Source organism: Chanodichthys erythropterus, chromosome 14 (assembly GCF_024489055.1).
Source record: "Chanodichthys erythropterus isolate Z2021 chromosome 14, ASM2448905v1, whole genome shotgun sequence".
Classification (NCBI taxonomy): domain Eukaryota; kingdom Metazoa; phylum Chordata; class Actinopteri; order Cypriniformes; family Xenocyprididae; genus Chanodichthys; species Chanodichthys erythropterus.
The window spans coordinates 32,596,276-32,721,195 of record NC_090234.1 but is presented as its reverse complement, the minus strand read 5'-3'; the positions used below and the strand labels follow the sequence as shown (position 1 = coordinate 32,721,195).

Below are 124,920 nucleotides of genomic sequence, written 5' to 3'. Positions count from 1 at the left end.
AGTTGTAAACAGGACAGCGTTCTTCTTCCACAAGGGGGTTTGGCATCATGGTATTTGTATCCAGGCGGACCGGTAAAAAAAAAAGACGCACACGTCACCCGGACATCCTGTAGAATTCAACCAACCAGATGAAGACTTTGAAAATCCTGAAGTGTTTCCAGTTAACTGTGCCATATGCATCAGGCGTTCAGCCCACGGTCCGTGGGCGTGACATCTGAGGTTGAGACTATGGCCAACACACACACACACACACACACACACCGTACTGTAGTTGATTTTAATGTGGTGTAATACCCAGATAACCAGCAAAGGTCATAAAGCGACATTAATCTCAGTCAGTCCTGACCTTTTCACACCTCACACAAGAGTAGATCTATTCAAATGCATTATAGATATTCACTCTACCTCCCACAGTCCTTGTATTGCATTATAATATTTGACTGTAATGCAATACAATATGAGACGCTACATATAAAACACAAGGCAAAGCAGGGGATCCTAAGCATGCACTTGAAATGTCGTTTATATGGGGCTATTAGTTTGAGCGCTTGGATGTGTCTTTGCACAAGGCATTAAAAGGCACTGTGGAAATTTTCTTTGGCGCACAAATGCATTTGATAATAAAATCCAACATTAAAAGAGTGCTCGCAGGAGCATTGTATTTTTTCCTTAATACCTGAGTGACTCTTAGAGAATCTCTTAATATCAGCGCAGCTTATGTGGACCTCAGTGCCAAGGGCAGATTAGAAACTGACGAAAGTTTCTGCATTTCACTTAGCTGCATAGACTCCATTCCATCTGCTCGCTCGGGTGCCATGGAGACGAGGCCTTGTCTCGACTGTGAATATTTCTGGACGGAGAGCGCTTGGTGCGAAAACTGCCTCTCTCCAAATGCTCTGGAAGATGAGCCAATAATTATATAGGCAAATAAATCCTTTTTATTAAAAAGTGTGTTAATACTCCCAAAGGTTGTTGTTCAAAAGCAAACAATTTCCCTTAAGACACCACTTAGTTTTGATATTGCATAATAAACATTGCATGAATTTAATCAGTAATACTTTATAATAAGGTTCAATTTATTAACAATAGGTAAAACATTACGGCCTGGTTTCACAGACAGGGCTTAGATTAAGCCAGGATTAGGTCTTAGTTCAATTAGGACATTCAAGTAGCTTTTATAAACATGCCTTAGAAGAAAACATTACTGGTGTGCATCTTGAGACAAAACATTGTCACTGGCATAATTGAAAATTGAAGCACTTTAATTAAACATGACTAATAAACACACGACTGCCTTATTCTGTGTAAACAGCCACATCATCTCACAGAAGGATGCTCAACTGTCATTATAAAGTGAGTTTGGAGTAAAAACGTTGTCTTTTGTTGGACAAGATGTTAATAGAAATATGTTTGATGTGTGTTGCTTTTTCAAATGTACAAACATGCAGTGCTTTCTGGTGGATTTACATTTGGAGCCATACACCATACTGCGCATTAAAAAAAAAAAAAAAAAAAAATCACAGCTTTTGCAATTTCATAGTCGCACTAAGAATCATTAGTTAACTACATTAACATGAACTGAGAATAATTCTACAGCATTTATTAATCTCAACATTTACATTTTTTAAATCAAAAGTCATCTGTTAACATTAGTTAATTCACTGTGAACTAACCCGAACATGAACATTTTTATTAACTAACATTGTTAATGTTAGTTAAAGGAGACCTATTAATGCCCCTTTTTAAGAGATGTAAAATAAGCCTCTAATGTCCCCAGAGTGTGTATGTGAAGTTTTAGCTCAAAATATCTCACAGACAATTTTTTGCAAGATGTTGAAATTGCCACTTTTTGGGGTTGAGGAAAAACGTGCTGTTTTGTGTCCCTTTAAAGGTGCCCTAGAATTAAATATTGAATTTACCTTGGCATAGTTAAATAACAAGAGTTCAGTACATGGAAATGACATACAGTGAGTCTCAAACATTGTTTCCTCCTTCTTATATAAATCTCATTTGTTTAAAAGACCTCCGAAGAACAGGCGAATCTCAACATAACATCGACTGTTACGTAACCCAGTATTTGCATATGCCAGCCCATGATCGAGGCATTAGACAAGGGCAGGACGTCTGGATGTGCACAGCTGAATCATCAGACTAGGTAAGAAAGCAAGGACAATAGCGAAAAATGGCAGATGGAGCAATAATAACTGACATGATCATTGATATCATGATATTTTTAGTGATATTTGTAAATTGTCTTTCTAAATGTTACGTTAGCATGTTGCTAATGTACTGTTAAATGTGGTTAAAGTCACCATCATTTCTTACTGTATTCACGGAGACAAGAGCAGTCGCTACTTTCATTATTAAACACTTGCAGTCTGTATAATGCATAAACACAACTTCATTCTTTATAAATCTCTCCAACAGTGTGTAATGTTAGCTTTAGCCACGGAGCACCATCAAACTCATTCAGAATCAAATGTAAACATCCAAATAAATACCATACTTACGAGATTAGACAAGCTGCATGACGAACACTTGTAAAGATCCATTTTGAGGGTTATATTAGCTGTGTGAACTTTGTTTATGCTGTTAAAGGCAAGCGTGAGCTCCGTGGGCGGAGAGTGTGAACATTTAAAGGGGCCGCACCCTAAATCGGCTAATATTTAATGATGCTCCAAAATAGGCAGTTAAAAAAATTAATAGAAAAAAAACTATGGGGTATTTTGAGCTGAAACTTCACAGACACATTCAGGGGACACCTTAGACTTATATTACATTTTTTTTTAAAAAATGTTCTATGGCACCTTTAAATGCAAATGAGCTGCTGCTCCGGAGGAGCTTCAAGAGCAGATACGAGCTCCAGTAACAGAACAATCTCACGGACTAATAATGTCAGAAACTCTCCGTAGAACTGGAGCCTGAAAATGATGCCTATGAGCCAGAGAATATATGCTGCATGGAGACAGAACAGGTATAGTTCAGTTTTTTATTGGTTATTATAACTCATGTTGTCATCTTGCTTTTATCCACTATTAGTATAACTTACAAGCCTGTTGTAGCGGACCCCTGGCCACATCTTTACTGACTTTTATGAAGTTTATTGTACATCACACAAAACATGAAGCGTACGTTTTCAGTCTAGAAAATCACCATAAGAGCTTAATAAAACACAGTACACGAAGTGTGCATTAAAGTCATTTATCTATAAACTCTCTCTCCATTGTATTATTAGCAACATACACAGCGAATTACACAAAAACACTCGTTACAACTAACAGTAAACAAATATATACAGACCTTATGCCTTTTGGGCTTGACAAAAAGTGCTTAATAAACTGGTAAACTTTATATGTAATAAAGTGTGTGCTCTCCCTTTTTGCCATGACCAGTGTCACTCCGGAGAGGATCACGAACAGTTTGTACTGATCCATCCTTCAACCACGGTGTCCTCAGTGACTCAGATGGCGGTCTATGGAGCCTTGTATGTTCGTTGGTACATCCAACAGCAGAACATTTGTAATTTTTTTTTTGGCACAGATATTGTATATCTCTAGAAGAGTAAACAGAAATGCCGGACTCTGTTTCTCACTCAGGGCGGTGTCTAATGATAGCAAATCGTCACCAGTCATGGGCAGGGTTTCCCTACTCTTACGTAGGAGTAGCAATAGGGGGAAATATGAAACAATGCGTTGATTGATAATGATTTATGGGGATTATAAAAAATTATTGGGTGGATATTTACCATTATAGGCTGGTTGTTTACACACACACTGTGGACCATAGACTGCTGTGGACACACATCTGTGTTCAAACACCTTATAAAAGTGATTTTTTTATATATTATATTCAACCCTTTTTGTGTAGGCCTAGTATAATAAAATTATTATGGATTAAGTATTTAAAATGAAAAAGCTCATTAAACTTTTTTGTATTAATCGAACAACAAGGGAATGGATCATTTCATTTATGTGGTTGGTATTTATAAATTTAAACATTTTAATTATTTTCAAATTTGCATAAACTGAATTTCCGTTCCCTTGTTCCACTAAGATTCATTCAAAATGTTTTATTAAGCTGTACTTTTGTATTTTTTACTCATTTTAAATTCTTAATATGACTAATATGTAAGGATTATTTTACTATACAATTGAAATTCGTAAATCTTAAAAAAAAGGCTTAATTTTTTTTGTGTGTAATTTATAAAACATTAACCTAGATTGATAAATGCTGTCAAAGTATTGTTTATTGTTAGTTCATGATGCCTAATGCATTAAAGGGAAAGGATATTTGAATTTTGTGTTCATACAGTGAAAGTCATTTTAATTGTATGAACAAAAAAAAAGTTTTTTAAAAGCATCTTTTGTTGTTCCACAGAAGAAGAAAAAGTCATACAGGTTTGAAACTACAAAAGGGTGAGTAAATATATGAATTTTGTGATGCAGATCATTTGCTGTGAATGATAACAGAATCTTGTGAGAGCCGAAGAGTTGCCTATCCAGTACCAAGTCTCTATACTGCTGTCTTCCAAACCCTGATATGACTCATACCTGCACCTAACGGCTGTGCTACGGGTTTGGTGTGACCGTTTAGCATCTCTGGCGGCCCCCTGTGTGGGTGGGAACGCATTCTGTCTGCATTACTCAGTACTAAGTACCTGTGAAACTTTAACAACATGATACACTCCATCAACACGCTGCAAGTCTTGTCCTGCTGAAGGGGTTTATACATTTATCCTGTAGTAGGCAACGCTGGCTATCACGCAGAGTGTACAATACACACATGGGCTAGTCTCATGACCACGGCAGACTGGGTGGGAAGAAGGTGGAGGGTGGGAATGTGTTAAGAGTATACATGAGACCACACCGAGAGCAAGACACGTATGAAGGAGCCCAGGGTCGAAACGGTGTCTGACTGTGGCTCCAGTGCTGACATGACATGGACCAGTCACCATCAGATTAAAAATACACACATTTTGTTTGTTGCTTCCAAGGTTATTATTGACAAAATTGAAGAAAAATGTACGACTGCAGCTGTGTTAAAATGAATTTGATGTGTAAAACTTTGGTAACACTTTAAGGTTCATTAATTAACATTGGTTAACATGAACTAATAATGAACTGCACTTCTACAGCATTTGTTAATCTTTGTTAATGTTAATTTCAACATTTACTAATACATTATTCAAATCTTGTTAACATTAGTTAATGCACTGTGAACATGAACAAACAATGAACAACTGTATTTTCATTAACTAACATTAACAAAGATTAACAAATACAGGAACAGCTCATGGTTAGTCCATGTTAGTTAATACAATAACTAATGTTTAACTAATGAACCTTATTGTAAAATGTTACCAAAACTTGTAACTTTAACATATTTTAAGTATGACCATTTACTGTTTCATCATGGGCAGATGGAATCATTTGCACAACTATACGCAACAAGGAATAAATCTGATAATTAAAAAAAAATGTACGACACTAACTAAAACTTCAAGAACCAAATAAAACTAGTCATGATTTTTGATGTTTTTTGTTTATTTGATTGTGTTGGATATTAGTTAATGCATTAGATTATGAGCGAAGAATGAACAATTTTTACAGCATTTATTCATTTAGGTTAATGTGAATATATACACTACAGTTCAAAGGATTGAGGTCAGTACTGACCAAAACTACAGTGTGATTTGTCAACGAGCATCCTGGTCCTTTCCACATGTAGACCAGCAGCCAAGGAAGAAGATCCCCTAAGCCCAAATGTGTGCGGCGGATGTGCTTCACTTCCTCTTTCCCTCCTTTCCTTCCTTCCCTCTCTCTCTCTTTCTGTCATGATCCAAGGTGTGCACATTCCACATTGCATCCTGCCGCTGGAATGAAGGGGAGGTTAAACAGACAAACACGAATCACAAGATAGAAGATCACTGCATGCATTAAATATTTGGACTGCAGACAGTTGTGGGCATCCTTATCCTCTTAGTTGGCATAGTTGACTCCAATATGTTCATACATTCATTCTACATCCCAAAGTGCAAGAAAAGCTCATACATGATGATGACTGCAAACATCTTTCCAATGAACATTTTCGAAATAGTTTACTAAAAATACAACGTGACCCTGCAGGTTAGGGCTGATGGAAGTGAATATGTGTACACACAGGAGCTGCTATACATCTGAGAAGAGGTCAACAGTCAAGGGTTAACTGTCTTTTAATATAGCAGCATGTCCTCGTGTCTCTTTCCACTGACATCACTGCCTTGCTATGCTGAGGCTCAACATGGTGTATCAATTGATTATCCATTTAATTTAATAAAAAGCCTACAGTTTGAGTGTTGACATCCTTCTGTATTTGAGATTTTTTTATGCTTACAAAAAAACATTTTAAAAAGATGAGTATATTTAGAACTTGCATGAATGCTACTAGTTTATATATGAATTAGCAGTGCCTGCATTTCATAGCCATTTAAACATCCAAGATTCAAATTTTGCAAATAAAATAAAAAAGTAAATTCTCTAAAAGGAAACAATGCAGAATGATGTACCTTGTGCTTTCTGATTTATTTTATTTGTGCAAAAATTGGTGTTCACAAACTTTATATACAGTTGCATAAAAAAAAGGTAAGGGAAGCCCTTTGCAGAATCTGTGAAAATGTAAATAATTTTAACAAATAAGGGAGATCATACAAAAAGTGCCAATAGCCTAGTGGTTAGCACAACGACATATGGCGCAAATGCGAGTTTGATTCCTGTCTCATGGTCTTTTGCCGATCCTACCCCCCTCTCTCTGCCCAATGCTTTCCTGTCTGCTCTCTACTGTCCTCTCCAAATAAAGGCACAAAAAGCCTATAAATATATATATATATATATATTTTTTAAATGCATGTTATTTTTTATTTAGTACTGTCCCGAGTAAGATATTTTACATAAAAGATGTTAACTTATAGTCCACAAGACAAAAAAAATAGCTGTTCAAAAGTTTGGTAAAAACCAAAAAGGAGTTGTGGGTAATGAGAGTGGAAGAGAGCACAGTTCTTTCACTCCCCCCACCTACATTTCCCGCCGGTACTAAGACTCAAATCCACAACCTTCGGGTTACAATTCCTACTCTCTAACCATTAGGCCACAACTGCCCCTTTCCTTTCCATTTAGGTACTAATGCACTCTTTAGGTATAAAGGTGTACCTTTTGAAAGGGTACCACCCTAGTGTACCTTTTATTCTGTGAGTGGGAACACAAAAAGAACATTTTTAAGAATGTACATAGAGTAACATCACTTTGTCTTAGAGTAGACAATGTGAGTGTGAGTATATGACAGAAAGTCCCACAGTAGCAGACACTGCGAAAGGTAACGTCTGGCTGTCAACTGTGCAGTGCTCTTGCTCATTGCTGGAGCTGAGTCTGACCACATGACCCTGGTGCGGTCCCTGATGCCCTGTAGTGCAGGACAGTAGTCTAGCTGTCCACAATAAGATCTGGCAAGGCAGCACAACTCAGCAGTCAGGGAGCATCTGACCCCAGCCAGTGGCATGTGACACGGGTTAGGTTTTCATTCATACCCTGAGCCCTGTAGAAAGGAAACTGTTGTGCAATATGAGGAGGAGGGGAGAGAAGCCATCATTGATAGATGAAAAAGAGGAAGAAGGCATGACAGAAATGAACACCACATGACAGGAGGCCACCATACAGGGATTACAAGTTTCTCTCTCTCTCTCTTTTACCATCTATAGGCTTGCTGTCTATCTCCCTTTTGGTGCACTCGTTTATCTAATTATGCTAAAAAGCACCTGATGTTTAAATTAACTAAGGTAGTTCACAAAAACCAAATTCTGTCATAATTAACTCAACCTTGTGTCATTCCAAACCTTTTCCATACAGTCATTTGTTTGGAAAACGGCAGTATGAATGTTGTAATTAATATCTTGTTTTGTGTTTGAAAGGAAGTCATACAGGTTTTTGAACGACATAAATGATGACAGAATTTGAATTTTTGGGATGAACTACCCCTTTAATGGCTGCTCCACTGAAAGCTCGACTGAAGCTGAATCTGTGATTTAGAGCTTCTCACTCTCCTTTATTTGAAGATCCTCTACAACTCGGCACACAGCAAGATTTTGAGTGTGTCCTTTTGTTTCGAGTAGCTTAAGAGTAAGACTGTTGCCTAGCGACTACCCTGCATTACAGCATTACAACACATACTTCTGGATAAGTGTGTGCGTGTTTTTGTGTGCGAATCAGCTGAGAGCCTGTTTTCCAGTGCAGGGGATATCCTAAGGGTTAATCTCTTGGGAAAACATCTCCCCCTTCCACACATTTATGGATGCCAGGCTTTGAGACAGTAAAACACTTCACAAAAGGAAATATCGTTCCATTGCTAAAATGATCTGTTGAAGGTTTATGCCATGTGAGATGAAACACATCTGTAGCAGGTGCCGTCAGGATCAAGTATTGGCAGTAACATTCCTTTTTTATATGTATTGTACTTGTACTGAATGCAAAATAACCTTTCTTCATAGACAAACCGTTGTATTTATTATTTATATATACTATCTATCTTATATATACATACACAATAACGTTCAAAAGTTTGGGGTCGGTAATATTTTTTTCTTATTGATTTTTAAAGTCTCTTATGCTCACAAAGGCTGCATTTAATTGATCAAATCAGTAAAACTGTGAAATAGTATTACAATTTAGAATAACTCTTTTATATTTTAAAATGCAGTTTATTATTGTAATGACACAGCTGAATTTTCCAGTCTTCAGTGTCACACGATTCTTCTATCATTCTATGCTGATTTTGTACTCAAGAAATATTTCTTATTACAATCAATTGTTAAAACAGTTTGGGCTCTAAAGAGTTAAATGCAATGCTAAAGCATTGAAACACGAGAGCTGATGAGGAAGAGGAAAGCGAGAGAGGGCATGGGGGGAATTTCAGGGAACCAGGGTGAATAGTCTCTGTCTTTCTCCGTTTATCTCTTCTCAACACAGGCTTTCAGATGCTCAACTCCACAAAAGTGACAGCTCTGTTCCTCAGCAGCCATTAACAGCTTCGCTGGACTGACCCTGCGACGACTGCTATACGCCACCCGGCACAATTTGACCACAAAAATGGATCGGTGTCACTTTCTTGGCGCTCAAACTACTTTGAAGACCCCATTTCCTTGGCAAAGCTGAATCAGCCCTGAAAAATGCAACACGGGCTGAGTCATACTTCCTCCTGGATATGACAGTGCTTCCTCCACAAACTGATCTGTCCTCCCTCCCCTCCCCACATTTAAAATGTTAAAGGGACAGAACATGGAAGAAGTGAGCAGGCAATGAGTCCACTCCGGTCTCAAGCGTAGAGATGAATAAACCTACATGGAAATAAAACACAGGCATGCTCAAAATAAATGACTCAGAATGCACGTGATATATGGTCTTGAATTAAATCTGCTTATATAAACATATATATATATATATATATATATATATATATATATATATATATATATATATATATATATATATATATATATATATATATATAAATCAAGACTATATATCGTATGTATTATATATAATATAATAACACACAATAATAAGGTTTTATTAGTTAACATTAGTTAAGTACTCTAGTTAACATGAACTAAGAATGAACAATACTTTTACAGCATTTATTAATACATTATGGAAATCAAACGTTGTATTTGTTAACATTAGTTATTGCACTGTGAACTAACATAAACAAACAATGAACAACTGGATTTTTATTAACTAATGTTAACAAAGATTAATAAATTCTGTAACAAAAGTATTGCTCATCATGTTATTTAATGCATTAACTAATGTTAATAAATGATCCCTTATTGTAAAGTGTTACCCTTTATTTTAATAAAACAAAGCCGGAAAAAATTGTATCACAGAATCCACAAAGATATTAACCATCACTGTTTTCAGCATGGATAATAAGAAGAAAAGTTTCTTACTGTTTTTACTGTATTTTTATCAAATATATGCTGCCTTGGTGAGCATAAGAGACTTTTTTCAAAAACTTAATTATCACATTTATATTAGAATTGGACCCTAAAAGTTAGCAAAAATCTTAGTCACCCAAAACGTTTGAACACCAGCATAGAAAATATTCATCAGATATTAGTTTTTTATTAAGAATTTAATAGCTTGTATTTTATTGTTTTTTTTTATTATTATTATTATTTCTACAATTACATTTACTATTTCTTTTTGCAATTTTATAGTAAAATATGTTGTAAATGTATATATATATATATATATATATATATATATATATATATATATATATATAGATATAGATATATATATGTGTATATATATGTAAACATACAACAATAGATAACACATCCATCTCTGTGCGATAGACAGTGCAAGGGGAATTCCATAGACTGATGGAAAACCTGTTGCACTTCTGCAAATACAGCATCAAGCATGGCTGCCGAACAACGAATAATCATGTAAGTCATTTGAGTAATTGCTTAACTGTAATATAAAGCAAGGAAGGGAAAGTTTTGCTAACAAAACTCGTGTCACACGAGTAAACAAACAGTCCCTTTACGCCTGACAAACACACACACCCTGGTCAAATGGTACGTCATTTCTGCAGGTGTCTCTTGTTAGAAGCAGGATCTTTCCTCTCTGCTTTGTTGACACATAACAGCACAGCCATAAAAGACAACGGTAATCATCAGACGAGTGACGCCGACATAGGGGATCAGCCACAGCCGGATTGTCCCAATGATGTCATTACCAGCCTCAAACCCAAAGCGATTACTTAATAAATGATGTAGAGAAAACATTTAGTTTTCCACTGACACAAGAACACAGAGTCACAAGTACCTGGAGCATCATGAACTCCACTCACTAAAGCTTAAAAGTCATAAAGGAATTCTGCTCTAATTCATTTCTCTCTGTGTAAAACTTGAAGCTTTCGTTTTCCTCGAACTCTACTCAGGGGGTATTCTAGAACGAGTGAAAAAGAAATGACTCATACAGGGAGCCAAGTGTTGTAGGAAGAGAGCGGACAAATATGGGCTCTCTCGCTCTACCTCACTGAAGACAGATCCGTCAGGGCTGGTCGAGAGCGTGTGGACCGAATCAGGAGCGGTTTTGTGACCACACTGGAGCCCACAGGGACCCTGAAGGTGTTCTGTCTGCATGCCAACATTGCCATGCTGATTCATTCACCATGTACCGCAACCCAAACCCTCCTACAAACCCCAGCATTTAACTCGTGGCTGCAACCGTCACCCTATACAGACCTGATTCCTCGTAGCTGACGCATCAATCCAGACAGACATAACAGTTTTTATATGTGTTCCTAAACATACTTATATTTACACTAGGAATTTGAGTTGAACTTGCTTCAGACTGGGACAGTGTCAATGCAGTTTTTGTGCATAGCAGCTACTGCAAAACTAATTCATTTTGTCCTGCAGTCTTAGTTTATGGGTTTAGTTTTTAACAAGGATGTTGTCTCAAGGGTTATATCATCATGTTTGTCTCTAGTGGTTTTGTATCAACTAAAAAGTTCAAATCCCCATTAAATTACAATATTTTTGTCCTTTAAACTAAAATTACAATGTTATCCAATTTTACCGTTGAGTAAACAAATGAATATTTTAACAAGAGACTGAACTGTGTTCTCAGGACTGAGTGAGTTTTTCTAAATGTCAGGCCAGGGAAAGTTCTCTTAAATGTTATACTTTTATTTATCAATTACATGAATACAGTATTTGTCATATAATAAGGGTTTCATATTTTTGTGTGTTATATTTCTGTTTCATTTTTGCTTTACTGTTCAGATTTCTTTAAAATTTTCATTTAAAGGCAACTTTAATGTGCACACACTGCACACTACTGGGGCACGTTGTCACAAAAGGTGTGTGTTTAATGAAATGAACTGTATCTTTTGTTTCCTGCACCATAACAGTGGAAACTTTCAACAGTACGTGCACACAATAATTGACTTTCATAAACGAATTTACAGTGAGGCGTTTTCAGTGCATATTGAGGCGATTAACCCTTATTATCTTCTGAATACGAGTGCTAGAAAAGCATATAGCTATCGAAGTTACCAGAGAGTCAATGTATTTTAAAAAATGTAAGATGTAAGAGCATGTCAAAACAAATCTACATATTTTAGGTTACAACGTTTTGAGCTGCTAGAATTTTTTCCCTCCGGTTAAAATTGACATTTCATCCACCAAAACTTCCTGCCGGTTTACTCCTGAATGAGGAATCACACGTTGAAGCGAAGTGGAATTAAATAAATAAGGGTTATAGGCTATATTTTACATTTTTAGAATGAATTTTAATGTAAAACATAGCTAGGCTATTATAATGTAGCCTAATGTAGCTGCTTCATTCTAATATTGCTCCAAACAATTAAATTGCAATATCATTGTGATGAATAATTTCCAAAGTTCTCAAAGAAAATTCGCATGTTGCTCCGTGTTTGTACAGCTGTCTGAATTGTCTAAATTCAGTTGGAGTTGTAAACACCGCCATCGCGTGGTTTTGATGTCGACAAACCACAATGTTCTTTTTACAGTGTCTCAGAGTGGAATAGCCTGGATTGAAATACCTTTTACTTCTCCACAGGATTCTGCCTTTAATCCAGTCCGAACCACTTAATGACATCCATTCAAACTTTGTTTTTTTACTTCAAATACGGAAGCCGCGTTGTGTTGATTGTCTCGAGCAGCCCAAAGAAAAGAATGCTTGTGATTGCCATAAGCGACTATATGATTCGGTATTTTACACTAAAATCAAAGCCTACAAAATCTGGCAAGCATTGGTATTTACTTCACGGTATTAAAATATAGCTAGTATTAATTATTTTGCATTTAAATTAGGCTATATTGATCTTAAACTCCAATCTCAAATCCTCATCATCACACTGTTTTTCTATGCTATTTCATAATCCGTATGCTATCCCTAGCAGCAAAGATTTACAGAACAATCCGTTTTGGTTTATGATAACATGTGCACTTTGACATAATAGCATAAATATAATCTGTGCCACACATGAGTAAGATCATCAGCATGAACACTAACGCAGCTGGTATTTGGGGGAATTTTGTGCTCAGGGCCATAATAACGGACAAGTCCATTCCCGAAGTTACGGATGTAGGCTAGGTCATTCTTTTAAAGGGGATTATTGTGCTAAAAAACGTGAAATTTACAATAGTACCACATATTCATCAACCATACCATTGATAGATGCTATATTAATTATAACTATGTTTACAGTGGGCTTGTGCCCTATAACATTACAATAGGCTATAGGCTAGTCTGTGTAATTATCAAGAATTGATCGATGATGCGAGCTTAATTTTCTACAATAAAATCGGCTCTTTTTACTTATGCAATCATGAGGTTTTTATTTGTAATAGGAAAGCTTGCAAGTGCAACTCTTTTAGTAAGATTGGGTTTAGTCACTTAGTCAATAAACTCCGTTTCCGCTCGTCCCGGGACTCGACTGAAACACTGATGATTAATACACGGTGAGTCAAATAGAGGGGACTAGGCTATTTGTGTCCCCTATATATAGAGTCGCGAGCCGTTCACTTTCAGTGCAGCGCAGGTCACTGCCTTACTTCACTTCTAGGTTAAGTAAAGTAAAAAATATTGGTTTATTCATTCATTTTTTCATTTTATATATGCCTTACAATAACGCAGTCTAACCAACGCAGGGTCGAAGTAGGCTATGATAGGGGAATGGGTGCTATAGGTAGCCTATTATAATTGAACTGCAAATCACTGGAGCGTCAGTTAAATGACTGTAATGAATAGCATAATTCAATACGCACAATTAGAAACAAATCCCGAAAATGGAAAAGCAAAAAACTAAAGGTAGCCCAGGTCAATAGCTAAATTATTTTAAAACGTAGCCTATTGTCTAATGCATTATTTATTTTGATAGGGCAATAAACAATATCACCGCCATTCATAAAAAAAGTATATATAGGCCTATATATATATATATATATATATATTTTTTTTTTTTTTCAGAAAATGATTCATCGTTGACACACAGACTTGAATAAGAGACTGTTAAATGTACTCCGCTTCCTACAATAATTTAACCATGTTTTCCTGTGGTCGGATGAGTAGACCAAAGAAAACTTCCAGAATTTACTCCCACATATTGATATTTTCCTTTTATCTTAAATAATCTCTCGTGTTCTCCAGCTGTGAATCAGCGCAATTAAAGACACAAGCAGTTTTAACATGCACTATGAATCACGCGCGTGACTAACGCGACAGGAATAAACTTTAATTCTTTCACTTTCAAATGCTGTCTTTTAAGTCTCACGACTGACATCTATTGCCCGCTTTGTGTCACAGTTTCTCCGATGAAAAGGTGCAATGGGCTATACTGGGCTTTTTTTTATATAGACCATATGTAGTAAGTCTATTATGCGACGATAAACCTTTGCTCTGGTCACTCTGCATATGTTATCCCACTCATATGTAGTTGGATTGTTTAGGAGAAGTAAATTAATTCACCTGTCAAAGGAATTCATGTGAATTAATGTGTCATTTTTTTGTTTCAAATTATGATTCCTTTTCTACTGAGAAAAAAAGCACTGTAGACATTAAATATTTGCTTCTCCTGAATTTGTTCTAGATCACGTGATGTTATGGTTCCCTGGAAGCCTGTCTGAAAACTTTTCTTAGGAGTAGGCTACCTTACAAAAACACCGTCTGTCATACTGCAGAAAAGCTTAAGTATAGTCCAACCACACTCAGTTAAGCTTCAGTATTTAAATATTATTAATAAATATTATAAATTATTAATTATTTTTAAAGTTTTCACATCAATTTCTGTGAACTTTAAAATGTAATCTGTAAAATGTAATATTGGATTAATCAAGTTGTGCTGGTACAATCAATAATATACACAAAATGGATAAAAATAACCATTTCAGAAGAACTCAATGAGTGTGACAGGGTTAGTATGTACAGCTTTGAAATTAGGCTGTATGCAGGAGGAAGTATCACCATGACGACAAGGGTTATCTTTGTCCTCCATGTGCTTCCTGTCTAAGTGGAGAGTTTGGTGGGGATATAACAGATACGGTTAACACTGAAGAGGTGCCAGTTGATTGTTTAATGTGCTGGTGTGCTCATATTAAGGCTGCAGGGGTTTTAACCATACTGGGCTGCCACTATGGTGCTGTGTTTCTGGGGTTTATGATATAGTGATGGCAGGGATATGGTCAGAGGTCTGGACGTTGTACCTCATACTGGCTCTTGGTACTCCAGACCCCTCACCAGCACCCCAAGAGAAATCCCGTGACTTCAGAAGGATCCTCCTAGGTTTGGATAAATGCAATGCCTGCATTGGAACATCCATTTGCAAGAAGTTTTTCAAGGATGAAATAAGGTAAACTTGGATATTTCCAATTTATGCAGAGAATAAATTTCTGTCAAGTTAAAAAAAATGTTTGAGATATTCATACTAGAGTATTACAGGATCCTTGGAACAAAGTATCCAAATGTCCAAGAGTGTAGCCATCATTTCAGAAGTGACAGGGACAGAAATGTCAAGTGTAATACCATTTTTTTCTGACTTTTGTCTAATAGACAGGTTTTATTTTTTCTTATATCTTGCTTTTAATTGGTCAAGAAATCAAATACACTGTTAAATAATAATGATTAATTTGTATAATATTTCCTATATTTTCCTTATGACAATTTAATGATTGTATTTTGTACTGCAAACACGTTTGCATTAAGTCATCATGGAATTTATACAATGAAAAAAAAAAACATCACGGAATTTTATAGTTTCTAAACTGTAATAAAGGCTATGTAAAACAGCACTGCATTATTTATTTACTTTATTGTTATGAAAATACCCCAAGGTGGCTTGACAAACTCATACAAACCATATATTTTCACAATCATGTGTTTTTTGTCTTCACGTTTCATCAGGTAAAACATTTCTGCTTTTGTATACAGCAATAGCTGGATGCCTTTGACCATATAAGGGATTTCCTGGAATGTCATAAGTTTAATGACTTCTATGAGTCTCACTTGTGGACTTTCTGCGCTAGGGCGCCCTCTGCCTTCCAGTATGAATAAAGCAAACGTTACATGAGAGTGTTTAGCACTCCATAATATTCACATCCCCTTGTTTTGGATATAATAAAAAAATAAAACGGTCAGGTATAGCCTAGACTATCTTGTCTCTTTGAATTTAAATCTAGATTTATTCACATTGGCCCAAAACCTCTATGTGAACACAAAAAAAATATACGTCTATGTCCAAATACAAACATTTTCATTGAAGCAAAGATGTTCTGTTATGTAGCTCATTTGATTTTAAAAAGTAAAATCAGTTGCATGTCCTCACTGATCTAATATAGGCCTAATATACTGTATTAAGGTACAAAACTCAATTTGCAAGAGAAAACATGCTTCATCAAATTTCACTATTTCTGCTTGTATAAGAGTATATAAAAGTACTGAGGCACAAAAAAAGCACTATTGGAAAATAAAACAGCACTAGAAGGGTACCTTTTTCTACAACAAAATTGTCTGCAAAATGTGCAGTTTGCAGGATCTAATCATTGATCTAAATGAGCATGAGCAGAAAAACCAAAAACAGGAAGCTAACATGGACACTGATTATTTCTCTGCAGGTTTGAAAGATTGCTGACGGCTCAGTCTAATCTCTCCTCAGCAGATGTGCGCTCATATGAGGGAAACTATACAGACAGCACAGCGGGCTGGAGACCTGTGGTGCTGTCCCAATTGATGTCTCCTCACCTGCATGAGATATCAGACAATAGCATTTGCACCTCAGCAGGCAAAGGGAAATCCTGCAGCATTGAAGCCGTCCTCAGGGCCACTTCACGCTTCCAAAGTTGGGTTCGCTCCAACATACTGCTTCCCAGCATGGTGAAGGTCTGCATTTGGTCTCTGTATTCTGATGTCTATTTGAGGTCAGCAGTGGCTCAGAATTTAAGGTCTAAACAATTAAATTTCAAAGCGTTATTAATTTGAAAACTAGGAGGTGCCAATTTAGCACTTATAAGGTGTTTTTTTTTTTTCCATTGTCAATGTTTATTAAAGAAAAGCTTTGGTGAGGATGAAGGTAACAAGTGTACTTTTTTCCTTTGTATATAAACTTTAAACAGACAGACAGACAGACAGACAGACAGACAGACTATGTTTTAGAGGTGTTTCTCCAACTTTTGGCACTTTTATGTTCCAGATTTCAGATTTCAACTATTCTTTTTAATAAATGAAGATCATTAAAACTGTCTTGGAAACTTTTTTAATTGGCCCTTTATGTATAGATTTTATGGTTGTACCCTTGTCACAGACTCTAGTCTAAACCAAAAATATAGCATGGCGTTTTATGGTGTAATATGGTGTTTTAAAATTAGGAGGCAAAGTCCTAAAATGTATATATATATATATATATATATATATATATATATATATATATATATATATATATATATATATATATATATATATATATATATATATATATATATATATATATATACAGTACAATCCAAAAGTTTGGAACCACTAGGATTTTTAATGTTTTTAAAAGAAGTTTCGTCTGCTCACCAAGGCTACATTTATTAAATTAAAAATACAGTAAAAACAGTAATATTGTGAAATATTATTACAATTTAAAATAACTGTTTTCTATTTGAATATATTTGACAAAGTAATTTATTCCTGTGATGCAAAGCTGAATTTTCAGCATCATTACTCCAGTCTTCAGTGTCACATGATCCTTCAGAAATCATTCTAATATGCTGATCTGCTGCTCAAGAAACATTTAATGTGTACAATCGTACAAAATATTTGTGTACAATATTTTTTTTCAGGATTATTTGATGAATAGAAAGTTCAAAAGAACAGTGTTTATCTGAAATCTAATCTTTTGTAACATTATAAATGTCTTTACTGCCATGATTTAATGCATCCTTGCTGAATAAAAGTATTCATTTCTTTAATTTCTTTTCAAAAAAATAAAAATTCTTACTGACCCCAAACTTTTGAACGGTAGTGTATAATGCTACAGAAGCTTTGTATTTCAGATAAATGCTGTTCTTTTGAACTTTCATCAAGGAATCCTGGCAAAAAAAGTACACAACTGTTTTCAACATTGAAAATAATCATAAATGTTTACTGAGCAGCAAATCAGCATATTAGAATGATTTCTGAAGGATCATGTGACACTGAAGACTGGAGTAACGATGCTGAAAATTCAGCTTTGCATCACAGGAATTACTTTGTCAAATATATTTAAATAGTACACAGTTATTTTAAATTGTAATAATATTTCACAATATTACTATTTTTTACTGTATTTTTAATTAAATAAATGTAGCCTTGGTGAGCAGACGAAACTTCTTTTAAAAACATTACAAATCTTTTGGACTGTATATATATATATATACCTGTTACACTTAATTGTTTTGCATTTTTACACTATGTAATGATCTATTTATTAAAACCAATTATAAATTTCATCAAGTTAATGTTTTCAAGCATTTTGAGATTCATTCCAAAATAATAACTAAAGGCAGTAACAATTTTACTAATGTTCAGCTTTTCATTTTAATAGTCACCTTATTTTCAGCAGTTATCAAGCTTGTACAAACTGTCAGACAAAGCTGTAGGCCAGCCTTTCATTTCACCAAGCTGATTGCTCACTAAAACCCCCACAGTCATCATGTTTTCAGGCCACTTCAAGTTTGATTTTGACAACATAAAGCAGTGATATCTGTGGCTGAGTTGTTTACTAACTTTTTAATTAGTCTTCCATTAACGGCATCATCTCGCCTTTGATTCAGGCCGATTCGAGAACACGCACGGAAACAAGAGGCGGGGTTTATCGCACAAATCAATCATATCCAATAATAACCAATCATAACCAATCATAACATGATGGGGGCATTGCCTCCTCTCACATGACTTTCCCTCATTTATTTTAAATTTCCCCACTAAACCCACTTATGACCACTGACAGGTGAAGTAAATAACACTGATTATCTCTTCATCATGGCATCTGGGATATATTAGGCAGCAAGTGAACATTTTGTCCTGAAAGTTGATGTGTTAGAAGCAGGAAAAATGGGCAAGCGTAAGGATTTGAGCGAGCTTGACGAGGGCCAAATTGTGATGGCTAGACAACTGGGTCAGAGCATCTCCAAAACTGCAGCTCTTGTGGAGTGTTCCCGGTCTGCAGTGGTCAGTATCTATCAAAAGTGGTCCAAGGAAGGAACAGTGGGGGACTGGCAACCCCCCAAGCCTCATTGATGCACGAGGGGAGTGAAGGCTGGCCCGTGTGGTCCGATCCAACAGATTAGCTACTGTAGCTCAAATTGCTCAAGAAGTTGATGCTGGTTCTGATAGAAAAGTGTCAGAATACACAGTGCATCGCAGTTTGTTGTGTATGGGGCTGCATATCCGCAGACCAGTCAGGGTGCCCATGCTGACCCCTGTCCACCGCCGAAAGCGGCAACAGTGGGCACGTGAGCATCAGAACTGGACCATGGAGCAATGGAAGAAGGTGAATCATGTTTTCTTTTATATCACGTAGATGGCCAGGTGCGTGTGCGTTGCTTACCTGGGAAACACATGGCACCAAGATGCACTATGGGAAGAAGGCAAGCCGGCGGAGGCAGTGTGATGCTTTGGGCAATGTTCTGCTGGGAAACCTTGGGTCCTGCCATCCATGTGGATGTTTGTTTGACACGTACCACCTACCTAAGCATTGTTGCAGACCATGTATACCCTTTCATGTAAGCAGTTTTCCTTGGTGGCTGTGGCCTCTTTCAGCAGGATAATGCACTCTGCTCCTCAAACCATTCCTGAACCAGTTTGAGGTGCCTCCCAATTCCGTGGAGGCTCCACCTCGCAACTTACAGGACTTAAAGGATCTGCTGCTAACATCTTGGTGCAGATACCACAGCACAACCTCAGGGGTCTAGTGGAGTTCATGCCTTGACGGGTTAGGGATGTTTTGGCAGCAAAAGGGGGACCAACACAATATTAGGAAGGTGGTCATAATGTTATGCCTGATATATATATATATATATACACATACATACAGTTGTGCTCAAAATTATTCATACCCTTGGTAAATATGATCAAAGAAGGCTGTGCATCATTAATCTTTTTGATCTTTTATTTTAAAAGATTTATTTTTTATTTATTGATGGAAAAATCTCATTATGAAATCAATTATTTTCTCTAATACACATTACTCACAATTAATCATACTCTTTTATTCAATAGCCTACTTTTTGCAGCCTCCCTTTGCCAAGATAACAGCTCTGAGTCTTCACCTATAATGCCTGATGAGTTTGGAAAACACCTGACAAGTTCACCGTTAACTGGTGAACTTGTCAGGTGTTTTGTCAGCCTTCCACTCATTTTCTTTAGTGTTCAGGTCAGGGGACTGGGATGGCCATGGCAGAAGCTTGGTTTTGTGCTCAATGATCCATTTTTGTTTTGGTTTTGATGTTTGTTTTGGATCATTGTCCTGTTGGAAGATCCAACATTGGCCCATTATATGATGTCTACCAGGGACCATCAGGTTTTGATTTTTTTTATCTGTTGGCAATTGTTAGAATCCATGATGCCATGTGAACAAGATGTCCAGGATATCCAGCCGAAAATTAGGCCCATAACAATAAAGATACAGCTGTTTATTTAATTGTACACTGTGGGGTACTTTTTTACCCCTGTGTGCACCACACCCATCTTGAGTGTTTGCTGACAAAAAGCTCTTTTTTTTTGTTTCATCCTGTTTGAAGTTCCAGTAGTGTCAGATACTTTTCAAATGTTCTATGGTCAGATTAAACCTTTCAGTTATGCTGCCATTTTGCCTATTCAAAAATTGTTAAAATGTTCTTCACCACAGAAATGATAGATAGATAGATAGATAGATAGATAGATAGATAGATAGATAGATAGATAGATAGATAGATAGATAGATAGATAGATAGATAGATAGATAGATAGATAGATAGATAGATAGATAGATAGATAGATAGATAGATAGATAGATAGATGAAATGTAAAAAGTGTTTCCGCTCACAAAGTCTACAGTGTCAAACAAGCCCACTCTTATATGTCACATTTGACTGCTTATAATGAGTATAATTTATCAGAACTCTTTCTCTATAGGGTCTGGTCACCCCGATGCTGCGCTGCCCATCTCAGAGGTTGCTGGACCGCATTGTGCGACGCTACTTCGAAGTGACTGATGTGGGCAGCATGCAGATGAAGCACTTCAGTGAAAAGGACAAACTCAGACTTCTTTACACTCTGGCTGTTAATCAACAACCCCTTATACTGCAGGTATAATGATAAGTGGGTCAACATGATTAGCATGGCTCATGATTTTGAGCATGGTGCTAGCAACATCATGGGTTCGATTCCCAGGGAATGCTTGATCTGATCAAAATACATACTTTAAAAATGCAATGCAAATCGATTTGGATAAAAGCAGAAATCTGAATGTAAACATTAATATTTCATAGAATTTAGTGAGCACAGCCTTTCAAGGGAAAGGAGAGCAGCATCTGAGACCTTTCAATAACATTGTTTCCAAACACAGGAAGAGGGGCTGTCTACCTCTATATATATAAAGAAAATGAGAAATAACACACATTGGCATTGCGTGCTCAAGATCCCTCGCTTCCTGTTTTGAGCCCTACTTTTTACTTTTCTGCCTACAGATGTTTCCAGGCACTGAGGGCTGGCCCTTCCTCCGCTACCACGGCTCCTGTGGAAGGATGATGGTGTGTGCAGGGAGCAGACCCCTCAGGAGCCTGTTTTCCTCTCCATTAGAGCGCCGCGCAGACATCGCCTACCAGCTCCTTCACATCACCCAGAGCCTGAGCTCCAACAGCCTCCAGTTCAGCCTCTTCTACACCCGTGTCTCAGAGGACATGTTTGGCACCTTGGATGATAGCAGGCTCTTCATTGTGGATGCCAGTACCATAGGGATCATTGACTTGCAGGAAGGTCAGTTTTCACAACAGGTTACCTGTAAATAGCTTTCTGCGGTAAAATATTCCTTTTACCATGTACACAGACAAACCTAATGAAAAAGAGAGCTGTCTGCCACTTGGAATAAGCTTTCCACCAATAAGGCAAACAAAAAGTACATATTCCTTCAAACAGTTTTGTAAATATGTGCATATGAATAGGTTTATTTTATTCTTATTAGCTCTTTATATTTATATATGAATGCTTTTTTTATTTGCTGGGTTTCACTATATACACAAACATTCAAAAGTTTGGGGTCAGTAAGATTTTTCTTTTTTTTAAACAAATTAATACTTTTATTCAGACACACTGAATTGATCAAAAATAACAGTAAATAAATGTATACTGGTACAAAGCATTCACAAAAATGTGTCAGTTTTCACAAAAATACTGTTTTCAACATTGATTGATTATAAGAAATGTTTCTTGAGCACGAGACAAATCAGTAAGATTTCAGTACAATAAACATTCAGATTTTAGTTTTTCTTAGAAAATGTTTGTTTGGTTATTTATCCATGTCTTTTTAGATAACTGGTATCAATCTCAGACAAAATAATTTGCCAGATCTATGGAAACCCTACTTAGAGGTTTTTCCACATTATTAAGCAAGTCACAGTTCTCATGCAATATGGAGAGGAAGAAAGATCTTTCTGAAGATGAAAAGCATGAAATGGTGCAATGTTGTGCAAAAGGCATGAAAACAACAAATATTGTGTGAAAACTGAATCAAATTATCATAAGATTATCAAATTATCATGAGATTTGTGAGTGATTTAGAGCACAGCAGAACTCGGTCAGGTAAAGGCTCATTAATGAAAGTTCCTGTCAAAAAAAATTAATTGTACTAAAGGGCAGCTATAAAAAAACAAATGTTGAGCAGCAAACAGGTATATGAAGCTGCTGGTGTCTCTGGAGTCTTGAGAAGCTCTCCATGCAGGCTGTCAGTTGTGTGTAAAGATGCATTTTAGACACCACTAAATAAACCTCACAAAGAGAAACATTTACAGTGGGTGTAGAAATACATTTTCAAACAGTTTTATTGCTGTGTTTTTTTGCAGCATGGGATAGTGCATAGTGCATTGCATTTCAGAAGGCACTTCCCAGTATTCCAGCACAAATCATCACCCGCCAGCTCCTTGCTGACATCGCAGTCTTGTAGGAACATGGTGGCCATTCACCAACCACCCAGAAATCCATCCATTTAAACCATCTATTGTAGTACGGCATTAGTCAGTAAATAAAACTATTTAAAAATGAGTCTTCATGTATTTCTAAACCCACTGTAAATGTTTCTCTTTGTGAGGTTTGGTTTGTGGTGTCTAAAATGCATCTTTAGGCACAACTGATAGCCTGCATGGAGAGCTTCTTGAGACTCCAGAGATAACAGAAACTTCAAAGATCAGTTTTCTGCTCAACGCTGGCTTTTTTTATAGCTGCCCTTTTAATATAATTCAAATTTTTTTGATAGGAACTTTCATTAATAAGCCTTTATCTGACAGAGTTCTGCTGTGCTCTAAATCACTCACAAATCTTATGATAATTCGATAATCTCCATTCAGTTTCACACAATATTAGTTGTTTTCATGCCTTTTGCACAACATTGCACCATTTCATGCTTTTCATCTTCAGAAAGATCTTTCTTTTTCCCCATATTGCATGAGAACTGTGACTTACTTAATAATCCAAGTAGGGTTTCCATAGACCTGGCAAATTATTTAGTCTGAGATTGATATCAGTTATCTAAAAAGACATGGATAAACATTTTCTTAAAAAATTTGAAAACTAAAATCTGAATGTTTATTCTACTGAAATGTTACTGATATGTCACATGCATAATAATTTGGAACGCGGCGTATATACACAGAATGACTTAATGAGAAGGATCATGTGACACTGAAGACTGGAGTAATGACTGCTGAAAATTCAGCTTTGCAATCAGCAATAAATTACATTTAAAATGTATCATAAAAAAGTTATTTTAAATGAATATTTCTTGTATTTTTGATCAAATAAATTCAGCCTTGATGAGCATAAGAGACTTTTCTTTTAAATTATGTAATTTTAAGTGGACCCCAGGATGATTAGCAACCATTTTTGAAAGTTCATGGAGAATTAAAATAAATACATAAACAGGTGTTTTTTAATCATTCATGATGCAGCATTCTTTACTGGACAGTGATCATTCTTGATTAACCAAATCCGTTGCTGTTCTATACCTCTAATCAAATAATCCTTCCGGCAGGACATCCTCCTGATGAAGACTTGCTACCAGAACACCTTGATGTCTTCTCCTGTCTGAGCGGATCTTGTACGAGAACTCCCCCATGTGAGACTGTCCGAGCCACACAGAGTTTTATCTTACTATGCAAACATGTCCTTAACAAACTGCTCATCCCTAATGATGTGCAGTCAGGCCAGCTTCCCAGAGCAGCAGTCGATGAGCTCGCCATCTGCGCAGACCAATCTCAGTCTGATCAAAGAATAATCACTGCCATTCAAAGCTTAAAAAACATTTTACAGACACTAAGGGCATGCAGCGCTCTCTATGGGTACAGGTATCCTGAATGCCTCTATAGTGACAAGTTCTAGATCACAACTATTGACTTGAAGGGTTTAAAATTCTGTCATTAATTACTCAACCTCATGTCATTCCAAACCTGTAAGACTTTTGTTCATCTTTGGAATGCAAATGAAGATCTTTTTGATGAAATATGAGAGCTTTCTGTCCCTCCATAGACAGCTACGCAACTACCACTTTGACGCTTCAAAAGTTCATGAAGAGATTGTAAAAACTAATCCAATCAAACATGCTGTAACACACGAGAATGAACCTCACTGGTTCTCACACGTCAAGCAAACAGAAGTTTACCACAACTGATGTGTGAGTTGATGAATGTCTTTATGTGAATAAAACACTAAATTAAATCTGTTCATCATATAAATCGATCATGTCTCTTCAAAAAATTTGGACTAAACCACTCAATTCATATGGATTAGTTTTAGTTTGTGTTCCGAAGATGAACTAAAGTCTTACAGGTTTGGAACAACACGAGTAACTAACCATTTAACGGATAATTCACCCCAAAATTAAGATTCTGTCATTTACCCATCCTCGTGTTTACAAATCTGCATGACATTCTTTTCTTCTATGTAACAGAAATATATATATATATATATATATATATATATATATATATATATTTTTTTTTTTTTTTTTTGCCCACACAATGGAAGTCATTGGGCTCCCATTTTGTTTGGTTCTCAAAGTTCTTCAAAGCAACTTTGGTGTTTCACAGAAGAAAGTCATGCAGGTTTTGAATGACATTAGGGTGAATAAATGAAAGCAGAATTTTCATTATTGGGTGGAGTATCTCTTTAAGGCCCATAGCTGACTGTGTAAAGTTCACAGATACAACCCAAACCTGTTAGTATCTTCTAGGCACTACAAAATAAAGCACTTAAAGTTCACAAGTACAAAATGGATTGTGTAACTTCATCAGTATATATCTAATAAATAATGTTTATCTTATTCAATCATAGCCAGCAAACAATATTATGCAAAAAAAAAAAAAAAAAAAAAATTCAAATATTATAATTCACACCTGAGACAAGGAATTTCATCACAAAAGGAGAATATTTTAATTACAAAGACAACTCTGATTAGTAACCCATAAACCATATCAATCTTCATGTCTCTGTACAATGCTTGCTAAGCAGTTTTATTCATGTATAGAAAATGTAAAAAGAGAAATGTTCAAAATGACATTACTCCATAAAATTTAATGGCAGGAACTCTGGAAAAAAATAACAGCATTCCATCAACAAATATTTTCAAGCAATAAATATTTATAAATAGTGTAAATTTACAAGATTAGAAATATAACACAAAAAAACAAAAACAAATTAAAGTTTATTCCTTAGTCTATGTGCAACCCATTTTTCTTTGTGACTTGGCTATCCCCCCTCCCCCCAACTTAACTTTTTTCTTAAGAAAAAGAGGCAAAACTCATTTAAAATTAAAAAAAAAAAAAAAAATTCACATTACAAATTTCTCTTTTTTGTTACCGCCAGAAAATGTTGAACAAAAAAGCCCAGCTACGGTAGTATTTAAGAGGAAATAAGATTCAAAGAAAATCATGTATCAGCCCGTACATGAAGTACAGAAGAACACAAAAGGAAGGAAAAAAACAACAACAAAAAAAAATTAAAGCAACAGTAAAAAGGAAGAGTCAGTAGTTTTGAGTGATTTTGACATTTGTGGTATATACACAAAACCTTTTTTTTCCTCAGCAATTAGTCTATTTGTAGTTTGTGTTTCAAAGAAAAGTGGTGCTGAACAAGCTGAAACAGTCCTGAAGATGGAGACGATCCCACTTCACTCCAGTGGGCCGAAACTCCATACTTGGCAAGGTTGCATAGACAAACAGCTTAGAACCAGCAGCCTTGTGGGGTTTGCTACAGAAACCAGTGGTGTGGAACTGGGTCAGGTCTCCTGAATATCAGAAAGGGATGCGTTGCGTTCCAGGGTGTTATCCGAAGAACCGTTAATGTTAACGTCAAGATGAGGATGAGGAGGGCAGGGGTGGGGCCTGTGGAGAGAGCGAGAGGACATTACCATGCTCAGTGCTTGCTACCTGGGACCATTAATCATAGAAATATTAGTTGATATAAGGTTCATGCAGAGATTCATCTAGATGAGGTCAACATAAAGGCTTTGAGACTTACTAATGTGAAGTGGTCATACACTTGCATGAGGTCCTCTATTTTGTACTGCTCTAAAACCACAAAGTTCTCAAGGTTAGGGCTGCATCTCCGAGCGCAGCCCTGGCAGTGCACCACATACGTCTTCCGTGAGTTGCTCTCACTGGTGACAAACAGCAGATCAAAGACCTCAACCTGGGAAAGCAATGGAACAGATCAATGAAATTAACTAAAATTTGTAACTGTTTAACTGTTTAAGTATCAAGATTAAGTTTGATCGACATGAAATGTAATGTTCACCTATAGAAATTTAGATTCAGTTTACATTAGGGCTGGGCAATGACTCATTTCACAATTTGATTAGATTGATTAACAAGCTTCCGATCCGATTTCAATTTGATTAATTTTTCAATTACATAATTATAAACGTTTGCCAAAACATCTGAGTTTCTTTAGAAGTAAAACAGTTTTACTTAGTCTACCTTTACATATTATTCAAAACATATAAACATTTCAAATCTAGAAATCATTAATAAATAATACACACCTCACAGATGCTACAGTAGTGTGCAGGTTCGTCCTTGGTCCTTCCATGCCAAACTAGCTCTTTGCCAGCAGCTATAAGAGCCTCCCTCAGCATCTGACACTGCTTTAGTGTCCTCAACAAACAGTACCTGAGGAGGAGGAACAAACTACAGTTAACATGACCATTAAACTGCTTGAGATTTCAGTCACAATAAACTGCATCATCGGGACCACTCAAAGAACCACAAATGTAAATGTGGTGAAGTAGGCTCACTTGATCATCTCAAAAAGCTTGTGGTCTGACACTTTGATGTTCCTGGCCATGTTCCAAGAGAGGTGAATCATGGGAACGATGGATTTGACACACTGGAGTTTGTTCCACTCGTAGCGTTCCACAGCTAATTTATACTGATGCACTGCAGAAAGATGGAAAACAATTAAGATAATTTGTTAAGTTAACAAATAGAACACTTTCTTCAAAAAGTATATGCATATCTGTTCTAAAACCAAGCGAGCTGCCTACCAAGACAGCATTTATTTTTTCATGGTCTTTTTAATTAAATAGAAAATGTACAGAATTTAAGGCATCATAGGCACACTCCAGACTTGAAAGCTAAAATGCAGGCAGCAAAAATATTCTGCTTCATAAGATACCTAATTTCATCCAAATTTTAAGGCAGCACTGCATGTATCCTTCATTGATAAGCTGATCCCAAAATGCAAAATGTCAAGAAAAAAAGCATCCAAGATGGCAGACAAAATCCCAGAGAAATGTTGACTATATATATATATATATATATATATATATATATATATATATATATATATATATATATATATATATATATATATATATATATATATATATATATATATATATATATATATATATTTCATTAAACACTTAAACGCATGAAAAACTATTTCATCCAATATTCATGTGTTCTTGTTTAAAATAGAGTACTGCACCAAGATAAACTTTGTGTTTTACCACCATCTAAGACAAAAATCTGATAAAATACACATAAAAAAAAAAAAAAAAAAAATTATATATATATATATATAAGAAAATATTTATGTGGTATGGCTTTTATACAGCTAAAACTTTGTAAAAAAAATTTAAATAAGATGTTTAACACAACTTGCTTCCAGTGTAGTGTTCCAAATAAGACAATGAATGATGCTTATGTATGCAGTAGGTCTAAGGCAGCTCATTCGGTTTGAAAACAGATCTGGTGGTCCAACAGCAGTGATAAGCAACTTGACAAATTTACCAGTGAGTGGTCCTACATTCCAAGCAATGTTGTTGCACCAGCCAATAGCCTGAACCCAATGCACAGTGCCTGTATTGAGCCAGACCAGATCACCTGGTCGCTGGATAAAGCGATACACTGGAACATTGGCCTCATACAAGTCCTCTAGATTTGGCCACCATGAGCCCATTAGGTAATTAATATTATTCCTGCATAAAGAACATGTCGATCAGTGAATGTGCAAGATAGGTCTAATATATAGAGACATACTCGTTTTAGCATAACGATTCCAAAAATTCATGCATTTGTGTCTCCGCTCACCTTTCACAGAAATCATTCATGACACCCCAGTACGGCTCAGGAACGGCAAACCATTCACAATCTCCAGGGCCAATGTTAATGTTGACAGAGCAGAAGTTGTTATTTTCTTGATGACCTAAATGGGCAAAGAAACATTTAACATTTTCACTTAATCACTTTCAATGTCTGTATTTGAGAGTCCTGCCTCAGTAAAAGCACAGCGAGATGTTTATGCGCTCGTGTGCCAATAAACTGACCTGGTGTCCTGCTGCCTGGGACCTTCATATAGAGCTGGACTGTGTTCATGCCGAGAATGGTATGGCCCACATGACTGAGCAGATTCCCTGCAGACACCACCCGTGCGAAGGCAGGCAGCTTACTCAACTCAGCCAGCTGCAGCTTCCACCTGCAAATCCACAGGGCGGAGAGGTCAGATGCAATGACCTAATATGTCTTCCTGTTCCATCACAACTCTATGAGTCTGTCTGAACGCTGCAAGAGGTCTATAAAGATCCATTTAATTCTCACACAATCCTCCTTCAGACTACAACGAAACTCTCAAGAGTTTCTTGATGAAGCACTAAACCACACGAGGCATGCATTAAAGTGATTTTATTACCGTTAAAGAGTGTTAAGCACAACATGAAGCAGAGTGCCTAAGACTTCTTCTCATCATGGTAAAAATCACTGCAATTCATGAACTTAAGTGGCCTAAGGATGTTTGACCATTAGAGAATCAAAAGTGTTTAAGATTTAAGTTATTGCCAGATTATAGTTATAGTTATTTCAGATGACTTATCCTAGAATGCATTAAACTTGTCAAGAATTACTGTAAGGATATTTATAATGTTACAAATTGTAATTATTTCTATTACAAATAAATGGTAAGTGCAATGTACAAGAAATGCAAGTGTACTCAACACGCCATGAACAGAAAAAGACTGCTGTTTCCACACTTTATGAAGCAGCACAATCATTTTCTACCAATAAGAAAAGTTTTTCATATTTAAAAACAAAAGTAATAAGAAGAAACATTTCTCAAGTACCAAATTAGCATATTAGGATTTTTATGGATTATATCACATTTACATTTAAATCTGATATTTTACAACCAAATGTTTCTCCAAATACATTTTATTCAACAAGTTGTGACTTTACAATGAGTTTGGGACTTTTGATGCATACAAGCAGGTCTCCAACTTTTGTATTTCATGTTAGGTGGTTGGGGCTTGAATAAAGAATTGGTCAGGACGAGGAACAAAACCAGTAACCACTTACTTTTTCTCATCTGACAAGTCAATGTTCGTCCCAAATTTGATGTGCTTAAAGGGACCTCTCCTTCTCCGTAACACACTGAAACACAAATGCAGGATCCAGTCAAAGACTATGGTTCTGTCAAAAGTGCTTAAAACATTTAGTCTTTAATGGAACAAGGAATACTTTTCTGACGGAGCAGATTCTGTGTCTGAGTGGTCTTTCTGCCCTTTCTTTTCATTTTCCTCCTGTTGGATTAAAAAAAAAAAAAAAAAAAAAACAATGTGAAAAGGAACCATTAGAAATCAAAGCACCAATCATGAACTGTATCTCAGTATCAATAGAGTTCACAGTCTTTTGTGATCATATAACACAGATGACTGAGACCAAACACTTTTTGAGTTTTTGGCCTGCCTCAGAAGCTGTTAATGCACCTCTGTCAACAATCTCAGTGAAATTAAACTGCCAAATGGCATGATAGTGACAGAAAAACACACACACACCTCAAACCTTTAGCATTAGGAGGAAACGTTGATTGTTGACATACTGGCTCCTGTTCAGAGCGAATGCACAATCAAGAGTGCAAGATTCTGGGCATTATTTTCAAGTAGAATGATGACTAAATGATTATGACGACCAGGGTATCTGAAAGGATTAGTTCACTTTCAAATGAAAATTACCCCAAGCTTTACTCATCCTCAAGCCATTCTAGGTGTATATGACCACCTTCTGTATTCTCCTTACGAATTAAGTGTAAAACTCTCGCAGTTCAAAAAGCTTACGCTACGTCCTACACCTTCCCTATTCAACTTACTGAAAAAGCATAGCTTCAGAAGGCCTTTATTAACTGTTTATGATGGATGGATCTGGATGGAGGCACTTTCTTCAGCTCATACTCATTGATCCCGCTCACTACCGTTATAAAGCTCATGTGTCAGGATATGTATTAATATTTCTCCGATTGTGTTCATCAGAAAGAAGAAAGTCACATACACCTAGCTTGGGGTAATTTTCATTTGAAAGTGAATTAATCCTTGAAGGCAAGTCAAAATGATGACACTAATGAAATATTTATCTAATCTACATGTTTATCTAAGACTACACATTTTTTTGGAATGATGACGACTCACCCGCAACGATTCCTGGAAAGACGAGGCCTGGTACTGAGCATATCTGGCAATGGTGGTGTGAGACCGGCTGCTCTCACAACGCCACATCTTTCTGCTGCCCGTCACATCCCAATTCTCATCAGTGGGCTGAGATAACTGAGTCCTCACCTCCACCAGGTGCTCTGGGTTGGCCTCCACCAGAGTCTTGGTGGAGAACAATCCTAGGTCTGACATAAAGAAGTGGAGAGAAACCTATATATTATTTTCAGGAACATCAAAGTGTCAGATCACAAGCTCTTTGAAATTATCAAGAGAGTATACTGCAGTCTTTGAGAGGTCATAATGAAGAAGTTTAGATACGAAATTTAGTATTAATAATAATAATAATAATAATGTACATTTCAATTACCAAAAGGGAATTCCATTTTTAATTTATGTAAAGCCATGGTTTTGGAGAGAAAAGCCACTTTTCCACCATTGGGCCAAACCATTCTTGTTGCTTAACCGTTCCATTCTGTGCCGATCCAGCCCAAATTCATTTTCCACTGTGGGGCTGATAACGGCGCTCTTTGGAATGGAATACAAATGTGTCAGTTGTTTTCTTAGTAACCCAAGAGTTTACAGATGTATGGATTTAAATGCGATATGGAGGATAAGATATTTATTTTAATTTGATACAAATAGCGATCTTGGCCAGCCACAGAGAGACCGGGCAACAGATAAGTAACCAATCCTGAGTGTCTACATCACTACACATATTCTACCAGCTTGGTTCAGCACGGTTAGACAACCATGCTGAGAATTGTAATCGTGCCTTGCTGAACCAAACTTAAGTGGAAATATAACTAACTGTTCCCTGCATTCCTTTCTTAGAACAATTCGGCCCAACGGTGAAAAATCAGCTAATTTGCCATTGTATCCATCTAATTTAAAAATGCTGCAAAAAACATAGCAATAACAAGAAAAATTGTGGGGAAAGGGGCCAGACCTTTTTTTTTTTTAAACAACTCAAACATGAAACATGTTTAGGTTTCAAACCCTTACACACAGATTGGGCCGTATGCGAGGAAAAAAAAAAAAAGAAAAGAAAAAAGAGAGGAAAAACTACTTTTTTGCTATACAATAAAAATGCCATTTAGCATGAATGTTAAATTAGAGTACCATTTTTGTCCAAATGGCCCAAATTTTCCAAACAGCCAAATGATGAGATATACATAATAGGTCTAACATGCACACAATGTCGTCAGAATAAAATTTTTCCCTAACGTACTTCTACTTTCTGCAGAAAGTTGACCATTAGACTCTCTCAAAGGAAAATTATATATTCCCATTATGTCATTTAAGAGGTTTGCAGAGCAGGTACATAAAAAGTCCATTTAAGAAGAATCCTGCAACTGCTGTTTTTTTTTCCTGTGGTGGGGATGCCTTCATGTAATGACACTTACAGCATGCAGATGGTGCTGTTGTCATTTGCAGCCAAGTCAAATGTGTGCCAAAACTCGCTGTCTGTAGCAGTGCTAGTTAAATGTCTCCCGACTGTTGTAGTTTTGCAAATGACTGAGCACTCAATTTAAACAAAGGTGCTAATACACAACAAAATTCCCCCCCCCCCCCCCCCCCCCCCCAAAAAAAAAAAAAAAAAAAAAAAAAAAAAAAACAGCTCAATGCTCACACATGTACGCAGTGCTTTGGCAAGCACTCAAATGTGCACAAGCGCTCAGAAAGACACTCACCTAGCTTGAGCGCTCCAGCCAGGCCACGGATCACTGTAACGGGGTTGGCTGCGTTTGTGCAGAACTGGTGTAGTGGTGGAAAGAAAGCGTCCCTCTTGTTCTCCAACTGTCAAGGTTTAAAAAATAGGTTTAGGTGACTAGAAAATAACGGCGTGGAATTAAAAAAAAAAAGGGATAAAGCAAGCATAAATTAAGGTTAAATAAGGTTTACTTAATTTATTTCCCATGGCAACAAAGTGCTTTCAATCAGTGCAACTGGAATTTTCTTGCCAAATACTTTGCCTTGTAAATAGCATGCCGGCAGCAATACTAGAAAGAGTTGATGAGGAGCATCCAGGCTGCACAGTGTCAGACGTCGATGATGTTTACTTACATAAATACTAGGGGTGGGAGGATTGAGCTTGTCCTTTGGCAGAGGAGGGAAGGGTGGTGGTGGTAACCGTGGAGGGGGACACTTGTCCAGTAAGATGCTGTTATTGGACACACCATTTTTCCCCAGGTTTCTGCAAAATAATTTTCATGAAATATTTATTAGCACATTTTCAGATGGCCATAATATAATATAATTAATATAATATAATATAATATAATATAATATAATATAATATAATATAATATAATATATTATATGTAACACTTTACAATAAAGGTTTCATTAGTTAACTACATTAGTTAACAAACTAATATTTAACTGTACCTACAGCATTTATTAATCGTTGTTAAAGTTATTTCAACATTTACTAATACATTAAAAACAAAAAATCTAACATGAATGAACAGCTGTATTTTTATTAACGTTAAAGATGAATAAATACTGTAACATGTATTGCTCATATTTAGACATATTTATTCCTCGTCTGGTATCATTTAAAGCCCTTTGAAGCTGCACTGAAACTGTAATTTTGACCTTGAACCGTTTGGGCTTCATTGAAGTCCACTATAAGGAGAATAATCCTGGAATGTTTTCATCAAAAACCTTCATTTCTTTTCAACTGAAGAAAGAAGGACATGGACATCTTGGATGACATGGGGGTGAGTAAATTATCAGGAAATTTTAATTTGAAAGTGGACTAATCTTTTAATACATTAACTAATGTTAACAAATGAAACCTTATTGTAAAACGTTACCAATAATTTTATATAATTTTAATAGAATTAAAAAACCTCATTTGATATACTGCATGTTGAAGTGGAGACAGTAATTTCTGATGTATTCCTGTCAACATGACAGGGACAAAGGGTCAGCACATGTGCTGCTACTTTCTAGACACAGATGGAGCCACAAACCAGATCACTAGAGATGGAGGCCATCAACAGCCATTCCACTCAAAAGCAGTGTAGGAAATGTCCCACTTTATACAACATGGCAGAGGGTTAAAAATTCAGTAACTACAATTTCTCTAAATACTTACAGCTGTGAGGTTGGAGCATAGTTACACTGGTTTTTGTTTGGAAGAGGAACCTTGGTGCTTGTGAAAAGTTCGACACAATCCTGACATTTTTTTCTGCTTAGTCTCAGCGTTATTGGGATTGCAGCACTTTTAATGTAATTTTTAATGATAGAATAGCTAATTTTGACATGCTGAGGCATTACACTAAAAATATAATTTGCAAGCAGGAATTTATCGGTTTTGCTTATTACTAGGCTCTAGATGACTTAAATATATATTAAATGGACAGCAAAAACACTGGGCATTCAGGGGGTAAATGAAAAAAGTTATTTATTGCTATGATGGCAAAGCCAAATTTTCTGAAGCCATTACTCCAGTCTTCAGTGTCCCATAAAATCAATATAATATGCGGATTTGGTTCTCAAGAAACATTTATTATCAATATTAAAAATAGTTACATGCATAATATTTCTGCGGAAATTGTGATACATTATTTTCCAATAAAAGAACAGCATTCATTATAAATTTTGTAACAATTTTTTTTTTATTTTGTAAGATTGCCTTTACACTTTTGATCAATTTAATGCATCCTTGCCAAATAAAAGTATTAATTTTAATTATTAAAAAAAAAAAAAAAACTGAACTGTAATGTATATAACTACTCTATTGGCCGTGTATTGAAAGCAATCACACCATCCTGAAGTCAAAAACACAACTGTACATTTAACAGACATCCCCAACATCTAGTTGAGCAGATATCTTCTGGGTCAGACACTTCTTATTTCCACTTCCATCAAAGCTTATACAATGACAAAATATTGTAGTTTTCTACTCAAAAAAGCAATATTTCCACTACCATCAAAATAATAAACAGCTAAACACCATGGCAATTCTATTTAATGCAGAATTCACAACAATACATCAAGTCAACCAAAACAATCATTGCACAGCAGGTTTAAACTAAATCGACTAGGATGGATTTGTATTAGACCAGGAGTGTCCAAAGTCAAAGACAGTGGGTTAAACGGACAAATTCACACAAGAATTATGCCAACATGCCCATCTTAGAGAGTATCCTAACAAACATGGTAGGTAATGTCTTAACAGAAAAACGAGACAGACAAAGCATGTGTATCAGTGTACTGGATCTTTGAATTATATCTTAAAAGGGACAGCAGTCTAATATTATTCAAGCGACAAAAGAAAGAAATCACTCTTGACAGAATAGCTTTTGTAACAATGTTTCATCTTTATTTAATATTATTCAAAGAAGTTTATATGCAGTTTTTATTTTAAATTTGATTACTTTATTCAGTTTATGTACCTGAAGGCTACTGTTAGATTGCTGAAAAACTTGTAAAGTAGGGCTGGACGATTATGACCTAAAATCTGACCTTTGTTTCTAGTTTTTTTTTGTTTTGTTATGTTTTTTGCTCTCATAGTTCACTTACAAGGTTTGTACTGTAATTTTAACTATTAAAGGTGCCCTAGAATTGAAAATTGAATTTATCTCAGCATAGTAAAATAGAGTTCTGTACATGGAAATGACATACAGTGAGTCTCAAACACCATTGTTTCCTCCTTTTTATGTAAATCTAGTTTGTTTAGAAGACCTTCGGAAAACAGGCGAATTTCAACATAACACCGACAGTCGGGATCATTAATATGTACGCCCCCAATATTTGCATATTGGGGGCTCATGTTCAAGGCATTACACAAGCCAGTATTAATGTCTGGAGCTGCACCGCTGAATCAACAGACTTTATGCAAGCAAGCAAGGACAATAGCGAAAAATGGCAGATGGAGCAATAATAACGACATGATCCATGATATCATGATATTGTTAGTGATGTTTTGTTAGCATGTTGCTAATGTACGGTTAAATGTGGTTAAAGTTACCATCGTTTCTTACTGTATTCACGGAGACAAGAGCCGTGGTAATTTTTATTTTTAAATGTGCAGTCTGTATAATGCATAAACAACTTCATTCTTTATAAATCTCTCCAACAGTGTAGCATTAGCCCGTTAGCCACGGAGCACCATCAAACTCATTCAGAATCAAATGTAAACATCCAAATAAATACTACACTTACAAGATCTGATAGGCTGCATGACGAACACTTTGAGGTTTATATTAGCTGTGTGAACTTTGTTTATGCAATGTATTATAGAGTTGCGAGCTTGGGGGCGCGGAGCGCAAGCATTTAAAGGGGACGCACACTGAATCGGCGCATATTTAATTATGCCCCAAAATAGGCAGTTAAAAAATTTAATAATAAAAAAAATCTATGGGGTACTTTGAGCTGAAACTTCACAGACGCATTCAGGGGACACCTTAGACTTGTATTGCATCTTGTGAAAAAGTAGACAAATACATGCTATAACAACTTTTGAGTTTCTAATCTACTTTAGTGATAAATTTCTGGACAGCGCTAGTTTCTGCTCCTCTCAGTGCGCGTGATCTTCACGTTTTGTGCAGCTACTGTTTGTATGAGTGTTCGTGCCACAATGCAACTGCGCGAGTACTGTAGCTCGATATAATACACATCTGATCGTCTAAATTGCTTGAATGTCCAAAATGGCAGACCTTAAAACACATGCAACTGACAAAGTTTAGTGAAGACCGAGGCTCAACGCTTACGCGTTCTCTGTGTGTTGACTCGCCGTTCACCTGCGTGTGTACTGGATGGGGTAGAGTCACGTGGCTACACATGCAGTAGTATGTTTTTAAGGGGGAAATATTAACAGGATTAAAAAACAGAAATAATCGACATGGGAAAATTACATTGGTTAGAGATTATGAATTTCGGTTTCAATTAATTTTTGATGAATCGCCCAGCCCTACTGTAAAGCATTGTTTATTTTATTTCATCTTAGCGCTCATGTATTTATTTATGTCAACTCTTGTAGTTAGATTATTTATTTTTCTTTTCTTTATCTTTTACTGAAACCGTACCGAAACCGTGACCCTAAAACCGTGATAAAAACCGAACCGTGAGTACTCTGAACTGTTCCACCCCTAATGATTAGTATTAAAGGTGCAATAGGTGATTCTCTACAGGATCATTTTTCGTTATACTGATGCAAGTCTCCCGGTTCATATGGTATACCGGTTTCAATTTTGAGACCGATATGTATTTTTCAAAAACCGCCATACCAGTGTGTAGCTGAAACAGCTGCTGTATCTATTCAATGGCCATGAAGCACTATGTAGAGTTCAGACTTTTATTAACTGCATACCCTTCTTACAATAATGGAAACAACTTTATAATACAACAATAAATACCTCACAAAACTCCCTTAATACTGCAAATACCACGTAGAGCCATATGATTTCCGTGATGCAGAAAACATGGATGAAATCATGGAATCCAGTCACAAGAACTTACTGTATAAAGTGGAATGTCACAGAATTTGACAATTTTTGGATGAATAAATCAAAAGTAGGGCTGCACAATTAATCAGACATCGATACGGACTACTGTCTGTGAACATTAATGCTAAAAATGACTGCTATTGAAATCTGAAGCCTTTATAAATGAGTCTGCTGTCTCACTCACTGTACATGAACTTCTTCTGCAGAGCTGCTCTTAGAGTCACTTTATGAACATTACACCGTTTGAGAAAGCTATCGACATTTGTCGTATCATATACCCAGGAAGTCAAAGGTCTTCACGACCTGTCAAAATAAAAGTTCAGTATAACTTGAAATAACAGAAACATAGCCTACTATTGTCCAATCAAGTGTACTTCGATTAATAGAGAATAATCATAATAATAATAACACTGTTTATTAAAACAAACTCAAAAGTTCTTCGTTGAAATTACAGAAATTGCACAGTAAAAATATAGCCTACTTATATATGAAACCGCCAGAAAAACAGACACAGATTTTGGGTCAAACCGCCCAGCACTAGCTACAAGCTCTCCAAGTTGTTTACATTCATTATTATTGTAAAGTGACATGCTTTGAGACAAGACGTAGTTTAACGCAGTCTTGTGACATGTTGCAGAGAGCAGTTGTGTGTGTGTGTGTGTTCATGTGTTTTGGAAGGTGATTTGAAGGGGGGTGGGACATATGCTTTTCAATGCTAGCAGGCTAACGTTAGCATTTCCCAGATCAATTGAATTCAGTTCTCTTTCATGGTTTATTGTGCTTTTAATAACTCATCATCAAGCACACCAGTTCTTCTTCTCATTCAATGTTTCTTTGCAGCTCTATCGTGTTCAGTTCTGCGCTGCACAAATATATTTCCATACAGATAATCTTTATAGATTTGTCTGCCATATCACCCTGCAAAACTCTGCGCCTCCCCTGACATGCTCGTCACACACTTTGAAAACCTCTGTATTAGATCATAGAGAGTGAGGATGTCGTCTGGGTGTGTCATTTGCATGCAAGCAAGAAAAAAAAAGGTAATCCTGCACTCAGGTGGCTGAAGACATCAATAATAAAAAACAAATAAAAAATAAAAGAGCGGCAGTGAAAAAGAAAATATCTACCTAGAATTCTAACAACTAGCTGCATACAGGAAGAAGTCACTTACCTGCATGCTTTGAGCACATCACTGGAGCTGGGGTAGATGGAAACAGAGGACCACGGGGCGAACGAGGGAGGCGACGGTTTCCGACAAACCAGCGGAGATGCCACCTTCAGGGGGCTCTGAGAGTCCTCCAGACCTTTGCCATTGAGTGTGGGGCTGTTAAGGCTGTTAACACTGTTCTGAGTGCTGTGATGGTCTGCAGATTTGGGTGATGGTGTGGCCGTGGACATGGCAGAACACGGAGAGGAGGCCACTGAGTTTTCCTGCGCCTTAAGCCCTGGGTGCAGACTCGGGTGAACGTTGTTAACCTTTGTGCCGGCAGCCGCCAACCCACCGCCATTACTATTATTACTATCATTGGCTTTTCCAATCAACAAGGCAGAGAGCTGAGGATTGTCTGAACTAAGTACACCTGGTGAGCAGGGTTTCGCCCCAGCAGCGTCTGCCTGGCCCTGATGGACATGATTAGGCAGTCCTTCTGCAGTGGCAGTGCTGTTAGGCGTCCCTGCGGAATGCCCGTTTCCTGAAGGCTTGCTCTCTTTGGTGTGCACCATGCCTTGCTGTCCACCTGAGGTAGCAGAGTGAGGGGAGCTAGGGGAGGGGAGGTGATTGTGACTGGCCTCCTGCGCTAACGTGTCGCTGGCTGTGGCCGAACGTCCGACCTGATTTGGAACGCCAGTGCCGGCTGCCGGGGTAGGCTGGGAAGTTCCAGCGGAAGAGAAAGGCTGCTCACTGTTAGGACCTGCGGAATACGAACCTGGACTTTTCTGAAGCCCCTGCAAAAAGAATAAGGAAATGCTAGATTAAGGAGTGCATGTTATTCAACTTTTCATACTGTACTGTTTGGGGTCAGTAAGATTAATACTTCTATTAAGCAAGGATGCATTAAACTGATTAAAAGTGAAAGTAAAAACTTTTACATTACTGCACAAAAATTCTATTTCAATTTTTAAAAATTCTATTTTTTCAATCTATTTAAAGAATCCTGAAAAAGTATCACTGTTTCCATAAAAATATTTTTATTTTATTATATCGGCTAGGATATTTAATCTTACCTGAGTGGAGTTGATGTGTTGGCTTTTCCACGGTTCACCATCCATGCTGCTGCTGGTGGGGGTTGTGCAGTTCTGAGGTAGTGCGTTTTGCCGCAAGTAAGGCACGTTTCCGTTGCTCCTCAATCCTGGGAGGTGATTATTGCCCACAGAGACGGCATCTGTGTTACCCAGGTTTCCAGCTGTGCTGCATGGGGTGGGGCTTGCAGGGACAGGTCCGTTGGCTATTGGCTGAGCAGCGCATCGTGAGTGGCCAGAAGGTGTGCGAGAAAGAGCGATGTGTGGATGGTGAGGGGACGATGTGGAATTAGATTTCATAGGCAGTGAGGAGTCGGCTACAGGACCGTTGGACACATTGGGTCGTATCTGACCCATAGAATTCAGCCTCATCTGTTGGGGAGAGCAAGAGTGTTAGGCAAGGCACCTTCATCAATAATAAAATCTCAGTAAAATAAAGAGATGAAGGCTAGAGAGGGGACAATCATGATTTCACTTTTACAAATGCTACCTCTAGCCTTTCTCAAAGTTTGCATTCTGCTTTGTGCCACTATAAATGATCCATACCTGCTGATTCTGTTGCATTTGACTGAGCTGCTTTTCCAACTGTTCCAGCATCTGCAACTGCATTGGCTTTAGATTGGCCCTGTTGGTCCGTAACTGTTCTAGAAGCTGTGGAAACCAACCACACAATAAATAGTTTAGCACCAGTTCTAAAAAATACATAAAATCACATAAAAAAAAAAAAAAAAAAAACAGATATAAAATTTGAATCTGCCGACCTGAAGTTTCTGTGGGGTTAAACTCCAGTTGGGAACTTGATGATGACCTGGATCATTTGCCCAGGAATCAGGTGAACTCTGATGGCGAGACGAAAAAAATCATAAAATCAAAAATGTCCTGTCAGTTGTAATAGATTAAACAAACTAAAATGCTGTCCCTCAGTACCCTGGCTGGACTAGCGATCCTCTTTCTTTTGGCTGGGCTGGACTGGTCATCTGTCTGGTCAGAGAGCATATGAGGAGGAAGAGACTGGCCTGGGATTTGGGACTGGGCTTCATTGCTCTGATGAGCTTTGCAGGTGGTCTGCTATAGGCAACAGATAAAGAATTGCAGCTAGGACAACTGCACAAACATTTCACTAAAGTAACCCAAATGTTTTTTTTTTTTTTTGTTCTGCACCACTGTTTGAAACTTTGGTATTGATTATTGTCAGTGTCAAACCACTCCCTAAGACAATAAGCAAAAAGGCAGACAAGAAAGTTTATGCCACCTTTCTCACTCTCAATTATATCAGTTAAATATATGACATTTTTGAAGATTTAAATGGCTTTCCAAAATTAGTGACAAATACGTTGAAACAAAGGATGATGTGTGCTGATGAGTGCTATGATCTAATGAACTAGAGGAAATAACTTTAAACCTTAGCAGTTTAAGATTATTCTCCAGAATCAATGTTAACAACATTGTTCTGCATGACTGGAAATTAAGGACCTTTTAGTGGTACTTAATCATGAAGTCAGGCCTTACCACACATTTTGATGTTTCATTAAAGGAATGTTATAGGTTCAATACAAGCTAAGCTCAATGACTGCATTTGTTACGTGACAGATCTGTGGAGATTGCTATTATTTATTTATACATCTCATTGAGTATTATAAACATTATTATGTGCCTCTATTGATTCAACGGTCTCAAATGTACAGTCATACACTACCGTTCAAAAGTTTGTGGTCAGTAAGATTTTTTTTAAGGTTTTAAAAGAAGTCTCTTTATTGTAAAAACAGTAATATTGCCAAATATTGTTATAATTTTAAAGAATTTATATTATATTACTATATATATATATAATATTTCAGCACCCATTACTCCAGTCTTCAGTGTCACAAGCTCCTTAAATGTTCAGAATCATTCTAATACGATCAAAAAACACTGATTATAAATGTTGAAAATGGTTGTGCTGCTTAATATTTTTGTTGAAACAGATACATTTTTTCCATGATTTTTGATGAATAGAAAGCTTAAAACAACAGATTTTATCTGAAACATAAAACTTTTGTAACACTATAAATGTCTTTACTGTCTCTTTTGATAAAGTCAATGCATCCTTGGTGAATAAAAATAAAAATAATTTTTACTAATACCAAACTTTTGAACTATTTTAACAGCAACATTTACTTTTTAAAAATGATAAAATAAGTTTAAATTGTTTCTGTGGTAAATGACATCAAGCTCAACCTGTACTGAACCCCAAAAATTCCTTTAAAACGCTACAATATCCAAGCTACCACTAACAACATTTTTATAAGTCTAAACCATTAGATGGTGTAATAGTTTCTACTGGCTTGTCTAGCTGATCTGTTCTCACCTGTTGTGTTGTGTTGAGCGCTCCCTGTCTGGAGGTGAGCTCTGCTGGGATTGGTAGGCTCCACGCCTCCTCAATACTAGGGAGCATTTTACTTTTACTTGGTAAACTACCTTGCTGAAGATTACACAACTGAGCCTAGAAAAAGATTGCGCAGAAAACATGTTCAATGTCGGATTCGGCTAAGCTTGAGTCAATGCAATGGTGGTAATGCATCAAATCACAGATGAAAATGACTCATTTCATTCTCGGTGTATAGTATGTCAGACACAGGGACGTGACTCAACTCAAAACAAGAAGTAACTCAAAAAACAAACAATGTACACAATTTGTTTTCAAAAAAAAAAAAAAGAAAAAAAAGTAACAAAATGACAGGTATGTTAAAATGAAACGTGTACATTTCCTCTCCTGATAATGTCACGTGCAAGCACTCTCTCTACCTGGAGGCATTTAATGCGAGCGGTTAAAGCTGGGATGTTACTGCAGGACTTGCTGCATGTGGCATTGATGTAGCACTTGATGGCATCCTGCGGCTGGTTGCAGGACTCGTACAGCGTGCCCAGGTCCATCCAGGCAGCCGCATGGCTGTGGTCCAGCTGCACTGCACAGATATATGCCTGCAGTGCATCCATCGGCTGGTTCTGCTGCTGGTACAACACACTGCAGCACAGCAGAGAAGAGGGGTCAAAAAAGCAAAGCAGAACAAACAGCCGGTTACTAACTAGCTGCCACATGATAATGTAAAGACCCCGATATACTCATGGTGAAGTTCTTTTTTGTTCTTTTCTTAGGGGTAAAACGAAGTTCGAAATACATAACCAGCGGTATACTGTTAGCTAACATCCGATGCTGCCCCGTTTAGATGAATATGTAAATATGTGCTGCGTGCTTTCCTTTTGATAACAAAATAAACAACAAAATTGAGAAAACAGCAAGCATTTTTTAAATTAAGCACAATAAAAGCATCATATTAACATGGATGTGTTTGCACGAGCTATGCAATTCGGCACTCTAGTAAAGTCGGTACTGAAATTTTAAAAATGTGACACTTTGAGCACTGTTGAGAAGATTAGACTTTCTCGTCTGTTGAGTTCACATGCTCATCCGATAGGTCTGTGATTGGCTACAATGATCAAAGCATGGGAGTGTTTGAATTTGAACACGTTTTGAAAGCGGGAGAGGGGGCTTTTGAAAGCAGGTGTCTATCAGCGGTCCACTGATAGACGCTTGCGTTCAAACGCTCCTGTGTGTATCTGTGTAAGCACTCAGGGAGGAGCGTCATTGATGTCTATTTACAACATTTTTTTGAAGCGTTGACCATTGTAGCCAATCACAGACATATATGATGAGCACGTGAACACAATGTCCAATCAGAGGCGTTTACGAATCTGCTCAGCATGTTTTTAAAATGTTGGTACTTTTGACAACACTAGTCATGTCACGTCATGTCATATATACAGTACAAAAGGTGTTTACCAGCCGTAACAAACTTTACTGGAAACGTCGCTTTGGCAAGCTGTTTCAAACTCCCAAAATGAACTCTAAACGAACTTCGCTCTGGCCTGATTTTGTTCGAAATGAGCCCACATCAGTGCGTTCTTCGGCCTTAACAGTATGAAACAACAGTTCATATCTTTCACATGAACTTTGGCAGCGTTAACCTAATAAACAATGATCATTAAGAGCTTACCCAATTGAGCACCATGTGTCTGCACTGGCCTCAGACTTATCAATAGACTGTCGGTAAGATATGAACGCATCTTGGACCTTCCCAATACTTGAGTAGCACCTGCATTACAAGCATAGACAAATCAAATCCAGACACTTTAAAGCACATGAGGTGTAGACTTTACATTTGATATAATTACTTAAATTACTAATTATATGTTTATTCATTTGACACACTTATATCCAAAGCAAATTATACTGGTTTTAATAATTACATTTAATCGCGTTGCTCTACAGTTTGAGCATCAGTAACTAAAAAGGAACTTGTTTTATTAAATACTTATTGAATTATTATTCAAATTATTGTACATTAAATTTGGCTGAGAAATTATTTCCCAAAAGATAATTTGTAAGTCATTATTTTGTAAAGCATCAAATAGACATTACAAAAATGAATGAATAAGAAAGAAAGAAAAAAATATTTAATTTGATTCACCATAGAATTTTAGGCTACACAAACTTTTGGACAATGAGGTTAAGTAAATTTAAATTTTAGCGTGACCTATATTTTTTTTTTTATCAATATGAAAATATTCAATTGAAAGTAAACATATGGTCAATCGATGTTTTATTAATAATTTTCTTAGAGAAGTTAATTTACTGAAGGTTAACAATAAAGCTAGGTTACTAAGTTTATTAAATTAATTCACAAATGACATGTAACGCTGGCAAAATTGTGCTGTTTGACAGATGCATCACTTATTTCATTTTTATATTTTTATTCAAAATATTCACAAACTTGTTAACTATAGCCTATCATGACCTACAGGCTATATAGGTGCTGAACACCCATGGAAAAACATGAGATATTCTCCATTTATTTTAACCAATAATAAAAAATAAAAACTGCAGCATTCAGATGTGACATTCTTTTCATTTTGATAGTTTACTTGAGGCAGTTACTTTGGATTTTTTTTATGACGCATGTCGAGAGCGCATCAATGTAACTTGCAGCACGAATCTCTCCACAAAACTCATGCGTGAATCTCATGTGAATGTTCTGATCTTACTGGTGTTGTTGTACGTTTCAAAGAGTTCAAATCCATCACCTTGCGCCTTTCATATCTTCAATTTTATGGACATTCTAACTGTATTCTATAGGCTTTATTATGCAGTAAGCTGTTGCCCTGCATCATATTCATCATTAGTCAACTGTATGTAATGTCAGATGACCTATGTAGGTCTGGGGGCGGGGCAAGTGCGTTAAATGTGTTAAATTTTAACGCATTGTTTTTTCCATAATTAATTAATCTAACTAACATGTTAAATTCACAGCCCTAATAATTAGCCATGATTACTTCAGGACACAAGCAAAAAAGTTTGGTCAAATATCAGACAACAAAAAACTAATATTCTGATTAATGCCACACACACACACACACACACACACACACACACACACACACACACACACACACACACACACACACACACACACACACACACACACACACACACACACACACACACACACACACACACACACACACACACACACACAAAAAAACACTAATCTGTGGAAGAGGAATTTAATTTTAAATCAGACATGACATACAAGACGTAAATTTCTTTGCTTACCTGCCCAGGAAGTACCAAGACTGTCCCGAATTGGGGTCTGCTTCTAGGGACTTCTGCAGACACTGAATAGCATAGCTGTTCTTGTTGGCTTTATCTCCCAACTGTTCGACTGTGTGATGCATCCAGCCTGAGGGAACGATGGGAAACATGAGGATTAAATCAAAAACTGCATTCTCAACAAAACAACTGGAACACCATCAATAACTGAACACTCTCTCCCCCAACACTAAGCCACAGTGTGTGCTGTGGAGGCTGTTACACTGGCGCTTAATAAAGGAGCAAATGGTTTGTGCTTGTTGTCTTCAGGGTAGGGTGGGGAGATAAGGTTGAGTTGGTAGGATCGGGGGGTGGTTTCTTCTACCACCAGCAGCTTCAAAAGGTCCCAGAAGATATGGCTCTGTCCAAACAGCCCCTCTCCTCTCAATTCCCACCCAGCCAGAGGTTGTTAAGAAGAACGAGACAGTGTGCAGACAAAGAACTTCCCCCATGTGGCCTGGCTTCTCCTAGGCACTGATCCCAGCCGAGCTCTTAACACCTGTGGCAAGCGCCTGCACCCGGGACCCGTTACTACAGCAACCAGACCATTGCCGACAATTGCAGGGGCAACGTGGCAATGGTTTTATGGCAGCTGTTTTTTTTGCTTTCTTTTTGGACTTGTAAAAAAAAAAAAAAAGAAGCTTGACGAGGAGCTGGTGTTTGAGGATTCACAACTTACCACTGCACCAATTATTTAAATTAATTTTCTATTACTTATTGATGCTTTCTACCCAAAGTACCTTACAGACAGTCCCATCCTGGAGTGCTTTGCTCATTGGTGCCAGTTTACAGTATGGCCTTAGCTCAGATTTCTAACCACACAACAGCATCCCAAAAGCAATTTGCACATTTAACATTAGCACTTGCATCTGGCAAATTTGCACACCCCGGAGAACTGGGACACATTTGAGAAAACCTGGACAGTACATTTGGGGATGGTGTTATTGAGAACACCACTAACATCTTTTGGGGAGACAGCATGATGCAATACCTTAGTGTAGATTGTCTGAATGTATTATGATGAACTATTATCTAAACCAAAAGGTTATTCAAAACCCTGCCATATTCTTACTTTAAAGGTTTTACAGATATTTTAAAATAAGCCTCATTACACAAAATCAAAATCGAGGTTGCTGAATTTCAAAGACAGCTGTACAGAATACCAAAAATTTAAATACCAGTCATTTACATACTTTTTTTTTTTAAACAGTTGTTTAACGTTACTAACAAGACGGTCTTGCTTTTACCACATTCAAACCCATATTTTGTATAAAATCTGTGCAGAATAACTGCAGATTTCATTCTTTGACTAGCTCAAAATCACAGCAAACAACAAATATACATAAGAAACATACTATTGAAAATAAAGCCCTAGTTCCCTTACATATTGACCAATGAATTATCGTAACTTTCCCAGCAGTTTGTAATTACTGAATATGGATTTTTAAAATCATGTAATGAACACTGCACTCACTTAAGAGTAATTTCCAGTTGATGAAATATTTAATAGGAGAGCATAACTAGAAAAATATCTGATGACAGAAATCATGGCTTTTCCATGACTTTAATACATTATCTTACATATTATCCAGGCATGCAAATCTCAAATTCCCTGATATTCCCAGGTAGTCCATTACTGTGACAACCCTGTGAAGCAGGAAGCAAGTAAAACACACTCACCTAATTGTTGGAGCGTAGTTGCCTTCACCTGTGCAGGGAGATTCTCTGTTTGTAACAGACTCTCGTAAGCTTCCTTTGCGATGCGGTATTTCTTCTGCAGACAGAGAGAGGAGAGATGTTTTAACAGACAAAAGGGTCTGCGCTTTTATGGCCCCTCTGGTTTAACACAAAGGGCCTCGTCAGACTGACCACAATGTACGGTCTCAGGAAGAGAGGAAATACACTGGACACTGACCAGGCCAGACACAGGGACGCAGGAGGAGACAGACAAACACACAGACAGACGCGGGGGGAGGGTCACTCCAGGCCAGACGAGACTTAACAAGTCAGACAAACACAGACATGCTCTGTATCAGTGTAACTTGAGAATCCCTCTCAGAATAAGTGTTTGTTTTTTCTTAGCGACCTTGACACAGATCTTTGTTGGAGCTGATGGTTGACCACCATAGCTGACCAACCGGAGCAACAAGACTCCAAACACACCTGGGTCTAACAACATGAAAGCAATCTCCTCTGTGTGTGGTGGACAATAAAATTAACCCATTGTAAAACATGGGTGTTGGTTGGCTGGTTAATGCAGCAGTCATTGCTCATAGCAAAGTTTAAAAATCTGTATGATTTAATACAATTGTATTAAAATTGAATTCAATATAAGACCAGGTGGATAAGAACTATCAGAGCTGAATAGAGAGGACTGACTGTGTGACAAGAGTCTGTCAGTCATAACAGAGATAACTAAAAGGTAATTTGAAGCAAAAATGGGAGGGCAATGTGGTGACTGGTCGGCTGTACACACAACCGGTCAAGGTTGCATCCTAGAAGCAAATCCATCAATGAGTTTTTCAGGAGAAAACCCCAGGACCAACAACACTGCACTGTCAGCTCTAGGGTCTGCTTCCTTTACAATCAGTCATTTACAATGCCTTTAGACCACAACAGCAGGGTGCTGGGAGTTTTTAAAATCATATTTAAATTGCCAAAATCCAAGTGAAGTAGAAGTCGCACGATTTACTAATCAGAGAAGCCGATTTTAGCATAAAAACTGTGATAACGGCAAGTAGGACTTGTAGGATTTGGTTACATTTGCAATGCTTTATGGTAGAGTTGGCGTAAGTCGGTCCTGGAGAGCCACATTCCTGCAGAGTTTTGCTTCAGCCCTAATCAAACACACTTGACCAAGCTAATCAAGGTCAGGCAGGTGAGTTTTTAATCAGTGTTGGGAGCTGAACTTTGCAGGACAGTGGCTTTTCAGGACCGGAGATCACCACCCTTGCTTTATGGCATGTGTTTTCAATTTTGATAAAGAAAAAAATAAAATAAAAAACCCAGAACAAAACAATAGAAAATTGAAAGTGAAAAGTGAAATTGACATGTCAAGGCCAAGTATAGTAATCCATACACAAAATTTGTACTCTGCATTTTACCCATGCAGTGCACACACATTAGGAGTAGTGAGTAGTGAACACACACACTGCAAACCGTGGACACACCCGGAGCAGTGTGGGCAGCATCGTTTCCTGCCAGTATTGAGAATCGAACCCGTAACTTTTGGGTTACCAGCCTAAGATTATAATAACTACATTACTACATTAAAATGTTATTTAAAAAAAAAAAAATCAAGACGTAACTGAAACCTTATTTCCTTTTTTCTCTCTCTTCAATAGTGTTTGTATTAAAGAACATACAATTCTTCTAACATCTGGTTTAATGAAATGAATCATGGTCAATTTAATACAATACACCATTTTTGAGTGTAATTGTAATGATTTTTCTTCAAAATTTTTTCCATCCTAATATTTGTTGCCACAGATTTAACACTCTGTATATCCCTCATAGCCTTGTCTTCATTTTCTTCAAACTAAATATGGCATCAACTCTGATTAAAGGTCTATAGATGGGAAATGACTCCAGGAATCAAGGTCTCTCAGAGCAAACAGTCACTGTTGTAGTCTTTTAACATACAGGACAGATAGAAAATTATATCCCAAAACATGAGTGTCAGTGAAACTGCACCTTTTAATAAAACGTTACAAAAAGGGGAACACTCACCTGAATTTCATATACATGAGCGATGTGGAACTGAACTGTGGAGGCAAAAAGAGGAACTCATCAATACTGGAAATCCTTTTCTGACAGAATCAGTGCATCCAAATCTGATATCAGGTAAAAAAAATAAAAAATAAAACCAGCGTTCTTTGTCTTCACTGTTTCAGCTTGAGCATTAATAAGCTTATGGGAGTACAGACACCGGGAAGGAAGAATATTAGCTTGCCCTTTGTGCACTTCAAGCATGTCATTACTGCCCGTATGCAAGGCAACACACGGCTGAATTTAGTCATGCTGTTTCCCTGGCAACTGGAGTCTCAGGGAGGATGGAGACGGTGAGAGGAAAAATCTAATTGAGGAAAGACTCCGCAAAGACGTGCTGACCTTTTTCCTTTGAAATCCTCAATCAAGGAGACAACACTTTGTCTTCAATGCTAAAAAAGCCCTCATGCATAATGTGACTGAATGCAAGTGGCAAATAAAAGGATATTTAATAAAAATGAACATAGCTCAGAAGGGTACTTACTTTCAGCTTTGGACAAAGTGCAGGGTGTGGAGTCAATCAATGCCAGTTGAAAATGCTGCAAGACAAGGTGAAGTTTGATTAGACTGGATATACTTAGTAACACTCACAGAAATTGGGTATTTTTATTGTCCAAACTGTCATTCTGAAGTCTTACTGTTGGATATGCCCAAATAATATTTACATCCAAAAACAATACCAACATCATAATCCATCCCATAAAGAATACAATGAAATTGGCTACAATTAAAGTGCGGTTTCTTTTCCAACCAATGCAGTTGCATGTCCAAAAATAAATCTGCTGCATCTAACAGTATGGAACGAGTCATATGGGAATAATAACACAAACGACCATTGTTATAATGCCATAAAAAAAAAAAAAAGATTCGACTGAATACAGCTACATCATTATAAAATGTAATTATGAAATAGAGACAGAAAGTCAGGACATGCATCGATCACTGTTTTCCCAAAACAACCTCAATCCCAATTCCATCCATCAAACTATCCCATGACTCCACATCTAGTGAGACAATGATCATTGGACATTTGGACACTGGCCATAGACTTATGAACCCCAGCTGTGTTTAATAACTGCAGTTTTTTTTGCAATGGTTCTCTTCATTTTTATGGATGACTCTTACAAAACCGGTCAAGATAACCAGCCTTTCTTCAGTACCGGTAGTACCAAGTACCGGGTCAATATGGTACGCTGTAATAGGTGACAGAGCGCTCTGTGAAGTGCATGAAAGTTTTTAGCAGCATTGAGCATTGTAGCCAATCACAAACTTGTTTGAGAATGTGAATGCAATGGCCAATCAGAGGCGTTTAAGTTAGCGAGAATATACTCAAAAGTTTGTGCGAGTGCGAGTTCTGCATGCTCACAAATTATTTCATCATAACCAAAGTATAAACAAGACATAAGAGATTCATTGTACAGTACAGACAGATTTTTTTGATTATAAAAAGAGTCTATGAGAGCACATGAGAGCGGTTTCTGTGCAGAACGCCGCAATGAATTTAACAACGCTCGCAACGCAGATCAAAGATCATTTACGGACTGGAGTAAGCGCGTTTCAAGTTATGGACATATTTTACATACTCCAGTGCTCTAAACATGAACCAGTACCGTGTATGCGCTTATATTTAATCAAGTCTTCTTCAAATGAAATATGTTTGCAAATAGGGACACTAATCCAGCCGTACGTCTGACCGTGATGACATGAGGAAGTATTCTTTTACACAGAAGACGGTGACGTAGACCGAAAATTCAAAGAACAGTGGATAAAAAAGTAACTATGCTTTTATTCTTTCTGTGCTAAACTGACGTGTCTCTCAAGTTTACATTCACTTAAGACATAACCAACTGTGTTTACGATGACACTCGAGCAGACAAAACTTATTACATAGTGCGCAAATACCAAACTGACAGACACGGGTACTTTTGCATCTTTGTGCACTTGAATATTTAATTTGGCAAGGCTTAAATGATCAACTTCTGTGAAGATGCAGCACTGGCCCGATCGAGTCTTTCACGCTAGCCCCAGGCCATTGGGCAGTCCTTATTGTCGAGCCCTGACTACATTAGTTAACATGAACTAAAAACGAACAATACTTGTACAGCATTTAATGATTTTAGTTAATGCTACTTTCAACATTTACTAATACATTTAAGATATATATATATATATATATATATATATATATATATATATAGTTACAAGATAAGATATAAAATATATCTATTAACATATATATAACATAATATATCATATTAACCTTAGTTAGTGCACCGTGAACTAACAAACAATTTTTTGAACTAACATTAACAAAAGTTAATAAATGCTGTAAAAATATATTGCCCACTGTTAATTCATGTTAGTTAATGCATTAACTAATGTTAACAAATGAAACCTTGCTGTAAAGTGTTACCATAATTTTATATATACAATTATAATATGATTGTACAGTTTCTCATTTATGCTTATTTGAATTTAAAATATTACAATATTTTCCTTGTACGACAGCAAAGAATTAAAAAAAAAAAAATGCATGATGCATTACGGTAATGTGAAAGTGGGAAAAATGGTAGCCATTATTATACTGCCATTATTTTATATGGTTTACACATATATAGCTACCAAATTAGAGAGGAAACATGGCAAGGTCAAGAGGATGTAATCTTGCAGTCATCGTTCAGCTACTGTTGTATATTAAGATGAGCGCAGGGCATAGAAACGCCCTCTGTGAGCAGCATGATCACAACACTAATCACAAACCCTTGGACATGAATAACTACCAGCTGTTCAGGTCACCAAGAAACCAGCCCAAAAGCAAAGCCTCTGGTCCTTATTAAATAAAGCACTGAAACCTGTCCTAACACAGAGGTACCTAGAGGAAACACATCCACCTGCATAGCAACAACTGAGGAACGTGGCCATGCATTACAATGTCATGAATCTGATGTCCAGCATACAGACCTCAGAGACAGATTACAAAAGGACTTAAGACTTCCAACAATCCACATTTACAGCCTGCCTGTCCAGTATAATACAAATCACTGAAGTCAAATTAACAGGAAATAACCAACAGAGACAACAAATTCATATTTTACAATAATGGAATGATAAAATGGTGTATCTAATAGAAAATTTTGCTATGAATCACCATTCAAAGTAAAACATTTAACAATCTCAGCACTTACATGCCAACGAATCATCACCGCGGTCAGTCGAAACAAGGAAAACATACAAACACACACCTATCTGCTTCATACAGACATCCTCCAGCAAACAAAAACACGGATTACTGACCATAGCAAGCCCTTTGTGCTGAGCTGGTCTCCATTGACCAACTGCTTCCTACACGTTTGCGCCCTCTCTCTCTATGGCTCTCGACTGGCAAGTAGATAATGCAGAAGGATTACCAGTGTGTCTCTCTCTCTAATACTGATTACTATTCAAGAGAGCAGCGGCAGCAGCTGAGAGATGACACGCTGCTCTCTCCTGCCGTACGACTGCCGTAAGCTTTCGCACTCTCGCTCTCTGCAGGAAATCGGGACAGAGGGACAGGAGTAAATAGAGAAATAACAAGATGAAAAAAACAGAAGAGGCAGACCATTCAGTGCATCACATCAGCGGGCATTACAACAGTTCTATGAAACCAACATGCTTTCAGGACGACTTATTGAAAAACAACAACAACAACAACAACAACAACAAAAATACAAGGTTTATGTCGAGAAACGGTGAAATAACAGCAACCCATATGTTGTTACAAAAGACTTCAATTTCAAATATATGCCGTTCTTTTGAACTTCATAGTAATAATAATAATAATTTTAAAAAAAGTATCACAGTTAGGGTTGGCCCGATAGACGATGCCATTGCCGATGGCTGACAGACATCACGATGTTGAGTCGGGCATCGTGATCCCACGCAGCGCATCAAAACATCGGTGCACATCACACCACAAGCACTGAGGAATGTTTGTGGTAATGATATTACAGCCTCTAGTAGTTTTATCTAATGCCAAACGCGCTTCATTCAAGCCCTTTCAGCTCTGTGCACGTTCTCCCTTTCTCCAGACGTGCACCACATTAACGGTGCGAGTCCACTGCGAACTTAAAGTGCATATTGCAGGTTTAACATTTTTTTCGAGATGAATATATAACCTTGTACAAAAATACCATATAAAAAGATACTGCAGGGTTTAAAAATGTTTTGCAGGACATAAGGGCATTAATTTAGTAGATAAAGTTACGGTCTCTGTAAAAAACGCTTTTTTTTCAGCGTCACGTCATTTTACGTCACTACAGGGAGATGTTCGCAGAGCTCAGTGTTGATTCAGTGCAGAATATATTGGTATTTAGCAACAGCGGCCGTGAATCAGTGTGTTTTCGGTAGTTTTTGTATTCTATTTATCATCGTAATGGTAAATTATTGTGTTTGTGGAGGTTGCACAAACTTCAGCCTGTCAGGACATCGAGTCCAGAGGTTTAATAACAAGAAAAAGGACGCTGCTATCTTCTGTGCCAGGGTTTGTTTTGTGCAGGTGAAGAGACGGGACTTCACTTCTGCATCTGCGTCGAAAAACGCGTTCATTTTAGACTGGAGGATTATTGGATTAATGAATAAAGGATTCATTTTAGACTGGAGGATTCATTTTAGACTGGAGGATTAACACAGAATTAATGAATAAAGGATCACATGAAACACATACAGTATGGCCGCCGGCGGGAGACGTGATCATGGATCCGTCAGAGATGCAGCTCGATGAAGAATTACGGTGCACATTTTAAGTTTTGTGTTTGATTATTACATTTGCTAACTACCAAATCAGTCGTGATGAGAAACGGCTATATCACGTAACGTAAGTGTGGACGGATATTAACGCGTGTGACATACGCCTGATCAAAGTTTATTCGTTTCTGTTATTAGTAATCAGTTACTCCTAGATGACCAATAGCTTTGCTATTGCCTGATTCATGATAATAATCTGTACAATATTGAGATCTGAGCACATGTCGTTAAAGTTATATCTATAAGCTAAACACCGGTCTCTGTCCTGTTCTCCACTGCTTCTCCTCACACAACAGCTCAATTTGTCTCTTTTGACCGTTATTCTGTCTAATTCTGGCCTGTCCCTGCTCTCTTGACCACATAGCAGGCTAATTGTATGGCTGTGATTAGTTATACAAGTATAAATAAGCATTTACAATTTCCTCAGCATCCGAACTGTCACTGCGATCCATTGTTTTTCTATAGTTTATATTGATCGCGTTCCCTTCAGTGACGTCACGTCCGATTAGGCATTTTTCAGATGCGGAAGTAAAATTCTCTCTCAAAAAACGATTCCAGAAGCCTATGTAGCGTTTTTATGCGTGTTTTTTCAAGAAAATCTATTTCATACATTATTTTTCTACACATTGAATCACTAAAGCTCTAACCTGCAATATGCCCTTTAAGCGTAACGCTCAAATGCGAACGTGAAGCTCTGGTGTAATAAAGCTGAAAATTCAGCTTTGCCATAACATAAATAAATTACATTTTAAAATATATTAAAATAGAAAACAGTTATCTTAAGTTATTATATTTCATAATATTTACACTGTATTTTTGATCAGATAAATGCAGCATTGGTAAGCATATGGGACTTCTTTAAAAAAAAAAAAAAATAATCTTATGGACACCAAACTTTTTTCCCCAAATCCCTTACAAGCATACAAGTAAAACTGACTTTTTTTTAGGCTGGTCTAGTCAGTGTACATACTTGATCTACTTGAATGAATTACCAGATCCTCTCTCCATTATGAAGAACCTGCAGTAACCCAGTTTTAGCCATGAGGATTGAATAAGTTCAGTACGCAATATAACTAGGGATATTCAAATATAGAAATTTGGACTGATGATAATTATGCAATAGACGATAAACAATTTTAGTTATGGCCAATATAAAGGTTAAACTTTGTAACAATAATAAGCCTATTATGATTTGCTTCTAATATTAGATATTGAAACAAGAAACAGAAACAGGTATACTGCACATCTCTACATGCAACTAAGAAGCAAAAAATAAAAATCCCACAAATAACTATGCATAAATATAAATTAACTACTCATTGACTACTATCCTGAACAGTGATCAAACTTTTAAATGCTGATAGCGGAGTATCAAGTCCATCTCTGTCAAATGTGATGTCAAAAGGGATGACGCTGCAAGAAACAAAGCATGGTGGTTTTATAACAGAATTACTATGCATAATGCTACAGATATAACATTTTAAAATGCAGCCATAATCCTACGGTAGACACTTACCAGAGTGTTACGCTCGAGAAGTACAGGGCCGCACCGGAGAGAGTGCACAGAGTGCAGGGAGCGCAAAGGGAGCACTACTGCCTGCCCTCAGAGCTGCTGCTTTGTTCCCCATAAGTGGGACACACAGGGAGCCGGAGAGCATTCAGCTGGCTGGCAAGCAGCCCCTGCCACCCCTTCCCAAGAGCAGAGGGAGGACGTGCTGCACATGCAGTTCTTGCGACTTATTAGCACTCACTCGCTTGCTTGCTCTGGCTCATAATACCCTGAAGAGTAAGAGATGGTTGAGGATGTCTAATCCATTGCATCCCACACCTTCAAACTCTGACAGACTAAGAACCTCCTACTTGAACAGGAAGAGACTGACTGACAAGTAAAACAACCAAACAGTCAAATTTGTGCAACGTTTACAGTTATGTCCGATAGAAGACTAGATGTCATAAAACTCATGAGATTGAAAAAACAGCCAGCACACAATAATATCAAAAATCACCACAGATATCCACTTGAAGCGATGGTTAACAGGTTTCGCAAAGCCGACAGCTGCATTCTATGTTTTTAATAGCACTGAAGGCTCAGAGGTTTAGCTGGTGCCCTTAAGACCATGAAGTGGGATCAAGAAGAGAGGTTGGGAACAAGGGAAACATTTTCAAAAAGAGGAGGAAGTCAATAAGCTCAAAAATCAAATCCTCTGCACAGAGGTTGTCTTCCCTTTAGCCCAGATGGTTACTCAGCATGCATACATTCACACTAGAAGAACATGCAGAGATATAAAAATCACTCTTTTCCCTGCCCTTGGTGGTGTCAAAACAGATTCATAAAAGGACAGTAAAATTCAAAAGATTCATAAAAGGAAAATAAAATTGTTCAAGAACAAAACAAAAAAGCAATAACACACAAATAAGTAAAAAGACTATGCCAGTGTATTTACAGTTAAGACCGTGAACAAAGCTGAACAAAATCACATAACATAGGTCAAGACTCACTGGTGACTCAAGTGACCTACAAAACAGTTACAATCTGCCAAAAACACCCTGCAGCACTGTAAACCCTGACCAGAGTAGAAGCCAAGAGACTGGCAGAGCTAATTATAAGCCTGCTAATCAACCTAGTACAAACAAACAACCAATAAATAAACATTTCTACAGGTTCAACAACAAGTTAAACATTAATAGCATTTCTGGCATTTTAAACTTTTTCCTTTAAAAAAAAAAAAAAAAAAAAATCATTTAATTTCTTTTATAATTAAGTTTAAAGTAATACACTTACAATTTCTATATTTGCCATTAAAATTAATAATCAATAAATTATTTCACTGCAATAAAACCCATGTGGAAGACTCCTAATACCACATGCACATAGCTTATTTGCTACAATATAAAGTCCCCCTGTGGTGAAAATCAAGTTATTAATCTTGTTCATATATCGATCTGGTGTTTTAAACATGAATTTGCACGTTTTGTCCTAAAGCATAAGTCAACAGCACTGCTGAGTATTTTATTTAGCTCGAAATAGTATACATCCAGTCATCTAAAATCGCTTGAATGTCCAAACTGGCAAACTTTAAAACAAATACAACTGACAAAGTTTAGTGAAGACGCAAGGCTCACCGCTCGCACGCCATCACTATGTGTTAAACCAGCGTTCACCTCCGTGTTGCTTTTATGACACTGACTGAATGGCTACACATGCGGTAGTATGTTTTTAAGGGGAAAGTCTTAACAGGATTTAAAAAACGAAATAACCGACATGGGAAAATTACGTCGGTTAGAGGTTCTGAATTTCGGTTTCGATTACTTTTCAATTAATCGTCCAGCCCTAATAAGGCAGCTGTCTGACTCGTAAATGTGAACATGGTTTGTGTAACATTAGCTGTTTGATAACATAGTCAAACAAAACACTAATCATATTAATTACCGTTATGTGTCCGACACAATACCATTGTACAGCGTTTACCTCAGTAAGTTGACCGAGTGGATCTTGTCTGAGCTTGTGCGAGTGAGTGGAGGCGGGGCTAAACTATCATATTCATAGATCCGTGTATATATTAAATGAGGCAAGGGTGTAGAGTTACATTCAAGCTATTTTAAGGGATTAAGATTTTTTTCTCACCGGAAAAAATTTTAAATGTGTAATTTTGGTGATCAAAGATGTTTTAAGGGATACAATTATTGACTACAGGGGGACTTTAAATATATAAATTAATACATTTATTTAATATAAATATATAATAACTTAAATACAAATAAGCAGCTTCAGTGCAAAGTTATATTTAATTTTTCAACACCCTTCACAAACATGTAAAGCAGATGAACTCTATATTTGCATTATAAGCATCCTTTGCATAACAGGAAAAAAAAAATCTACCCACAGAAATGACAACAGCAACGTATATCCAAGTTCATGGTACGGTCCATCCGTTTACAACAGCTGTCATACTGCTACAAGGTAAACTGTAAAAGGTGTGCTTCAAAAATGTTGCATAATGAGGCCTGCTGTCTCAAAGTGAAAACATTTGCAATACTACCCCTGACCAATAAGCTGCCGACAATGCTAACAGTCTGAACTAAACTACCAACATTGCAATATTTAAAAGCTCATTCAGAAGGCCAGTGTCTTGTATTAAGCCTGTTAATAAAATACAGTTCTTAGAGCCCCTTAAAAATCAATGACTTGCACTGTAAATAAAGTTATATTATTAAAAACAGAAGTAAAAATGACAATATACAGCCTGAAATGTACATGGATGGAATTGATTAAACATTTGTGTCCGAAAATCCAGAAAAGGTATGCGATAAGCTTTTTATAAAAAAAAAATAAAAAAAAAAAAAGGGAAAGAAAACCCGACTACTAGGGCTGTACGATTAATCGTAATTGATTTTTCGATTTCGATTTTGGCTTCCAATGATTATGAAAATAAGACAATCGGCATAAAACTTTTATTGTGCCGCTGCGGCATTCCGTCCAGCGTGTCATCCTTTCCTTCACAGCGTTGAGTTTTTGTTTTTCCCTAAGCCAAACTTGACATCCAAATCACCCCAATAAGTGAGTGTGGCAAAATGCAGTCTACTGTTGCTAAACTGTGGGATGTGCTTGATATTAAACAGTGTTACTAAAAGTGCACTAAGCCATGATGGAACGCACATAAGCAAAGAATACTGTGGGATTTGGATACACACCTAAAGGGTCAAATAGCCTACACACAAAAATGCTATTTTGGTGAGTATCCTTGTAAACCCAGTTGGTTATGTCTTAAGTGAATATAAACAGTTGAGAAAGAAAATGCAAGTGTAATAGTATACTGGATCCGTGCAGCTCTTAAAGTGACAGCAGCCTTATGAACCTGCTGCAGTCTGTCATTAATTTTAATCATACAACAAAAAAACAAAAATTAAAAATCACTCAATGCCCTTGAATGAATAACTTTTGTAGATATAATAAGGATTATATCTAATAATCAGTAAACCAGCTTTAGTGACGAAATGCGCGTGACAATCGCATGCGATATATCGCCCAGCCCTAGGATTAGTCAATATTTAAATGTATAAGGTAGTACTATTTTACATTTGATTACTTTATTAAATTTCTGTTGTAGGCTATTACTTATCTGAATACCACTGTTCTTCAATGCTATTGAAGTTGGAAACGTGTACCAATATCGTATGTAACTTTAGAGACTGTCTCTAAATTTGCAAATATTGAACGTCCAACATCAAGCCAACTTTATGCCAGTATTTCACTGGGAAACGCTTAGCCTTTGCATGTTATTTTGATATTCCGAGTCCATCTGCTTGCCTGTAGCCTATTTAGTATGGCGTACATGCACAATAAGGTGCAAGTTTTTTATATAGTCTTTTATATCACTGTATTAGACCATTTAGCACTTTAAGCGTTTTAAATGTCCCGGCGGCAGGGGAATTCTGGAGTATGACGTACTGAGGGAACCCCCAGTACTGCAGCACAGTGCCACGATATAAAGTTAAGGAAAATAAATATATATATATATATCTACCTCAGATATAATGTTTGATCTGTTCATTTGAATAGGGAAATAATGTTATCTCATTCATGGTAGAGAAAGCTGCTTACATGTAGGCTACACAGGGAAAGTAACCATGAAGACACTGAATTAAATATAAATGCAGCTTTAGTGTCTTTATCACCTTAATCTGTTTTTGTGAATGAAATGAATGACTTCCTTAAACTGCTGCTCTGGTCTTCGTCAGAGCAGCTTAATCGGTCTTCGGCTGACTAACAGCAGATGGAGATTATGAATCGGTACTCTACTGGTATTCCTGCAGTTCCCGGATGTGAAATGTTGAATTTTGTGTCGAATTTGAAGCACTTGATTTGTGAAAGTGAATTTGTAAAGCAAAAATAAAATGGACCGAAAATGTCATTTGTATTTTTAAACTGAATTAATATTTTGGAAGTAAAATCTGAAAGGCGAATATGGATTATTGAATTTTTAATAATGAAAATGTGTGTGAAATGTTTAGGGCTGAACCCAATTATTTGAATATTCATTCAGTGGGTTGGCATTCGATTTTCAATTTTGGGATTCAAATCTTTTCACACACCCAGTATCCCCCTTTGAGAAACGATTCTCATTCGCACTTGAATATATTTACATTATAAAATATGGCGAAATATAACACTTTTTTTTTTTTAACAATTATCTTATATAGCCTAGCCATTTTTAATTGGATGGACAGTTGAAGGAACCCAATTGTTACTTAATAAATATGTTTGCAGCTTCTTAGCCTACTAAAGTGTTCCCTGCAACTGGAGTATTCTCTGTCCAGAGCACACAACTGCATGAGCTTGTATGGACAGAAACACAAGCCTGAGCTTGTATTTTGGGTTAAGCTGTATTGCTTTGACATTGTGGAAAATAGAATAATAGAAAAAAAATGTATTAGCCTTTTTACCCGTTATTTTCCATCTAAATGAATCTACTGCAAAATATAGGAGCTCTTTATTTATTACAGTTCATTCATTTATTTTTCATTCTTCTTTTATTTAAAGGTGCCATTGAACTTTTTTTTTTACAAGATGTAATACAAGTCTAAGGTGTCCCCTGAATGTGTGAGAAGTTTCAGCTCAAAAAACACCCATAGATTTTTTTTTTTTTTAAATTTTTAACTGCCTATTTTGAGGCATAATTAGAAATGCGCCGATTCAGGCTGCGGCCCCTTTAAATTGCGCGCTCTCCGCCCCCTCCCGAGCTCTCGACTCTCGATCACTGCATAAACAAAGTTCACACAGCTAATATAACCCTCAAAATGTTCGTCATGCAGCATGTCTAATCGCACAAGTATAGTATTTATTTGGATGTTTACATTTGATTCTGAATGAGTTTGATGGTGCTCCGTGGCTAAAGTTAACATTACACACTGTTGGAGAGATTTATAAAGAATGAAGTTGCGTTTATGAATTATACAGACTGCAAGTGTTTAATAATGAAAGTAGCGGCGGCTCTTGTCTCCGTGAATATAGTAAGAAACGATGGTAACTTTAACCACATTTAACAGTACATTAGCAACATGCTACCGATACATTTAGAAAGACAATTTACAAATATCACTAAAAATATCATGATATCATGGATCATGTCAGTTATTAATCGCTCCATCTGCCATTTTTCGCTGTTGTCCTTGCTTGCTTACCTAGTCTAATGATTCAGCTGTACACAGATCCAGATGTTAATACTGGCTGCCCTTGTCTAATGCCTTTCATAATGTTGGGAACATGGGCTGGATTATGGAAATATTGGGGGCGTACACCCCAACTGTTACATAACAGTTGGTGTTATGTTGAGATTCGCCTGTTCTTCAGAGGTCTTTTAAACAAATGAGATTTATATAAGGAGGAGGAAACAATGGAGTTTGAGACTCACTGTATGTCATTTCCATGTACTGAACTCTTGTTATTCAACTATGCCAATGTAAATTCAATTTTCAATTCGATGGCACCTTTAAATAGCCTACCCTTTACTGTGTCAGTAATTACTGTGCTGATAAATTCTGATTTGTGATTTGTCAGAAAAATGTTAGGCTACCTTATTAAAAGTATTGCTCTTAACAGATCTGTGTTTTGTATCACTAGTAGGGCTGAACGATATTCTGTTTTAACATCGACATTGCGATGTGACTATCGCTCACGCGCACATCGCCGGAACATGCGATGTGAAGGGTAGTAGCCCATGGTGTATTAAGAGAACGGTAGCACCAGGGTAGCACACAATAAACACGAGTTTGTTGTATGACTTGTTGCTGGGGTGACATGCACGTTCCGCATGCCTGCACAGTGATTGGTTCGCTGTTCCACTGCTCATCGCTCACAGCCAACATTTACTGCTAAAAAATGCACGACGAAGAGGATCCGCCGCCAAAAAAAAAAAAAAAAAAATTTTACCAAAAAGAAAGTCGAAATCATCTATTTGGGACTATTTCGGCTACAAAAAGGAGGATGTTCACCAAAAAGAGGTACTTTATATGGAGTGTCATAAAGTTGTGGCCACAAAACAAGGAGACACCACCAATTTGTCTGATCACTTAAAACGGCACCACAAAGCTCTTTACGACGAATACAAAGTCAAATCTGGATGTCAACCAAAACAAACATATTTGTGATGCCTTTGCCAGTGATACCTTACCAGAAAGGCTCTCAACGACAGAAAGAAATATCAAACGCAATAACGTTTCATATCGCTTAAGATATGTTGCCATAGTAGTGGCAACATCGTCACTTGCCAACGAACCTGTCTCAAGCCTGCAAAGGTTGATAGACTTGTGTTCTTAGCTAAAAACCTTGAGTAAGCAAAGCATACAGCATACATGATCATGATAATGCTAAAGAATACTCAGTTTAGAAGTTTTATTTCATTTTGTTTAGCCATGATTATGATAATGACCAACACTGTTTTTCTTTGGCACTTTGGCTAAGAAAAGTTGACTTAAAATAAATATATTTTTTATAAAACAACTTGTAAGCATTTTGGTTCACAATCTTTTAAGTTATATTGTTGTAAACCAATCGGGGGGGTTGGTGTAAAGCTGCCGTTTTATTTAAAAATATGTTCTGCTTTTGTGTTTACAGAAATTTTCTAATTTTGGAATAAAACATTAAGTGACCTTTTTGTCACTTGTAATGAAGCTTGCTTAGTGAAATTATTAATATCATGGAATGGTAATTATTGACTTTAGCCTGGATTGATGGCTCTCAATATCGCAATATATATCGTTAGGAAAAAAAATATCGCAATGTAATTTTTTTCCAATATCGTGCAGCCCTAATCACTAGTGCAGTGTCCGTTCTCGGTTGGATGAACGGTTCTTGACAATCAAATGCAAACAGGTACCAGTACTCATGTAACTGTCCGTCGCAAATGTTATGCCCTCCACAGTGTTACTTAAAGAAAACAACTTTAAATGAGCAACAGAAATATGAAACATACATGTGGTGCTCGAGTCACACATACAATGCAGACAGTTCAACCAGGAGCGTGCAGCTCTTAAAAGGGGCCACACCATATTTCTACTAGTTACACTGCCTTTATTAGAAAGAAGAATATGCTAAAACCCCTTCGAATATTCAGTGTGGATTACTACCAAAGATTCGAAGAAAAAAAAAAAAAAAAAAGGTATTTGGACCAGCCCTAGAAATGTTTGGAATTCAAATATTCACAGCTTAAATATACAACCATGTTGAATTTCAGCCCATAAAAATGCAAGCCATTAAAACAAAGAAGTGCAATTCAACAAGCTTTCTTGATTTAAAAACATTTGGTGTTATTTCCATATGATTCTTGTAATGAATGTTGGGTTCCCAAATGCAATTAAAAGCTACTCAAACACATAGCACTTGCAAAGTAGCATTTACTGTGAATCGAAACTGAAAAAAACAGTGCTGTTACAGTACTCTGAAATATGCAGCACATCAGACTATAAATTTATATAATTACATCACAATTACATCACATATAACCATTTTTTCTCGGATATACGCAACTGACGTGGGTCATTTTTTTTTTTCAGGGTGGAAAATACTGAAATTGGTATAAATATGAAAAAAATAAATAAATCACATCCCTGCCAGAATTATAAAATACATATTTAGAGACTGTAGCTTCAGCTCCAACAGTAGAGCATTGGGCTAGAAATGCCAAGGTCATGGGTTCGATTCCCAGGGAATGCAAGTCGCTTTGGATAAATGCGTCTGCAAAATGCATAAATGTAATACAGAGAGGGACGGCAGAGCTGTTAACAGACATACCTTGAGGCTTGACTCATATTCTGTGTTGACTTTAAACATCAGGCCGAGTCGTAAATGGATCTCCTTGGCTCTTGAGAAGCTGGGGTCAATGTAAAGCACCTCCTGAAATGCCTTTATCGCCCTGCAGAAGACAAAAACAACAAAAGAATCTAAGGAGGAACATCCTAAATTAATTGTATACAATGTGATTAATGATTAATTAATGATTAAATTAGAATTCAAAAAAAAAAAAAAAAAAAAAAAAAAAATTAAGAATTAAAATGTGAAATGAATGATTTGCATAAAAAGCAGCAAAAAGCAAAATTGCATGGTCCATGTGCTTTAAAAGGAAAAGCTAGCAGCAAAAGCATCACTGAAAGATTAGTGAAACACTTGTGCTGCATGGTTGACCCTGTTGTAACCCGTCTCTATATATGCGTGTATGACATTCAAATTTGCAATAGAGTACCACACACACACACACACACACACACACACACACACACACACACACACACACACACACACACACACACACACACACACACACACACACACACACACACACACACACACACACACACACACACACACACACACACACACACACACACACACACACACACACACACACACACACACACACGTGGTCGGCTCACAGCAGTTGGCTTTGCTTGCTTATACAGTGTCTGCTCAGGCAAACAGAGGGTGTTTTTACTGAGCCACGGCCCAATAAACTCAATGGCCCCAATCCCCCCCCCCTCCTTTCCCCTCCAAACAGTCTTTTCTGCTCTCTGCAGAGCACTGCAGTGTGTGAGAGCTCTGCTGCATGACAGAACGAAAGCTTCATAATTTCTTTATTCCCTGTGAATTGCATTACTCTCACATGAGCTGCAACTATATGACTTTATGGCAGGCAATTAAAAAGATCAATAAATATGCAATACAAGTGCCCATTAGATCAATTAGTATGACTGGCTTCATTAAAAAAAAAAAAAAAAAAAAAAAAAAAAACCATGCCAATCTGAGCCCATTGTTTAATCGAAACTGACAGGTTTGTGATTTCAAACTGTAAAAAAGCTTTTTCAGCTCAGTGGCAAGAACCCACAGAGGTTTGCCTTTTCAAATGTTTCCATTTTTGCATATGGGCAATTCGTTTTGGACAATTTGTACAGAAACAATTCACACAGAGACAATTCATATCAACTGTAAATGTCATGTGATTAATCAAAAACGACATCATGACCATGCTGATTGAGCGGCGACATGAAAGGCAGTCCATTTTAATGCCCATTTTATGCATTTAAGTGGCCTTTAAAAAGGTCAGGCACTGATAATTTATCTAATATTAGTACAACAAAATATTAGCAATAAATTGCTTGAAAAACATTTAACATTGTTTTTTAGAGCACCCAGCTATTTGTGACTGGCCATCAATAAAGGAAAATAGTAGGGGCTAACAAGGGCTTTACAGCAATATCTTGACTCCTTGTTCAATACATATCTGATTATTTAAGCATTTGTACTGAAATGGTTTAAAAGCAGCATTGCAGGTATTGCTGACAAATTCGAATTTGTTTGATAGAACTAAAAGCTAAATTCTAGTTAAAATAAATCAAAATCTATTTCCATTGTTTTACATAGTGATGCACTCATATGAAAATTCTGAGCCAAAACCAAAAATTCAGGACGCCCTTGGCCAAAAACGAAAACAGATTTTTTTCTCACATTACTGCATTTTCTTCATAATTGCATTAATATCAGTCTTTAATTCATTTCATGAATTTTATATAAACACCAAAATTAAAATTTTTAGAAAACAAAAATTTAATTTAATAGCCTAATCAATTAGTGAAATCAAATGTAATAATCAACACTCAAAACTGAGTTTAACAAAAAAATTAAATTGCACATAAAGCAGTTTTTCTATCAACTTTTTAATAGAATTTTGTTTCTAATAGGGGTGCAACGGATTGCAATTCATTTGTGATTTGGCATGCATGTGATTTGTGGATTAATTGCTTGCTAAGTTTAACCATTTGCACATGTTCTGTCTTGCCAATTTACATATTCAAGTAATTTTATACCATTCAAGCACAAGATAAGGCAAAAGAGAACTTGATTCAGTACCTGTGCACCGTTATCTGTGCACACAGCTGCACACAGAGAGAGGCACGCACACACAGAGAGGTGCATTTCAGAATTGTGAACACCGAACTGATTACTCTTTCACATCTCCTTGCGCTTGAATGGATACATTTGTTATGTCTTAAATGAATGCAAACAAGAAAGAAATTGAATGTTTATCATTAAACAACAATTAAACAACAAAACATCTTTAAGAAAGATTCATTTATATTTAATTTATACACTATAGCATTATTTTAGATTTATGGTTACATTTCTGTACCTGAATACTACTGTCAGACCTTGCTTTATTTGTAACTTTTTTTTATCGTGCATTTATCTACGTTTGAAATTAGTGTATTTGTTAATTTATTACTGACTGTTCACTTGTCTTTAATCATTTTTTCACTTTATTGTGGGCTAAAGAAATAAATGAAAAGCAAAGTATATTTAGCAAAATGCTCATTTCTAGAGTTATTTGGCCAACTAATGGGATATGGACATTAAATGGCTTTCCAGAGGTAAATGTAACGTTATGGGACATTGTTTTACAAGCTGTTTCACTGACATTTTTCTGCGATTGAAACACTGTTTGAGAAATTACATAAGACAGTATACAATTCAATAAGTCATTCTTTATGTTTCAACATACCTTCAGATGTTCATTCATGTTTATTTAGTGCTATAACTAATAGTAAATAAAGAGGAAGAGTTCATGCATGCTTGATTTGTGCTTCTGCTTGAACTGATGTGGCTACAGCGAGTGATCGGTCACACCATATTAAAGAGTGCCAAAACAATATTTATTCTTTGAATTTCATGATTAAAAAAAAAAAAAAAAAAAAAAAAAACCCACAGAATTTGAAAATTGAAACAGTTTCATATTTAAAGCGCAACGCTTATTGCAGATACTGGATGGCATGCACCCTACAAATGTTTAGTGAAGTTTTGTTTATGCATCAACAGAAAACAGCATAGACTAGAAGACTGATCTTGAGATTTAAGAATCCATATCAGTACAGGGCTCCAGACTAACATTTGAGAGCAGTGGCACTGGTGCCATTAAGTTCTGCAGATGGTGGCACCAGCACCTGATTTGGTGGCGCTATTTTTATTTTTAAATAATAAAAGGTAATTTAATCATATTACTATTGTTTTGCATTAATAAGTGCAGTTACTAATAATATTACATGTTTATTTATTGGAAATTTCACAGTAAAGCAAAGAGCTTGAATTGAGATGAAGATAAACTTATTAACAGCAACATGCAAAAAAAAAAAAAAAAAAAAAATGTATAGGGAAAAATTTAAATATTTTACTCTTATAATCACTGAAGCTGTTGGTCAGTTCAGTATGTTACATTAAAAGGAGTTCTGAGCTTGCGCTGTATATTATTTCTGTGCGTTAATAAAGGAAGTGCGCTGCACAGCTCAAACGAGTACCGCTGTTTCATTTCATTTGCTGTTTCTCATATGACACAAATGTCAACTCTTATCAATTGTGCAATGTGGTGGTCGCACCAGTGAAATACGATCATTTGGTCGCAGTCTGGAGCCCTGCAGTATTAAATTAATCTTTATTAAATTAAAGATTAAAATCGTGAGATTGATATCAATTCAGCCCTGGAGTCTGCAAAATGGAAAAGCTAAATGTCACTGTTTCTGGTAATTTCATTCATACATAACCATTTCAGCCCCGAAACCGAAAAAATGCTGTTTCGGCTGCCGAAATTTCAGTGCATTCCTAGTTTCACGGGTATAATTTTTATTTTTTTATTTATTTTTATTTGCATTTGTATGCAGGATAACAGATTTGCTGAAAGGAATGTAGGCAAAATCTAGTAAACAAAACAATAAGTCATAAGTTCTAGCAGTGTAAAACTCATGCCACAACCAACCCAGCATATAACCAACTAGCTAATCAAATTACAGTTATCTCCATTTCAAGACCAAAATAGAAAATTGAAAGGCAAACAAGAATTCTTTAACAAACAAAATTCAGAGAACAGATTTGTAAACTTTTGGATAATACTCAAACCAGATCATCTTATTATAGCATGGACATATATGCCGGACTACTAGGGCTGTGCGATATGGACAAAATAATCATATTATTATATATTATTAAATGAATACTGTAATTGCGATTTTGGCAATCGTTTTTGCTTTTTTAAACATGCTACATTCTAAATGAATTCAGTGCACAAGAAGTGCATAAAACATTTCACAATGAAATAACTTAGTAATAACAGCTTGATAAAACTATAATAAACTGTCTTTAAAACAGACAACATAAAATAAATAAAAAGTTTAACTTTCATAATGAAATAAAATACTGTACAGTAGAATTAACTGCTTGATAAACAAAACTGTAAAAACAAAATAAATTAAAAGATCAACTAACCTAAACTCTAGTTTTACTAGTAATTCATATTTTCTCTAGTGTGATCTTCTGGAAAGTACGCGTCGGTAATTTTATTGTGCCGTTTTTATCCTTTTTCATAAGGTGTGACGCTTCCAAATGCTTGAACGATGGATACTTGTTCGGTCGGTTCAGTCTGGCTTTGAGGTGTGATTTTGTGTCGATGGACTTTGTCGACATGCATTGATCAGTTTTTTATGCCGCCGTTTTAAGTGTTGGAACAGGTTTGTTGTATTGCCCCGTTTCTTGCAATAATCATTTCACAGGTCTTTGCAAATTACCTTGCTCTCTCACACATCCTCTCTTGAATCCAAAATACTCCAAATGACTGATGTTAAATTTCTGTTTGGCACCAAATAATTGTATTCTGACCTGCATCCATATTTTATGTTCTTTCCTCCCATACGCCTATTCTGTTCTCCCGCTCAGCTTTGTCGTAATTTCTGAGTGAGCTCTGATTGGCATCTAACATCTTAAACGTGCACAAGAACGTTGCAGTATTCCAAATTAAAATATAAATAAATTCATAAATAAAATTGCAGCCTTATGCGGTTTAGAAATCGCATGTGTTCAAATCGCGACTGTTTTGTGATTGCGATCAATTGCACAGCCCTACTGACTACACAATCTCCTTGTCTCTCAACCTCTCTGACCTTGAATACTCCTGAATAACTTCAATCAAGTTTATTCACCGAGCCTGTCTCAGAAAGGAAATTCCCCAACACTGAGTGAGTGGGCAAGAATGAGAGAGAAAATGGGAAGCAGGTCATCTAAGTTTCCTGCTCTGGAATCGAAAGGCTGGGGAAGATTACCTCATCAGCTACTAGCGTGCAAGAAGTGGTGACTGGGTCATGTGCTCTACAGTCACTGCACACTGAAATTAATGATTTAAGTAACAGACAATATGACCTACAGGACAAAAACGTGACAAAGCTGTTCAGACTTTCAATGAGTAATTGATTCAGGGACCTGAAATCTACATGCAGTCATGAAGACAACTAAAAGGAATATTAACATGACACTCACCAACATTAGCCTTGCCTGTGCAAAGCTATAGTCAGCATATATAAATCACTTTTTACATAAATCTGACCTACAGAAATTACATCGGTAAAGAATAACCATGAGGTTCACCCACCCTTAAAGTAATCCTAAACTAATTAAAAATGACTATGTAGACAGCATTAAAGATCATTTCACTTACAGAATAATTAATGTAAAACCTTTAACAATATTCAAACTTGACATTACTTCTTTTAAATCCCGCTTAACCCTCTGGAGTCTGAGGCTGATTTGGGGCTGACATTTGTGCTTTTTTCAGTTGTTCATAAACATATTAATGACAAAAGTGTCATTACACTGTATTCAGCACAAACTAGGCTACAATAATATGTGAGGAACATGTTCCTTCAAAAACACAAACATGTACATACAACATTTATGCGTGGTTATTGAAAAAACAAAAAACTTAAAAAGGAACACTCCACTTTTTTTGAAAATAGGCTAATTTTCCAACTCCCCTAGAGTTAAACAGTTGAGTTTTACCGTTTTCGAATCCATTCAGCCGATCTCCGTTCTGGCGGTACCACTTTTAGCATAGCTTAGCATACTTCATTGAATCATTCCGCTCATAGTTCATTGAGCGGAAAATGAAAAGTTGTGATTTTCTAGGCTGATATGGCTAGGAACTATACTCTCATTCAGGCGTAATAATCAAGGAACTTTGCTGCCGTATCATGGCTGCAGCAGTGCAATGATATTACGCAGCGCCTGTGAGCCCCTGCTTGCACAGGGAATGTGCCTTGCAACCATGGAGATGTTTGTGAGAGACGCTGCGTAATATCATTGCACTGCTGCAGCCATGGTACGGCAGCAAAGTTCCTTGATTATTACGCCGGAATGAGAGTATAGTTCCTAGCCATATCAGCCTAGAAAATCACAACTTTTAATTTTCCGCCGGTCTTAGTACACGATTTAACTACAGAAGAGTCAAGTTTTAAATAAGACAAATATCAAAACTCTTAGGTCATTTTTAAGCGCAATGCTAACAGTCTAATCAGATTCAATGAACTATGCTAAGCTATTCTAAAAGTGGTACCGCCAGAACCGGAGATCGGCTGAATGGATTCGAAAACGGTAAAACTCAACTGTTTAACTCTAGGGGAGTTGGAAAATTAGCCTATTTTCAAAAAAAGTGGAGTGTTCCTTTAAGTCACTGAAATAAGGCCAAAAAAGTATAGTAAATCTGTTTACACAATACTTTAGGGTATTGGAGGTTTAAACTAGAGTTTTTGCTTCAAAATTATGTAAAAATTATGCTGCCTATTCCTTCATATAAAACAATATATTGATTTAGTTTTTGTAAGACACTTTTTGCCAAGAAACGCAGTATGCGAGGAGGTGTGAATCACCACTGAAAATGGGCCATTCTCACCTGAGAAGACAAAAGAATTGGATAGTAATGAGCTGAAATGACTTGCATATTAATGAGGCATTTCAGTCAGGTAGGCTGTGAAAAAAACCTTCTGTGATGTCTCAAGCTCATCATGATATATGAAACATACAGAAAAATATTATTACAATATAAAGCAATGGTTTTATATTATACTTTAAAATATAATGTATTTCTGTGATGCAAAGAGTCTGAATATAGGCTTTTAGTTTAAAAGCATGCACATTTGGAGAAATATTGGATTCTCATATGTTTGTGAGTTATTTTTATTTAATATTCACTGTCATTACTATGAGCGCTGGTGTTTTCAATTCATCCTTGAAGTCGGAGGGCGCTCTGTGCATTTTTAGTCCACAAATTCATCTAAAAGAAGAAGAGGCTATTCCATGAATGGAGTTTCCAATACATACTGCAGCCGGAGGGCGCTAAAGAAACAAAAACTCATCTAAACTTCATCTATAGAAGAAAAGAAAACAGGAACTAACTGCATGTCTTCTAGAGCTCGCTAACCATGACTTTTACATCCAGATAAACACTTTTCAAGACAATAAATACACGATTGAGATGATGAATGCATGTATTGCCTCTGAATTTGCGTCTGAATAGCGCTGGCTCCGTGGGTGTGGCCGCATTAGCGGATAATGAGCTGAATCACTGACTTCTGACATGGCTCTCTTTTCATACAGATTACATAAACACAGAAGGTTTGTTTTCGATGTGACTTACATGATTTAAAACCTGACATCTTAAAGTTTTTTAGACATAAGTGTAATTTTTCTGTGATTAGTATTCACTAAGTTACAGTTAATTTTCTGAGAACTATCAGATTGGACTTCGTTCAGAGGGAGAGGAGAAATTACGCATCATGTTAGTTTTCTTTATTTTACAAAAAGCACAACATTTTGTTTTTACTTAGTGTATACAAATAAAAGAAGATATTCTATAGTTTCAATTGATATATTACTTATGTCTCTATGACAAAAAAATGAGTATTTTAAGTCTGTTTTGCTGCAATGTGAAAAAAAAAAACCTGCAAAACGCGCCGGCGCGTTTTCAGACCTCAGAGTGTTAAACCCATCTAACATATCTGCACTGGGCACATTTTACACTGGACACAAAGTAAACACTATATACTGGTACATTTGTCTTTCTGAACAGGTGCATGATGATGCTGTATGATACTGAAGTGTACACTGTAGCATGTTTCATCTCAATGCCCCATTCGCTTTGATGTGTTCATGACCTGTTTAATCTTTGAAGGTTTAAATGGAATGAATTTTGGCATGCACGTCTTTAAACGAAGCTGAATGCCTTTTCCCATGTAACCCGTCAGCCCTGGTTCTACAGCAGCTCAACTCCCTCTGGCTCCACCTGCTACAGTAGCCATGCCCCAAACCCTCACTATAGTTTGAGCTGGAAAGAGATTGACAGATCTGAGCAGAGCGCTCTCAATGTTTTGAATGATCCTGGGGGCTCAATGTTTACACTTATGGAGATAAACCCATGAATGGCATACTAATAGTAGTCAATGAACAATAAACTGGGTTAAGAGAATTATTTTAACTAGGTATGTTAACAGATTATAATTTTTGTACAGTGTAACAGCAAAGAGCTTGGGTAACACTTTATAATAACTGCACACTATGAAGCATTAGTTAAGCATTAGTTAATAGTTATTTCATCACTTATAAAGCATTAATAGACATTAGTAAGTAGTTTATAAATACAGCTATAATTGCTTTATTCTTGATTTATAAGCATATATATAATGTGTTTAATAATTGTATTTTCATACTTTATTAATAATCAATTTATCATTTCTAAATTAAGTATTACATTATTTACAAACCAGTTATTTAGGAGGTGTCAGTAGTTCATTTAGGAAGTGTAAGTAAATGATTAATAAACTATCTAAACATTCATTTATACATATTATTTAGACACATAGTAATAGTTACTTAGTGTGCTAATAAATGTTTTATTAACACATATTCCTACTGCAATTCATGATTAATTCAGGTAATTATAAAACATTTAGAAGTGGTCAGTTAACTATTTTTGTGAGCTCATCTAAAGTGAGGACTATTTATGCTTTGTAAAGCTTTTATAAATGAGATTTAAAGGTTCAGTGATCTTCTGCACTGCTGTTCTCTAATGTTTTAAAGTTAGTATTGAGGTAGTTTTGACACTAGGAATATGTTAATAAAGCATTTATTAACACACTGAGTAACTAATACTATATGTCTAAATAATAAGATGCATAAATGTACATTTAAATATTTTATTAATCATTTACTTACACTTCCTAAATGATCTTATGAACCACTGACAACTCCTAAATTACTGCTTTGTGAATAATGTAATACATAATTTAGAAATGATAAATTGATCATTAATAAAGTATGAAAATACAATTATTAAACTCATTATAGATATGCTTATAAATCAAGAACAAAGCATTTATAGCTGTATTTATAAATGGCTTACTAATGTCTATTAATGTTTTATAAATGATAAATTAACTATTTACTAATGCTTAACTAATGCTTCATAGCGTGAGTTATTCTAAAGTGTTACCAGAGCGTGTCTACATTTTAGACAAGCCAAGTTGTGATACCGAATAGGTCCACACTGTCATGCCCAAAAAAACAAAAAACAAAACAAAAACAGCTAAACCAACCACCTTCACCTGACTGCATATACCTACTACAGTACAAGGATCCATTCAGAAATATTAAATGCAACAACATAACACATGACAAATCAAAACATTATCCTGAATGTGTGTGGAAACATGAATGTACTGAAATGTGTCTGTTAGGGTTGGGCGATGTCCCCTAAATTGGCAGTTGATGTTTACAGTAAAACATCGTGATGGACGATGATATCGTCGGGGGTGGGGGGGTGTATTTTAACTTTTCGTTATTAATTATTATTTATTTTACTTTATTACTTTATTTATCCCTTTGACACGTACAATCACACCGGTGTGATTAGAACGTTCAGTGCAGTGCATCACATGATCAATTGCCAAATTCAAATGTGCGCGTCCATCTCTAATGGACGCACGCAGCACTTTTCATATATCACAAATATGCAGTGTTTTCAACCACATAATGTTTATTTTAGGTTTCGGATGTTTAAATACATATAAGATGTTGTGAATCCAACAGAACCTGCGGCACGAACTAACATGGCGACGCCCATAACATGTATAGCTCAACTAACGCAATCATTATAAAGTTGTTTAAACAGCGAAAACTGAAATAAAAGCAGATCATCAGTCATACAGCGCTGCGGTGTGTGACATGACAAGCAATGACGCGTCACCATGGAAACAATAAAGTGATACGTTCTAAAAATATGGTCGCCTTGAAAAACTCACGCTGGCGGGTCAGCCAGAACATTTTAAACTTACGTGCGAAAGGGTTATTTTATTTCCCAACTAATGACTCATCCGGGCTTTCCAATAGGTTGCACGTGAGGGGAATAAAAGGGGCGGAGTGGGGCGGGGGCGTGGTATCACGATGGTGTCTCCACTGTGCATAAAAACATTGTGCGTTCAGTTCATCAAGAGTGCACATACACAGTTTACACATCAATTTAACAGATTTATGCGTGCTTACTGTATGAGACCGCAATAGTCTTCTTTACCTTGATGGCAAACCTCATCCATCAAAACTTCACTAGCACAACACTGGTTTGCTTTATTCAGCAGAGAAAAATTGTTTGCGTATCATCTGGCCATACAGCGGTGGGATGTTTTGACATTCCATTCAGTCTGTATTTCACACAGCGTGATGCACAAGGTCTCAAAATTGGGTTAAAAGGTTCAAATAGAAATTTCCGCCTACCAGGGTTACAGGTTTTGCATCATTGTAGATGCTTAGTGTGATAAACTCCCGACTTCTAAGATCATGTAACTGCATGACGTAAATTACATTAATGACGCAATTTCATGTGCTTCAGTAATTTATTTGCATTAAATTATTTATATTTATTTATTTTGAACGTATCCCATACATTAGTGTTAACATTGACACCCCTAATGTTAACATAAAAAAACCTCACATACTTCACCTTTAAAGATGCAGATTTCCATCAGCTTTCAACATTCCTTTTATCATCCAATACACACATCAATGTACTACCACATATGCGAAGTTAACGCAATTCCTGCTGCTAGAGCAAGCTGAACAAATCTACAGAGCATGTCTGAGGCATACCCTTACAAAACCAACATGGTATGCCTACCTTCTCTGTCCAGAATGGGCATCTGAGGGGGTGCGCTGCACTGCCCTAAGACAAGAAAAGAGGGGACCTCCAGTAGTAAATATTACAACATACCATCTGTACATACATTTGCCAAATCAATACTAATATCCTATATAATTTCATAGACGGTACAATAATATAAAATTGACCTTAAAAAGCTATTGGAGGAAAAAAAAAAAAAAAAAAAAAAAAAAACTTGACTGATTCATGAATGAGGGAATGTGATGCTTTTCCCATTATCTTTCAAGACCCAGACCTCCATCCAGTGATGGTACAAGATCACCAGCTGGCTGAACACAATAATGATCTTTGGCAGATCTCAAATCTAAAATTCACCTGACTAGAGACAGTATAATCATTTACTTATAAATCCTCAATATTTGAGGATTTATACAAAAAACCCTGCATAAACTAACAAAGTATAGACAACTGCACAGAAAAAAAACATGAGGCATTAATCTCATTCAAGAAAATCGCCACTGGAAAAAAACAACAACAACCTATATATACAATGTTATAATGACGCGACAGATATTGTCCATGTGTAATACATACTGCATGCTTTAAAAATAATCCTGACCCCGTTTTATGATTATTGGTCAGAATTGAATGTTGCACATAAAATAATGTCTATCCACTGCAGTTTTTCAGCACCTTGTGCCATGAGTGTTGCAATTTTAAGCTTCAAATGAAATAAACGAAGACAGAGGTGGTCATAATCCATAAATAAATCAAGAGATCAAAACGTCCATAATACCTTTGTTAATACATATACAATGTCTAACAATAACAGATTTAAAAGAGAATTACACTAAATGTTTATTAACTACAGTTAAAACAAAATTAGCTGTCTATTTGACAACATTGTTGCCACTTATCTAGCAACGTATACACAGAAGTAAACAAAGGTTGTCTTCTGCTTGCACTATGCTGCTGTAACCCACACTGCCAACTACAGTTTTGGCTGTGTACTTGCAGAACACAGACACACCAACGCAAAGCAATGAATGCAAACAATTGTCGTATGCTTAACTTATAACCATAACTAGCTCTTTAAAGTGAACCAAACTTAGATCACCGCCTGAGAGAGTCTGTGCTGTGGATCATGTCCATATTGGAAGCCACTCTAAAAACACTGCAAAACAGCCCCCGCATACACACTAGGGCTGCACGATTAATCGCATGCTATTCTCATGCGCATTTCGTCAGTAAAGCCGGTTCCCTGATTACCGCTAAATCGCCATCACCTGCTTTCAAATGAAGCGGCATTTAATAGACAGAGCCGTAGATCACTGAAAAGCCACGCAATATCGCGTTCATATCGCAGATGAATCGCCTGCGATAATGAACGCGATATTGCGTGGCTTGTCTGTGAACTACGGCTCTGTCTATTAAAAGGCGCTCCGTTTAAAAGCAGGTGATGGCGATTTAGCGGTAATCAGGGAACCGGCTTTACTGACGAAATGCGCGTGAGAATAGCATGCGATTAATCGTGCAGCCCTAATACACACACACACACACACACACACACAAACTTGTATTTGTAGTAGACTACAAACAAACGGAAAGCCCCTTTAATCTGGACCACAAAAAAGTGCATAAAGACCATGTATTTAATCAGCAACATTCTGTGGTTTAATCACACATTGCAAATATGATTTTAAATCAATTTATTTGCATAGCACTACTTTACAAAACCCAAGAAGAGATAATGTCTCAAAAACAAAAATTCTGTTAGTCAATGACAGAAAAACAATACATATACATTCTACAGTCTATAACAACACAAAAAGATAAAAGGCTCAATGTACTTAAAAAAAAACAAAAACAAAACAGGACAAGTAAGGGGAGGATAAAATACAGAATTTAAAAACAGTATGTATGCGGAGAAAGCATCATGCTTCAGGTCATGAAAAATGCTATTAGGGATGATATTTTAACTATGTAACAGATGAAAAATGATGGAATGCATGAGAAAACAAATGCATCACAGAACACACTGAAATTGTGTACTTACCACTGAAAAGCATTGTAATGGAAGTAAACCAAACCAAGGCCATATAAAAAGGCAGCATTCTGAAAAAAAAAAGAAAAAAAAAAAAAAAAGAGCCGAGTTAGAAACTTGAGAAAAACTAATCATCAATTCATCATAGTTGAATTAATCTGCAAAATTACTCTGATAAAGGATGGCACCTTAAGCACTGAGTAAAGATGGTTTACCCTCACAGCAGTCTGACACATCTGCGCTCAGTGGGGGATAGTAACGGCTGCTGCTAATGAGCATGTGTTAAACTAAATAAGTGACAAAGTCTTCATCTCCCGCAACCACAAAAGGTCATATTTACATAATGGAATGTGAAAGACAATATGGATCAATGAAACATTATTTGTGTCTTAACCTCTTATCTGCGCTTAGAGGCAAAGTGTGAGTCAAACAGAAAGTCACTGTGGCTTATCTTCCCCACAAATGAACTTTCGCTAGATGATGAAACTAGATGGCAAGTTGTCGAAGAGAAATTTAACAAGTAAAATAGAACTGGGCTGTATGAACACATAAAAAAGGGTGACTGGGTTTTTTATTTGTAAGGACGAGGTGAGTTTCATGCTGCCTGTATATGCAGCACAAACCACAATACCGGTGTGACTAATTCGAAAAGCAGCCTTTCTTGTGAATTTTCTACTTTTAAAGCACTGAAAGAAGAGACATTTCTGAAGTGGATAGACATCCACAACTACATTAAACACTTAAAAAAAAAATTCAATTACCATGACCGCAATTTTTAAAAAAAATGAAAACCCTGACATCTTGCCCTTATCTGATTGCAGTGGATGACAATGTAAAAAGAAAAAAAAAAAACGGCTAAATATAGCAAAGACAAAACCTTACATTTACGTATACGACAAACGCTTTTATAGAAAGCGACTTTGCATTCAAGGTAAACATTTTTAATCAGTTTGTGCATCCTCTCAGAGTCAAACTCATGACCTTGGCGTTGCTCACACCATGCTCTACTGTTTAAGCTAGAGGAAATTTTACAAAAAGACAAAATGCATAATGTGAAATGCATGTAAGGACGAGCGGGAGCTTTACAAGAAAAGTAAAGTGCATTTAATTTATTCTTTATTATTATTTTGTTTACTTGTAATTCATCATTGTATGTTCACTTACAAGTTGTGTAAACAAACTCTGACTCATTTCTAAGTGTGGTCAGAGCCATTTCTATGAGGTGAAGCAAATCGAGTAAGTGAGACTGAAACTGATCCCCCAGAAACACTCTCTCATGCATTTGGTGCAGCTTCAATTGTGATCACTGATTTTAGTCATTATTCATTTTTCCGATGCAAAATTGATGGAGCTCAACTTCAAATGACAAGACTGTCTTGAAAGTGCAAGCCAGGTTTTGCATTTTAACTGAATGCAAAACTAGCTAAAGTCCTGCTCTGTTCAAATCCAATCAGGAAGGCAACAATGACCTGGGGTTTCAACAACCGGTATGACAGCACACACTAATTCACATTCTAAAAAGACAGCAGTGTGAAGTTAGGACATGCAAGGAAAAAGAGTGCCAGAGAAGAACTGACTGCAAAGCGCATGGTGTATCACTCTGACAGGCTGACAGTACTGCACACGGCCGCTCCTCACACCTGCACAAATCATACACAGCTGTCTGACTGCTGAGACAGCGCCCTTAACCCCTTCAGCGCAGGTACAAATTTAGAACCGGCCCTGACTCTAAAAGCTAAAAATTATTCTGACTCCTAAACAGAAGGAGAAGGAAAGGAAAAACTTCAACTTCCACAGCTGCGTTCTGCAATGTTTCCATTGGCAAATTTTCCATTCAGCCATCCAAGCTAAATAGTGCCAATGCAAAAATGCAATTTATAGTAAAAACAGTAAGAAACTCACAAAAGAACGTTCAGTCCATCTGTGCTGGAAATCAGCATCTATTAGCCATATGCTGAGGCTTAACGCCTGATATGTGAGAGATGACACTTCTACGGTCGACAGCCGTATCTGAAGTCAAAAGCACTCCATCAATGGTGAAAGTTTGCCCTGCCTTAGAAATTTCACAGCCAAGAACGTCACTCTTGCTCAAGGAGAAAACAGTGTTCGAAACCCAGAACTGTCAGAGGGCATTACTGACACTCCCCCAGGATCTAATTCCACATTCAAAAACCTTCTTACAGACAGCTACACCTAGCCAGACACATCAAACTGAATTGCTTTCACTAATAACAGACACCTGGAATTAACATCTATTACAGCAACCCAAACGCAAATGGCCCTACTAAAAATGGTCCCAGTCTTGTGCATGTACTTGTTTTCAATTTTTATTATATCATTGTTATTACTTAGCTTACTTCAAGTTTAAATCACTTGTTTGACACGTTTACGCTCTATACAAGCACCCGGCATTCAATATTATCAGTGATGCATTAGACAAATGCAATGTTGCCAAATGCACCCATGACCACATGTCTGTGATCGGATCAAAATGAATTTCCAAAACACACTACACCCTGTTAACACCCGTATTTAGCACTGTCTATTTGTTGGATGGATTTAACAGAAAATGTAAACTGTGCCAGTGTGCAATCAATGAGAATCAAGCATCGCTCACCTTCCAGTAGTCTGACTGTAAACTGTAGTATCTCTGGTATGCAGATAATGCTGAAGAGAAAACAAAAGAGATTAAGAGTGATTATCATGTTTTTTAATGTATAAAATAAATATTCCTCAAGTCTGAACTCACCTTTAGAATAATCTTCCAGTAAAAGGTTGAAGTGCCCTAACTGGCAAAACACCTCTGGCTCCACTTTCCCTTCAGCTTTTAAGATGTAGATGTCATAGCAGCGAACAGCCTGTGAAGTGAACATGTATGTAACCATCATGTAAAACAGGTAGTTGCATTTAAACAGTCTAATACTCAATCCAACCATACATCTCAGCACACATTATGAAATATTCTGTAGCCTAAGGTCTGTATTATTTAACATGATTTCTAATTTAACAGCAGCCATACACTACAGTTTAAAAGTTTAGGCTTTTAGTTTATGTGCAAAATAAACAGTAATTTATATCCTAAGTGAATGTAAACAGTTCGAATGAGTGTCAGATTCATGACAGATCCGTCACAATGTTCTCATATTGGTTTTACTATTTTGCAAGTGACTGGGCAGTACAGCCAAACTAATTTCCCAATGTAGTCTTATAAGGTAACAAAATATAAAAGAAAAAAGAATGACAGACCATTTAGGCCAAAGTAGGTGTGGGCGAAGATGAAAATCTCCATTTCATTATTTTATGTTTGTTATTAAAAAAAAATACAAATAAAGATGCACTTTACAAATACAATAATATACAAATAAAATAAACTTTGCTTTATTATTTCACAATCTGTGTATTAAATAGTAGTATTCAAGTAAGAAATTGAATAAACTTGTAAAAAAAAAAAAAAAAAAAGAAAAAGTAAAAAGAAAACAATTACATAGACCAGTGGTTCCCATTTTGCACATTTTGTATGTCTTCTGCATAGATCACACCCGATTCAACTCATGTGCTCATCAGTAGAGACAGCAAGGACAGGTTTGGGAACCACTGACCTAGACAACACTGTATAAATTATGTATTCACTGATTCTTATTAAAGCTACTGAAGTTATTCAGTGAACAGCAGTAAGTGATTTTCTCTTTGCCTTTTGTTGTTTGAGTGAAATTAATGACAAGCGCCAACGGGTTTATTAGGCTGCTGTCACTTTAAGACCTCATGCACAGGTCTGGATTTCCTGATAACGTTGTCTCTTAGCAAGCTACGAAGACTCTAAAGGTAGACCTTAACTGAAGATATACCATTTCTAGGCGTGTTCCCTGGACTATCCCTTAGGAGGTTGCTTAAAGGGTTAGTTCACCCAAAAATGGGTCAGTGGGTTAGTTAGAATTTGTTGAAGCATCGAAAATACATTTTGGTCTAAAAATAACAAAAACTATGACTTTATTCAACATTGTCTTCTCTTCCGGAATCCTTTCCATTGAAACGATTCCATTGAACGGATTCCATTGAATCCTTTCATATGTCGTGTTGGTAATGCACTTTTACATCGCTGTGGTTATTTTTGGCGATTAGGACATCCGCGACATTTTTTTTTAAGCATCAAAAATAAATTCTGGTCCAAAAATAAAAACTATTGCTGCGTGAAAATTCGCCTAACAAGCTTTGGGACATACCATCACGTCATACAATTGCGTCTTTGCTCTTTGTCGGATCCTGTCACCGTAAACTGGCCTGTAAATCATCTTACATCCTCCACATTTCATTTAGTTAATTTCCTACCGTATCGAAGAGAAATGCAGCACGTTGATATGCAGTGCGGGTCTTTCATGTGGAGAACTCTCGTCATATCAATGCATAATGATGCATTTAAAAGTTAATGGCCAATCGGATTCTTATAAAAGTCCACATTGGTATTTGCAGATGAAAAATAACACGTATAACATTGAAATAAATATTTTCTATCAGTTTGAACTGATTATTAGTCACTCAAACAACCTCTCAGCGTCGATCGTGCATATTCACCATGTTTTGTAGTTAACACTTTTTACTCGTGTTTTTTAGTTCTGAACTGAATCCTCATACAACGCACAATGGGTTGTGGGCAATATTAGCCTCTATAGTGTGCACGGATCCACACTTTGAAAATCTACCGGAAATAGTAGACCATCCAGGGACTTTTGGCATACTGTTTTCAACATACTATGCTTTGGGACACACTTATTTTAATCTCACATACTATTTAGGATGGATAGTATGGACATTGGGATGCAGGGTATGACTTTATTCAGCATTGTATTCTCTTCCGGGTCTGTTGTCAATTTGCGTTCTCGACTCCGCTTCTTATTCTTCTTCTTTCCTGTTTTACGGCGGTTGGTATCCAGCTTATTGGTGCATTAACGCCCCCTTCGGCTCCAGAGTGTGGTTCACGACTCCGCAGTACAGTGCTGACGTGTTATCTGGTGCACCTGAGCTTCGTTTACAGTCTGAGGGAGACACAGACTGTATTCAAGCTACATTGTTTGTATTTTGGTATTGCTATATTTTTTCAAGTTCTGCGTAAGCGTGCATGTCGTGGATGTCCTAATCGCCCAAAACAACCATGGCGACGTAAAAGTGCATTACCAACGCCAACAGATTTAAGAATTCAATAGAATCAGTTCAATGGAATCAATTCAATGGAAAGGATTCCGGAAGAGAATACAATGCTGAATAAAGTCGTAGTTTGTTATTTTTGGACCAAAATGTATTTTTGATGCTTCAACAAATGCTAACTAACCCACTGATGTCACATGGACTACTTTGATAATGTTTTTATTACCTTTCTGGACATGGACAGTCTACCGTACAAACATTTTCAATGGCGGGACAGAAAGCTCTCGGAATAAATCTAAAATATCTTAAACTGGGTTCCAAAGATGAACAAAGGTCTTATGGGTTTGGAACGACATGAGGGCGAGTCATTAATGACATTTTTCATTTTTGGGTGAACTAACCCTTTAAGGTATATCTTCTTAAAGGTGCTCTAAGCAATCCTGGGTGGAGAAACTTCCTGTTGACGTTTGAAGTGTTGTCAAACAAAACGTGGGCTAGCTAGACCCTCCCTCCTCCCCCCATTTTATCCTTTGCCACAATCCTAAACGAACACTGGGCGTATTACAGCTTCAGAATTATATTCGTATTGATTGTCAACAGGGATAAGGTATAGCTAAGAGTGGTCCAGACCAACCTTACGAAAGCATGACTTACAGAAGGTATACTTAACTAAGAACATTTCGGGAAACACGTATTAACATTAAGCTACAGCTTAAGGTATAATTTAAGAACAACGTAGAGTTAAGAAGGTTTTGGGAAATCCAGCCCAGATCTAATATACACGACTGTGCTTATGTAAACCTTGTGTGTATTTGACAATTTAAGCGAAATATGACGTGAAAGATAACTTTAGTTTAGTACTCGCTGTTTAGCATGTGCTGTTTGACAGGCTTTTAGTACGTGCGCTTCAGGTGTGCACGCTCAGAAAAGCTTGTCAGAATAGCCTGCGGCTAAAAATGTTTAACCGGCAAGGCTTTTGAAGGCATGCAAATAATAAACTTTTGTGATTGTGAGTAACTGCAATGTCATGTGAGCGTAAAACAATCTCTCAGTCTTTATAAAAAATAAATAAATAAAAAAATCCCAACCCCTTACAAAGTTCAACTTTAAAATTTACTAACATGTTATATAAGGTATAACATTTACTTCATAACGTCAAGCTTAACTACAAATTAAATGTGGCAAATGAATGACTAATAACAGCTAAAGACTTGTTATGCTTTGGTAGAATGCTGGAAAGACAAAGCAACAGTACAGAAGGAGCCACTATTGTAAATATACTAATGCAGCACACAATATTCAACTAGTGGTCTTGTTTGCTTGTTCCCCATCATTACACTTTAAAGCTCCGATACACCTAAAACATCACCTGAGCTGAACAGAACTGAAGTTTACAGAGAAGGTTAAATACACTGGTTATTTTCTATGACACAAGCAGTTCAGAACACTGAGGTTTTAGTTTGTAAACAGGTGTGTTACTTGGTGTTAAATTGCTAAAACTTGCATTAAGCTGGAGATTATGAAATTGCCACACACACACACACATATACACACGCTAAATACACAGACTAACACATGTTTTATGTCATAGCAAATGATCGTTTAAAGATAAGTCAATGAGAAAATTCTGTTGTTCATTTAAATAATAAACATTTTCTACCAGAAAATATATTGTGCAAACATTTTCTTTTTAGACAGGCAATATCGGGGAACCAAAATAACTTATGATAGTGCTAATGTTAAACATATTAATACATGTTTTGGTGAAACTAAAAGGAAGCATTCATTTAACCGCTGCACTCTGGTTTTTGAAGAGACCTATATCTGGGACACCACAGTTTGACAGACATGGGAAGAGTTGCAAAGATGAAGACAGACAGCAAACAGCGCTCACCAACAGCACATCAGCGCTGAGCTGTGTGACGGGGATGTGCACGTCTATTTCTAAATGAATCGTCTCATTCTTTTCAGAGCAACCATAAACTCAAAATATCTGGCCCATTGCAAAGATAGTAATTAAGCATTCCACCTGTCCATCTCCTGGGAAAAATCCAGATGATTTACAAAGGAAAATGTCAAAAACAAAACAGTCTACATGGAACTGTAGAAATGGGTCTGCTGCAAAAGATTTCATGTGAAACATCACAGATGACCATTGTTAAGGCCTGTTCACACCAAGAACAATAATTACAACAATAACTATAAAGCATCCACACCGATGCACAACCATATTCTGTTTTGAACATCATTGGTTCTCGAACATCAACCAAGCATGCTTGAGCTTCTGTTTACCATCTGATGTATGCATTGATGAATGTGTATATGTCAATAAAAGCCTAAATTAAATCTGTTCATCATATAAAGTGATCGTGCCTCTTGAGAAAATGGACTTAACTGCTCAATTTATATGGATTAGTTTCACTTCTAGTTTCACAATCTTTTTATGAACTTTTTGAAGCATCAAAGTTGTAGTTGTGTGGACTGTCAATGGAGGGACAGAAATCTCTCAGAATTCTTTAAAGGTGCCCTAGAATTAAAAATTGAATTTATCTTAGCATAGTTAAATAACAAGAGTTCAGTACATGGAAATGACATACAGTGAGTCTCAAACTCCATTGTTTCCTCCTTCTTATATAAATCTCATTTGTTTAAAAGACCTCTAAAAAACAGGCGAATCTCAACATAACACCAACTGTTACATAACAGTCGGGATTATTAATATGTATGCCCCCAATATTTGCATATGCCAGCCCATGATCGAGGCATTACACAAGGGCAGCCAGTATTAACGTCTGGATGTGCACAGCTGAATCATCAGACTAGGTAAGCAAGCAAGAGCAATAGCGAAAAAATGGCAGATGGAGCAATAATAACTGACATGATCCATGATTACAAGATATTTTTAGTGATATTTGTAAATTGTCTTTCTAAATGTTTTGTTAGCATGTTGCTAATGTACCGTTAAATGTGGTTAAAGTTACCATCGTTTCTTACTGTATTCACGGAGACAAGAGCCGCCGCTACTTTCATTATTAAACGCTTGCAGTCTGTATAATGCATAAACACAACTTCATTCTTTAGAAATCTCTCCAACAGTGTGTAATGTTAACTTTAGCCACGGAGCACCATCAAACTCATTCAGAATCAAATGTAAACATCCAAATAAATGCCATACTTCTGCGATTAGACAAGCTGCATGACGAACACTTTTTAAAGAACAATTTTGAGGGTTATATTAGCTGTGTGAACTTTGTTTATGCTGTTTAAGGAGAGCGCAAGCTCCGTGGGCAGGGAGCGTGAGCATTTAAAGGGGCCGCAGCCTAAATCGGCTCATATTTAATGATGCCCCAAAATAGGCAGTTAAAAAAATTCATAAAAAAAAATCTATGGTGTATTTTGAGCTGAAATTTCACAGACACATTCAGGGGACACCTTAGACTTATATTACATCTTTTAAAAACACGTTCTACGGCACCTTTAAAATGTCTTCACTTGTTTGGAAAGTCTTACGGGTTTGGAGCGACATTAGGGTGAGTAAATGACAGAATTAAAATTTTTGGGTGAACTAACCCTTTAAGATGTTCTATCATCAGCAACAATTATTTATGGCATTTCTTAAAGGTGCTACAGAGGATCTTTTCGTCGACTGAGAAACCAAAGACCGTTACTGAGTTTTTGAAATGAGAGCATGCGTAAGAACAACCCCCCCCTTCACAGCTCATTTTGAGGGAACGCCTCCCAAAACTCGTGCACGAGTATCGGAACACGAGTGTTTACCACCGGCATTCGCTGTGTCGTGTTAGTGGATTCATTATGTCGGACTCACCGCAGGTACCTCATAATCTGCAGTTGTTACTCCTGTCTCCTGACAAAAACATTGCATGCAGCGCCTGTGGAGTGTGGAAAGTTACTGGAGCGCGCAGCCGCGCACGTCACTCACAAGGAATGTCATGGAAGTGATTGACAAGTCAGAGGGCCAATACGGGCACGTCTCTCACAAGGAACGTAATGGCAGTGATTGACAAGCCAGAGGGCCGATCATCGCGTAAACTATTGGCTGATGTTTTTAAGGCCCTACCTCATGCACAGATGATGTATATATTAATATTATTCCTTTCAGTGCACCTAATAAATAGTTTTTTATCAGTCAGTAAAGACAGTTTCAAGTAATATTGCAAAAATGTATAAAACAAAACATCCTCTGTAGCACCTTTAAGGCCGGTAAATATCAATATCTATGAATAATAAATGCATCTTATTAATCTCATTATCTTACAGCGCAGTTTTGTTTACAAGCTTACATCCATACTTGGGATAAAAATAAAAATTGAGTGCACAGTCTTTTTTCTCTCTCTCTTTTTTTTCATTATTATCACTTAAATCTTACACTTCATTGCAATTCATGTTTACTTTAAATTTTATTGTCATTTTGCAGGACTCTTAAAGTTTAAAAATACAAATATGTTGTCCATATGCAACAGCCACATATGTAAATAAAACATCATTCATTAAAGTGACAAATTATCCAGCACTGACGCACTATCTGCAACAAATGCTACTTGCAAATATGCTGGCAAAGACATGCAACCTAGCAAAGACACCTAAGTTAACTGGTCAAATTAAAAACTCCATTATCTGCAAAATGCATTGTTAAACCACATACAAGTGCTCGTAAGCAACTTGCTAACTTTACTGAAAGACTGACTGCTGAGATAAGACTGATAAGAGCCAAGTAGCTTTCACCTCACCTCATGCAGTTACAGTTGGTTAGCATCATGCTAACCAGCTAACATGTAGTCACTGCCGGGTGAAACACTGGTGGTTTTAGAGCTTAGCCATCCCAGTTATCTCGAAACACTACAATAGCCAACAGACTGGGCTAAGATCTGCAAATAAGTTCAATAATTCACAACTCTGGCCTAACCGAGTATGAACAGCTCGGCTAGCTAAACTTACAGAGAGGGTTTAACGACAGATGCACCTTCTGGCTCAATATAAAGCTATTATAAGACACAATACTCTATGATTAAGACAATCAATTTATTCAAAAACAAAAAACTTCGACAGTTTAACTGATATTCAAATGGATGCAAATAATTGCCCTCAACTCTTCATTACCACATTTCAGAGCAACAGTGACAATGGGGGAACAGGCGAGAAAAGCTTTAAATAAAACAGTGAAATCATTTCATGCAATAATAAGGACTAACAAAAATAAATCTAATCAACAGTCTATTCCTCGGATGGTGAGATCAAAAAGCACAAAATAAAGAAAGTCTGACTGCAGTTTAAGTGCGCAAGAACTCGACAAAGTCAGCACCCAAACTAATGTAGTTTAATAACTCTATGATTACTTTTAAGGCAGATTAATATTTAAAATATTAACCGAAGGGCTCAACTACAGATCCGTATCGCTGACCTGCACAGAGCAGCCCATCAAGTCAATTTTAATTGTAGTGTTTTAATACGAGCAGATTTACAAGTCATGATGGTAATGATTGTAATATGTAGTCGCATTTAGCAGATTATAGCTAAGCAATAATGTAATTTTGCAACGACATTAACAATCACGCAGCTTTAATATTATGGTATATTGCTTTACGTGAGTATTACTGCGGGTGGAGTCAAATGCATTATATCCAACTTTATAGCGCTGGTCGATATTACAGTTTATATTTATTTATCTCTGTATATTGTAACTGTAGTACAACGTGTATATATCTTCTCTGTCTTGTTACATTATAGATATCAGTTTACAGCATCATAGAAGTGTCACGTACACTGCATCTTTCTGTACAATTCAATGTTTGTCTCTGCACATATTCTGACTGTATATGGCTGCTGATTAATAAAGTATATATTTATGTCTATATTAGACCCCCTTAAGTGTCACTGCATAGTGTACTATATCAATATAATGCATTTCTTTCTGTGCAATATGATTTTATTGTGCAGACTTACATTTCCCTTATATGTTAAGAAGAGTTATGTGCCTAATCTGTCTATAGATCCCCATCAGTGTCATACACTCATACCTTTAACAGCAAGGCCTTCGTTCTGGCGCCATCTTCATGAAGCCTCTGAAATCCAAATAGTGTACTGCAAATAGAGGACAACACAGGCGGTTCCGTGTTACTTTACCTGCACCGCATTCATTTGCACCGCTTCAACATGCGGGGCAGGCTCATAAAAATGCACGGAGGGTCATCGGTGCAGGTAAAGGGATTTTAACTGACCTGTCTATGCTGGCTAAGCGCTCCCGTTCTTGCGGCGTAAGCTTCGGAAAGTCCTCCTCGGTTTCACTCGCTTTTCCCGCCGCCATTTTCTTTTCCTCATCACCACCAGCAGCAGCAGCAGCAGCAGCGCGAGCTACAGCGGCCACCGACACTCCGCACGATTTCATAGACAAAAAACTCCAGCGAAAATATTTACGCACCGCAAGCCAAGCACCTTTTTGCGTAGATAGAAACGCAAAAATGAATAGACGGAAAATAATTTCCTCTGAACACCCCCTTTTTCACATTGTCCTCGACATAAATGAGTCGCAGGTAGCAGGTACACCAAAATGCATGCAGAATGAGCAATGCAAGGTTTAACGGTAAATTGTTATTTAGTAATGTCTCAAACTTCCCCCTAGTCGCCAGCTCAAACTTGTTATAATTGTGTCACTCAAGCGAACCCACGCCGCCGCCGTCGGAACGCCTTCTCTGTGGTTTTGGCCAATCACTGCTTTCCATCAGGACCACGTGATCGGCCTTGTCTTGGGATCCTTTTTTTCACATAAACTTTCAAGGGGGAGGGTAAATAACAAACCCCTCAACTTTACGCCGTATCTTTGCCTGCTGCGATTGGCTCATCTGGATTTATTATGATTACGTAACACCATTTTAAAACGCATTATTGGTTCAAGCATCTGTCTGTTTGAAAACTCTGGGTTTTGAGGATGTAACGAGAACGTTGCTACTACGATTTTATGTATATATACGCTGTACAGTATTGTATTGCATTTTAAGGATATTTGCAATTCTGTGATTTATTTCTAATGCTATAATGCCTCATTTTCATATAATAAATACCATCATATTATATCCCATAAATTATCATCATGTCCTGTTCTTTCTTTCTTTCTTAAAAATCCCAGAATAGGCGCACATTATATATATATATATATATATATATATATATATATATATATATATATATATATATATATATATATATATATATATATAATAACATTATATACAAATTGTGGAATTTATTAAGATTATTATTTGTTACAGTGTTTCTTATCATATAAAATAAAGCCTTTTTTTAAGGCAATATGGAAAGACCTCTTAGTTAAACAATATCTTATATTCTAAAATTACACTTTAAACAGTTTGCAAAGTATTTTGAGATTAACACATACAAGCAGTATGGGTCACGTAAATTACGCAGGATTTTGCGTAGAGCTGCAGCGGTTGCGAACAGTGAACGCAGCCTCATAAAATGGCGGATCGCGGTGAAGGTAAATAAATCGGCCAACCAAACATTTGAATGAATAGTCTTGATTGACAATGTGTTTATTTAACCACATGGGTCATATGCAACGAGACTGCAAGTGTTTTCAATGAAGTAGCGTTATGTTCGCTTATTATGTCAGCAGTACGGATCATGTAACTAAATCGTGGAAGATTCAACCTGACTGTTTTGATTTCATTCGTGTCTTTGTAATTGCACTTCGGTGAATGCTTTTAAAATATCCTCTAACGTGCCTTTACTCTCAGGTTATGCATCTCAATATAATACGGTGAAGTTGGAGCTATTATCAGTGATAAAATACTTAAAGAATGGTTCGTGCTCATTTTTCGAGAACATAAGAGGGTTAATCTAAATTAATAAAGGAGGTAAAACAGGTTATGGGACTACAATTGCTTCTTTGATGGAAATACATGAGTAATCTATATACCTATTGTTTTCCAATGGAAAACATCCTATTTAATTATATGAAGGTGCATTTCACTTGCATTTATGTTTTGTGATTTTGAACTCTGTGAATGTACAATTACTGTATTCATGTTTAATGACAGTTTCTGTTGCTTTCAGATGTAGATGCAGAGAGTGAAGATGAATTGTATGAGGTGGTTAACATCACAGATTATGCCAGGAGGCATCAATGGTGGAGTCGTGTTTTTGGGAACAGTACAGGACCCATTGCAGAAAAGTATTCTGTGGCTTCACAGATCATGATGGGTGGAGTGACAGGATGGTTAGTATTAATATAGATTACCAATATTTTGTGTTGTTCTACATGTATGAAATAACTGAATAAATGCATAAATTAGTATGTCCACTCAAAGATATTTGTCCTCTAGGTGTGCTGGATATCTCTTTCAGAGAGTTGGAAAAATTATGGCTACTGCTGTTGGAGGGGGATTTCTTTTGTTACAAGTATGGGTTTAAGTATTAAAATGCATGCATCATATAGCCAAGCCATTTTAAAGATTAGGCTTTAATGTCATCTTACCTATGGGGGAAAATGTCTTTTCTTATTTCAGATTGCCAACCACAGTGGCTATGTGCAGGTTGACTGGAGGAAAGTGGAAAAGGATGTTAATAAGGCTAAAAAGCATTTGAAGAAAAATGCAAACAAAGCAGCCCCTGAGCTCAATTCATTTATAGAAGAGGTAGGTATTTTGTCATATTTCCGTCATACAATCCACTTTGTATTATCATTTAGTGCATGCACAGAATGCTTCAGCAACTTCTTACTATATAACATAACTTGCATTCTGTAAATGGTGTTTTTGTCCTACACAGTCTACAGAATTTGTGAAGAGGAATATTGTTATCTCAGGTGGATTTGTTGGAGGATTTCTGCTGGGTCTGGCATCTTAAATGAAACCTGGATCTACTGTATTGCCACTGATATAAGTAGTTTGCACAGTAATATTCTCCCTTATTTCAGTATCACAGCGATACAACTCTGGAACATGATGTATTGTCAGAAGCAGTCAGTGCAATGGACATTTGCTGAACTATTGTTCTGAACATATTTCTCTTAACTGTATATAGCTTAAACAACCAGAAGGAAAGAGAGATGTATTTTGTGCCAATAACTTTATAGAAAATTAGTGGTGTGGTTTTTATTATGTTGTTTTTAATTTTATTTTGCTTATTGTTAATCAGTAAGATCTCAACATGAAGTTTGTTACATATACAACTACTAAAGTGTTTCTTACTGTATTTTGTTTTTGACAGTACATTATTTGAGTTGTATAATTTCCTTAATATCTACTTGTGAAGAAGCATGCATTGTTTTGTTTTTTTAAAGTTTTACTTTTGTGATGTATTTTATTAATATATATAGTCTAATCCACCAATAACATGTTTGTGGAAATAATAAAACTAATGTCTATCTGGTTATTTACTGTCTATTCACACTTACTGTTTTGTTTTCTAGTTTTAAGAGCACCTGTCCTGTTGCTTTTAATTTAATCTGGTTGTTCTCCAGTGGAGCAAGGAAAAAATCTAAACTTGAGTTTTAAAAACAATTTGATGTATCTTTATAGTTGGTATATATTTATAGAAGACAAAAGCATGAAATTCTTTTATCCAACAGACTTTTTTCCAGGGTAAGTAAATTTATGAGAAATTAGCCACACAGACAATAAACAGATCATGTCAACACAAAAACTTGGCTGAAGAGAGTGAGAAGTAGTACTTTACTGTATGTCAAATAAATGTATTAATAATTTCTGACTTCCTTAATTATTTGATAATTTGTTAATGGATGTTTAGCGTTATAAATGGAGACTGTGATATTCAAAATTGCCCTTTGTTGCTGAGATACCGGAAACATGATTAATGTATTTTTAAACGGAAAACATGATAGATTAACAGAAGATAAATGTCAGATGGAACCTTATAATTACAAGGTGAAGAGAAAAAATAATGTATGTATTATCACGTGATCTGTGTTCGTTGCCTAGCAATGATATTTGCAAACAAGTTATTACCTTGGCAACCACTTGCATTGCACTGCACTGAGGAAATACTACATTATCGCTTGCTTGTAATAATGGCGTTACCGATGCTGCCTGGAAATTCAGTCAACAGAAATGTGAGTGTCTATTCAAATGGTTTGTCTGTGTTGAGGAAAAGTATATTGTTAATAAAAGTTGTCTGTGTTGTTAGCTATGTTAGCGACTACAGCGGTTTACTTTTGAAAACGTGTGTATGTATATGTAACTTATGTGTAAGCTCTCTCTCTCTCTCTCTCTCTCTCTCTATATATATATATCAACCATTAATTGCTGATGAAGAAAATTGAAACCTCATACAATAGAGTAAAAACGACAGAACAAGTGGCAGGTTAAATTGATGGAAACAGATGCTGAAGTGTGGAAGTGCAGGATTTTCAAGAAATGATTGTACATTTTATTTTCTATTAACCATTTTCCAGCTTGGAAGAGACAAATTTCACAAATCCCAGCATTTTGATTATTCAAATGGAGTAGCCATGATGGTTGGGGCAGAGAAGCCAGGCATTGGAGGAGAACTGCTTCTGGGGCAGAGCACAAGACCCAAATATTCACTTTTTCCAAAGAGAGAAGGCAGTGATGCTCCGGCATGGGTTGCCTTTAACAAACAGGTTTGTCATCATTATGAGGGACTATAATATACCTTTTTACTCAATCCTGTGCTAAGTATATTAATTTCCCCCCACTATTTTCTTACCTGAAGGTCCTTTGTTTTGATGCTTATTTCCAAGAAACTGTACCTCAGAGGAGGGAAGAAAAATATAGAGTTAGAAAGTGCAAGATTTACTTCTACCTGGAGGATGACACTATACAAGTAGTGGAGCCAGAACTCAAAAACAGCGGGATCCCACAGGGTAAACTATCAAAATCAAACATATAGCATTCTGATTAATGAGAAACCAGTAAAAACATCCTGTTTAAATCCAGCTGTTCTCCTTCCATTGTAGGAACCCTAATTCGGCGCCACCGTATTCCTCTCCCAGCTCCTAACGATGATCGCTTCTACAATGTGCAACATTTTAATATCAATCAGGAAATAGTGCTCTATTCCAGGACCTTTATGATTACGGACTGTGACCCCTTCACACACAACTTCTTGATAAAAATGGGGGTGCGCATAAATCCTCCTGCTTCCGCACCAGCAGATCCCTATACCTCCCTTCGACAAGAGGTAAGCACCACATGTCTAAACACCCATATAAATACTTCAATATTATAATGTTTCTTTCCCCCCACACAGATGGAGGAGAACATGAAGCCACTGCGGCCGTATGAAAGATTGGATACCCTAAAGCAGTTTTTGGAACATGACCGCAAAGTCCTGCGCTTCTACTGCTGCTGGGATGATACTGAGAGCATGTTTGGAGACCCCAGAGAGCTGATCTTGCATTACTTCCTGGCAGATGACACCATGGAAATTTACGAAGTTGTTCCTCCAAACTCCGGTCGAGATGCTATCCCAAAATTTCTGCACAGGGGCGAGCTTCCCAAGGTTAGTAAAAAAACAGCACAGCAAAAAAATATTTTCTTAACATATCCTTAGTATATTAAAGTAACCATGAATCAAAATGGACAAATCTTGTTTGTTTTCAATGAAATATTGTAGTATTTATCCTTGCACATTATTATTTTAAAAATTCATGTGCCTGTGTAATCTTTAATATCCTTAACTTACCCTCCCTGTTGCAACATCTTCTCTTCTCTGATGAAGTGTTTTTTGGAATAAGGGCGGGGCAACCTGTCACTCACATGAGATCACTGCAATAGAAAAACACAATGATCTGATTAAATCCAAATGGACAAAATCAAGTCATGTCCTAAATTTTTTCGTTCGATGAAGTCTTTATACTCGAATATACATTACAATAGGGAAGAAAAGATCACAACATCCATTTCATGCTGACTTAAACACATCCTGAAAAAAGTTTCCACAAAAATATAACCAAATCAGCATATTAGAATGATTCCTGAAGGATCATGTGACACTGAAGGCTGGTATAATGGCCACTGAAAATTCCCATCTTTGCCATCACAGGAATAAATTACAATTACACATTTAGAAAATTATATATTTAAAATATATTAAAACAGTTATTTTAAATAGCAATATTTCACAATATCTTACTGTATTTTGATCAATTATTAGTGAGTATAAGAGACTTCTTTCAAAAACATTAAAAAATTTTTATAGAGCCCAAGCATATGAACGGTATTGTAAGAATAAGGTTTAAACTTATTATTTACTTGTTTAAACAAGAAATCAATTTGTATGTAATACAAATGATAAAAATACTAAAGCTACAGAGGTGATGATTTCAATGGCTGTGTTTGAAAAAACGTGAAATGAAATGAAAATGAGTCTTTACTGTTTGTTCGACCTTTAGACGAGACTAAGTGGTTATCAGTTCCTCTCTCCTCTTTTGCTTGGACAAATTTCTCCATCTTCCATGCCAAGCTTTTATCCAGACTGACAGGGCTGAAAGAACATCCAACTTCCCTAAAGCACTTTTCAGTTTCCTCGCTGCTTTTGTTTTTCAGTCTAAATTCATTATAAAGGAAGGATTTGTTCAGGGCTTTTTTTTCTTTCTGTTGTCATGTTGTTTTGTCAAACATTCTGTTGCCTTTCACTAAATGTCATCTGAAAAGGTTTGCAGGAATCCCCCAGTGAGAAAATAATAATGAACCCATTTGCAAATTTCACTTGTCCTTCAAGTTATGAAATCTGCAATTATTTTCTCTTAATTCTGCCAAACAGAATGCTCCTATTCCCAAACGTCAGCCTGGAGAAATAACAGACCGTACAGTCCTCAATGTATTTGGACCAGTTGGACAAGGAGGACGCTACATTTTAGATAGCCTCAAAGTAAGTACTGATTAAAAAATAGTCCACTTTGTGAACACCCCTGGAAATTCATATTATCAGTTTTTTTGTAAATACCATTTTTAATTAGTTTAGTAGCCAACTGTTTCAGTTTTAAGGGAATAGTATGTCAATGTCTCCTTGACATTTTACAGACTGGAGCAGTAGATGAAGAATTCTATAAAGACTGTGACCTGACCATCGGAGGCGTCATTAACGTGTGGGGTCGTAGGGTCATATTATGTGACTGTGACAACTTCACTAAAGAGTATTATCGCTCCAAATATGGTGTTGGTGAGTTACATCATGACTCAAGGGGATGAAGTAGTATTTATGCTTTTATATATGTTGAGATACTGGCCTGACGTTTATATTGATTAATCTATCATATTTGCAATAGTTTTATGTCAACGAAAATAATCCAAGTCCTTACAGTCAAAGGAGTATATAGATAGCCATTTTTCATTTTATTATTTACTATATTATTTTTAGTGTAAAAATATAAATATTTAATAATAATAATAATAACAATATCTAACAATAATTATTATTAGTTTGTCATATGTAGGGCCACAGGAATAATTATTATTATTAGCATTCCCACGACCCTACATGGGACAAATGGTTTGGAGAATGGATGGATTGTTGTTAATATTATTATCATTATTAGTTTTGGAGATTTTCAAAGGGAGGTCTATTTTCAGGATGCTATCAATGACCACATGATGTCAGTATTGAGTTTCATCTGTTACTCTGAAGCTACAACGAACTAACATTTATTGTGTTTGCTACAAACAAACTCTCTACAAAGTGCATCTTGTGCTCTATTGCTTTTTGCAGTGAAGTAAAAAGCAAATTTACATACCTCAACCCCTCATTCTCAGCACGTGTGGTCTGACAAGCTGTTCGTTATTTTCAAAGTCTTCCTGTCGTAAATCCCATGTCTCTATGAAAGACTAATGCTCCCCGGTGTGCTTTCATCCCTGTGAATAACTGTCGGAATAACACTCATTGAACAGCAGAAGACTAAAGAAGCAGAACTGATTGACACCTCAAGGTGACTCAGTTTTTGGACAGAGGATATGAGCAATGGCCAGCCTGGCCTCTTTATCTTCAAAAGCCGGGACATGAGAAGCGCACGAGCTCTGTGCCAACAGTAACACAATACGGGTGCGCGTGCATCTGTCTGCCGTGGCGTTATGCCGACTGAAGAGATCATAGCATTAGTTACACATGAGCCTAATGGAGCCGGGTTGACACAGGCTCTGATGAAGCACTTGTTCGTTTTAAGAGGTTAAGAGGTTACAGATTGAATTCATATGGCTAAACGCAACTCTGTATGGCCTCACTTCCGGCGTTTCATGCTTATGTCTGCTAAAGTGTGTGTGTGTGTGGGAGATGTTTTTGATGTTTTCTCTGTGTGGCTTCATAGAGGACTTCACACCTGTCTCATACAAGGCCCCGTCCCCTCCTAAACCAGCCAAACAGGTGCCACCCTACACTGGATTTGGATCTGAGGAAGATTCGCTCTGCTCCTGTCAGGGTTTGCTGCCTAAACCTCCACAGAAAGATTTCAGGAAGCTTATGGAGAAAGACAGGTAACCAGCAGTGATATTCTCCCTTAGGACTTGCAGAGTATATGCTTGCCTTCCATTTAAAACCATTAATATTATATCAAAACAACATGTCAGACCCTAACTGCTTTCTGATCATTTTGACAGAAGAGTTTAGACCCTTGTCTGTCCTACTAAAGTCATCCTTCATCAGTTAAGTGCAGCTCTTTGCAGTTCAGCACTAGGAAGTGGATGAACATATGCCTTTATAAATAATCAGAGGCTCAAACACAATCTCATGATACTTCCGTTGTAAAACTCGCTTTTGCAAGTCAGTTTATTATTGTACATTGTATTCACAGTGCTTCACTTCCAAATATAATCCCAGAACCAGTATAATGCTGCGAATTATTCTCTTGCTCAATTTGCTTTGGACAATACATTGTCATACATTGGCAGGCATTGAGTTTGAAGAGAAAAACAAAGCTCTTCTAAATAAAGGATTCTTTTATAGATAGTAATAACCTCAAAGCTAAAGGACTAAACCCACAGTGAATAAGCAAGGAAACATCTTGAATGTAAGTAAGAAACCAAGACCCATCTTGATCTTGTCGGCTGGTGAATAAATATTTAAAGAATAGTCATTACAAGTTGGAAAGAGGACAGATCTTCAGACTTTCTAGTAAAGTTAGAGAGTCCATTAGTATAATGAGCATATAAAAATGCTTGGCACAAGTATGTCAGATGCGATTTGGGCTGTTTAGTCTATAAGGCTGTCAAGATGGAGATGGTGAGCAAACAGGCCACCAATGAGCTCATCCGTGCAGGCTGCGGCTGATGCCCACATTAGCTGTTTGTACTTAGGATGCACATAGATTTGGGAATAGAAAAAGTTAAAAGACTAGTGAATAGCAATCAGTTTTTAACTGATCACAGTTCAGACGTTTGGGGCTTTTTTTCTCAACTTTAGGCAAGGTCTGGTGAGCAATGTGTTGAGATTTGTGGGGAAAATGTTGACTGACAGTCCTGTCGACAAGGAGCGTGTTTTTATCATATGCGTCTACCTCAGTGATGACACCATAGCAGTCTTTGAACCTCCTCAGAGAAACTCAGGTACTGCCGTCCTGTTTAAATTCATATCTGAAAAAAACGTAATGAAGATTCTGCCTAATGTTATTCCGTTGTTCTTGTGTTTAAGGTGTGATTGGGGGTAAGTTCTTAGAGAGAGGTCGAGTGAAGAAGCCAGGACAGGAGCTGTTTAAGAGTGAGATGTCTGAGTATTTCACAGCTCAGGATTTGTATGTGGGAGCTCGACTGGATCTTAACAGTCAGCCATTCCAGCTGCTGGATGCTGATGAATTTACATTTAACTATATGGAGCAGCATGCTGATGAGGTAACACACAAAACAAAACTTTTCCACAACATATTTTCATTAACTTAAATTAGTATTTAATGTACAAATCATCCAACTTTTTTGCTAAGCTGTGCCAAGATATATGTTTCTACATAGAAACTTCATTGAAAGCCCTTATGTTTCTCAATTACTCAGTTCCCCAAGGCCAATATTGGCACCATTATCAGCAAGGTAAAATCCATCAGTGAGGAACAGCAGAAGAAAGTAAAACAGTACTTCATGATGAGTGACCCAAGCAGCACTGGCTTCATTCCATATGAGTCATTCAGGTAAGGAGCCGGCCAAAAAAATCACAAATAAAAGGTACATAACACCCTTTTCTAGCCTGCTATATAATATACAGTTATACTGAGTGAGATTTCGGACCAATATCACTGTTTTTGTGTTTTGTGGGTGGGATTACCTGCTTAAATAGAACTGACTGGCAAAATGTCCTGTCGCAGTCATGGCTGATTGGGGAAAAACTTTTTTGGGGGGAAAACAAAGAGACGTTGTCCCTGCAAGACTATAAGAAGCACTGACTTTTGTCATAGAAATATTGTCGAATATAAGCAGTAAAGGCTAATTCACACTCCACTGACAACTGACAGACATCAACCAATGCAGACAGTCACCAGATTACAGTAGGTCTACATCACTTCTCAGACATTTTAAGACCCAACAAACAAAGATGCAACATGTTCAATCGCCAAAAACAAGTGCCGAACATGCCAACAGATGCTGACAACAGTAAGGACTGCTAGACTCAAGGAATGTGCCGTTGGTTGGCGTCTGTCGGTGCAGTGTGAATTGGCCTTAAAGGGTTAGTTCAACCAAAAATGAAAATTCTGTCATTTATTACTTACCATACACCTGTAAGACCTTCGTTAATCTTCGGAACACAAATTATAGATATTTTTGTTGAAATCCGATGGCTCCATGAGGCCTGCATAGGGAGCAATGACATTTCCTCTCTCAAGATCCATAAAGGTACTAAAAACATATTTAAATCGGTTCATGTGAGTACAGTGGTTCAATATTAATATTATAAAGTGACGAGAATATTTTTGGTGCGCCAAAAAAAAAACACTACATCTGGAAGCTTCGGAGCACAATGAATCAGTGTATTGAATCAGCTGTTCGGAGCGCCAAAGTCACGTGATTTCAGCTGTTTGGTGGTTTGACATGTGATCCGAATCATGATTTGATACACTGATTCATTTGTGCTAAATCTTATCACTAAATAAGTCGTTATTTTGTTTTTTTGGTGCACCAAAAATATTCTTGTTGCTTTGTAATATTAATATTGAACCACTGTACTCACATGAACTGATTTAAATATGTTTTTAGTACATTAATGGATCTTGAGAGAGGAAATGTTATTGCTGGCTATGGAGGCCTCACTGAGTCATCGGATTTCAACAAAAATATCTTAATTTGTGTTCCGAAGATTAACAAAGGTCTTATGGGTGTGGAACATCATGAGGGTGATTAATAAATGACAGAATTTTCATTTTTGGCTGAACTAACCCTTTAAAAGTAATGAGTAAAATATTCAGACTGACATTGCACACAAACTTAAATTCATGATTGAGTTCTTTACAGGACTCTGTTGGCAGATATGGACATTCAGTTGTCTGAACACGAGATCATGACGCTGGGTCGCAATTATTCAGTGCAGGAACAGCCAGAGGTGGATGTGGGCCTCATGCTTGCTGTGGCTCAGGATCAGCTAAAGAAGAAAAACTTTGAGAACTTCTCAGATATGATCCGTGCTTTCACACATGAGGACCGGGACAGGTAGAGCTTTATCAGGGTTTATTTCTTGGAATAATCTCTCAATTTCAGTCTCAAATCTTACCTTTTTAAAATAAATATTTCTTGTATTTTATAGTATAATTTATATAGTTTATTTATAGTGTAATTTTGATTTTTTTTTTTATGAATTTCATGAAATTCTGCAAATAGGGTTGTTAGAGACAATATTTATTCTCATGGTTTATTAGTGGGATAGCGTGATGAATTTTAAATTTAGATTTTTCTGCATATGTGTTTAGTTTCAAAATGGGAAGCATTTTTTGTGCATTCAGTTCTTCTTTTAAGGAAAGGAAACAAAGTAATACATCAAATATGTCAATTCTTTGGCTTTCTTCCCATGCCATTGATAACACATTAAAACAAATTATTTTTCTAAAAGTCTGAGACCACCACTTCTTTGTTTTGTTTTTTTTTTCATTTTAAAATAAAAAATATATTTTACCTGCATAACAATTTGAATCAAATTTTACTAATGACCTCAAAATAGTCTATCCTAATTATTTACAATGCATTTTACTTCATAATGTTTTTTGTTTTACATGTTTCCAGATTTAAATACTATATTTCAAAAATATACACACCGCTGTGTTTAAACAATCTCATAAATTAGCATGTTGACTTTGTCCTAGTATACTGTATATTTCCTTGTGCATATACACTCTGTAGCACTATATGCATATGATCAAATGTTTATAATATGAAATTAACATTGACATAAACATGCATTCATACAGAACCACAAAACCATTCCCCACTTTTCCTTAAGGACACACACTCTCATGCAGGCACTGATGTGGACCTCTAACAATCACAGTGAGGTAGAATAACCATCAATCTGCCTTAGATTGAGGGGGTGCGATTAGTTCCAGCGGTTCAAGTGAAGCATTGGAAACAGATGAAGACCTGTGGCATGTTGCAGGCAGAGGAAATAGATGAGGAAGAATGCCGACAGGTCAACGTGCTTGTCCTGTTTATGTCACCCTGTGGAAAGTTTAGTTATTTTAAGATGTTCAAAATGTTCTGAAAATAATGAACCTAGAACGTCTGCAGCTGTCTATCATGAATTCCATAAGACTGTATTATAATTTTCTAATCGATTATATACTCTTATATTTTATAATATGTACCATATTTATTATTTTTAAAAAAATAATAATAATACTTTTATTCAGCAAGGAAGCATTAAACTGATCAAAAGAGACAGTAAAGACATTTATAATGTTAGAAAATTATTAATATTTCAAATTAATGCTGTTCTTTTAAATCTATTCATCACATTTATCAACATTACTGTTTTTACTTTATTTTTGATCAAATAAATGCAACTTTGGTAAACGTAGTGAAATGGTAGTGTGTGCATCTGCATCTATATTAAATTATATGTTTATTAAAGAATTTTCTGACACAAGTCGCTCATTTATCTTTTTTTCTCATTTCTGTCCACACAAATTGTGCTGTAGATCTGGACACCTCTCTTATAAAGAGGCACGGATCATCTGTAAAGCCTTCCGACTGCCCCTTTCTGATGACCTACTACGAGCCCTTCTCGAGAAGTAGGGTCAACAGAGCAAAACTCCCATTTATTATCCATGAAACATTTCAACACAACGCATCCATATTTCCTGCATCTCTCATGTTCACATCCAGGTTTCAAGACGAGTCTGAGAAGATTGACTATCACGCCTTCCTATCAGGTATCAACTGGAGAGAAAACCCCGCCCCTGCTGTGCTTCCAGATGTCACCGTGAAGGTGAGTTTGAACGTGGTCTGAATGCAATGATTACTATCAAGAAAAATAGCCCATTTGTTCTGTCACCAAACACATACTTTGAGACGTCATTCTCTGTCGTTTGCTAAAACCGCCACATGCACATGAGAGTGTTTGTGTCAGGGTCCAGGCCGTGGGCCCCACAAGCTTTGAGCACCTCCAAGCCTCATCTCAAGTAAATCAGCCTTGGGAAAAACCCACTCAACAACTACTCTGAAGTGGAGCTTTTATTACAGCACAGTAATTTAGCATGCCTGCTTGGAGCCTAAGCAGAACCATCTGCTCACTGACTCACAACGACAAGACTTGCAGTTCTACAGGGTCTTCTCTGACCAGCAGGGGGAGTTAGCAGTTGATTCGTCTCTGTAGTTTCTTTCTGCTGTCTTTTCTATTTTATCAGGGCTTGCAGAAGCATACATAGCGATACGATGAGAAGCAAGCATTCTGTTTTTGTTTTGTTTGTTTTTTTTGCTTTGTTCGTTCATTTCTCATAGCTCATTTCATGTTGTTTATTGACTGTTAAATTTGCCAGTTTCCAGCCATTTCCTGTGGCCCTCGTTGAACTAGCAGCCATCACAATGGTAAATTACCCTGCATATATCAAACACTTCTTAGTATGAAAGAAAGAAGAATATGCGCCTTCAGTGCCACACTGAAAATGTAAGGATCGATTGATCAGTCTAATCGGTCTCGTCTAGTGAACAGAGCCATGTTTTCATGTTTAGTACTTAAATTAATTTTATTTCAGTTAGTTGCCAAGGCAACATTTATAATTCTTGTTTATGTTTTCATCTTTTATTTATATTTTATTTTAGCTCAATTTCAATAGTTTTAGGTTTAGATGACAATAAAAACATTGCTGGTATCATTTCACTGACAAGCATTAGTTTGAGGAGAACGCGGATGCTGCGAGTTACTCTAAACCATTATTACAGTTCATACGTGTGTGTTGATGACTACACTAATTTATGATAGTATGTCAGAGTATGATATACCATATTTTATCGCAGTACTACATTTACCATGGACAAAACACACAAAACTGTCCCCCTTTTTGAATTCATTGATAATTACATTGGATATTTCAATGATATATAGACTGCTGAACTAGAAATGTCCCTGGTTTTCATTTCAAAAATCTGGTCACCTTAACATATTGAGCAATAAAATCTTATCTGCTGCAATTCTTTTTAAAAGATGATTACGGGTCTGATTTACTGAAGCACGCAAAGTCGTTAAACATTTGTCATACATTTTTAAATAGCAAGTACAAGACATTTACCATGTGCAAAAGTCAATCCAGCCTGATAAATCGATCTCTCAGTGCGCCTTAATTTGGAGAGACATGAAATGAGAGTGCCAGCTAAACACATGTGCTCCAGGAAACTCTGCAAACTGTTTCTCAAACCCTGCCTTGCTGTTGTTTTTAGCTTGACGCAGACTGGAGGGGAGAAGCTGCAGACCCTGCAGTTAAAACCATCAACTACTCACTCTTGCTGGAGGATGTCTTTGGCAGCGCCACAAACATTAATGACAGCTGAGAACGGCCTGATGGGATCCTCAATAACATGAGAAAAGTCAAGAAATCTGCTCAAGTTTGTGTATTGCACTGATTAAATTCACATTGTTGCACGTTGTTGTTTCTGCTTTGCTGCATGAATGTCATAATACCATTTATGTGTATTTTTATTTGACTTAAAATCAAAAACATGCTGGAATGAGAGAGCTGTTTGGAAGTGCCGAATGTGCCTTGGGACCAAGCGCGGAGCAGTTAAAAATATGAGCTGCTAAATCAAACCATATTTCATATACAGGCAAACAGACATGCACATTTGCCGTGATTGTGTGGATAAAGCCGTCAATATAATATGACAACATGCCACGCCTCTACGAGGGAAAATAACTTCCCACTATACAGCACCCATATTCATATTTCCCAAAAGCCTTTTCATGATTTAGTTAAAGGAAAGCGATTAATGGTAAAAATGACATTTTTACCATTAATCGCTTTCCTTTCCACTGACTGTTCACACTTTGATTTGGCACATTATGCAATTGATAAATGCTGATGCTGTATATAAAAAGACAGGTTGAGCATGTCTGTAATCAGAGCTTTTGCGTTCAAGGCCTCAGTTCCTGGCCAAGACAGAAGAAGTGCATTACATCACACCGGTATTATCAAGTCTTCATTCCTATCTTTCACACTTACTAAAATATTAGCCTCATGAGTTAGCAGGCTTCTGTCTGAAACACAAAGGCTGACGCATCTAGGACATATTTAGCCTGGCTCCAGTGAATGGGGAATGAGGCCACACTTTGACATCCTAGAATGCAACAATGACCCCGCTTACATCTGGTATTAACATCCATTTCTGTGGTCAGCATTAAATACAGGTATAAAATTGGGTCCAAATTGTTTTGGGATCTGATCACTCAAACCACATTATGAAGTAGTCAAAAATCATGTGACCACATTGTATTTTTAGTGTAAATGTTAATTTGTGTCAGGCAACTACAAGGAATTGCCAGATAATGTGTGTAAAACAAAGTCTGGTAAATGAATAAATGTAGATCATGTTTAAGCATATACGTTTATTTAATACAGGTGCTCAACTAAAATAACTATAAGCATGAAAACCAAGCAGCTTTGTGTTGGTCAGCGCGGCGAACCAACTTGAACACGAGTGAAATCCGCATGTGGAACTTTTTCACCCTCACGCCAAACTTCAGAGCTCCTGGATTCTTTTTGAAATTACTGAATTTCATCCGCAACCAAGGGTAAATGTGACCGCACTTTAAGTCATTTTTGTGGCATAGTAAGTCTACGGAGCCCCTAGACTACAAATTATTGAGATGTACAATGTTAGTAGAAATTATTAATAAACTTACAGTGCAACATTTAGAGGGACAATTCACCCAAAGCAAACTAAGGTAAGTGTAGTAAGAACCTATGGATCACCCGCTACAGGCTTTACACAGCCTTTCAGAGCCGTTCACCGTTTTAATGTTTCCTGGCTCTTGTTTAACTGATGTTTATTCAGTCTCTGGTCGAGTCTCCCTAAGTTTCTGTACAGGAAAATGTAATAAAAGTCTCTGGTGCAAAAGATCTCCAATGAACTTTTTAAAGGTCTATTGGTGGTTGCTAAACATTCTAATTATTGTGTTGTAGTCAAAGCCAGTCATATTGCTTTAGTTATTAATTCGTTAGCAAATACTTTCTTGTCCAAAATGACTTACTATTGAAGACACAGATCTGAACCAACAGATTTAGAGGGTTTGTTCAACCAAAAATGAAAATAATGTAATTTATTACTCACCCTCATGCTTTGACCTTTGTTAATCTTCAAAACACACGATATTTTTGTATATATCTGATGGCTCAGTGTGGCCTGCATTGCCAGCAATGACATTTCCTCTCTCAAGATCCATTAAACATATTTAAATCAGTTCATGTGAGTACAGTGGTTCAATATTAATATTATAAGGCGACGAGAATATTTTTGGTGCCCAAAAAACAAAATAATGACTATTATAGTGATGGCCGATTTCAAAACACTGAAGCTTAGGAGCGTTAGGAATATTTTGTGTCGAGGGTGAGTAATAAATGAAAGAATTTTCATTTTTTGGGTGAACTAACCCTTTAACCACTAAACTGCCACTAAACCATGGTAGATATTGTAGAACATTACAGTGTTTATGTATTTTGTTAAAATACATATATCTGAAATTAATATAAAGAGACGACAATAAGTATGCCATTTGTAGGTTAGTTTCTCTAAAAATTGTCTAAAAACATTCTTGTTTGTTTGGGCACTGAGCAGCCAGATGCAGCAACAGCCCCTCAACCAATGGCATACATTTGGGGTGGGGCTACTTGTTTAACTGACCAATGGCAGACGGGGAGTGTTTAGACAAACCTGCCTGAAATCAGTCGTTTTGCATTTGGAAACAGTAGTGATCCACAAATTACACACTTTAAGATGATAAAATTTCACTGGCTTCCAACAAAAAAGAAATTCTGCCAGTTTTTGTTGCAGTCTTACATTACCAGTCTTACTATTTCATATTAAAATCCTTTTAACATTACTAATAAAAAAAATGTACGCACAATATCAGCTTTAATACATGACTCCTTTGGGTTCACAGTGAACAAGAGAACCTCATAAAATTTTAATTATCTCCTCATAAAAACTACACCCATGTGACCCATCTCATTACTTAGTCTGAAACGGCAGTGGACAAAATGACTTTTTTTAATAGCATCGGATCTGTGAGGAGCAGTGACTTCTTTAACTGGGTATGTTGAGTGCTAATCTTTCGCTTCAAAAATGTAGTTTCATCTAAGAGAACATATAACTTACAGCAGCTGCCTACAAAAGACAACACAGTTAAATGAGATTGTCCTTATTTTTCAGATGGGTTTACATTTAATAGAAAAAGTATACTGTATATTTCATTTAATAGCTGCAGAAACTCAGTGGACGGTCATTTTGCCTTGTCCTTTCCCCAGCTACAGAGACTTGACAATGCTCACAGGAATTTGCACAGGGATAGTAAACAGCCAGAATTAAGTCTTTTTTAGGAGGCCAGTTGCTGCCTCAGATACACATAGGGAAACAGTTAAATTCTCCTGTGTTTTGCCTTTAGATGCTCTTCTTTTTTTTTACTGCACTGAAATAATGGACTTCACTCTCTTGACTAATTCATACAGAAATCTTAATCACGCTTGAATTCTATATCTGTATTTTCCTGTTATTTCCTTGCAAAGTACTTACTTTAGTACTAGGTATGCATTTTTCCCTGCCAAACCTGGTACAGTGATCATTGCAAGGTTGTCTTTGGCAAGTATTGGTTTAAATAGCTAGAGGAAGGACAAGTTTTTCTACACTGGCTGTAAATTAGGACTATGGACTATTTTCATCCAGGTCAGCAATCCCGACGGAGCTCATTTCTGGAAGAAAGTGCGACAGCATGCATTGTTTCAGTATAAATCACCCAAAATTACGAGACTTTTTTGTCATGTAGCTTGAAATGAGACTTCATGATCAGATCCTGAGCTTGAACACTTTGGCTCACTTTGTGTTCCTCACTTGACAAGCTGCTTTATAACTATCTGGTGGGTAAAAATAAAAGCCAATTTCAGCTGAAAGGGAGACAGATATGAATCTGTGGATGAAATCCATGGATAAATACTGTCATGTAAGAAGACATCAAGGCAGGCAAACACAATGTCTTTTGAAAAACTCACCCCCTTTTGTCCTTCTAGAAAATTTCAGTTCATCAGTAAAAAGGTTTGAATACAATAATAGCGTATTAGACAAATAAATCACTTGATTTGATACTTGTGCCACATCAAACTGCAAAACGGAAGTTGAAAGAATAGTTGAGTGTTGAAAGACTACAGATGCTCCTGGATACAATAAAAATATGATGGACATGAGAAGGGCTCATTTCCAGGATGGGAAGCTTTTGGAGGAAATCTCTGCTAAGGCTATTTTGCTCTCGCTGACAGATCAGGTCAACGGCAGTCTTCATTTGTCTCGCAGTCATAGAAACGATTCAGAGAAATGATTTATTTTTACTCTATGCATGTGTATATGTGCGCCTCACTAAAATACCCAGCTAGTACCATGTAACTCAACCCTGTTGTCATGATCAGCCCACTTTGGATTAGCATTGCGCTAATCTACTTCAATTCAGATTTGCAGTGTGTGAACAGGAGTTGCTGGTTGTTAATGATGGTGCTGTCAAGGGGTCGACAGATAGAAGGTGAGAACATTTGTGAGGTCACACCAAGTCTTGCAGGTAATTTATGTTGAGTCAACTTTTGACCTCCTGAGTTTTTAGCACAGCCTTTATTTCTCAAGAGGATTCCAACTTTGCATGATGATCACTTTTTTTGCTGCATTTCTTTTGTAAAATTGTATATTAGTCATTTGCTGTTTTTCTTTATTTGCAAAGTTCATTTCTAGGTGTATGTGAGAAGCTTCAAACTGAGTTGTTTTTAAATAGTTTTTTTCCCTCCCAAACTTCACATCATGGAAACCGCTGGATAAAATTGGTAAGATCTGACAATCAGATATTGTCAAGCCACAAACCCTAAGTTCCCTTTCGGATGAAGTCCATATCTCAATTTTTTCTCCCTCTAGTGCCAATATTTGCAGTAATTTAATTTCAACTGCCTCCTTCACCATGATCTTTAAGGGACATTTTTGGCCACAGGAAGACAAAACTTTGAGGAAAACAGAAATGTTTGCTGGATTCTCTCCATGTAGGAGATGTGAAATAGCAATTATGCGTTCATTGGGAACTCATAATTGCACATCTGTTTTTTATTTTATATTCCAAGAATACAGTTATGTGCTTTGCATTTGAATGCTATTTCTTCGCATTTTGTAAGAATTTCAAGACTCACGCTAGTGTATAAAGACGTGAATTTAATACAGCAATTGTCGTTACCCCTTTGTAACTGTTCTCGATGTAGAGAAAATAGTTTTTTTTTTTTTTAATTTTCCATTTTCCTGCAACATATAACTACATACATACTTCAAAATAGCTTCCAGCTGAATTGAGTTACACCTCCCAAGTCTCATGGAAGACAGCAAGAAACCCAACAGACCAATTGTTTTTAAGTAAACTAACTCCACTAACAGTTTTATAACCTGGACCTCATAAAAGAGGGCCAGACTTTTGGTCAAGTCCTCTGATTTCGCTGGAATTCCCATTTGCTTGTCGTTGTGGCATCTGGGGGCGAGTATGTGTGTGTCCCTAAGGTGATATACGACTGCTTTGTCACGTTCCACATCTGACAACCATCCCAAGATGTACATCATCCATCCTTTTCCCTTTTCCATGTGATTCCTCAATAAAAGAGGGGGTGTGAATGTCGAAGCGGAGAGGAGGGGAGCTGAGAGGGAGGGGAAGGAATCAGAGCTCACACACAATCGGCATGCGTGAGAGAGAGTAAAAGAGAAACAGAGAGAGGGGAGAGAGCAAGTGGATGAGGGAGAGGGAGAGATCTAAAGGCAATTGTTGCTTAAGAAATTTCATTTCTGTCCTAGAGGAGCCAGCTGGGATTGGATATTGCAGGTTAAACAGCACCAGGCAGAAGGTAAGACCACCAGCGTTGTAAAGGTGACCAGGTCATCGGAGTTACTTTTTACTGCTTGCAATGTTATCACTGTACATTAGTGTTGTACTGTTTGTCGTTTTAGCAGCGCATACATTACTAAGTCTACTATTTATATCTATTACATTAATTTTATATATATTTATATATATATGTGTGTGATTTCTTAGCCAGAATTGACAAGCAAACTAAAGAAAATCGACCTCACAAATGCAAGAGTCCAGTTTTTACCTGATGTTTCAGAGTGACGGTGCATATTAATTAGATTAGATCAAATACGTAGTGATTTTTCTCAGAGTGACTCATAGCCGAAATAAGGCGGCTATGTTATATATGATGAGGCTCACCTAATGTGTGCTGAGGGAGATCGGTTGCTAAGGTACTTCATCAGCATTATATTGAGAATTTGGTCAGTGTCTGTGCAAGACAAGCAGCTAAGCCAGAGAAATCTTAGATATTCTGAGGATTGTGCTCAAGGAAGAGGTGAGCTAGAAAACACTTCCCCCGAGATGTTAAATGTAAAAGCTGGCAATGTCAACCAGTGTTATGTGTGCAACTCATTCATAATCAAATACTATGCAATAGTCATTTGACGACTTAAGTATTAAAGGCACAATATGTAAGATTGAAAACCACTCAAGCAGTGTTATATATTTTGTTGACTTGTGTACTTACATTATCTTAGATGTTTCCAAGAATGTTTAAATCCAGAGAAATAAGCAATTTTAACCAGGACAAGGACCGTGTCAGCGCGTCGCCTATCAATGACATCATACCCGTGTTACCCCCGGTTTTATTTTATAGAAACCATGGAAACACAAAAGATGCTTTTATATATATTATGCGTTTTATTAGACAGGTGAGCAACTGTTTGGATACAGTGGGTACGGAAAGTATTCAGACCCCCTTAAATTTTTCACTCTTTGTTATATTGCAGCCATTTGCTAAAATCATTTAAGTTAATTTTTTTCCTCATTAATGTACACACAGCACCCCATATTGACAGAAAAACGCAGAATTGTTGACATTTTTGCAGATTTATTAAAAAAGAAAAGCTGAAATATCACATGGTCCTAAGTATTCAGACCCTTTGCTGTGACACTCATATATTTAACTCAGGTGCTGTCCATTTCTTCTGATCATCCTTGAGATGGTTCTACACCTTCATTTGAGTCCAGCTGTGTTTGATTATACTGATTGGACTTGATTTGGAAAGCCACACACCTGTCTATATAAGGCCTTACAGCTCTTGTCACAATTCTGTCTCTGAGCTCTTCAGGCAGTTCCTTTGACCTCATGATTCTCATTTGCTCTGACATGCACTGTGAGCTGTAAGGTCTTATATAGACAGGTGTGTGGCTTTCCTAATCAAGCTGCGTTATCCCACATACACATGACCGGAAGTAGCAGAAGCGCTCGTCTGCGGCATAATAAAAGTTCCGCTGCTCTTGAGCCGTGTGTCGCGCTTGTCTCTCATTAGCAATCGCTCCAGCAGCCTCGTTCCACTCCAACGTCTTTTAGCCACACACTGCTTCATACTACAGTAATGCTAATAAATCTTTAATACATTAGCTCATAAAAAATATGATTTCTGCCCGAGTCTCATTGGATTCTTTTCCACCGGCTGCAGACATGAAAACAACTCCCATAATTCCGCAAAATCAAGGCGTCATCAAGCTACGCCTTTGTTTTGAATGAGCGATCTCTAGTGGCAAAAAATGACATATTGTGCCTTTTAAAGCCTGAGGTATTTTCAGAAGATGACGACAGCCATCAATTTGCACATCACATTAAAGCAGGAAGGTTAACAGGACAACATATCAGGGTCTCTAATTAATTTAGCTGGAAACCCCACCACAGCTTTGCTATGCGCAGACCCTTTCATCCTTTAGCATTCCAATCAGACCGGCGCTTTTCTGAGAAGCTAAATGTAAAGCTAACATTAGTTTAGCAATGGCTCACATGGTGCCCTGGCTATTGGCAACAAGCTACGTTCAAATCCGTTGTGTTTGTCTTATCTTTATCACAGGGGATATATTTAGTGTGGGGTTTAGCTCTGGAGACGCGGGTTACTGGCGTCTGCGTGTGGTGGCAGTGCCCCTGGCATGCTGCTTGGGTTGCAGATGGGCATGGGAGGAGGGCTGCGGGGTGATCCCTGCAGGAATCTGCCCTTTGGTTTATTAAAAGCCGGTCAAACAATAGGGTGCTAAACAAGCAGAAAACAGTGACGTAACCTCTTCGCTGGAGGAGGGGGTTTGGGCATGTCAATGTGACTGAGGAGACAATTCTGCTTATTGGCAAATACTAGGCGACCACACGCCTCACTCAACAACTGTGGACTCAGCTGCTGTCAGACCCTTCTGAAGTTGATATTTGATATCCTTTTTTTTATTTTAAACAATCCAACGGAATTAAATCTGATTGATTCACAGAGAACATGAACCTTTTTTTTGTATAACCAACAAATATACTTTATTATAATATATTAATTATATTATATATTATAATTATACAACAGTTAAGTGGTGGGGATTTTTCAGTGACTCTTTCTACACGTTACATGGTTATGCCAGTAAGTAATGCTTGACTGAGTCATTTATTGTACCAATTCGTTCAAAATGCTGATTCATTCAGGAACGAATATAGTACTTCCCTACTAGTTGGCAAAAATACATAAATAAATAAATAAACATATGTGAAAAGAGTAGTCCAATTCACAGTATTCATAAAACAGTAGGTTGAAAGTACCCGGATGACCTACTACTTCTGGCGATATTTTGAAGTTTGCATCTCTGATGGACACTTTACTAATTGTGAATGGCAGTGAAGCCATGCAACTGACAGTGAAAGTCACATGAAAAAGACAACATGGCGTATGTAGTACATTCGGATTTCATTCATACTATATATGCTACATAATAGAATGTCATTTTTTAACAGTCACGAAGTAAGTACATACTTTGACAGTTTGAGTACCCAGCATATATCAGACCCAGCTAGTGGCTTTATAAATGAGTCATTGAATCACTTACTCAATCGATTCGTTCAAAAAAACTGAATAATTCAGGAATGTGACTACTGTGTGTTGCTCTGAGACGCACAATTCTGCATTGATTTCTTTTGGAAGTATTTTCTAATATCCAATATTGTGTCTAAAATAAGATACTCACTATTACCATTTTGTTCATTGAACAGCAATATTATTATTGCTTTTATACAACATTATTGCTTAATCAATACAATTATTTTCACAGCATAGTTTGGTTTGAAGGCATTAGACAACTTTGACATGGATTACTTTAAAAATTGAGCTCTAACTTCAAATAAGCCTATTTCTACACAACAATGTTGGGGAAGCTAGAACTAATAATGTGGATTCAATTGTCTCAATCCACATAATCCAAGCCCTTAAAATGACAGTCTGTGCTTTATCTTCAGCAGAAACAGCAGCAAGGGTTAGAACAGGAGACAGAGACTGAGATATCAAGAGCCTACCCATGATCCCCCGAGTTCTTTCAGAGTCTGCAAAGAACAACCACCATGTGAAGATGCCCTGACATGAAAAGCTCATGGTTTTCCAATGGCATTTTATAATCTCTAAATTAAATAGACACTTTGATAAGGTGAGAAGCAACACTGAATAGTGTGCAACGACTCCTGCCATACGGCCCCTAACCTGTGGCTGCTTTTGAATGTCAGGAATTTCACAGTCCTAGTGGTGCAGACGGCGAGGCCCCTCTCCAGCCTTGCTATGGCCTGAGAGGATCAGCCACGATCAAATAATCTATACTCTATTTCCACAACCACCAGTGCTGTGCCTAGGGACAGTTCATTCCAGGGGTCTGCTCCCTAAGTGGCGTCATAGCCACTGACGGGACTCCCGGTTAGGACACAGTCCCTAGGCGAGCAGTCTGGGTCTGAGAGTCTAGTGCAACGGGATTCTGGCATGTCTCACCCAGTCCTGGCTCCTGCCTTCCTCTTAAATTTGTTTATAGTTTTTTTCTTCCTGTGGGATAATATTTGGCAGATAGTGAATTTGAAAAATACCCTGTTTTGCATCTTGCAACTTAAAATCATTTGCTCACCCTCATGTCATCCCAGTGACTTTCTTCTATAAAACTCAAAAGAAGATATATTGAAAAATGTTTTAACTGCTTTTATCCAAACAACAAAAGTCACTGGGTTCAAAACAACACTGACTTTTATTGTATGGACATAAACACTTTTTTCATTCTTCAAAATCTTCTTTTGTGTTCTGCACAAAAAAAACAAAAAAAAAAAAAACATATCAGCTGACATGAGAGTTCAAAAGCTGTATATATACCAATATGGTTCATGCATATTACTTGTGCATGGAAGAAACCACAATGCAAAGTATGTTAAAAGTCCTGCCTTTGAAAAAGCAGAGCCAATCAGCAATTGGTAAATTTATCCCAGCTGCCATTTGAAGCTCCAGTTGTCCTGATACTCGTGCTTAAGACTGCACATATGCATCGGCTTGACCGAATATACGTCTTTATAAAGTCATTTAAGCATAAAAAACAGACATTTCATGTCAGATTTTGTTGCTGATTAGAAATGGGTTTTTTTTTGTTATATAGTTTTTGAGATTTTGGTATTTCCCAATTCAAATAGACAGAGGTTGGTCTTGTATGCCTGATATAGCTGCCTGGAGTCATTCATTGCAAATATGGCCACTGAGTGAACTGACTTTCCCAGGGACTTTCATTTTTAGACGTTTTATAATAAATCATACTGTGGAGGGAAAAATATTTGGATTAAACACTTAAGTTTAGACACCTCCAAAAATGTCTATGCTGAGAAAAACAAGTTCTTGTCTTTAAAAAAAAAAAAAATCTAATTAAAGGAAACATTCGAGTACAGCTTGCATCAGATAGTTGCAAGGTCAGATGCTAGCATGTCAAAGCTAATTTTCCTAGTCTATAAACTCAAAAATTTTAGTTTACAAATTGAAAAAGGAGATTGGAAGCCAGAGAGGGAAACATTTCCTCGGGTCAAAGGTGGACAGATGTGGTGGAACGTCATCTCAGATGGAGAGGATTGTAAGTCCTTCTGTGTTTGTAGACACACTGGGCTTTATAAATCTACAGGCTGAAGCAGGTGTGGACGCTGTACTGGTCAACATTACCTTACACTGAATACTGGGGAGCAATACACCCACAACTGCCCTTACAGCACTAGAAGCCTTTAACTGGTGAAGCTGCCATGGATGGTTGCGCCATGAGGTCACCGTCTCATTGTTTATGAACTAAATTGGATCTGTAGTTATCTTTTGAGCTGGGGTGTCTACACTGCATTGTTAAGGCCCATTACAGTGACTGCAGATTAGTACGGCAGACGCTCTCGACCAGGTTTGAATGTCAACAGTCGTGCCTGGGCATGAGGATGATGATGAAGATGGTGGCTGGTATGCCGATATTAAATAAATGTATCCGAAGCATCCGAGTTAAGAACAGACTGTGATGTGTGCTTGTGTAAACCCAGCAACACATGCTCTCCGGTGCAGTTAAACATTTCAGGGAGTATTTATTTAAACAGGCAAATTGATACCTAAAATCCTTACACGAGGAATGCTAAAGTTAAATGAGTCGCTCCGGTAAGAAAAACACAAGAAGAAAGTTTTAAATTAGCCTGATGTGTTTGCGATTTCGGAGCAATTGCGGGTTTGGAATTAAAATTTGAAAGAGGTTTAGACATAATGCAAGACATTGTTTTAGTGAATGATAATTTCCTCTCCGTCTGATCCAGGTTTTTGGAGTCGGTTACCCTAAGGGCTCTGCTACTCCTTCTCCCTCTCATTACACCAAACCTTTTAGCAGTCGTGGCTCAGTGAATTTAACTGCCGCACACGAAACATTGTCATGAGAACTGTAAAGCACCAAGCTCATGAAAAAATAAGTGTATGTGTACCTAAGTTGGCAATTGTTTCACTGTCATGAGAGAACTTGAGCGGAGACTTATTTCTTTTTATGAAAAATTCATTTCTAGGGAAATTTGCTCCAGGCTGTTTATTAATATATTAGGTTTCTTCACTGTGTAATAAAAACACCATGTTTTTTCAGTGTTGGGATTGTTAGAATAACAGTACAGCGGTCTGCCAGAACTCCTCATACATCACAACCCACTTATTCCTGGCTGGAAACATGGCAGCAATCACCTTAACCAGCTGGCAGAGGCACAACAGACGTCTGTCTCGGGTCATCTGTCACTGACGGGTTCTCACGCAGACAAACTCCCACTCTCCCTTACTCTGCACCTTACCTCACCTGCCCAGTCCCTCCAATAACAACTTAAACAGCTCCACTAACAGGGCGTAACATGCGAAGCATTACCTGATATCGCGCTCTCAGGTCTTTTCTGCAGCTTGCATCCTGCACTAACCATGGTTCCTTTATTTACCCACAGATACATCCAGGCCACTCAAGGGGATGGCTGAGTTTAAAGAGAACGCTCACTACACGTTTCGGTTCACGTATGTGGCATCAACAACACAGTGGAGACCTCTTCATCGTCTGCTGTAGGAAACAGTCAAGCTTTCTTTTGTTTTACCTGTGGAAGTTGTGGACAATATGAGGAACTCAGTCGCTTTTGGCCAGCCGGGGATTCTACTTCTTCTGGTCACATGTCCTCTGCTGACTATCCTGCAGGGTGTCACCTGTAAGGCAGAGAGTGGACACTTAGGGGACAGTGATCCTGACAGGTGTATGAGACATCATTTTGTTGAGACCATCACACATCCTATCTACAAATGCAATTCAAAGGTAAGAACACAAAATTAGTATGCGGTCACTCTAGTGATCCTGATTGTATTTGTGTCATATAAATATGTTAAAAATCATACTTTCCCCCCCCCCTAAGAATATAAGAATATTTCTGCCTGTTTGTTCCAAAATGTCAAACAAAGAAGTTGGTATCCAGTAATATTCTTTGTAAAATTTAGAACGCCTTTATTCATTTATAACAACAATCCATCATATCTAAACAATAACTTATGCAGTGACTGAACAATGATTCACAATTCAGTGAGGGAATCAGTTGTGAACTCAGAACAGGCTCTGAACAATCAATTGACTACGCAAGTCTGAATCGAACCGCTAACACACAAGCGATTAAAAAGCTGCAAATCTTTTTGACTTATTAAAAAGAATGGCGTAATCATTAAAAAGGGTCATAAGAGTAATTTGTTTAAAATCAACAACTTGTGCTGTGTTTCTTGTTGCGTTTAGTGTCATTTTGTTCTGCAGTGTTGTTATTGTTAACTATAATGAAAACTATTGAGAGAGTTTTCTGTAATTGAAATAAAGCTGGAAATATACAGTAAATATAATGAAATAAAAATGAAAAAATGTTGGCAACTAACTAAAATATGTTGAAATACTAAAATCACTAAAGAAATAGAAAATTGTTAAGAAAACTGAAAATATAAAAATAAAAGCTAAACAAATCTTAACAAATACTATAATAGTATGTAAATAATAATAAAATAACAATGGTAAGAAACACTAGCATGCACGAGATGATATTTGATGACACCGCATATGGACACACATAAAGCTTTCCCGTATTGCACCAATGGCGACTTGATTTCAGATTATTGTTACACATTTTTTGTCACATATCAATATGAAAGAGTTCTTGTGGTCTTATTTTCCAAAAAAAAAAAAAAAAAAAAAAAAAAAGCCTTATTAAAATTCAAGTGAAAAGTATACAAAATTTGAGCTCCCATGTTGCTTATTGAATTACATAAATGGTTTGGGAGGTCAGGTCTTCTTGTAAGACGATACACTCTCTACACCCACAACTTTTCTGCTAACAAGCTGCTTAAAAAAAAAAATCAAGTCTCCTGATGCTTTAGACGTTTTTACATTTAAATACCGACCCCAGGGATGTCCCTCATAATTAGAACCCAAGGCTGAGAAGAAACCTTGTTTTCATTTATTGAATCAGATAGCATGGACGGCTTGTCTAATGACCTCTACCTTTAACTACTTTGACACCTTGGCAAGGAACACTGCCTGCCTGTGCGGCCTAAAGCCTCGCCAGAAATAAGCACTCATGAGGTGCATAAAATGTCTGGAGGTGGCACAGTTCCAGGGCTCCACACAGTGCTATGCCTGAGTCATTTTTTGGTTATCGAAACAATAGAGTGCCTCAGATACATCCCCTCAAAATAAGCCATCGATAATAAACTGTGGGATGAGTTCCAGATGCTCTGATTCACCTGTACCCCAGAAGAACAGCCTCTTATGATCTGTATATCGTGAATTGAGTTTCTCAGGCACTCGCTCTTACAAACCCAGCTGGGCTGTGTTAACAAATATCCAACTTCCAATAAACTGAAGATGAGCTAGTCAGCCACCTGTGCTGGAGCTAAAAATCTTCATTCTACAAGTATTACACAAGCTGTATGTTCTAATTACCAGACAAACAACCTGATTATCCAAAAGCAGTGAGTAGAAAATGGAATGGTTTATTTCAAGGATCCAAATAAAGCAGCTGAATCTCTCTAAAGTAATTAAAACAGGCACTGCATACATGATTGCTTCCAGAAACAAATTAGTGAATAGGGCTTGGTAAAAATACTGATATTCCAATTAATCATAATCTGCATCTCTATAGATTCCTAAAATCCCAAGAGCTATCCTTTATGTTGCATGCACCGTTTTCAGTGGCACACTGCTTGTACTCAAATCAGTCACTGGTGATGGGAAGAATGGATTGTTCTCATCCGTTTACAGTCTTTATCTATGAATTTTATTCAGCAAAATTAGCTAATATTTTTTTCAAGTCATATTGTCCATTTGATGATAGGATGTTATATTCCCTAAACATGCAATCCACATCCGATCCAGATATTCCAAATTAGGAAAATTATTATAATATACCCTAGCCAACGATAAATTATGAGAAAAATAACCTCCCGAGTCCTAAGTCAGTGACAGACAAAATGAACAAATCGTTCACGAAGGACCATCAGTTATAAAGCAGCTGTCATATTTTATGTGAGTTTGCAGTCTGAATTTCAATGTAATAAAATACAACAAATGTAGTGTACCTACATTGTCCTTGGGGACTGCATGTAATATCATACAGCCAGCCTAGTATGATTCATGAACAAATATCCCTTTTAGTGAATCAAAAACAGCCAGAGCAACTAGTCAGATTCATGAACAAAAGACTCTTATGAGCCGGTTCTATTTAGTGAATCAAACACATTCAGTGCATCCAGTGTAGTACCACTCACAAAAAAAATTGTTTGATATTGCTTTTATACAACAGTTCAATAACCAAGTTAATATTTCAAAACAAATCCAGACAACACGAACAATAAGAGAGATATAAACTGTGTTGTTGGACTGCATTCTTGAAACTCTATGGCCCGGTTTCACAGACAGGGCTTAGCCTAAGCCAGGACTAGGCCTTAGTTCAATTAGGATGTTTAAGCAACTTTTATAAATGTACACTTGAAAAAAAAAATTCTGGTGTGTATCTTGAGATAAAACAAGTTGCCAGACCATTTTGTATCAAACAACTAACCCATCAGGTTCTGATTGACAGACCTCGGCACGTACACAGGCCCATTGTCTAAAAGCAGCACAATGGATTAAGCTCAACTCAGTCACCTTTAAAGAAGCTTATTACACATTGCATTAGTTATGAGGATGGCTGTTGCTTCCATGCAAATTTCAGCAGTGCTACACAATAGGATCCACCTGCGCAGTCACTCTGAGATAAATATAGAGGGGAAGAAGAGCTTACATCTGCTGCCCAGCTTTTGTCACCTTGCCATATTTCCTTGGATATTCATCTTCTGTGGCCACACACCTCCACTGCACCCCCCTCTGAAATCCCCCCATCTATCCTCCGATTGTTTTACGAACATGGCCGTATGCCTACAGTTTCAGGTGACATTAATAATGACATCAGCTAAAAGCAGCAAGTCAATGCCGCTTCATTCATGGATGTCGGACCATGAGTGATGCATATCGGGTGCTTTTTGGCCTCAGACAGGCTAGTGTTCTTTATAATGGGGGTGACACTCCGCTAACACTATGCAGCTGAAAGACAACATGACATAGGAGTCCATTTACGGAGTATTCAGGAATGTGGCGGCCCGCGGTCTGGCCAGCACCTCATATTCCGAATCAGTAGACCATTGAACTGGGTCACGTTTGTGTCTATCATTGCAGATGAGCATCACTCATTAACCTTTAATTATGAGAGAACTCTTATGTAGGACAGAGCTTTTCAAAGGGGGATTTTCTTGATGAGCGAATCTCTCTTTATCAGCCAGTGAACTCCAGCGATGTAGCCAGGTGGATCACTGACCCCTATAAATCGGTCCTGCGAAGTGCAAAGCCTTTCATCTGTCACACAACAATCCTCACAAAGCAGATGAGGCAAATTTGTGAGATTGAGGTATTTGGGGGAGTCAAGTAGCCTGAGCATCCAGGTCTGGGAGAGATCAACCACACTCCCATCACCATGCAGGTGCAAGGTCAAAGTGAGAGAGTACACAAGCTTTCTTTGTTCAACACTGCAAACTTTCTCAGGAAGCTTATCTTAGTCCTGACACAGGGTTCAAATTAGGGATGGAACAAGACTCTTGCTTTATAATAACAAAAAATGCTTGTGCAGACAATGAAGGTGCTCTGCCTACTGGTGAAACTACTTAAGTCAGAAAATCTTACACAGAGATTCTGTTGATGTATTCAATTTGGGACTACAGAAAAGGAGACTGAAAATGACTGAAAATAATTTATTTAAATGAGTTCACAAATTGAGCTTGAATTCACACAAAGTTTTTGTAGTACACAAATATGGTCACACTGTAGATTAGGGTTTAATACTCACTAATAACTATTAACTATGACTTTCACCTCAATAAACTCCTAATTACTGCTTATTAATAGTTAGTAAGGTAGTTGTCAGGTTTAGGTACTAAGTAGGATTAAGGGATGCAGATTCATGGCATTAATATGTGCTTTATGAGTAATAATAAACATCCAATATCCTAGTAATATGCATACTAATAAGCAACTAGTTAATAGTGAGACTTTGACCCTAAACTAAAGTGTTACCAAAAAATGTTGTATGGCATCATCCAACTAAAATATTACAATATATGACTATATAAACATTTTACAGAAGGAGATGGACAGACAGATAGATAGATAGATAGATAGATAGATAGATAGATAGATAGATAGATAGATAGATAGATAGATAGATAGATAGATAGATAGATAGATAGATAGATAGATAGATAGATAGATAGATAGATAGATAGATAGATAGATAGATAGATAGATACATAGATGGATAGATAGATAGATAGAATATCTTAATTTTATTTCTTAGAAAACTGAATAGGGGCAATCGTCTTAAAACACAAATATTTACTTATCCAGTCCATAGACTGTAAAAAAAAAAAAGCATTTTTGAAGCCTAAAGCCGGCCGTTGCCATCTTGGCAGCGCGTCACTTCCGTATAATGGAATATGGGCAAGGAGGTGGTACGTGGGTGGAGCTGAGGTGACATGACAGCAGCAGACAAATGGCTAGTGGTGACAGCAGTGGCAATATACCTGTCACTCAATCGGCCACACCCTTAATTATGCAGAACTTTAAGGCTTAATATAATTTAAATGGATGAGTTATAAAAGAAATTCACCCCCTTCACAGTTGTTATGAAGGGTAAAATTAGCTGTATAGACCAAAACCACAGTTTGTACCACACTGTAAACATATTTTTTTTCTTCTGTAAAGTTTGGGCATTTTAACATTGGGCTCAATGAGATTCTGCTCTCTTTTGGAGCCTCTCCCTAGCGGCCAGTCAATGAATTACAGTTTAAGGGTGTACTCCCACTAGGCGCTCTGAACCGTGCCCGAGATCGTTTGACCCTCAAAGCCCGGTTCGTTTGACAAGTGTGAACGCTTCGTTCCGTGCCCTGGCGCGGTTCGTTTAGCCATCCCTGGCCCGCTTGGAAGAGGTGGGCCAGAACACGGTTCGGTTGGGCTTGAGTGCGGTTCGCATGCAGTGTGAGCGCTAACCGTGCCTGAGCACGGAACAGCTACTACTTTTGTGTGCGCTAATGTCATCATTACGATGACAAACATCTTTATTATTACTCTGATAGTACACTTTTCAATTCATGTAATTAATTTGAGCGTATTTGGGTTTATAATGGGTCTGCTTCTCACTTTATTGAGGAGGAATTGTAGTTTGCGAGTAAAGCTACGTGCAAGTGAAAATCACTGCGCGGCATAAATGATAAATATAAGGCAGTATCTTAGAGAAAGTGCATTTCTTCCTGTTTTCTTCCATACAAAAATGTGTTGCATCATATATGACGTAAGCGTGCTTCGGCCTGGAATGTTAATTGCAATGTGAGTGCAGGCCAGCGGGGGAGGGGGGGACAATAACGCTCCGTCTCGGCTCAAGGCAACCGTGCCTAGTGTGAGTACACAGATCAGAGAAAAAAATATATTTTTTGGTGATGCTCTACTACATGTGGTCACTTCTGTATTGGCTTCAAGAGAAACGGGGGAGGATGCCACTTGATCCAGACCTGGAAATTACTCAAATTATCAAATTCCATACTTTTCCAAAGTGCATAGAAACCCTGAGACATACAGACAGACAGATAATTTAGACATTTAGACAAATCAAGACATTTAGACAGAGACATACTGTACAGATAGACTGACAGACAGAATATAGTTAGACAGTTTGGCAGACAATTAGATGTATATCTTTGATAGATATGATATGATATATGATAGATACAGGATATATGCAAGTATTGTGTTTTTTTATTTATATATGTTAATGCTTTGGTAACATTGTGCTAAACAGTCATGGCTAATAAAGCTCATTTGAAATAAAAAAAAATGAGATAGATAGATAGATAGATAGATAGATAGATAGATAGATAGATAGATAGATAGATAGATAGATAGATAGATAGATAGATAGATAGATAGATAGATAGATAGATAGATAGATAGATAGATAGATAGATTTTTAGACACATTAAATAATGTGTGACGAGAGAAAGACATTGACACCCTTTTACTCAAACATGGAACTAAATGAACCTTTTTTGCTCTACAGATGGTCCTCTTGGCTCGTTGTGAGGGTCACTGCAGCCACACGTCCCGCTCAGACCCGCTGATCTCTTTCAGCTCCGTCCTGAAGCAGCCTTTCAAAAGCACGTGTTTCTGCTGCCGTCCACACACCTCCAAACTGAAGGCAGTACGTCTGCGATGCTCGGGCGGGACACGGATAACCGCTACTTACCGTTACATCCTTGCGTGCAGCTGCGAGGAGTGCAGCTGAATAAATTTGTCATGGAGAAAGACCCTCTGGCTGAAACACATTTAAAAAAAAATTGAAAGTACACTTTATTACTGATGATTCAGAGCAACCATTATACGATTCATTAGCACTGCAACAAATGTTGCCAACAACCCATCAAGACTTCAAGAAGAATCACATCACATGTAAAACGGCCCATACACTCGGATTTCCAGATGTCGGCCCGCCCGTCGCACCTGCGCATGCGCTCAGCCAGTCAATTTACTTTTATTGCATTCCATTGTTTTGATCACCGCGCGTGTAAAATAGCGGATGCCGACAACAACACTGTAAATCTTGAGAGAAATTTGATGAAGCTGAGGGGGAGTCACTTTGGCGGACTGTTTTACAATATCTGAGAGATTTGAAACACAGACCAGGACAGAAAACTGGATTTTTCATAGACAATGCAAGTGGTAACTATAAAAGTTTGATTTATGACTAGGATAGAATTTAAATGGATAGTTCAACCAAAAAATAATAATAATAAAAAAAAAGTCCAAATCCGAATGACTTTATTTCTTCTGCAGAACACAAAATATTGTTTTAACTATTTTATTCAACGAAAGTCAGTGGAGTCCAAAACAACACTGGAGCCCACTGACTTTAATTGGATAGACAAAACAAAAAATGAGACACCTTTTGCATTCTACAGAAGAAAAACAGGTTTGGAACAACAAGAGATTGAGTAAATGATGACAGAATGTTCATTTTGTGGTGAACTATCCCTTTAAGGTCTCTGGAATTGCCCACATGTTCCGGCACACATTTTTGCTTCATTATACCGGCTTAATATTTGAACAATAAAAAATACTCTTGTAAAAATCATATTGCCAATTTTAGACTTCGTAAATCTCCTACAGGTTTTTCCTGTGGGGTTCACAGCCATCTACCATGCCAGACTGTATGTGGAAAATGTCAGCGTTAAGTCTGTTTATTTCATCATCAAAGTCGCGCAATGGCTCATGACACATAATAGCAGCAAGTTGTCAAGCTAATCACGTACAGTTATAATAACTATGATGTTTGCATTGTGGAATTGTACAGTAAATGACAAATACCATATGTAAAAAACTGAAAGCAAATGTATTGTTCCTCAAATTTCTCAAGTCTGTGGAAATAAATTCACCCTCTACAAACTGCTGAAATTGTACCGCTGGGAAATTATGACAATTTGCTTGCTGGACAGGTTTGTACTCCACTACAAACATGACAGCTTTTGGGCTCTGCACATGAATCTAATAAACAGTACCCTTTTGTTTTTAAAGACTGACTGGCTGCCTTGTGCTAGCTGTCTTGTTACACATACTTTGGCTCCTCGATACAATGTGACTTTGAGTGGGGCTATAATTAACTTAATGGCTAATTTGACAGCATGACAGACAGTCCACATAATAGCTGTCAGTTGAGTTCTCTGTAATTTTTATGGCTGCCCTAAGAAATCTCCCTACACGATCGGCTGTAGTCGAGGCACCAAACTAAATGACACATCATGTTGTTCTCTGACCTTCCATTAATTCTAACAGAACATTCCAGGTGTTGTACACGTGTGTGTCTTTATCTTCTCTCAAGCAAGTTATAATTCAAGCAAAACCGACAAGTGATTCAAACAGAATGGGGTTAAATATACCACCTGATTACTATTAATTGAATACAGTCCCAATTTTGGCCAAAGAGTGTGACTTTTTCTTCTTGTGTGGTGTTCAATCGAGTGGGGAAAAAACACATTTAACCATCTAAAACACAAAAAGGTAAGTTTGTTCCTGCCAAGAATGTTGTAAAAGAGCAAGTCACAAAGATCCCATGACTAAAAGAAAAGCCCAACAGCATTGCTCTATTGTGATCATTAAATCCCCTGACTGCAATATCCTTTTGATCTCTCATAAGATACCAATATTTTCTCAGCTAACTTCATTAAACTGAAGCCAATATCAGCCTCTGTTTTTACTACTCACTCACTCACTCTTCTTTGAAACAATCCTCCTTCACTGGACTGCTACTGTGCAATAAAATTCTGTAAAAACAGAAAAATAATTATTTCACCAAAAGCAAAAACTGCACATCAAACAAATTTGGTTGTAAAAAGATGTGCACCTCATTCAGCCATAAACATCCTATTTGAACAATGTTGTTGGAATGTTTGCCGCCAACAAAATATGTTTTTTATTAATATTATGTACATTTAATCTATGATATGATGACTAGAAGTATCAGGAAGTATAGCCTAAAATAACGCCAATTTATTTCGTCAACATCTTCATATAGCTGTTGCTTTTGCACTGTTGCACGCTATGAACTAATGTAGCAACTACGCCCTCTTGTGGCCGACAGTAGCTGGACCGTTTATATCCTTTTTTACATTCCCTTCAAAGAAATATTTCAACCAAAATGAAAATACTGTCATTATTTACTCACCTTTAAGTCGTTTTCCTTAGTCCAGGGACACAAAAAGAGATACTTGTTCATGAATGTTCATGCAGGTTTGTTCTCTACAATGAAAGCATATGGGTATCAAGGTCCAAAAATGACAAAAGCACCACAGTCCACATTGAACCCTACACTATATCCCAAGTCTTAAAGAGATTTTTGAGAATTATGAGTTCCCTGAAACGCAGGATATTGGT

The 124,920-nt window shown here is 37.0% G+C and overlaps 5 protein-coding genes and 1 long non-coding RNA gene across 14 annotated transcripts; 4 read left to right on the top strand and 2 right to left on the bottom strand.

Moving 5' to 3' along the window:
• Positions 1–15,127: 15,127 nt before the first annotated feature.
• On the top strand, positions 15,128–25,186 carry dipk2b (divergent protein kinase domain 2B). The gene is made up of 5 exons (XM_067409840.1): positions 15,128–15,414; positions 16,676–16,940; positions 21,198–21,371; positions 21,752–22,040; positions 24,307–25,186. The coding sequence occupies exons 1-5, from the start codon at positions 15,233–15,235 to the stop codon at positions 24,651–24,653; spliced, it is 1,257 nt and encodes a 418-aa protein (XP_067265941.1). The 5' UTR covers positions 15,128–15,232; the 3' UTR covers positions 24,654–25,186.
• Positions 25,187–25,306: 120 nt separating this feature from the next.
• kdm6a (lysine (K)-specific demethylase 6A) lies at positions 25,307–89,291 on the bottom strand. Of its 7 annotated transcripts, none has more exons than XM_067409831.1 (31): positions 88,605–89,291; positions 88,404–88,467; positions 79,979–80,087; positions 79,847–79,896; positions 77,242–77,300; positions 75,204–75,248; positions 63,971–64,091; positions 49,883–49,937; positions 49,360–49,394; positions 47,311–47,404; positions 45,595–45,721; positions 43,979–44,077; positions 42,729–42,948; positions 42,292–42,426; positions 40,872–41,009; positions 40,706–40,783; positions 40,491–40,595; positions 39,930–40,316; positions 38,878–39,650; positions 33,313–33,442; positions 32,940–33,045; positions 31,228–31,433; positions 30,284–30,345; positions 30,122–30,196; positions 29,101–29,249; positions 28,865–28,979; positions 28,565–28,752; positions 27,565–27,706; positions 27,313–27,439; positions 26,790–26,960; positions 25,307–26,653 (listed from the first exon to the last, which is right to left on the bottom strand). In XM_067409831.1, the coding sequence occupies exons 1-31, from the start codon at positions 88,769–88,771 to the stop codon at positions 26,621–26,623; spliced, it is 4,365 nt and encodes a 1,454-aa protein (XP_067265932.1). In that variant the 5' UTR covers positions 88,772–89,291; the 3' UTR covers positions 25,307–26,620. The 7 variants fall into 7 exon arrangements, with proteins under 7 accessions (XP_067265932.1, XP_067265931.1, XP_067265935.1 ...); XM_067409830.1 differs by having other exon boundaries at positions 40,872–41,012; positions 88,605–89,099; XM_067409834.1 differs by lacking the exon at positions 42,292–42,426 and having other exon boundaries at positions 40,872–41,012.
• A 448-nt stretch (positions 89,292–89,739) lies between these two features.
• On the top strand, positions 89,740–91,773 carry fundc1 (FUN14 domain containing 1). Its single transcript, XM_067409841.1, has 5 exons — positions 89,740–89,878; positions 90,457–90,619; positions 90,726–90,801; positions 90,909–91,037; positions 91,171–91,773. The coding sequence occupies exons 1-5, from the start codon at positions 89,860–89,862 to the stop codon at positions 91,246–91,248; spliced, it is 465 nt and encodes a 154-aa protein (XP_067265942.1). The 5' UTR covers positions 89,740–89,859; the 3' UTR covers positions 91,249–91,773.
• A 535-nt stretch (positions 91,774–92,308) lies between these two features.
• efhc2 (EF-hand domain (C-terminal) containing 2) lies at positions 92,309–103,335 on the top strand. 2 transcript variants are annotated; one of them, XM_067409839.1, is made up of 16 exons: positions 92,309–92,473; positions 92,816–93,004; positions 93,097–93,247; positions 93,341–93,564; positions 93,634–93,885; positions 95,149–95,256; positions 95,409–95,547; positions 96,686–96,851; positions 97,777–97,919; positions 98,005–98,201; positions 98,358–98,491; positions 99,807–100,001; positions 101,480–101,572; positions 101,667–101,769; positions 102,320–102,368; positions 103,218–103,267. In XM_067409839.1, exons 1-15 carry the CDS (start codon positions 92,309–92,311, stop codon positions 102,347–102,349), a joined length of 2,289 nt encoding a protein of 762 aa, XP_067265940.1. In that variant the 3' UTR covers positions 102,350–102,368; positions 103,218–103,267. The 2 variants fall into 2 exon arrangements, with proteins under 2 accessions (XP_067265940.1, XP_067265939.1); XM_067409838.1 differs by lacking the exon at positions 102,320–102,368 and having other exon boundaries at positions 103,218–103,335.
• On the bottom strand, positions 92,448–96,350 carry LOC137035971 (uncharacterized). The gene is made up of 4 exons (XR_010897129.1): positions 96,119–96,350; positions 94,069–94,151; positions 93,091–93,127; positions 92,448–92,991 (listed from the first exon to the last, which is right to left on the bottom strand). It is a non-coding gene; the product is annotated as an uncharacterized lncRNA (long non-coding RNA).
• Positions 103,336–108,753: 5,418 nt separating the features above from the next.
• On the top strand, positions 108,754–123,513 carry ndp (norrin cystine knot growth factor NDP). Of its 2 annotated transcripts, none has more exons than XM_067410332.1 (3): positions 108,754–108,898; positions 115,343–115,698; positions 122,054–123,513. In XM_067410332.1, the coding sequence occupies exons 2-3, from the start codon at positions 115,507–115,509 to the stop codon at positions 122,276–122,278; spliced, it is 417 nt and encodes a 138-aa protein (XP_067266433.1). In that variant the 5' UTR covers positions 108,754–108,898; positions 115,343–115,506; the 3' UTR covers positions 122,279–123,513. The 2 variants fall into 2 exon arrangements, with proteins under 2 accessions (XP_067266433.1, XP_067266434.1); XM_067410333.1 differs by lacking the exon at positions 108,754–108,898 and adding an exon at positions 112,518–112,539.
• The last annotated feature ends 1,407 nt before the right edge of the window (positions 123,514–124,920 follow it).

Bases quoted from the DNA above. Each gene is read 5' to 3' on its own strand.
- ndp (XM_067410332.1), top strand. From the start codon at position 115,507: ATGAGGAACTCAGTCGCTTTTGGCCAGCCGGGGATTCTACTTCTTCTG. The intron at 115,699-122,053 runs GTAAGAACACAA...TTTGCTCTACAG, and splicing joins TCTACAAATGCAATTCAAAG to ATGGTCCTCTTGGCTCGTTG.
- kdm6a (XM_067409830.1), bottom strand. From the start codon at position 88,771: ATGAAATCGTGCGGAGTGTCGGTGGCCGCTGTAGCTCGCGCTGCTGCT. The intron at 39,651-39,929 runs GTAAGATTAAAT...TTCTTTTTGCAG, and splicing joins AACACATCAACTCCACTCAG to GGGCTTCAGAAAAGTCCAGG. The intron at 33,046-33,312 runs GTAAGTAAACAT...AAACCTTGACAG, and splicing joins CTCCCACCCCTAGTATTTAT to TTGGAGAACAAGAGGGACGC.
- fundc1 (XM_067409841.1), top strand. The intron at 90,620-90,725 runs GTTAGTATTAAT...TTTGTCCTCTAG, and splicing joins ATGGGTGGAGTGACAGGATG to GTGTGCTGGATATCTCTTTC. The intron at 90,802-90,908 runs GTATGGGTTTAA...TTCTTATTTCAG, and splicing joins GGGGATTTCTTTTGTTACAA to ATTGCCAACCACAGTGGCTA.
- dipk2b (XM_067409840.1), top strand. From the start codon at position 15,233: ATGGCAGGGATATGGTCAGAGGTCTGGACGTTGTACCTCATACTGGCT. The intron at 15,415-16,675 runs GTAAACTTGGAT...ATTTCTCTGCAG, and splicing joins TTTTTCAAGGATGAAATAAG to GTTTGAAAGATTGCTGACGG. The intron at 21,372-21,751 runs GTATAATGATAA...TTCTGCCTACAG, and splicing joins AACAACCCCTTATACTGCAG to ATGTTTCCAGGCACTGAGGG.
- efhc2 (XM_067409838.1), top strand. From the start codon at position 92,309: ATGTATTATCACGTGATCTGTGTTCGTTGCCTAGCAATGATATTTGCA. The intron at 92,474-92,815 runs GTGAGTGTCTAT...ACCATTTTCCAG, and splicing joins GAAATTCAGTCAACAGAAAT to CTTGGAAGAGACAAATTTCA. The intron at 96,852-97,776 runs GTAACCAGCAGT...TCTCAACTTTAG, and splicing joins AAGCTTATGGAGAAAGACAG to GCAAGGTCTGGTGAGCAATG.